The 125015-nt window shown below is 44.5% G+C and overlaps 1 protein-coding gene across 1 annotated transcript; it reads right to left on the bottom strand.

The window, feature by feature from the left end:
* Positions 1–13356: 13356 nt before the first annotated feature.
* NXPH2 (neurexophilin 2) lies at positions 13357–118843 on the bottom strand. The gene is made up of 3 exons (XM_072122238.1): positions 118480–118843; positions 118129–118271; positions 13357–15923 (listed from the first exon to the last, which is right to left on the bottom strand). Exons 2-3 carry the CDS (start codon positions 118177–118179, stop codon positions 15183–15185), a joined length of 792 nt encoding a protein of 263 aa, XP_071978339.1. The 5' UTR covers positions 118180–118271; positions 118480–118843; the 3' UTR covers positions 13357–15182.
* Positions 118844–125015: the final 6172 nt, after the last annotated feature.

Raw genomic sequence — 125015 nt, 5'->3', positions numbered from 1 at the left:
TTCTAAAGGTGCAGCATCGTCCGCTCCCTTGTCCGGTTTGGCGCAGAGCTTTGGTGTGATGACAAAATGCATTGACTATAACCCACTTCTATTTCAGGTTTGCTTTGAAATACTTGAAATACGGTTGAAAAAAAAAAAATTCTATTTTCATCGTCTTTTATTTTCAAGTTTAAAAAAAAAAAAAAAAAAGTGAAAAAATAAAAAAAAAAATAAACCCCTGCATTTTGTACCAAAAAAAAAAAAAAATATCAAACACTGTGCTGTATGTGAATGTGTCATTGTAGAGGTCGGCTGCATTCTGGAGATGCCTGTGACTTGACGTATTATTGACTTGTACCATAACATTTTTGCGTCTTCTGTCGGCTGTTTTGGAAAATGTAAAATCCTTTATTGTCCTTTGACCCGTGTGGAGTGGTTTCCTTCTTTTTACAGAATCAATCTCGAGTGAAAGCCGTAATTAAAGGGGCGGGAGAGGGAGGAGGGGAGATCAGGACTAGACGGCTGGTGTCACGTTTAGACTTTGGGCTTTGAGTTCATCTTTCTTGTTTTTGTAGGAAGTTAAAATCAAGAAATTCAAAAAATTATCAATCAGTTGGACAGAATTTTGAATTTCTGGATTTGGATCTGCAGTTCCAGTGTTGAGACGTTGGCATTGATCTGTCAGCCGGAAGTTCCATGAGTTACCAGTAGAGATGAGATGAGGATGCACCCAAATCCCAGAACTTTTAGGTTCCGTTCTGCTCATACTTGGATACCAGAGCTGTTTTTGGGCGTCCAATGGCCAAATTGACTTCCTGTGATCCGCTGATTGATTGAGGACCCCCCCCCCCCTCAACACGACCAGCACTTCTGGCCGTACCGTTGACTGGAAGACAACTGGAAACGAGAGCCTCATCAGGGAAGACCATCTCCTTTTTTGGTCACGGGGTCCCCAGGATTCCTGGAAAACCCATTTTATTTTCAGCACCAAGAGTCTTGACACACCTTTGGATGGGCGTGGTTCTGTTTTGGAAGGTTCGGAAGGAAGCCGTCCTCATCATGGACACGCAAACTATTGTGCCGGGATATCGAGATTTATCACCAAGTTCAACTTATGACAGACTGGTTTCGGAAGGCATTGAGGGCCCAGTCTCTTCTCGGGGCACCTATAGGGGATGAATGATAGCAGGTCTGACCTAATAGAGTGCTGTCCACTTAAAGGGATTATCCAGACCACTGTTGTTTTTTTTCCATATTGACGACCTGCTCCTGGTGCCATCCACTGTTTAAGGTTTTGACTCCTGGAGCAGCCTGGTGGTGCTTTTGGAGCACAATTGATGACATACTGATAACAAATCCTAATGAGAAATTGGGTTGGACAGAAAACCCCTTTAAAGAGAACCTCTGAGGGCGATTTGTGACACTAAACCACCCACAGGTCCTTATGGTGAGTGCTGTCCAAAATAAAAACCTTAATACCTACCTAGAGATAGATCAGATAACCCCACGCCTGCGCAGTACTATGATGAAGCCGAAGCAGTACACCAGTACCTTGGCTTCATTGTAAGCACCAGTACATCGGCTTCATTGCACAAGCAGTGTAACGACGGCACACCAGCGCACTATCCTTTTGTGAGAGATTTATAACGGGGTCTACAGCATTATCCTGACCATGGATGGACCCCCCCCCCCCCACTGGAGGATCAGGTGTGACCAGACATCACAGGAAGCCTTGTCCAATAGTCCTGCCTTTGCCCGGGTAACTCATCACGTGGTATACGATGACCTCTGACCCCGGTAGTCATCGGCCACTGATGGAATTTTTGATGTCATCGGCTTGGTAACTTTATAGTCTTTTTTGCCTCTGGCTTCTCTGAGGTCAGCAATGTTTCTCCGTTCTTCCTAATTAAAAATCTCAATGGCTCGGCAGTAAATCTTCATTTCCCCTTCTACATTATCTCACTTTTTTAATTTGAAAACAAATTAGATTTGGTTCGCCAGCGATATTACCGCGTGTTTACCACCAGGAACGAGGATCGCCGCCGTTATGAAGCTGTCACCGGATAATTGAAACCTTCTGAGCGTTAATTAACATTGTCACACATTTTACAAAGTACGAATGATCTATTGTTCCGTAGTTCGGTGTCAAGCAAGAGGTGGACGTTGCATCTCGCGAGTGTCTGGAAGAGGTGACAACTCCGTCTTCTGAGGGAGGGCTCCGGGATCGACAAAAATCACTGATATTAGGAGGATGTATAGATGGGGGGGGGTGGATGAAGACGAAACATCAGTTGAGATTTACTGTTGACACACAACGTAGTCTCAAGTGCCATAGCAGAGGTCCAAGTTGGCCAAACCAGACAAGACCGGTCAGATCCAGATGGTCCCTAATGACAAACGTTGGTGGATGGAAAGAGCAGCATATTGGATATCTACCAGTCTGATCCTTTGATCCCAAGTTGGAGATGTGTCCAGCAGAGGAGACGGATGGTGACCTATTTCTTTCCATCCAACCTCCCAAACTATCACCAATATTTTGAGGGACATCTCACACATTCTCAAGTAATGTCCATAATTACTTCCGCCCTCCAGAACGTAACTCCTGCACATTAGGTTCCTCAAGTCAAGGGGATGGAGAGTTAACAAAGGAAGCCTATCATTCGGCACCCCAACCCCTCAGCTGTGATTGGTGTCCTTCAACCCAAGTCTGGTCATTGGGTGTGGTAAGCAGGACTGAAGGTAATTCGTCCAAGCTGAAAAGGCCTAATCACTATGTAGAGGGCTTACTTACGGTAAAGTCATCAGAAATTGGCCAAATAAACCTCTACCACTAGGTTGTCAAGCAGCTTCTAGATAATGTGTCTTTCATGGTCTAATGTGGTGGCATCATCCAGAAAACCTACTTTGAAGTGAGATGTAAATTGCTTTTTTGAAGTCAAGGAGGCGGAGAGTTTAACACCGAAGTCAAGCTTTCCTCACTTCAGAAGGCTCTCTTTACTGTAACTGATGGTCCTACATCCAGACACCTCACTAACCAGATATCCTTCATTCTGAGGCAAGGAGAGCTTGACTTTAATGCTGGGCTCTCCGCCTCCATGACTTTATTCAAACAATTTATAAAGTTGATTTTCTGAATGATGCCATCACATGAAAGAAACATCATCTGAAAGGTGTTAATCTACTTCACAACATGATGGCAATGGTTATTAAGGTCAATTTCTGATGTCAGGTTCCCTTTAAAGAGTACACAACCCTTTAAAACTCAATTTAACCCCCTCCCCCCCCCAAACAACCATTAATATGTCACACCCTCATGTCTAAGCATTGCCACCATTCTCCAAAAGAGTTAATCAAATTTGGTCCTTCAAGTAAACACGATGAGGACTTAAAGGGAACCTAATATCAGAAATTGGTCTTATAAACTATTACCAGAATGATGCTGAACAGCTCTCCGATCAGGTTTCTTTCATGGCTCAGCTCGGTGGCATCATCAAGAAAATCAACTTCGAACTGGTTGTATAAAGTCATGGAGGCGGAGAGTTTAACACTGAAGTCAAGCTCTCCCCACACCTCCCCGTGTGAATGACGTCATGGGCTGGACTTCAGGAGATCAAGTGAATGATGTCGTAGACGCAGGACCATCAATGACAGTGAAGGGGGGGTGAGGCAGGGAAAGCTTGACTTCAGTGTTAAACTCTCCTCCTCCCTGACTTTATACAGCCAAATTACAGCTCACTTCAAAGTTGATTTTCTAGATGATGCCACCATGCTGATCATGATCTAGAAGGTGTTCAGCTGCTTGATGACATACAGTTAGTGGTTTATTAGGTCAGTTTCTGCTGACAGGTTCCCGTCAAATACTATTGATGAACGTGTAACTCTATCCAACTTCCGAATATGATGTCCACCAGGGTAACCCAGTCTTCTCTGACAAGTCCATTGCTCCCATTAAAAGATGGAATTGTGCAAAAACTGGCGTAAAAGCCATGATACATTGTCCGTTTTGGGTTTTTCTTTTGCTAGCCCCGCCCCTTCTCCTACAAGGTTCCCCAGAATTTCTGGGAAACCCCTTTAATCCCAACCGAGGGCATGTCTCCAAAAACATAAGATTCAGTCAAGTGAATCCCTTTTATATGGAGAATGATTTGTTTTATTCTAATAATTTGGGTCGTGCTAGGAATTCGGAGATAACTGTATATTTATTGTGCTAATTAATATATTTTAATTAATTATATTTTATTAGGTGGTAATTTTGATCAAAATTGGAAAAACATTTGGAAAATTACACATTTTTATCATCCCATCTAATGCTAAGCTATAAGGCTGTGGTCAAACCTGATGTCCTATTTTGCCACATATTTACAGAATTGATTCGATTCTCATTCACCGTTTGGGTTTCTTAAAGGGCACCTGTCATCAAGAACAGGCACAATAAACTTTACTCCACCCTTACTGCAGTGCCGGTGTCCCAGCTGAAATCCTCCTCCCACCAGTAAAACTGTTTCCCAAATTCTTTCTGCTTTTGTCTATGCTGACCACACCTACTGGTGTGTGGCTCCACCCACCTCGGCTTGGTCCCACCAATTGCAGGGCGAGTGAAATGCTGGGAAGATCTGCAGTTTCCCACACAGTGCTCATTGATACACAATGGTGTAAAAGGGACAGGAAAGGGATAGGTAGAGGACTTCCTGTCTGCTCAAGCTGACATTCAACACTGAGCTGTCAGTCAAAAAAAAAGGAGGCGGGCTTCACTGGCCGCCTGGAGAAAACTTGATTCTTTTCTTCGGAAGTTGACTCATCTCTACTCATTTGCATATCAGATAAATGGCTAAATTAAGGTACAGTGCCTCAGTGGAAGATAATTTCAGGTGATGGGAAGGACTTTTGACCCTTTACCAGCAGGTATTACTGGTGTAAGTCAAAGCTAATTTATTGAATAATGAATGGTGCCAGGGCCTGAAGGGCGGAACATGACCCATTTTCATTGTATCCCTAGAAACTCATTGGCCCCGCCCTTCAGGCCCTGCAAAAGGAATAATTCAATGAATCAGCTGTGACTGGAGTGTTCCTTTAAGGACCACAATCCACATCTCCTTGGCCTTGCTCCAAGTATTTGGTATCAGGAATAGAATGAAATAATAAATTCTGGGTCAGGGGTCTCGCTCTCATCTCGGATGTATCTTCATAGATGGGACCTCTCCAAACCTTTTGCTACATTGTGTCGGACATTGCTCAGTTGATAAATCTAATCCAAGTTTTTGGAGTGGAGCTCGGAACAGCTGACCCTAGGACAAGTCCCACGGAGTGCTGCAGCGGGTGCAGAGACCTCTCCTCCTGGAGCAGAATATTAATGCGATCCTTCTCTGTGATATTGATGCCGGAGCTGGAGTGTCCTCTCCACCGCCCTGTAGGATACATAATTATAGGATTAAGACTTTGTTAAGTGTGTGTTTGCCGCACCATGGGTGAGGAACAATAGTTGTGTTACTGCTGCGGCGATGGATTTAGATGGAAGCCAGAAACTTGTGCTGATGATGTCTTCAAGGGAAAAGAGTTTAGAGAAAGAGACACAGAGACGGATCGGATCCAGGAAGAGACCCCAAAATCCTCATATTCTGTGCATTGATGTGCTACGCCCCTCCTCTCTGTCCTGAGGTTGTAGGCGGCTTCTGGTTGTGCACAACATTTGTCTCTGAGTGTGGAGAGGGGTTTTGGAGCAGTGTTGAAGGACATTTAGCACCAGATTTAGGTACACTGCCCCCACTTACATGCTCGTTACCCTACGGGGTACTGGGCACCATTTTTTAAGTTTATTTCAAGCTTTTCTAAATGAGATAATGGGACAGATTTACTTACCCGGTCCTGTCACGATTCCGTGGCGTGTTGTCCGACGCTGATTCGTGTTTGGTGCGATTCACTAAAATCGTGTGCCTGAGTTCCTGCATGTGTCCATGCTGCGCCGAGGTCCACTGGAGTTCACCTTCTTCTTCCCGGTGCATGATTGATTTCTGTCGCGTGCAAGCCGATGCCGATGCATCAAAATACGATCGCGTGCGCCAAAAATCCCTCCCGGGGCATTTCAACGCATTGTAATGAGTAAATGAGCTCCAATGACTTGAAAAATATGTAAATCAGCCAGAAATCCTCCGGGCCTACATCACTGGAGCCCCTTCTGGTTACACAGCTGTCGGCAAGCCTGGCGCATGCGCAGTAACATTGTCCTTAGGCGGCTCCTCAAGGAAGGTGTAACTGCGCATGTGTGAGACTCGCAGAGAGATGGGTGACGTCACAGGCCGCCTGCTGCGATGGCTGGAAGGAGGAGCAGGGAAGAGCAGTGAATAGTAAATATGGCGGCATGAGAGCCTAGAGTCAGAAGGTGGGTCTCTGGCTGATTTACATATTTGTATAAATTCATTCTCTCATTTAAAAGAATGAATAAGAAAACCGGTGCCCAGTACCCCCCAGGGTAGCGAGCATGTGAGTGGGGACAGTCTCAATCTGGTGCTAGATGTCCTTCAGGGTCGGCTCCAGGTTTCAGTAGGCCCCTGGGCTTCAGAGCCTCAGTGGGCCCCTTTGCAGTGAACTGCAATCAAAAATTCAGAGACTAAAACAGTCTCCTGTTCCCTAAAATATTCCCTAGTTTGTCATCCCAAAAAGCCATATGGTTATGGTATATACAGCCCGCATCACCTCTATGCATTTATTAGATACAGCCCCCCTCACCTCTATGCATTTATTAGATACAGCCCCCCTCACCTCTATGCATTTATTAGATACAGCCCCCCTCACCTCTATGCATTTATTAGATACAGCCCCCCTCAACCCTATGGATTCTGTAAGTATGTAGATAGATAGTATTTCAGATGCTGGTACAGAATTCTATAGATGTGTCCCCCGTTTGTCCCCTCATACATATTCTGTACAGTCACTCATATATCAGAGGTGCCAGCGGCCGTGTGCACATGTCGTGTTCCGGACTTGTCCAAGTCATGAAGCCCTCAGGACGGAAATCTGTGCAGGACATAAAGCAAGATGTCAGATCAACTCCTGCAAAATAATGAGGGAGTGTTAAATGCTTATTAAACATTGATGAAAGTCAATTATCTCCAGACTTGGGCTCAGGATTTGCATAGAACTTGGTAGTTTGCACAAAAAAAGTTTTATTGTTTTTTTCGGCAAGTCAGATATAATTCATATTTACACCAGTGATACATATTGCCCCCTATGTACAAGGATATAACTACTATAATACTGCCCCCTATGTACAGGAATATAACTACTATAATACTGCCCCCTATGTACAAGAATATAACTACTATAATACTGCCCCCTATGTATAGGAATATAGCTACTATAATACTGCCCCCTATGTACAGGGACATAACTACTATAATTCTGCCCCCTATGTACAGGAATATAACTACTATAACACTGCCCCTATGTACAGAGATATAACTACTATAATACTGCCCCCTATGTACAAGAATATAACTACTATATTACTGCCTCCTATGTACAGGAATATAACTACTATAATACTGCCCCCTATGTACAGGAATATAACTACTATAATACTGCCCCCTATGTACAAGAATATAACTACTATAATACTGCCCCCTATGTACAGGAATATAACTACTATAATACTGCTCCCTATGTACAGGAATATAACTACTATAATACTGCCCCCTATGTACAAGAATATAACTACTATAATACTGCCCTCTATGTACAAGAATATAACTACTATAATACTGCCCCCTATGTACAGGAATATAACTACTATAATACTGCCCCTATGTACAAGAATATAACTACTATAATACTGCCCCTTATGTACAAGAATATAACTACTATAATACTGCCCCCTATGTACAAGAATATAACTACTATAATACTGCCCCCTATGTACAGGAATATAACTACTATAATACTGCCCCCTATGTACAAGAATATAACTACTATAAAACTGCCCCCTATGTACAAGAATATAACTACTATAATACTGCCCCCTATGTACAAGAATATAACTGCTATAATACTGCCCCCTATGTACAAGAATATAACTACTATAATACTGCCCCCTATGTACAAGAATATAACTACTATAATACTGCCCCCTATGTACAGGAATATAACTACTATAATACTGCCCCCTATGTACAGGAATATAACTACTATAATACTGCCCCCTATGTACAAGAAAATAACTACTATAATACTGCCCCCTGTGTACAAGAATATAACTACTATAATACTGCCCCCTGTGTACAAGAATATAACTACTATAATACCGCCCCATATGTACAAGAATATAACTACTATAATACTGCCCCCTATGTACAGGAATATAACTACTATAATACCGCCCCCTATGTACAAGAATATAACTACTATAATACCGCCCCCTATGTACAAGAATATAACTACTATAATACTGCCCCCTATGTACAAGAATATAACTACTATAATACTGCCCCCTATGTACAAGAATATAACTACTATAATACTGCCCCCTATGTACAAGAATATAACTACTATAATACTGCCCCCTATGTACAGGAATATAACTACTATAATACTGCCCCCTATGTACAGGAATATAACTACTATAATACTGCCCCCTATGTACAAGAATATAACTACTATAATACTGCCCCCTATGTACAAGAATATAACTACTATAATACTGCCCCCTATGTACAAGAATATAACTGCTATAATACTGCCCCCTATGTACAAGAATATAACTGCTATAATACTGCCCCCTATGTACAAGAATATAACTGCTATAATACTGCCCCCTATGTACAAGAATATAACTGCTATAATACTGCCCCCTATGTACAAGAATTAAACTGCTATAATACTGCCCCCTATGTACAAGAATATAACTGCTATAATACTGCCCCCTATGTACAAGAATATAACTACTATAATACCGCCCTCTATGTACAGGAATATAACTCCTTTAATACCGCCCCCTATGTACAAGAATATAACTACTATAATACCGCCCCCTATGTACAAGAATATAACTACTATAATACCGCCCCCTATGTACAAGAATATAACTACTATAATACCGCCCCCTATGTACAAGAATATAACTACTATAATACCCCCCCCTATGTACAGGAATATAACTACTATAATACCGCCCCCTATGTACAGGAATATAACTACTATAATACCGCACCCTATGTACAAGAATATAACGACTATAATACCGCCCCCTATGTACAGGAATATAACTATAATACCGCCCCCTATGTACAAGAATATAACTACCATAATACTGCCCCCTATGTACAGGAATATAACTACTATAATACTGCCCCCTATGTACAGGAATATAACTACTATAACACTGCCCCCTATGTACAGAAATATAACTACTATAACACTGCCCCCTATGTACAGGAATATAACGACTATAATACTGCCCCCTATGTACAGGAATATAACGACTATAAAAGTGCCCCCTATGTACAAGAATATAACTACTATAATACTGCCCCCTATGTACAGGAATATAACGACTATAATACTGCCCCTATGTACAGGAATATAACTACTATAATACTGCCACCTATGTACAAGAATATAACTACTATAATACTGCCCCCTATGTACAAGAATATAACTACTATAATACTGCCCCCTATGTACAGGAATATAACTACTATAATACTGCCCCCTATGTACAGGAATATAACTACTATAATACTGCCCCCTATGTACAGGAATATAACTACTATAATACTGCCCCCTATGTACAAGAATATAACTACTATAATACTGCCCCCTATGTACAGGAATATAACTACTATAATACTGCCCCCTGTGTACAAGAATATAACTACTATAATACTGCCCCCTATGTACAGGAATATAACTACTATAATACTGCCCCCTATGTACAGGAATATAGCGTCTATAATACTGCCCCCTATGTACAGGAATATAACGTCTATAATCCTTGAAGTAAGTCACTGAATTGTCAGAGTCTGTAGAGGATGGACAGGGGTGTAAGTTACAGCAGGTAGGTCTACCCCTTCAGCTCTTGTAAAACAAATCATTAGACAATGAGGAATACAAATAATATAATGGTAACTCCTTCGTATACACATACGTTATTAGACACACATGTAACCTTTAATAACCTTTTCAATACAGTGGTCCTGGGGATGTTAGACAGGTGTATGTGAGTATTATGTAGCGGGTGATATATGGCGGTAGGATTACATGCAGCGCTGCTTCCTTATGGCTTCTCCAGGTATACAGTGAGGACGAGGCTACAAAGAGAGACACGTGATATCAGCTGAATCAATGCGTCTTCAGTTGTGCAGTTGCATTGGTCGGTAATAAACACAGGTTGATCCATCAAATGATCCATAATACCAATTCCCGGGATATCCACTGTTTTCAAAGGAAATCTCCCATCAAAATCCATCCTGATAAACCAGGGACATCACTCATAGATCCAGGCACCGGGACTGTGGGATCTTCTTATATGTGTTATCCATGGCCTCCTTCCTTCTGACATCAACTTTTATAATTATGCTAATGACTTCTTTTAAGTGCTGCTATGTTCTCTGCTATTCCTATCCTTGGAATAAGATATTATATAAAATATCAGTATAGATTCCTTCCCATACACATATCTAGATCCCCTTCCTTCCACCTACACTCACCGGCCACTTTATTAGGTACACCTGTCCAACTGCTCGTTAACACTTAATTTCTAATCAGCCAATCACATGGCGGCAACTCCGTGCATTTAGGCATGTAGACATGGTCAAGACAATCTCCTGCAGTTCTCCCGAGCCTCAGTATGGGGAAGAAAGGTGATTTGTGGCCTTTGAACGTGGCATGGTTGTTGGTGCCAGAAGGGCTGGTCTGAGTATTTCAGAAACTGCTAATCTACTGGGATTTTCACGCACAACCATCTCTAGGGTTTACAGAGAATGGTCCGAAAAAGAAAAAACATCCAGTGAGCGGCAGTTCTGTGGGCGGAAATGCCTTGTTGATGCCAGAGGTCAGAGGAGAATGGGCAGACTGGTTCGAGCTGATAGAAAGGTAACAGTGACTCAAATCACCACCCGTTACAACCAAGGTAGGCAGAAGAGCATCTCTGAACGCACAGTACGTCGATCTTTGAGGCAGATGGGCTACAGCAGCAGAAGACCACAGGGGTGCCACTCCTTTCAGCTAAGAACAGGAAACTGAGGCTACAATTTGCACAAGCTCATCGAAATTGGACAGTAGAAGATTGGAAAAACGTTGCCTGGTCTGATGAGTCTCGATTTCTGCTGCGACATTCGGATGGTAGGGTCAGAATTTGGCGTCAACAACATGAAAGCATGGATCCATCCTGCCTTGTATCAGCGGCTCAGGCTGGTGGTGGTGGTGTCATGGTGTCTTTGGGCCCCTTGGTACAACGCCACAGCCTACCTGAGTATTGTTGCTGACCATGTCCATCCCTTTATGAGCACAATGTACCCTGTAACATCTGATGGCTACTTTCAGCAGGATAATGCGCCATGTCATAAAGCTGGAATCATCTCACACTGGTTTCTTGAACATGACAATGAGGTCACTGGACACAAATGGCCTCCACAGTCACCAGATCTCAATCCAATAGAGCATCTTTGGGATGTGGTGGAACGGGAGATTCGCATCATGGATGTGCAGCCGACAAATCTGCGGCAACTGTGTGATGTCATCATGTCACTATGGAGCAAAATCTCTGAGGAGCTTCCAGCACCTTGTTGTATCTATGCCACGAAGAACTGTGGCAGTTCTGAAGGCAAAAGGGGGTCCAACCCGTTACTAGCATGGTGTACCTAATAAAGTGGCCGGTGAGTGTATATTGTTCATTCCTGGAATCAGTAAATCATGTGCTTTGTATAGATATACATATTGACCTTACCAAATAAGATGTACATATTGTGTACATCACCCTTTTCTTTCCGGAGTTATGGTGTTCTGAAGGGTCTTGTAAAAAAAAAAATCTGGGCAGTGCTAACCATTATCTTTTCAATCTATCTATAATCTATCAATCATCTATCTATCTTTGCCCTAGATCTGAGTCTATTTTATTCTGCCCACATTTCCGTGATGGCTTGCGTTCTCTCATAAAGAACTTAAGCAGCACATCCAATGAGATATTAACAAGCAGATCCTCTGAGCTCTGCATATTCTGTACACATTGGATCTACAGCGATGTCAGTTTTCATCACATGGAGGAGCATGGTGCATGTAATAAGTAGTTGAAACCAGCAGTGAAATAGTTACCTTGAGTGTAGTCTGTGTTGTGGGGGATGAATAGCTTTCTAGGGTAAAGAGAGTGGCCAGCGAGTAGAGGCTTGGGGGAGGGTGCTGCAGAGGAGTCTATCTCTGCAACTCAAGTTGTATCAAAGAGATGCGTAGAACGGGGTACAGTATCACAGACTGGGGAGAAGGATCTGATAGGGAACATCCTCTGCGATCTATTCTTTGCAGAATAGTTTTGCATCCAAAGCGCTGCACAGACACAAGGTTCCCCTTCTAGATACAGAGAGAGCCGCATCACTTAACTACTACAATAGCTTCCTCCAAAATGAGCAGCTTCATTTAAGGGCTCCGGCTGTATCAGGCTAAACTGAGGAGGATGGCAAAGAAAGGGCTTGAAATAGGTTTTGAAAGTAGTAGGCAAAGTTTTTCTACATGACAAAAACTATTGATTTGTGAAAATAAAATGATGTAGGGGCCCTTTAAGTCTTGTAAAAAGGGAAACACAAGTATATAGTATATGTAGATGTGTCCTCACACTGCTGTGCTCTTAGAACTGTGCTTTCCCTTCTGCTTCTAGTAAAAGCTGTCACTCGCGGGAAGACTAAAGTTGTGAATAAGTTCTGTGCTTAGCGCCAAGAAAAAAGCGCTGTGTTACTACTACTAACAGCACATACAATGGTGTGGTCTTCTGGGATGCTACCTAACATTGTTTGCAGCTTTGCATTGTCACAACTGCTGACAGATTCCCTTGTGAATAGACTTTAACAGCACACCGTGTGGCAGGACTGGATATTGCAAGTAATATCCCCATGTGGCAGGACTGAGTATTGCAAGTAATATCCCCATGTGGCTGGACTGGGTATTGCAAGTAATATCCCCATGTGGCAGGACTGGGTATTGCAAGTAATATCCCCATGTGGCTGGACTGGGTATTGCAGTTAAAAAATGACCATTTGTAATATAAAATATGCGGCATATCACAATTGTCATTGACAATATAACAAATTCACACCACAACATTCATAGATTCACATCAAGACAGTTCTGTAGACACATCATCGCCCCCCCCCCCCCCAAAAAAAAAATCCATGTCTGATTATATATTAGGTTCAAATTTAATGAATAAAATCATATATAAAGTTTTGTAGGTCGGACGCTCCCAGGGTGCACTGCAAAATTCAATACTGAACTTGAGCTGAGTTAATCATTGATTGGCTGCTATAGATCCATGCATAATGATCATTGGTTAATCTGTTCTAGTTCTACCCCAGAAACACAAAAAATATATCAAATTAACAAAAATAAGTTAAACAAACATAATAATAATTTTCAAACATGAGCTGTTTTATATTGTACACAGGGAAATTGATCAGGACATTGAAGGGTTCATCATCAAGTTATCAACAGTGTCAATCAGCTGCCGTAAAGCCACACAAAACTTAAAGTCTATGTTGTCTTCATTGGTGGAGAAGTTGTATGTAACCTATTGTCCCATGTAACAGGCCACTACAGGGTGGTGGGAGGTCCAGAGAAATCCAATCTCCCATTACTGATACCCCATCAGAGTATTCGAGATATACGAAGGTCCAGCTGAAGCCACCTCCAAATACATGTATATACTATATGCAGGGTCAGACTGGCCAATAGTTTCAGAAGTATATATACTATATATTGGCCCACCAGAGTTCTAGAGGATCCTTTGGAAGACCTAGCTCTAAGACAGTAATAGGCCACAAAGCTCCATCGAAGATGGCTCCAGATACACGCTCACATATACCTTAGGATCCATCCACTGAGACTTCCAGATACATGTATATACTATATGTAGGGTAAGACTGGCCCATGAGAGTTCTAGAGGATCCTTCGATTGACCAGACTCTAAAACAGTAATGGCCCACAAAGCCCCATCCAAGGACACCTCCAAAGTGGGGCCAAAGTGTCCAGCAGTAGACACCTCCGGATACATGTATATTCTATATATAGGGTTGGACTGGCCCACCAGAGTTCTAGAGGATCCTTCGGTTGACCGAGCTCTAAAACAGTAATAGGCCACAAAGCTCCATCCAAAGAGGCCTCCAGATACACATTCATACTGTATGCAAGTTTGGGCTGACCCACTGTAGTTCCAGATAAACCACCTGTGGGCTAAGACTCTAACATAGGGTCCTAAAAGTTCCAGCTACTGACACTTCCAGATACATGTATATACTATATGTAGGGTTTGACTGTTCCACCAGTGTTCTAGAACATCTTTTGTTGGATTTAGGTCTAAAACAGTAATGGGCCACAAGGTACCAGAGGATCCAATGGTGGGCCAAGGCTCTAGTCAAAGGTCTACTTGAAGACACCTCCAGACACATGTACATTCTATTTGCAGGACTGGACTAGTCCACCAGAGAACCTGAGGATCCTTCAGTGGGCCCAGACCCTTACACAGTAATGTGCCAATAGGTCCAACTGCAGACAACTCATACAGAGGTTACTAGGGTCAACTCGGAGGTTACTAGGGTCTGTTTTCTTATAGATCATGGATGGTAGAACCTAATAATCATATTCAATCTTGGGCACAAGACCCCAGTCCAACACTGACTATATGTGACCGATATTGGCATCTCATCTTCTGCAACTGCAGACTTTAAGTTGAGTGTTCCTTTAAGGGTACCACTACACAAGACATCCCTAGGTCACACGTATATCATACAGAATCCTCAGGAGTCACGGGCTCCCGCCCCCGGATTTCCTTCCTATGTTTTTAATAAAGAATTACAGAAACAATTTGACATTATTAAACCGAAATATATTATGCGAGTCTAAACACTGTTACGATAATTTTTTTTTTTTGTCCACCAGAAACATTGTATCTCCATCATACGAGCTTCCCTGACCGTCATTCATGGGGCACCTCACCAGGTGGACGGAGGTCCTCACCCGGAGGACAAATATGGCGTCTCGCTGTGGTAATTATAATCAGGGCAGACTTTTTGCACCAGTTTATAGTCTATGCTGAAAAAAGCGATGTATATGCAAATGACCTTGAAGGGCTTCGAGCACAACCAGGAGACGTGACTCTGGGTCTGTTCTTGGTAACAGATCTTGGAGGGGTCAAAGTTGCACAAAGCAGTTTTCTTTGCCCGATCCGTTTTCTCGTACTCAATCCTACAGTTAAAGGACTTGGAATCCTTGTTCTCCTGAGTCGACTGAGCGGAGGGTTCGAACTCCACCACCTTGGAAGGAGGAACGAGACTCACCGAAACGTTCCCGAGCCCCGTTGAGTTATGGCGGAAGTAAACACTGAACGTTCCGTTTCCATGATCCACAATTTTCCCGGTGATGAGAAGGTTCAGCTTGACAGTTTTAATATTTGAGTGAAAATCCCCCCAGCCGAACATCTTTTTGAATTTGCCCGTTTTTACTATGGGCCGACGTTTAGTTCGTACCAGGGACTCTTGGGTGTGGGTGACATTGGACAGCCAGTTCCAAAAGTGCTCTGTGGTGTCGAAGTAAGAGAGCTGAGCTTGTCTTTGAAGAGCCGACTGCTTCACGAAGAGGCGGAGGGGGCTGTTGAGTCGCGAGTGGTCGACGTTGCTCACCAAGTTTTCCGAAGTCTCTTTGTCGTCCCACTTTAAAGAGGTTGTGGTTCGGGATATTTCTTTATCACACAAGATCTGGGAAAAAAGAAAAAAAAATTAGTTTATAACCGGAATATGACAATATACATCATGCATAACTTATACCAGCTGCATATATTTAATTATATATAGGCCATACCCATGTTATACCGGCTGTACATATATCATTATATACAGGAGATCCCCAGGTTATACCGGCTGTACATATATCATTATATACAGGAGATCCCCAGGTTATACCGGCTGTACATATATCCTTATATACAGGAGATCCCCAGGTTATACCAGCTGTACATATATCCTTATATACAGGAGATCCCCAAGTTATACCAGCTGTACATATATCATTATATACAGGAGATCCCCAGGTTATACCGGCTGTACATATAACATTATATACAGGAGATCCCCAGGTTATACCGGCTGTACATATATTATTATATACAGGAGATCCCCAGGATATACCGGCTGTACATATATCATTATATACAGGAGATCCCCAGGTTATACCGGCTGTACATATATCATTATATACAGGAGATCCCCAGGTTATACCGGCTGTACATATATCATTATATACAGGAGATCCCCAGGTTATACCGGCTGTACATATATCATTATATACAGGAGATCCCCAGGTTATACCAGCTGTACATATATCATTATATACAGGAGATCCCCAGGTTATACCGGCTGTACATATATCATTATATACAGGAGATCCCCAGGTTATACCGGCTGTACATATATCATTATATACAGGAGATCCCCAGGTTATACCAGCTGTACATATATCATTATATACAGGAGATCTCCCGGTTATACCAGCTGTATATATATCATTATATACAGGAGATCCCCAGGTTATACCGGCTGTACATATATCATTATATACAGGAGATCCCCAGGTTATACCGGCTGTACATATATCATTATATACAGGAGATCCCCAGGTTATACCAGCTGTACATATATCATTATATACAGGAGATCCCCAGGTTATACCGGCTGTACATATATCATTATATACAGGAGATCCCCAAGTTATACCGGCTGTACATATATCACTATATACAGGAGATCCCCAGGTTATACCGGCTGTACATATATCATTATATACAGGAGATCCCCAGGTTATACCGGCTGTACATATATCATTATATACAGGAGATCCCCAGGTTATACCGGCTGTACATATATCATTATATACAGGAGATCCCCAGGTTATACCGGCTGTACATATATCACTATATACAGGAGATCCCCAGGTTATACCAGCTGTACATATATCATTATATACAGGAGATCCCCAGGTTATACCGGCTGTACATATATCATTATATACAGGAGATCCCCAGGTTATACCGGCTGTACATATATCATTATATACAGGAGATCTCCCGGTTATACCAGCTGTAAATATATCATTATATACAGGAGATCTCCCGGTTATACCAGCTGTAAATATATCATTATATACAGGAGATCTCCCGGTTATACCAGCTGTAAATATATCATTATATACAGGAGATCTCCCGGTTATACCAGCTGTAAATATATCATTATATACAGGAGATCCCCAGGTTATACCGGCTGTACATATATCATTATATACAGGAGATCCCCAGGTTATACCAGCTGTAAATATATCATTATATACAGGAGATCCCCAGGTTATACCGGCTGTACATATATCATTATATACAGAAGATCCCTAGGTTATACCGGCTGTACATATATCATTATATACAGGAGATCCCCAGGTTATACCGGCTGTACATATATCATTATATACAGGAGATCTCCCGGTTATACCAGCTGTATATATATCATTATATACAGGAGATCCCCAGGTTATACCGGCTGTACATATATCATTATATACAGGAGATCCCCAGGTTATACCGGCTGTACATATATCATTATATACAGGAGATCCCCAGGTTATACCGGCTGTACATATATCATTATATACAGGAGATCCCCAGGTCATACCGGCTGTACATATATCATTATATACAGGAGATCCCCAGGTTATACCAGCTGTACATATATCATTATATACAGGAGATCCCCAGGTTATACCGGCTGTACATATATCATTATATACAGGAGATCCCCAGGTTATACCGGCTGTACATATATCATTATATACAGGAGATCCCCAGGTTATACCGGCTGTACATATATCATTATATACAGGAGATCCCCAGGTCATACCGGCTGTACATATATCATTATATACAGGAGATCCCCAGGTTATACCAGCTGTACATATATCATTATATACAGGAGATCCCCAGGTTATACCGGCTGTACATATATCATTATATACAGGAGATCCCCAGGTTATACCAGCTGTACATATATCATTATATACAGGAGATCCCCAGGTTATACCGGCTGTACATATATCATTATATACAGGAGATCCCCAGGTTATACCAGCTGTACATATATTATTATATACAGGAGATCCCCAGGATATACCGGCTGTACATATATCATTATATACAGGAGATCCCCAGGTTATACCGGCTGTACATATATCATTATATACAGGAGATCCCCAGGTTATACCGGCTGTACATATATCATTATATACAGGAGATCCCCAGGTTATACCGGCTGTACATATATCATTATATACAGGAGATCCCCAGGTTATACCGGCTGTACATATATCATTATATACAGGAGATCCCCAGGTTATACCAGCTGTACATATATCATTATATACAGGAGATCTCCCGGTTATACCAGCTGTATATATATCATTATATACAGGAGATCCCCAGGTTATACCGGCTGTACATATATCATTATATACAGGAGATCCCCAGGTTATACCGGCTGTACATATATCATTATATACAGGAGATCCCCAGGTTATACCAGCTGTACATATATCATTATATACAGGAGATCCCCAAGTTATACCGGCTGTACATATATCACTATATACAGGAGATCCCCAGGTTATACCGGCTGTACATATATCATTATATACAGGAGATCCCCAGGTTATACCGGCTGTACATATATCATTATATACAGGAGATCCCCAGGTTATACCGGCTGTACATATATCATTATATACAGGAGATCCCCAGGTTATACCGGCTGTACATATATCATTATATACAGGAGATCCCCAGGTTATACCAGCTGTACATATATCATTATATACAGGAGATCCCAAGGTTATACCGGCTGTACATATATCATTATATACAGGAGATCCCCAGGTTATACCGGCTGTACATATATCATTATATACAGGAGATCTCCCGGTTATACCAGCTGTAAATATATCATTATATACAGGAGATCTCCCGGTTATACCAGCTGTAAATATATCATTATATACAGGAGATCTCCCAGTTATACCAGCTGTAAATATATCATTATATACAGGAGATCCCCAGGTTATACCGGCTGTACATATATCATTATATACAGGAGATCTCCCGGTTATACCAGCTGTAAATATATCATTATATACAAGAGATCCCCAGGTTATACCGGCTGTACATATATCATTATATACAGAAGATCCCTAGGTTATACCGGCTGTACATATATCATTATATACAGGAGATCCCCAGGTTATACCGGCTATACATATATCATTATATACAGGAGATCTCCCGGTTATACCAGCTGTATATATATCATTATATACAGGAGATCCCCAGGTTATACCGGCTGTACATATATCATTATATACAGGAGATCCCCAGGTTATACCGGCTGTACATATATCATTATATACAGGAGATCCCCAGGTTATACCGGCTGTACATATATCATTATATACAGGAGATCCCCAGGTCATACCGGCTGTACATATATCATTATATACAGGAGATCCCCAGGTTATACCAGCTGTACATATATCATTATATACAGGAGATCCCCAGGTTATACCGGCTGTACATATATCATTATATACAGGAGATCCCCAGGTTATACCAGCTGTACATATATCATTATATACAGGAGATCCCCAGGTTATACCGGCTGTACATATATCATTATATACAGGAGATCCCCAGGTTATAGCGGCTGTACATATATCATTATATACAGGAGATCCCCAGGTTATACCGGCTGTACATATATCATTATATACAGGAGATCCCCAGGTTATAGCGGCTGTACATATATCATTATATACAGGAGATCCCCAGGTTATACCGGCTGTATATATATCATTATATACAGGAGATCCCCAGGTTATAGCGGCTGTACATATATCATTATATACAGGAGATCCCCAGGTTATACCGGCTGTACATATATCATTCTATACAGGAGATCCCCAGGTTATACCGGCTGTATATATATCATTATATACAGGAGATCCCCAGGTTATAGCGGCTGTACATATATCATTATATACAGGAGATCCCCAGGTTATACCGGCTGTACATATATCATTATATAGAGGAGATCCCCAGGTTATAGCGGCTGTACATATATCACTATATACAGGAGATCCCCAGGTTATACCGGCTGTATATATATCATTATATACAGGAGATCCCCAGGTTATAGCGGCTGTACATATATCATTATATACAGGAGATCCCCAGGTTATACCGGCTGTATATATATCATTATATACAGGAGATCCCCAGGTTATAGCGGCTGTACATATATCATTATATACAGGAGATCCCCAGGTTATACCAGCTGTACATATATCATTATATACAGGAGATCCCCAGGTTATACCGGCTGTACATATATCATTATATACAGGAGATCCCCAGGTTATAGCGGCTCTACATATATCATTATATACAGGAGATCCCCAGGTTATACCGGCTGTACATATATCATTATATACAGGAGATCCCCAGGTTATACCAGCTGTACATATATCATTATATACAGGAGATCCCCAGGTTATAGCGGCTGTACATATATCATTATATACAGGAGATCCCCAGGTTATACCGGCTGTATATATATCATTATATACAGGAGATCCCCAGGTTATAGCGGCTGTACATATATCATTATATACAGGAGATCCCCAGGTTATACCGGCTGTACATATATCATTATATACAGGAGATCCCCAGGTTATACCGGCTGTATATATATCATTATATACAGGAGATCCCCAGGTTATAGCGGCTGTACATATATCATTATATACAGGAGATCCCCAGGTTATACCGGCTGTACATATATCATTATATACAGGAGATCCCCAGGTTATAGCGGCTGTACATATATCACTATATACAGGAGATCCCCAGGTTATACCGGCTGTATATATATCATTATATACAGGAGATCCCCAGGTTATAGCGGCTGTACATATATCATTATATACAGGAGATCCCCAGGTTATACCGGCTGTATATATATCATTATATACAGGAGATCCCCAGGTTATAGCGGCTGTACATATATCATTATATACAGGAGATCCCCAGGTTATACCGGCTGTACATATATCATTATATACAGGAGATCCCCAGGTTATACCGGCTGTACATATATCATTATATACAGGAGATCCCCAGGTTATACCGGCTGTACATATATCATTATATGCAGGAGATCCCCAGGTTATACCGGCTGTACATATATCATTATATACAGGAGATCCCCAGGTTATGCCGGCTGTACATATATCATTATATACAGGAGATCCCCAGGTTATACCGGCTGTACATATATCATTATATACAGGAGATCCCCAGGTTATACCAGCTGTACATATATCATTATATACAGGAGATCCCCAGGTTATAGCGGCTGTACATATATCATTATATACAGGAGATCCCCAGGTTATACCGGCTGTACATATATCATTATATACAGGAGATCCCCAGGTTATAGCGGCTGTACATATATCATTATATACAGGAGATCCCCAGGTTATACCAGCTGTACATATATCATTATATACAGGAGATCCCCAGGTTATACCAGCTGTACATATATCATTATATACAGGAGATCCCCAGGTTATACCAGCTGTACATATATCACTATATACAGGAGATCCCCAGGTTATACCGGCTGTACATATATCACTATATACAGGAGATCCCCAGGTTATACCAGCTGTACATATATCATTATATACAGGAGATCCCCAGGTTATACCGGCTGTACATATATCATTATATACAGGAGATCCCCAGGTTATACCGGCTGTACATATATCATTATATACAGGAGATCCCCAGGTTATACCGGCTGTACATATATCATTATATACAGGAGATCCCCAGGTTATACCGGCTGTACATATATCATTATATACAGGAGATCCCCAGGTTATACCAGCTGTACATATATCATTATATACAGGAGATCCCCAGGTTATACCGGCTGTACATATATCATTATATACAGGAGATCCCCAGGTTATACCGGCTGTACATATATCATTATATACAGGAGATCCCCAGGTTATACCGGCTGTACATATATCATTATATACAGGAGATCCCCAGGTTATACCGGCTGTACATATATCATTATATACAGGAGATCTCCAGGTTATACCAGCTGTACATATATCATTATATACAGGAGATCCCCAGGTTATACCGGCTGTACATATATCATTATATACAGGAGATCCCCAGGTTATACCAGCTGTACATATATCACTATATTCAGGAGATCCCCAGGTTATACCGGCTGTACATATATCATTATATACAGGGGATCCCCAGGTTATACCAGCTGTACATATATCATTATATACAGGAGATCCCCAGGTTATACCGGCTGTACATATATCATTATATACAGGAGACCCCCAGGTTATACCGGCTGTACATATATCATTATATACAGGAGATCCCCAGGTTATACCGGCTGTACATATATCATTATATACAGGAGATCCCCAGGTTATAGCGGCTGTACATATATCATTATATACAGGAGATCCCCAGGTTATACCAGCTGTACATATATCATTATATACAGGAGATCCCCAGGTTATACCGGCTGTACATATATCATTATATACAGGAGATCCCCAGGTTATAGCGGCTGTACATATATCATTATATACAGGAGATCCCCAGGTTATACCAGCTGTACATATATCATTATATACAGGAGATCCCCAGGTTATAGCGGCTGTACATATATCATTATATACAGGAGATCCCCAGGTTATACCAGCTGTACATATATCATTATATACAGGAGATCCCCAGGTTATACCGGCTGTACATATATCATTATATACAGGAGATCCCCAGGTTATACCGGCTGTACATATATCATTATATACAGGAGATCCCCAGGTTATACCGGCTGTACATATATCATTATATACAGGAGATCTCCAGGTTATAGCGGCTGTACATATATCATTATATACAGGAGATCCCCAGGTTATAGCGGCTGTATATATATCATTATATACAGGAGATCCCCAGGTTATACCGGCTGTACATATATCATTATATACAGGAGATCCCCAGGTTATAGCGGCTGTACATATATCATTATATACAGGAGATCCCCAGGTTATAGCGGCTGTACATATATCATTATATACAGGAGATCCCCAGGTTATACCGGCTGTACATATATCATTATATACAGGAGATCCCCAGGTTATACCGGCTGTACATATATCATTATATACAGGAGATCCCCAGGTTATACCGGCTGTACATATATCATTATATACAGGAGATCCCCAGGTTATACCGGCTGTACATATATCATTATATACAGGAGATCCCCAGGTTATAGCGGCTGTACATATATCATTATATACAGGAGATCCCCAGGTTATACCGGCTGTACATATATCATTATATACAGGAGATCCCCAGGTTATAGCGGCTGTACATATATCATTATATACAGGAGATCCCCAGGTTATACCAGCTGTACATATATCATTATATACAGGAGATCCCCAGGTTATAGCGGCTGTACATATATCATTATATACAGGAGATCCCAAGGTTATACCGGCTGTACATATATCATTATATACAGGAGATCCCCAGGTTATACCGGCTGTACATATATCACTATATACAGGAGATCCCAAGGTTATACCGGCTGTACATATATCATTATATACAGGAGATCCCCAGGTTATACCGGCTGTACATATATCATTATATACAGGAGATCCCTAGGTTATACCGGCTGTACATATATCATTATATACAGGAGATCCCCAGGTTATACCGGCTGTACATATATCATTATATACAGGAGATCCCCAGGTTATAGCGGCTGTACATATATCATTATATACAGGAGATCCCCAGGTTATAGCGGCTGTACATATATCATTATATACAGGAGATCCCCAGGTTATACCGGCTGTATATATATCATTATATACAGGAGATCCCCAGGTTATACCGGCTGTACATATATCATTATATACAGGAGATCCCCAGGTTATACCGGCTGTACATATATCATTATATACAGGAGATCCCCATGTTATAGCGGCTGTACCTCTTTCCCCTCCCCCATCCTTTCCTATTTGTATAAGTTATTCAGGGCCAAACTACAGAGAATGAAGAAAAACTGCACCTTCAAAAGAAAAATCGTGGCACTTAATCTGTCGGAGCGGCGGATCTCAGAGCATTTATCAGAACTTGAGTAATTTGTGTCTTGGCTCGGCTTATGAATTTCACCGAGCGTCTGCAGCGGCCGATCCCCGATATGATTGTCGCCTGGATGTGCCGTCCGGCAAGATTAATAACATGAATTTGTTTTACATCAATTAGAGGAGGGCAGTGACGTCCCTGTGCGGCGGCGGCAGACGGCTCCAACAATACCCATCAGCCCCGGCCCCGGACGCTGACGGCCACAGAATGGAACTTTTCATTTTTCCCTCTATACTTATGTCTCTATTGATTTTTAATTTTCTGACTGATGGACGGGTAGAAAAAAAAGATCATTATGTGATGTATTGTGCCGGACCGTAAAAACACGTCTCGGCTCCTTTCATCATTGTCCTGGATGCGTTTGGCAAGATTAGGGAAAAAAAAAAACAATTTTACTTTATGTTAAAAGGTAGGAAAAAAAAAATGACAGTTTTTACGGTAGGGGGCGCCACTGGCACCTGGAGATCCAACTCTAATGGTAACAGTGTAACAGCATCACAAATATCCCTGGAGGGGGCGCCACTGGATGTATAAAGCTAAATACTAAAACCCTAAATTTGACGTCTTTGATACTCTTTCCAAAAACATGCAAAACCATTAGGAATTAGAGCCACATAACCAGTTTGTCGGAACCTTCTGAATGGATTCTGGTTGTAGAGTTTTGAGCGTGTTCTCACCCAGGTCTCTGCACACTTTATTCCTTAGGCTGAGCTGGGTGTGTTTTGTGGAAAGCTGGGTGGTTTGATCTTGGTTCTGCACTGGGGGTTTTCAGGCGTGGATGGATTAATGGACGCACAAGCCAACTGACTGCATCCAATATCCAATGCTCACTTCACTCAGGGCTGGTTATACTTTCTCCTGTCACTTGTTGTCTTACCTTCTGTTTGTGTTTTTCTGGTGTTGTATCCTGAAACTTGTACCTGAACCTTGAACCTCTCTTAGCCTAAATATTACCAGACCTGGAACCCTGAACCCGCACCTGATCCAGAACCCCAAATCAGTACCTGAACCTGTGTCCTGGCTGTTCTGGAGCCCTGATCCTCAGCCTGATCTGGAAACCAAACCTGTACATAATCCTGTATCCTGGCTGTTCTGAAGCCCAGAATCCAAGCTTGTTCCGGAATCCGAACCTGTACCTGATCCTACATCCAGTCTTGTCTGGCACCCTACTCTAGGCTGTATCCCGATTTTAAAACTCTAACCTGTAACGGAGCCTGTAACCCGATCCTGATTCTCTTGGGTCTCTCATTGTCTGTCTCTCTGTTCATTCATTTCTGCTCTAAGTACATAATGCGAGTAGGGATAGTCTTCAGGTAGTCCCTTCCAATCAGAGTTTGCAAGGATATTAGGTAGGGAATTGGGGTTGTGGGTGACTCTGCCTTGACACTGTTACTATTGAAGGGGGCACCACCTGGGTACCCAATTCTTTCTTGATTTGGCACCTATGATCGGACTCCTGCACAATTATGTCAGGGTAAATATTACAGGGATGTAGTAACTACAAATGAGGGATTAAGGCGACTACACCCAATGTGCGCCCGCCAACACCTGCGATCTGACTTAGGAACAAAAAAATGAGGGCTTTTTTGTTATCACTGGTATAGTTGACAAGTGCTGGTGTCAGGAGCAAAATTGGGACTGGTGGAGGTCAGTAAGTGAAGATCAGGACTAGCCTGGGTCATCACTGAACACTAGCAAGCCAGGAAACGTAAAGGGAACCTGTCAGCTCCAAATGGGAGACTACACCACCCACAAATCGCCCTGTATGTTCTCTCTATAAAAAACATTTTTGTATAGATGCTTCTTTCTCCCGGCGCATGCGCGTTGTGGCTTTCGCAATGAATCCAGAGTATTATCCCGGCTATACCTGCCACAACACAAGAGGAGGCGCCGATGGATCTTAAAATGTGAGTACAATGTGATCCAACAGACTCACATGTAAGTGAATTTGAAATTTGTTTGTGCAATATTTTAAAAAATGTGCCGATATACACCCCTCATACAAATTGATTTGGGACCCTAAACCACAGGTCCATCAGAACCTGTAGTAGTAGTCTTTAAAGGACATTGACAGATTACTGATAGTAGATGTGTCCAAATAAGAAGAAGAGGAACATTGCTCTTTTATTCTAATTTTATAGGCTATAGAGTTAGAGTTTTAAGAGTTATAAATGTTATGCAAATTACCCTCGGGGGCTCAGGCTACTGCACCCAAGCCTCGTATTCATGCCTCCCCGCTCAGTGCCGCCTGGTCCCTCTCCCCCACAGCACATACATGGGTGGGACCGCTAGCTATATGGGGGGAACATAAATTAAAAGATGAGGCCCCCTGAGGCGCTCGGGTGATGTAGCCTGAGCACCTGAGGGTAGTTTGCATAACTTATGGCATATGGAGTTGTAATAAAAGAACAATGTTCCTCATGAACTTCTTATTCGGACACATCTTCCATTAGTAAACCTTTAACGCTCAGGAACCTTCCCTTTTATTAGCGAGGGTCTGGTGGGATTGGCTGGGGAGGATTAATAGAAGAGCACCCTGGCCCTTTAAGAGTCACAAAATTCTTGAGCTTGCGCCCTAGACACCTAAATACAAGGAGGAAAAGGGAGTAGGAATCCCGCACCTCTGGAGGTGGGTAGCAGTGCGCTAATAAAAGAGAAGGTGACTGAGAACATTAGAATAAAACTTACTGCACTTACAGGAAGTGAGGTATCGGCAGCCAATCAGCAGCCGCTGCCCTGTCACTTCCCCTTCCTGTGTCGATCACTAGAGATCTGCAGTGAAGCGGTGGTCAGGCAGCAGTGATTATATCTCCTATTACAGCGCAGTGTATGATCTATATCTGCTGTTACAATCCTGGCGTAAAAAGCCATAAAAACATAAAAAGCACAAACTGGTTAAAAACCGTTTAGAACAATGGTTTCCTGCCGCCTGCTCCGGAGTCAGCCTCATTTCCTCGCCGCAGAGTGCGGGAAGCTTGGGGAATACTTGATATTCAGAAAGTTAAGCGATTCCAGGCTTCCCGCGGTACATCGCAGGGATATGGATGCATTGTGGTCGTAATTTTCTAAATGTGATCCTTAATGAGCAGATTCGGTGCCAGGAATGGAAGCAATCAGCAAGTTTCGCTGTTATGAAGGGAGAACAGTTGGTTTTTAAGGGATTTCGCCTCCTAAAAAATGATATGCAAGTTCCAGAGGGACCCGTCGTTTCTTGCTTCATGTATTCATGTAGGCGGAAATTTTGTAAAAATCTGCTCTATGTGGATTGAGATATGGAGCTAAATACCAGGAATTCCCAGGTTATATAATTACGGTCCGTACCATCATAACATACTGGAAGATCCACCTATCTTTAAAAATTTTAGAAGACCCTTAATTTTTCATAATTTTATTTTTTGCCTCAGTTCTGTCTCAGTTTCACGACATCTTTTTCAGTTTCAGCTTTTCCAAATTGGCTGCGGAGCGTCTTAACATTGAATTTCACTATTCAGGAACATTGGAGCCAGCAGCTCCCCATGAGTTGTGCAGCATTGTCAGGATGCGGGATCAGTGGACCCTCTGGACCACCGCGGGAGATGGTACTAGCAAACACCTGGGTGTGGAATCTAAGTGGCACCTGGTCTTCACCAGAGCCCACCGCAAAGCAGGATGGTCTTGCTGCAGCAGGGTGCCACCACGTCATTCCCCAGGTCATTCCACTAGGCCGCGGTGGCAGCCAAGGTCGAGGTACGTTTGCAGGAGACATTCTCGTGGGAAAGTTCAGGGACAAGGTCAGGGTAAGCGACAGAGATGCAAGGTGAAGTCCAATCCTGGGTCAGTAACGGGAGGTCCAGGCAGATGGTAACGGGAACACAGGAACGGACTAGAGCACACAGGAGCACGGGAACAGGAATGCAGGAACACAGGAATATCGCAGGGAAGCTTTCACAATGACATAAGCACAAAGATCCGTCAGGGAAAGCTGGGAGACACCTGCCTTTATCTATTTCCTGAAAAGGACCAGCACCAATGAGAGGTGCGCTGTCCCTTTAACTCTTCTGAAGCCGGTGCGTGCACACCCTAGGAGACAGGACCGCGCGCATGCAACCGATGGATGGGAATCAGGAACCGGTAGAGGTAAGACACGGAAGCACCCGTGACAAGCATTATAGAACATGCTGCATAGTGGACACTTTTGCAGGACACTAGAAACTTTAGTCCTTATGGCGCAGGCACATTCCCGTTGGGACAGTTTGATCTCACAGAATCAAATGCAGAAATCATGAAGTAGTCAAGAACGATGAAGCTGGTTAAAAGTTGGGCAACATAAGTAAAGTTCAACTACTGTAGGGAGATAAACTGAAGTATAACCTTATTGCTCAGGCACCTTCCCATGGTGGAATTTGGTGACCAAATACTCTAACCATTCAGTGTTTAGTAAAGATGGAACACATTCATAGTTGGGTAACACAAGCAAAGTTCAAACAGGTTTATGGATATGTTATATTGGACTCATTCGTAGGACACTAGAGAACAAGTACCTTACTGCTCAGGCACCTTCCCATAGTGGAATTTGGTGACCAATACTCTAATCATGTAGCGGTCAGGACACATGGAACAGATCCAAAGTTGGCCAAAACAAGAAAATTCAAACAGGTTAATGTATATAAAATTGGATTTCTTCTTAGGACACTAGAGAACAAGTATCCTATTGCTCAGGCACCTTTCCATGATGTAATTTAATAATCAAATACACCAATAATGCAGCGGTCAAGGCAGATGGAACATATTCAAAGCTTGGTAACACAAGCAAAGTTCATATATTTAAATGGATATATCATAGTGGACTCCTTTGTATGACACTAGAGAACAAGTATCTTTATGCTCAGGCACCTTCCCATGGTGGAATTTGGTCACCAATACTCTAATTATACAGTGTTCATGACAGATGGAACAGATTCAAAGTTGGGTCACACAAGCAAAGTTCAACAGGTTTATGGATATATTATATTGGACTCATTCGTAGCAGACTAGTACCTCATTGCTCAGGCACCTTCCCATGATGTAATTTGATGACCAAATATACTAATCATGTCACAGTCAGGGCAGATGGAACACATTCAGAGCTTGGTAACACAAGCAAAGTTCAAATATATTAATGCTTATATTATTGTAGACTCCTTTGTATGACACTAGAGAACAAGTATCTTTATGCTCAGGCACCTTCCCATGGTGGAATTTGGTCACCAATACTCTAATTATACAGTGTTCATGACAGATGGAACAGATTCAAAGTTGGGTCACACAAGCAAAGTTCAACAGGTTTATGGATATATTATATTGGATTCATTCGTAGCAGACTAGTACCTCATTGCTCAGGCACCTTCCCATGATGTAATTTGATGACCAAATACACTAATCATGCCACAGTCAGGGCAGATGGGACACATTCAAAGCTTGGTAACACAAGCAAAGTTCAAATATATTAATGCTTATATTATTGTAGACTCCTTCGTGGGACACTAGAGAACAAGTATCTTATTGCTCAGGCACTTTACTATGTTGGAACTTGATTCCACGGGGATAAATGTGGTGATCAGGCAGCGGTCATGACAGGTGGAATGGGTTCAAAGTCCGGTAACACAAGCAAAGGGTCAACTGGAGTAATGAACACTGATGCAACTTCCTAAAGATCAGGTACTTTAATGCTCAGGCACTTTCCAATGGTGGAATTTGATCCCACAGAGGAAGAGTGGTAATCAGGCATCGGTCAGGGCAGGTGGCAGAGGGTAAAACAAGCCATGGGGTAAATAGACAAACTTAAGTGCACACCTTGGCAACTCCCTAAAGATTAGTTTCATAGTTTATACGGTTGATAAAAGACAATTGTCCATCAAGTTCAACCAAGGAAGGGAAGGGATCGGATGAGGAAGGGATTTAGGGGAAACAATTCTATATAACATAACCATCAATGTTATTTAGGTTTAAAAAGGCATCTAGACCCTTCTTGAAGCTCTCTGCTGTCCCTGCTGTGTCCAGCGCCTGAGCTCTCTGCTGTCTCTGCTGTGACCAGCGCCTGAGCTCTCTGCTGTCCCTGCTTTGACCAGGGCCTGAGCTCGGCTATTCCACAGATTGACAGTTCTCATAGTAAAAAAGCCCTGTCGCCTCCGGTGATGAAATCTTGTTTTCTCCAGACAGAGACAGTGCCCCCTTGTCTTACATTAATACTCAGGCACCTTCCCACAAGAAAGGTGCCTTAGCTAATCCATGCAGCACATGATAATACATGATAGGAGGGGGTGAAGTGCTGATCCTCATATCACACCCCTGCATATTACCCCCATCAAGGAGGAAGGGTGGAGTGGAAAGGGTAATTTTCAGATTAGCACAAAGTATTTCCTCCACTTCCTTTGCATAGTACAATGTAAAACACAAACGCGCCCGCTGTACAATCCGATCAGATTTACCGTTATTGGCACCTCCACCGCCACAATCAGTTTATCTTTAGCTTTTACGAGCGCCTGATCGCATTACTTCACCGATTCTGTCATTCGCAGTCGATATATTTCGGATGACACGGCGCTGCAGCCTATAAGTGATGGAGCCCGGCAGCCGTTACATTTAGAGCTTGTAAATTAATCTACAATGAGACTTCCATCTCTGGACTTATTTAATAGTATTACTTGTCTTGCTGACAGAAGTGAATCACAGGATCTGCTGACGGTAGAATAGATTGGCGCTAATGATTAGTGATAGCGTCTGCCCAGGAGTCATCTCTTTCCTGACCCTGCAGGGAAACTCAAATCAATACAATTTTACAATGACATGGAAGCGATGAAAGATGAGGGAGTCCGAGCATCTATCATTGTGGGAGCGCGGAGGAATCGCTCTTCTACTCAAACTTTCTGGTTAACACAAAAACCACCAGCAAACCATCAGCAGATCCTTTCCCAGCCGAGGTTTCCACCACTAATCCACTATTTACTATATGGTTACTTTATATAATTAAACTTTGATATCAATTAGTATTTGTTACTTATGTTTAAAGCGAACCTGTCACCAGGAATGTCATTTTTAGCTGGTGACAGGTTCCAATAGCTGTGCTGATTTTAAAAATGCTTCTTTCAGCGTTTTGAATACTACATTATAAAATGTTATTTCACATTACTTGGCTCCCTGCCAGCTGCATGGAGTGAGTCCCAGGGGGAGGGGGCAGCTGCAGCCTCCCCTCTTCTTGTCATGTGCATTGAGCAGGCGGAGAGAGGGGATGGTGTGGAGTAGAGAAGGAATGCATGAGGAGAATGAGACACAACACAGGCTGTTGCAGCCGCTATACCTATTCCCAGGACTCAACACATGCTGCTGGCAGGGAGCCAGGTAATGTGAAATAATGTTTTATATTGTATTGGCAGTATTCCAAATTCTGGAAGTAGTTCATAAAAGCATCATAGCATAGGCTAATGGAACTTGTCTACAGCTAAAAATTACTTCCCTGCTGACAGTTTCCCTTTAAAGCAGGAGCCAGTATGGCCACCAATAAAGATTCAAAAGGGTTATAATGGAATGTGAAATTTGGCTGCTCTGCAACTGCATTAGTATAGCTGCAGATCTGCTTGTTCAGGTTCACTACTGTATTTACACACTAGGCACTTGACTTTACAAAACTCTGTATTAGGTATTGTCCCTGAAAAATGTGTAATCATACCTTTAGTGTATGTTGCTAGTAGCAGCAGAACTGTGAAATATGGATTTACATCCCTGGATTGAAGTTTCTCCAACTGCACTAGGTGCATGTCCTCACACTGCTGTCCTGTGTGCTCTCTGCAGCCAATATTAGCTATTGTCCCTTAAAATATGTGTAATCATATCTTTGTGTATGTTGTTAGTAGCAGCAGGACTGTGAAATATGGATTTATTTCCCAGGATTGTAGTTTCTCCAACTGCATTAATTGCATGTCCTCACACTGTTGTGCTCCTTGCTTTCTGCAGCCAGTGTGAGTATTGTCCCTGGAGAGGTGTGTAATCAGACCTTTGTGTATGTTGTTAGTAGCAGCAGGACTGTGAAATATGGATTTATTTCCCTGTATTGTATCTTCCCCAAATGCACTGGGAGCATGTCCTCACACTGCTGTGTTTGTAGCTCTCTGTAATGAACGTTCCACAGCATTTCCTCCTCTTTGCAGTGAGTGATTTCCGAACTATTCAGGCAGAAGCGTGCTACACGCCTCAATCTTAGGAAAAGGGTGGGGCTGTGGGAAAGCTTTAAGCACAGAGGTAAGAGCACAGCAGTGTGAGGACACACCCAAATGGAAGACACTACAATCCCGAAATATTTTATTATATATCTTTAATGCAAGATTATCATATGGATAGATAAGAACTCCGCAGTGAGACTATAAGCCACCAATGGAGAAGCTACAATCCTGGAATATAAATGAATCTTTTTCACAGTCCTGCTGCTACTAGCAACACACAGATGATTACACCTATCTTAGGGACTTTGCCTAACATGGTCACACCCGCTGTTACATTCCGTATATGTAACTTCTGCGGACAAGTTACTGTTTATCACTTGAAACCTTTGTCATTTAAAGTTGCTTAGGGCGCAACATTGGGAACCAAATTTGCCAATATTTCCTTTGAAATAGGGCATATTCCCTGTATATGTTAATTCAGCAGTAATGGTTAATAGGTGGATTACACCCCATAAAGAAGATTGACACATTTTTACAGTGCTCCCTATAGCACCCCAGTGGCACCCCAGCTCCTAGACATGACACTCGCTGGGCTGTAGTAAATGGTTTCCTATACAATTTCTCCGGAGGGCTCATTATCTAGGTTTTACCCTGTTCCTGGACCATGATGGGAAGGAATTTTTTCCTGTTATAGAGGCTTCGGGCACCCAACATGAGGACTTCAGGCACCCAACATGAGGACTTCAGGCACCCAATATGAGGACTTCAGGCACCCAATATGAGGACTTCAGGCACCCTATATGAACACTTAGGACACCCTATATCAGGGGTGGCGAAAATATGGCACGGGTGCCAGAGGTGGCACTCAGAACCCTATATGTTGGCACTCAGGCTATCACCCCAGAACAGCGTTCACCAAACAGGACCAAATCCATCAAATCTTCCTACTGTCCCAGGCAACTTGGAGAGAAGCTACAACGAGAGTCTGAATTTGCCCTCCTTCTTTCATCTGTATTGGATGCCTCAGGCGGCCGATACAATTGAAAAACGAGAAACAACAGGTAGCATTAAGTTACTGCTTAAAATGCCACGTTGGCACTCAACGGTAAATAAGTGGATTTTGGTTGTAGTTTGGGCACTCTGTCTCTAAAAGGCTCACCATCACTGCCCTATATGAAGACTTAGGACACCTTATATGAATGCTTAGGGCACCCTATGTCTACCCTTGGTTGGTTCTACAGTATATCAGTAGTAGATGATACAATGTACAGATACACAAAGGACAAGTTTCAAGGGCAGAGTATCCAGGAATGGGTCCTTCTCCTCCTTCCAATTAATTAACTTTCCTCTGGAATTGCCCACATAAAGATGCATCCGACTCATCCGAAACTGTAACGCACTTCCAGCGACAAAAAAAAAATTGTCTCTTTTTGCTGCTATTCTCACACTCGGCAAATACGGTTATTGCGGAGAGACTCATTTTTATGCAGGAGAAGATTTTGGGAGCTTTTTGAACATATTGGGCTCGACGCACTTAAGAGCAAATAGCCTGAAATTGTGAAACTTCTGGGAATACATAAAACTTTGGAGCATCAGAGCCGCAAGTCGCGCGTGGATATAAAAGAAACTGAAAGCAAATGTCAGGAGAATTTATATTTGTCATTTGCTATTTTGAGATTTCTAAAGCAGCAGGATCTGCCGGTCCGGAGTGAATGGGTCTCCTTCAGAAAGGAACAATCAGGAAAGAGCAGCCAGACATTTAAAGGGCAGCTGCTACAGGGAAATATCCCTTTAAAGGGACCCTTTTTATCCCCCTAAAACAATAAGTTACCGGTTACACTACCGGGTGCCCTCCATTCTGCTCTGGACACTTGGCTGATTTATTCTCCTCCCCCATTGGGTGTCTACAGAAACTTTCAGGATAGCTCCTGCAGGTCACAGACACGCCCCCTCCCCCACAGGTCTGTCATTTACAAGTACCTCCCCCCGAAAATGTCAGTGGCCAATTGAAATGAGACCCAACAAAAAAAGGTTTTTAAGCAGAGAGAGACACATCAGGCATAGTGCTCATTTACTTACCCGGTCCATTTGCGATCCGGCAGCTCGTTGTCCGGCGTTGATTCGGAGCTTGACAGGGATTTACTAATTTCCACTAGGTGTCTCTGCTGCGCCGAGGTCCGCCGGAGTTAACCTTCTTCATCCCGGGGTATGTAAGTGCTATTCTTACGGAATTCCGCGTTTTTTCCAAATCCGTTGGGTTTTCTGCTGGCCACGCCCCGATTTCTCTCGTGTGCAAGCTGACGCGCATGCACCACAATCCGATCGCTTGCACCAAAAGCCCGGGGCAATTTGGCGCAAAATGGAAATATTCGGGAAACCCAACGAAAGTGCGGCATTCGGACCCTTAGTAAATGAGCCCCATTGTTTTGCTCAGACAGTAATATATATAGACGTGGAGTTCTGTATCCGGATCCGGGTGCTACTCACCACTACAAGAACTTTATGTAAACACACAGAACTGATTGTCGGATTTGCAGTTATTTCCATCTTTTACTGCTCGCTGGATGATAAGTGCAACATAAATAATAAAAGAGGTAACAACCCGTCTAGAGCAGCAGTTTAACCCCCCCCTGAGGCATCAGCAGCTGGAGAATAACAGGTGCGCAACAAAGAAACTCATGTGACCCACGCATTCACAGAGCTGGAAGGTCGGGCAGTGTTCACACATCGCCAGTGCATGGTAATGCGGAACATATCCCAGCGCTGTGCTCAGCAATTTCTGACACTCCTATGCTTTGGAATGGAGCAGACAGCTCCATCCTTAGCATAGTGGCTCATGGCAGGACATGGGGGCGGCTCCTCCGTTGAGGTGGGATAGGATCTCGCTGACCATTAGGACCTATCCCATCTATAGATCTATAGAGCATCACCATCAGATAATCATATACAAAAGTGGAGTTCCCCTTTAAATTTTACATCTTTCAATATTCTGAGGGCCACAATGTCACCTAAACCTCTCCGATCCCCCCTGTCTCCAATCCCACACCCCTCCGGCTCCCATTGTCACAAAATTGAAAGAATTTAGCGGAGAACAGTTGATTTAAGCCGTAATTTCATCCATCTCCCTGTTTATCTGGAGAGACTTGAGATTTGTCTCCTAATTGCAGTAAAGTTGGCTGCGGCTGCGGGCGCCGGAGTTCATGGCGGTTCTTTGTGCGGAGGGTTATTATTTGTAAAGTACAAGTTTTAAGGTCAGCAATAAGGAAACCTCTGGAAATAATGCATAATAATGAGCCGTTACCTGCCAGCCACATAATGATGTCTCTTCTGCCGAGTCTCCGCTCACGTCCATTAGCAGCTCGGCAGAGGGGGAATCTATTAGCGCAAATATTAAATCTGACAAAAATTGCCAAATCCAGTCATGCAGATACAATACAAATTAGCAAAGCGACGTTGATTTCCGCGTTCCGGGATATTCATAGGCTGCGCCGTGATATCTGCATTTGTTACAATGTATTAGGAAACAACAATAATGTTTGTCAAGGTGACTGAAATGCAAATGAGATGCGAGACGCTCCCGCCGCCCCCACACCAGGGCTTCTCTCTACAAAGTGACAGATCATCTCATACAACAGGGTTCAGGAAAACATGGCCAAAAAAAAAGAGAGCGCCACGCCTGCCCACAGTTTGTATGTGGTATTGCAGTTTAACTTAAATCATGACAATAATAATAGTAAGTTTTTGTATCTGGCTGCAGTTAATTCCACTGTACGTTGTTAGTAGCAGCAGGACTGTGTCCTCACACTGCTGCACTCTGTGCTATCTGCATTGAAGGAAATCTATCACTAAAGTAAAGAAAAATCAAACTACAGATTCTCACCTATCGCCCTCTTCTCCTGGATCCCAGCGCTGGTCTTCATCAATCTTGATACGCCGGGATCGTTGGGAAAAAAAGTAGCCGGTAAGACCCTGAAACCCAACCCACTGAGGGTCCAACCGTTCATTGCTGTCAGACGGAAATAATGTGGGAGCGCCCTTTACCCTGGCAATCCCCACTGACCCTGATCCTGAGTCATCCAGGTTTTCCTACAGGATGTGAGGATATTTTGGCACATTTACTTACCTGGTCCAGTCGCAATCTCACGGCGCGTTGTCTGGCGCTGATTCCGTTTCTGCCGCGATTCACTTAGATCGTGCGGCCGATATCCAGCAGGTGTCGGTGCGCTGAGGTCCGCCGGAGTTCACCTTCTTATTCCCGGTGCATGTAAGTGCTGATCTTGTGACACAAATCGTTTTTTAAATGAGCCCCATTGTTTTCAAACAGTGGAGAGGAGCTGGTAAATTTGGAGAGGAGCACTTTATTTTAGACTCCATCTGGTTATCCACCCAATCGCTCATGAATCCTTTAGAGCCGAGTCACTGGGCGGGTGCAGAGCTCACCAGCTTACTCCTGTCTCCTGTCCATCGCAGAAGATCCTGGCCCTCAGTACCCAGCACCGTGAGAACTAAGACCTAAACATGTCACCTGAGCGAAAGACAAGGATATCCGAACTATGTCACAGCAGCGCTCCTATGTACAAGCGCTCCTTGATGGATTTCTTAATTATCACTGCCCGATCCTGGATTCTGATTTTGTGGAAGAACAACCCCCCAACAACAGCCACGTGGGTCACCAAACGCCATCATGCATATGGAGGACTCCTGTTTCTCCGTGGCTCGTGTTTCCTACTGATTACCGGCAATCTCTATGAGATGAGGTTCCCCTCCAGACCCCCCCAGTCTGGATGACCCCCTACCTTCCACCCACCATTCCCTTCCCCGCCTTCCCATTTTTATGAATCTGAATTTTCCCTTCCCCCTCTTCCTCTTTTTATACCACTTTCTTTTTGTCTCTGTGGAGGACCCTTTGTGAGGACCCTGTGAGGTCAATGGGCTCCTCTACTGCTCCTTCTCCTCCATAAAACAGGCTGGATGACGGTTAAGTCTTGGATGTGGGTCCTTTATTCTCCTGCTTGAAATGCTGGGACAAGATGTTTGGTGCTCCTCATGTTATACATTGCTATAACTCTTTACATTTCTCTTTATAATGTTTGATATAATGAGGACTGAGCTCTAACTTCTACTTTTATTCCTCCCGTTAATGAAGCAAATAATTAAAAAAAAGCAGCCCGGAGCATAGGGATGCCATGTCCAGCACTCCGGGCTGCTAATTATTCAGGGTTTTTCCGAATCCGTCGGGTTTTTGTACGGCCACGCCCCCCCCATTTCTGTCACGTACAATCCGATCGCGTGCGCCAAAAACCCGGGGCAATTCAGGGAAAATCGGCGCAAAACTGAAAAATTCGGGTAACCCGCCGGGAAAACGCGATTCGGGCCCTTAGTAAATGACCCCCAGTGTCCATTTTTATTGTTTGTCAAAAACAGTGCCACACTATTTATTGTGGCCGTGCATAATATTGCAGCTCAATGAAACAAAATGGTGATGTCAATTCCTATTATATTTTATGACCTATCCCAAAAGTTGAGCAATGATTTCTCCATCTTGGACAACTCCTTTTATTTAACTGCAGCTATCCGGAAAAAAACACAGCCCATAGATACAGATCTTAAGAAAGATTTTAAATAAAAGTTATTTTAAATTGGATACCTGGAACCTATTCAGAATTTTTTTTACAATTTTTTGTCTTCAAAAATAAGTAGAAAATGGCGGCTGAGGCGGGGAAGGGGGGAAGACATGATTTACAGCGGGAACTGCCGACTTTATGACAAGCCAATTAATGTCATCAATCATCATTATGGTATCAGCTCCCTGGGATTCTGTGGAGATGAAGGATTCAGAGTTCCAGTGAATGTTGAATCCCTGCGACAAGGGAATAATCCAGAAGAGACTTTTGTGAATTATTTCAGAAGTTCCTATAATAATTGCACACAAGATGAAAGAAATAGGGGCTCATTCACTAAGGGTCCGAACACCGCACGTTTGGCGGGTTTCCCGAATATTTCCGTTTTGCGCCGAATTTCCCCGGGATTTTGGCGCATGCGATCGGATTGTGGCGCATCAGCACCGGCTTTCACGTGGCAGAAATCGAGGGCGTGGCTGTCGGACAACCAAACGGATTCGGATAAAACACAGACTTTAAAAACCGATTTGTATCGCAAGATCACGCACTTACATGCACCGAGAAGAAGATGGTGAACTCTGGCGGACCTCGGCGCAGCAGCCACACCTGCTGGATATCGGGCGCACGACCTTAGTGAATCCCGGCAGACCCGAATCCTCGTCGACGCACCGCGGGATCGTGACTGGAACGGGTAAGTAAATGTGCCCCGTAAAGTTCTCCTTTGGGTGTCTCAAGTTCTGACCAGAACATGACGGTGCTCCCAGTCTGGAGGACCCAACATTACATGGGGAGTCCACTACAGTGCAGTGCTTCATTTCACCACCGGGTGTGTTCCAGGCTAAGCGAGCACTTATTACGAAGGGCTGATTGTCTACGATCGATCATTAGTAAAGTTTCCTTTTTTTCGAATTAAGATTCTCCAGCTTGGACAACTTCAATGATAATTTAGGTTCCTGAACATTTATGTAAGATAAATGAAGAAGACATACAGTATGGGGCATATTTAATCCGAAATCCTGGGGCAATTCAGCGCAAAACAGAGAAAAACACGAAACCCGACGAAAGTGTAACGTTTGGACCCTTAGTAAATGTGCCCCTATATATTCTATTCGCATTACACTAAATTCTTGTGTGATGAAATCATTGCCTGCGGGAACAAAAATCGGAATCTGTACTCCTTGGGGGAAACTCTTTAGGGCACAGTTACTTACGTGTCCCTGGTGCGTTCCCCTGGTGCGTTCCGACTATAATGCACTCTGCCGCGATTCACTAAGATTGTGCGCCCGAGATTCTGCATGTGTCACTTCCCCGCTCAGGTCCGGGTTCACCTTCTTCTTCCTGGTGCATGTAAATGCTTGGGCTTGCATCACAATTTGAATCTTAAATCCCCTGCAAAACACCTGTTCCAGCAGCGCAAATCCAGAAAACATCGGGATGTCCGACGGAATATGTGGCCGCGGACCCTTAGTAAATAAGTCCCATTATGCCTTCTCCATTTCTATGTTGGGGCAGGAGCCGGGTGGGTGGTAAGGGGTGTGAATGCCCGGCGGGCAGATTTACTACAGTAAACCAGCGGAGAATATAGCAAGAAACTCTACGGCAATGGGCACGTGGCGCCCTACAGGAGCAGTACGGTGCAGCACACGTGTGGCACCGTACCGCTCCGTACTCCATAGAAAGATAGGACATGCCCTATCTTTTGACGGAATATGGCGCTGTGCACAATGTATCCCTATGGAGAGGGGCGGGGCCGAGCAGCGCTGCCATGTGCCTGCCGTGCTACGGTCATGTGAATCCAGTCTTAGAGCTGGAACCTCTCGGTGAATCTCGGGGACGAGCCGCCGGCTTTGGGAACTTGAAGACTTGTGTTCAAGGTGCCAGTCTTAATACGTTCCCCCATCCTGTCTCCTCAGGACCAACCTATCAAAGTACCAGAGGATCCTTCAGGCTCGTGACAATCATACTGACAAGTTCCCTTCAAGAGCCCCAAACTTACTGACAGGTTCCCTTTAAAGAACTTGAAAAATCTCGGCAGCCTCCAGTCTCGTAGCCGCTGTGCGAGAGGTGATCCTTGTACTGTGCGCAGGTGTTTACTGTGAAGTATCTCACATCAGACACATTTTAATGAGTCATGTCACAGACGTGGGATATTACGACTGTCAGCACAAGATGCTGTAATGTTGATCTCGTTATAACGGAGGGTTGGGGCGAGGCAGAATGTGGGTTGTAGATTTGGGCTGATTTCGGCTTCTGTATGTGGAGAAGGGAAAGGACTCGGAAGTAATGACTCAGGAATTGTGAAAAGTGAAACATCACACGCAAAGTGCTTTTGTTTTGGTTCCTTTTTTAGCATTTTTCCTTAGAACTCTTCGTCGTCTTTATTGTGTCATTTCTCCGAAATTCTTTCTGTAATTTGTTTAAATAATTCAGTGTGTCCCTCTGTGGGTCTCTATAGAGATTGAACTATCCAATCAAAGCCAAGCTGCACTATACCCGATGTCACACAAAGTTCTGCACATGAAGGGGCGTTCCGATGCCCAGTCGGACCGCGCCACATTTATCATAGAGTGTGTTGCACGCCCTGTGTCAAAGGTGCACCAAAAAGTGGTGCACTCTAACGGGGCAGTGCAGGGGGCGCCAGATCCTTGAACAATGTGCGCCAGAAATCCGAAATTTGACGCCCCCTGCACACTACACAAGACTCTATATTTATTATGCCTGATTAGAACGTACAATATGCAGTGTTTTTGATAAACATGGGTCAGAGAGTAGCGATCCGCCAATCTGGAGAACAGGAACGAGTAGTCATTCATTTATTCCTATAATTCTAAGAGGAGCAGCTCAGGACAAAGGTCCGTGAAATGATTCTTTGGAAAACAAGTTGTTACAAAGGTAAACAAGCATCTCAGGATACAGGCAGTACCCAAGTTACACAAATAGGTTCTTAAATGTAACCTACCATCACCTACCAAAGGGGACATTCACATGAGGAGCCATAGACATCAATGTGTGGCACAGTGGCTCAGTGGTTAGCACTACAGCCTTATAGCACTGGAGACCTGGGTTCAAGTCCCAGTGTCAACATCTGCAAAGAGTTTGTATGTTCTCTCCGTGTTTGCGTGGGTTTCCTCCGGACCCTCCAGTTTCTTCCCACGCTCCAAAACATACTGGTCGTTTGATTAGATTGTGAGCCCGATTGGGGACAGGGACCGATTCAGCAAAACCTGTGCAGCGCTGCGTAATCTGTGTGCGCTATATAAATAAAGGAATTATTATTTAATGGGGACTGATATGTGGCCATTAAGTTCGTGTGAATGAGCCCCAATACGGTAGATCCGCTGGTAGGTTGCTGCTCTAATAATCGCCCCCCCCCCCCCCATTAGTTATTTTGCTTAACCATTACATTCTGTATAAGCAATGAAAATTAGCACCAGAGGCTACTTGGGCATGGAAAAGCCCCACCATGGAGCGGGAGTAAAGTCTGCGCGACGCCCCAGTAGCCGGTGATGATCCCACCGACCAGCTCTACTTCAGTTCTGGTCCACAAGTAGTAGAATCAGTACATTGATGATTGGGGGTCACTCCAGTTGCACGTAAAATACCCCAAATGTCTTGTTTCTCTTCCTACTCCTAATCATCATGTCACATATAAGAGTTAGTCGGTCACTGCCTCCAGCAAAGTCAACACCCTCATCTTCATCCATACTCTGTTTATACATCCGTTCCCTGAGGCGCTGAGCCTCCGCGTGTTTCTCGTGCCAAGACATCACCGTTCCACATTGACCTTCAGACTGACCTCACGACCGGCCTCATTCCTCACGGTTACATCATAAATCTGCCCCTGCCCTGTAACCCCTCCATCTTTCCTATAATATATTTTGGAAACTGCCGCGACGTCGGCCACAGACTCGTCCTCTCCATCCGTTCTTTCCATCACTGTATCATTAGATGATGTTAATATGCAGAAACGACAGGATAGCAAACTATTAATGTACAACGCCGACTCCGGCGAACCCTCCGAATAACAAGAAACGCTTTGCAGGTAATTAACAAAAAGAATTATTATCTCCCGCTCCTCGGAGGATTGGACTAATGAATCTGCAACATCTGCTGGATCTATTGTATTATCAATTTCAAGACAACATGAGATGACAGATAGTGGAATTTAGCAAATCAGACAAATGGAAATGTACAAGAATGAAGTTAATAAGCCCCCGATGACTGGAGGGGGTCATTATCTCCGAGGCTTCCTCCACCACTTTGGAAGGGATTGAGTTGTGAGAAGATTGTCCAGGTGGGATATAACTTATGCTCTAATGGGAGGTGGAAGTGAACGTACACGAAAACAGGGAGCATCTGCATGGGTTCAGATAATGGGGCAGATTTACTTACCCGGTCCATTCGCGATCCAGCGGCGCGTTCTCTGCGGTAGATTCGGGTCCGTCCGGGATTTATTAAGGTAGTTCCTCCGCCGTCCACCAGGTGGCGCTGTTGTGCTGAAAAGCATCGAAACGCACTGGAATACACCGAGCTGGGCTGAGTGAAGGTAAGTGCAAGCTGCGCACTTTTTTCCGAATCCGTTGGGTTTTCTTTCGGCCACGCCCCCCGATTTCCGTCGCGTGCATTCCAGCGCCGATGCGCCCCAATCCGATCGCGTGCGCCAATTAAGGGGAAATCGGCGCAAATCGGAAATATTCGGGTAACACGTCGGGAAAACGCGAATCGGGCCCTTAGTAAATTACCCCCAATGAGTCAACCTACCACAAGTTCCGGATTATAATGTAGGTGGTTTGGGTGGCCACCCGGGGGCCCAAGGCTTCCAAGGTGTCCATGACCATCGGAGCCAATCGCCAAGTTTGATACTGTCCTCCAGAGATAATATAGAGAAGGAACTTCTGCCATGAAATCCTCAAGCTTTCAACACTCTCTTATACCAGGGTCCTCCAAAGGTCTTCAAACTTCAGAACTACAAGAGGACAGGCCTTTCCCAAGTAAATGACCTGTGTGGTATGGTAAGGTAGTGAAGATTGTCAATCTTTGCTGGCCTAAAGCAGTGAATGGTTGGTAGTTACATCCCTGGTGGTCTAAGGTAGTGAATGGGATGATGAAATCGGTTGCCCTGACCGCTCGGGGCCTCTCAGAGGCTCCCAGACTTGTCATTCTAAATCCCCAATATAGTGTAATGCAACATCAGCTCATCATGCACAAAGAAAGGACACATTACACTTCTCCGTACACGGCAGTATGCAAAATCTTACAATATGGAAAAGGTTTTCCAATAAAAAGTTCCCCATAAAAAGTACCGGAAAAAGTTGGCCCAAGATTCCTGGGTGAACTAAAACGGTGGCTATTCCATGGCGTCTAAAAATAATATTTTTACTTTTTACACTTTAATTCCTCCCATATGCGGATCGATAACGCCCCGTTAGCATTAAGCTGCGTACATCCGGTGACGGCCAGACGAGACCCATGTGACTGTCCTATGTCTGGGTTGTTTGACCAGATCACCCGCAGGCTTGTTAGTTCAGTCTACAGGAGACCCCAGCCAGAAGCCATATGTGACCAGACTTTTGGATCATGTTCAGGACTGTTACTTCTTCTGAGGCCACAGATGCCCCGGTACCAGAGTGACTTTGGCACCAAGGACATTGCACCGTTTCTATTTTCAAAGGATAATATCATTGCTAAGGATTGGAAGACAAGCCACTTGTTTGTTAAAGGGGGTTTTTCACCTTCCTAAACCATTTGATCTCATAGTAGGGCAGAACAGAGCACCTTCTATAAGACATATCATGATGATATCTGTCCATGCTGTTAGATAGTTGGTTACTCGGGGTTTGCGCTGTTGCTGTTTCAAGGAGAGTTTCATTGGCACATTGTCCCTGCGCCTGAATGGATGTCGTTTTATGTAACATTGCAAGATCCAGACATGTCCAGGGGTGAACCTGAACCCCCTGCTGCCTGAGGCGAGCTATAGAACGGGCTCTCCCCACCCCATCCAATGTGGGTTGGGTTGAATAAGTGGGTTCTTCATGCAGTGTCTCACACCCTTGCGGACTTCAGGTGTGTAGAGACATTATTTGGCAGATAAATTATTTTGCTCCCTGATGCTGTCCCATATCTTTTTTCAGGTGGTGTTGCCTGAGGCATTAGGCTCAACTCGCTTCAACCTGTGTTTCAAGACTTTTGAAGGTATTTTGGGTTATTCTTGACTATCCCTATTTGTTACAAGACATAAAAACATGCAGATTTTACTTCCAAATTTTAACTCTGACCTGTGCAAAAACCTATTAATTTGCCCACAGCACCTCCCCAGGAGAAATGAAGAATTACACAATGGCCAATGGACATAGACACACCTGGTGTAATTTATCATTAGGTGCCTCCTTGCAACAGTTCTATGTCTGTTTTTGGAGCTCCTCTGCCTAGAGATATAAACACATCCCTCCCACTAGCCCCATCCATCACATGAATGCCTCCAGACTCTCCTTGGTCTGTAAAGTCGGCTGCCTTGGAGTATCTTCACCTTTAAGCTCCATATCCAGGATCTCACGATAATCTACCATCACCTAAATGACTAGTCCATGGCCTCATCAACTCCTGCTTGGACTTCTGCACTAGTCTTCTCTGTAGTTTCCCAGTCAACTCTCTAACACCCCTATAATTTATCCTCAGACCTGGTGCCCAGCTAAGATATCTCTCTCCTCGCTTCTCCTTTCTTCTCCTCTGCTTCTCCTCTCTTCCAGTCTCTCCACCTGTTACTCATGGTATAAAAAAATTCTATTTATAAAAAATAACCATGAATTACAAATTGTTCCCCAACTCATCCCCTCCATATATATCTGACCAACCACACAATATTGGGGCGCATTTACTAAGGGTCCGATTCACGCATTTTCGTCGGGTTTCCTGAATATTTGCACCAAATTCCCCCAGGGATTTTGGCGCACGCGATCGGATTGTGGCGGATCAGCGACGACTTTCACGCAACAGAAATCGGGGGCCGTGGCTGTCGGAAAACCCGACGGATTAAGAAAAAACGCGGAATTAAAAAAAAAAGTTTTGTCGCAAGAATAGTACTCACATACACCGGGACGAAGAAGGTGAACTCCTGGTGGATATCGGGCGCACGACCTTAGTGAATCCCAGCGAGCTCCGAATCAACGTCGGAGAACGTGCTGCTGGATTGCGAATGGACCGGGTCAGTAAATGTGCCCCAATATTTCACACTTAATCTACAATGAACCTTCTCCTTCACCCACCTTCTTCTCACAACTGTCTCTCGGACATCCCCATACTCTGGAACACCATGAGACTGTCCACTGACCATGGGCTAGGTCAAGCCGAAATGGTCATCATGTTCCTATCTGAATGCACTTGTGGCTTTTATCTCATGTCCAAAGAAAGAAGAGTTTTCTGCAACCTTGCTGGAGCGCCGGAGATTTTTCCAAGTTCTTCACTCATGAGACTGTCCAAACATTCAAACATGACCTGAAAACCCTACAATATGCAATGGGGCAGATTTACTTACCCGGTCCTGTCGCGATCCTGCGGTGCATTGAAGATTCGAGTCTGCCGCGATTCACTAAGGTCGTGCGCCCGAGTTCCTGCATCCATCGCTTCAGCACTGAGGTCCGCCGGAGTTCACTTGCTTCTTCCTGGTGCAAAGGAGTGCTTGATCTTGAAACAAAAATCCTTTTTTAATTTCAGCGGTCTGTCTGAATCCGTCCGGCAAAACGGAAATCGTCAGGAAACCCAATGAAAATGCGTCCGACGGACCCTTAGTAAACAGGCCCCAATGACTCCACTGCCATGCTCCTCACCTCGTGTCTCCATCTGCTCTCCTTCATAGATTGTGGGCACCCTCCTTCCATTACTACCAGTTCAGTTAAGTCTTGTGTTTTTTTGTACTAATATGTGCTTTTTATGTTAAGTATGTGAAGCACTTTAGGAATACACAACAACATTTTTTAACTTTCAGTGGTGACATCAGGGAGAACCTACGGTAACTTCTTCTCCCTGTGGTCCAATATGCTGGACATCAAAGAAACTATTATCATTGAAAATAACAACATTGAAATAAGTCATTGGATAACTGTCCCCCCCACCCCCCCAAAAAAAACTGAAATCCCATTAACTGTTCATCCTATAACATGGACCAAGACAACGTTTTGCGGATACAATGGAATGTGTTGGATCTTGCCTGGGCAGCCCCCGGTAATGTCCTCCGCTGCCGTCCTCCTGCACAATGAGAGCTGCGTGCTACGGTTTGGCTACAATTAATTCCTTTTCTCAGATGTTGGACCTTGCTGACACTATCCTACAAGCAGGTAGCAACTATCCACCAGGCGTTACCCCAGCATGAAAGCTGTAACAGAACAGTACAACACATGGAGGGATATCTCATCAGCAAAGTGTTGGTTCATAGCTGAGACATTTGCCAAGTGATTTCTATGTACTGGAGCCAAGACTTCTAAACATACAGAATGTCGGCTATTTACCGCCAATCAGTATGAAGCATGAATATTACTGTCATATAGTTGCCAATAAAGTTGCAAATAACATCAGTGCAAAAATAAAATTTAGTGACTCCAAGATAGCTCAATATGAAATACATTGTAGTAGTATGCAATGTCTATACAATATTAGTTTTTATGTTTTCAGAATGTATCCCCTTATGTAAGGAAATTAAGAGGGAAATAAATTGTCAGCTGCCAGAAGGGGGAGAAGACTGAATTTGTATAATACATAGTGATTAAATAATAGCTCCATGGTAATCATACAAATTTTAAACAAGGTCCAAATTAAAATGCTATACAGGCAGTCCCCTACTTAAGAACACCCGCCTTACAGACAACCCCTAGTTCCAAACGGACCTCCTGATGTTGGTAACTTACTGTACTTAGCCTTAGACTACAATAAACAGCTACAACAGGTACTAAAAGTGTCCACATTGCAGCTTTATTGTTATTCCTGGTTCTTTTGACAACTAAACATTTTTAAAACCCAATTGTCACAGAGACCAAAAATATTCTGTCTGGGGTTACAATTATAAAATATACAGTTCTGACTGACATACAAATCCAACTTAAGAACAAACCTACAGAACCTCGTACGTAATCCGGAGACTACATAGAATAGACATATAATATTTCAGGACTATTCCTGTGATTCCGAGTTATCTCCATCTCAATGGGAATTAGGATGGGACTCATCTGCCAGAGGGAGAAGGAGACTGATTCTGTTCAGCTCAGTTCCCAAATTCTGTATAATAATAACCTATAAAAAAGCTCCATGCTTCATGTTGCCACTACACCTCCTTTGAGCCAGATACATCAGGGGGCTCTTTTCCGATGGACAAAACCCACTCCAGCTCTCAGTTCCTGCTCTTGAGCACCTGCCCCTAGGGAGAAATGACAATGGGTCACAGGATCTGCATCGGGCAAGCTATGGTCTCACTTCCTTTGATGTCAAAAGTGTTGGTCCAAGGTGGCCATGAAGTGGCCAAAGTGGTTGGCATGACCCCCAGATCCTAGATGCAAAAAACTGGAATTACTGGCACAGCTTTGGAGCTGAAGCGGATAAGAAGATCTTGTTTTTTGTGCTTCTCCTGCCTTGTCCCACAAATGATTTCCAAGATTTCCTGGAAAACCCCTTTAGTATTACAGGAATATTCCTGTAAGTAAGAGTTGTTCCTATTTGAAAGAAAACTAGGAAGTGCCCGTATTGTCAGCTGCCAGAGGGGGAAGTGGACCTGTTATGAGTGTCTATATTACTTTTTTGTGTGTGTTTAAATGCTTTATATTTGGTGTATAGATAAGAGTAAGTTTGTATTTTTGGTAACTACAGGTGTTGGGTCAGTGATCATGGTTATATAAGAGCAACTGTCCACTCTATTGTGCCAAGAAGAGGAAGGAGACTGATTTTTTGCAAGATGGAGAGATAAGAGCAAGGAAATGGTGTAAAATGTATCATTACCATATAGGGACACTGTCACTTTATATGTATATTGTATCACGGCTTTGATCCGATCAGTATGCTCAATTAGTGATTTCTGGGCTATAAAAAAAACCATAAATAGTATAAAATTGAAGAAAAACTAAGAAAACTAGCAGATCATCCTAAAATACAAGAAGGCTACATTGAATATAAGGATACATGATCTATATCTGCTCTAATTAAACCCTATTCATGGTAAATTATAGGCTGTGAAATTGCCATCGTATATATAGAAAATATATTGATGCCTTTGCCTAAAATATAAGACTGGAGCAAAAACGGAGATGAATAAAGATAAATGAGTCACTTCAATGCGCCAAAAATAACAATGATCCCAATATTGTAATTCACTTGCTTTTTTCCAAAGACTGAAAATGTTGAAAAACAGATAATTTCCCTCTATTTGGGCAAAAATACCCAGCGATAAAGCTTGGATTAGACAGTGTCCTATGTAATTGCCAGCTGTCTATGGGCATTTTCAGGTCAGGTCTATTATTTTATTAATGCACAAGATGCAAAAGTTAAAGAAATTATATCATGAAAAATCCATCCTGATAAACCAGGGACATTACTCATAGATCCAGGCATCAGCACTGTGGCAATTCTCTGATATTTGGCCTCATTCCTTCTAAAATGAACTTTTATAATTAGATGAATTAGCCTGAAGGATTCTAGGGGGCGTTACTAGACCTCCTCCATGCTATAGCTTCACAGGCTGTTACACTGTCTTCCCCCTGCTCCCTCAGATATCCCTCTGCCTGATGTGATCACACACAGTGGAAGGTGAAAGTGCTCCTGCACAGTGTAACAGCCTGTGAAGCTACAGCACTGAGGGGCTCTGCTAATGCCCTTCAGACTCATTGGCATAATACATCAGGCAGAGGGAGGCTGAAGTGCTGAGGAAACAGGAAGAGACAGTGTAACAATGTATGAAGCTATAGCACAGGGGGGGATCTAGTAACGCCCCCCCCCCCACCAAAGCCATTCAGGCTAATTCATATAATTATAAAAGTTGATTTTAGAAGGAAGGAGGCCATGGATATATAAGAAGATCCCACAGTCCTGCTGCCTGGATCTATGAGTAATGTCCCTCGTTAATCAGGATGGATTTTCATGGTAGATTTTCTTTAAACCCTAAATTTTTAAAATAAAAATGTAATAAAAAAATGTACATTTCACGGGTTTATTCAAGAGAATAATAGCTCCATTGGTAAAATCCTATCTGAGGTTTAGATAAAAAGATATTGATGACCTATACATGAAATACCCCATCAATAATATACTATTGGGAGTCTGTCAATACACAGACAATGAAGCAAAAGGCAGACAGCTCCATTCTCTGAATAGTGGCCAAGTCAAGTGATGGCAGCTAAGTTCCCTTACAATTGAATGAATCTGCAGTAACCAAGTCTGGCCACTACACAGGAAGTGGAGCTGTCTGCTTCCTCTGCTTATTTGTCTTTGCACTGGCAGTTTCTCGGAAGGGGATTCCAGGTGTGAGACCCCCAATATAAGAAATGAATGCATCGCCCTAGGTCAGTAAAGCTTCAGAAAGTCAGTAGTGAACAAACTGCACTAAATGACCTAACATATTACTGGAAACAGTAAACTCCAAATTAATGAAAACAAAAATAATAATAATAATTAGGAACATTTATACATAATTCACGTATATAATAACAAGTTTAAAGAATGCGTAAATTATTTTTATTAATATAAATTCAATTTAATGTACAGGCGGTCCCCTACTTAAGGACACCTGACTTACAGACAACCCATAGTTACAGACAGACCCCTGTGACCTCTGGTGACCTCTCTGGATGTTACTATAGTCCCAGACTGTAATGATCAGCTGTAAGGCGTCTGTAATGAAGATTTATTCATAATCCTTGGTCCAATTACAGCAAACTCCAATACAGGCGGTCCCCTACTTAAGAACACCTGACTTACATACGACCCCTAGTTACAAACGGACCTCTGGATGTTGGTAATTTACTGTACTTTATCCTTAGGCTACAATGATCAACAGTTATCACAGGCGTCTGCAATGAAGATTTATTGTTATTCCTGGTTCTAATGACAACCCAACATTTTTTAAATCCAATTGTCACAGAGACCAAAAAAATTTGGCTGGGGGTTACAATGATAAAGTATACAGTTCCGACTTACATACAAATTCAACTTAAGAACAAACCTTAAAACCTATCTTGTATGTAACCCGGGGACTTCCTGTAGTCACTGGGGCCAAATTTTTTTTTTGTCTGGATCTACAATTATAAAATATACAGTTTCGACTTACATACAAATTCAACTTAAGAACAAACCTCCGGACCCTATCTTGTACGTAACCCGGGGACTGCCTGTACATTTGGATATGTGTATGGGTTTTTTTTTTTTTGCTGGTGACTGTTATATTATTTGCTCTTCCTATTGGTAAAAAAAAAAAGTTAAATATTCGGGAGGTCGTCTCCCTCTAATCCTAGATGAGGACCGTTCCAAATATATTTTTTAAATAAACCTTTAGATCAGAGACTAATGAATACTGGAATAATCGCCAAGAGATTAGTAGCCTTTAATTAAATGAGTTTTCTATAAATGCGGTTACTGGAGCCTTAAGGTATAAAAGACTCCTGGGCCGGAACAAATCCGTATTCTAAATGCAGGGAATGTACAATGGGCTGAGATCCTGCCGAATGGGGGAGGCCGATTGTTCCTGATGTTACGGAGCAGTAAATCCTCAGCTCTACTACAATAAGAGCCACAGGAGGTGCACAGGGAGTATTATGTCCACATAGACAAGTGCTGGACACTGACGTCTCTGTGCTCAGCCTTAAAGGTGAGGTCCTGAGACAAACCTTTCAGACTGTAATAAACGGGAACCTATGGGGTCATTTCGGTAAAGTTATCTGGCCACTGCAGCAGATGCTATAATCACTTTTTCTAATATTTCCTAATATTTTCCAGATGGATGTTACAAAGTAAAGTTGAAAATTAAGATATACATTGATTCTACAGATGTAAATGGGGCACAAGTGCTTCTGGGGGGCAGGTGCAGATCCAGTCAGCTGCTGGGGGTGGCGTTCAGGAACTCCTTTATAAACCTTCCCAGCTTAATTACACCTTGCAGATTCTACCATTTTCCGCATACCTTTTCCGCTTCTTGCTTGCTATTACTTTGCTATTCTGGTTATCAGACCTCTGGTAAGTTTACTAGACCTCTTTCCAGGTTATTTAGTTCTTATAATCACTTTTTCTAATATTTCCTAATATTTTACAGATGGATGTTACAAATTAAAGTAGAAAATTAAAATATTAATTGATTCTACAGATGTAAATGGGGCACAAGTGCTTCTGGGGGGGCAGGTGCAGATCCAGTCAGCTGCTGGGGGTGGTGTTCAGGAACTCCTTTATAAACCTTCCCAGCTTAATTACACCTTGCAGATTCTACCATTTTCCGCATACCTTTCCTGCTTCTTGCTTGCTATTACTTTGCTATTCTGGTTATCAGACCTCTGGTAAGTTTACTAGACCTCTTTCCAGGTTATTTAGTTCTTATAATCACTTTTTCTAATATTTCCTAATATTTTACAGATGGATGTTACAAATTAAAGTAGAAAATTAAAATATAAATTGATTCTACAGATGTAAATGGGGCACAAGTGCTTCAGGGGGGCAGGTGCAGATCCAGTCAGCTGCTGGGGGTGGCATTCAGGAACTCCTTTATAAACCTTCCCAGCTTAATTACACCTTGCAGATTCTATCATTTTCCTCATACCTTTTACGATTTCTGCTTGCTATTACTTTGCTATTCTGGGATGGGCCATTGATAGTTGTTCCTTGCCAACCCCTTTAAGTTTTTTTCACCTGCAATCCATTGGAAACCTTTTCTAGTTTATGTATGTATCTAGATGTGGAGGGTGAAATATCACATTAAGGGAGGAATGAAAGTGGGAGAGAGGAAGCTGATTGGTTATTACTAATGTATATGATAAATAAGAAAAGAGATAAAACTGTACAAATGATAAAAACTCAGCTTAACCGGTCAAATGACAAAGCTTATTGCAATTCTTCTCTAGAGACGTATAAAATACAATATACAGGTGGTCCCCCACTTACAGACGACCTCTAGTTACAAACACACCTCTGGATGTTGATAATTTACTGTACTTTAGCCCTAAATTACAATAATCATATGTAACAATTATCACAGGTGTCTGTAATGAAGATTTATTATTAATCCCGGTTCGTATGACAATCCAACATTTTTAACCCCTTAACGCTCTGCGCCGTAGCTCTACGGCACAGAGGTATAAGGGATGTATGAAGAGGGCTCACGGGCTGAGTCCTCTTCATACAAAGGTGGGGGTTTTTGCATAATGCATAAAACCCCCACCGCTAATAACCCCCCCGTTGCCGCCGGCAAAGTCGCCGGCGGCATTTAAAAGACGGCGGCGCGCGGGCGCCGCCATCTTTTTTTCGATCGCTACGCCCCCGAACGTCATCGGGGGGCGGCGATCGGTTGCCATGGTAGCCTCGTGTCTTCTTTTGACACGAGGCTATCTGGCAGCTGCAGATTCGTTACAATGAGACAGTGGCTCATTGTAATGAATGTGCTGCAAAAATTTCATATATTGCAATACAGAAGTATTGCAGTATATGGTAGGAGCAATCTGACCATCTAGGGTTAATGTACCCTAGATGGTCTAAAAGATAGTGAAAAAAAAAAGAAAAAAAAAGTTTAAAAAATAAAAAAAATTAATAAAATATTAAAAGTTCAAATCACCCCCCTTTCCCTAGAACGGATATAAAACATAATAAACAGTAAAAATCACAAACATATTAGGTATCGCCGCGTCCCAAAATGCCCGATCTATCAAAATATAAAAACGGTTACGGGCGGCGGTGACCTCCGAGGCGGGAAATGGCGCCCAAATGTCCGAAATGCGACTTTTACACCTTTTTACATAACATAAAAAATGAAATAAAAAATGATCAAAATGTCGCACAGACCTCAAAATGGTAGCAATGAAAACGTCGCCTCATTTTGCAAAAAATGACCCCTCACACATCTCCGTGCGCCAAAGTATGAAAAAGTTATTAGCATCAGAAGATGGCAAAAAATTTTTTTTCTTTTTTGTACACATTCGTTTAATTTTTGAAAATGTATTAAAACACAATAAAACCTGTATAAATTTGGTATCACCGCGATCGCACCGAACCAAAGAATAAAGTAGGTGTGTTATTTGGAGCGAAGAGTGAAAGTCGTAAGAACTGAGCCCACAAGAACGTGACGCACGTGCGTTTTTTTTTCAATTTTTCCACATTTGGAATTTTTTTTCAGCTTCGCAGTACATGGCATGTTAAAATAAATAACATTACGGGAAAGTAAAATTTGTTACGCACAAAATAAGCCCTCAAACAGGTCTGTACACGGAAAAATGAAAAAGTTATGGATTTTTGAATTTGGAGTGCGAGAAATGAGCCGAAAAACCCTGCGTCCTTAAGCGGTTAAATTCCTATTGTCACAGAGACCCGAAAATTTTGGTCAGGGGTTACAATTATAAAGTAAACAGTTTCGACTTAAATACAAATAACAGAACCTATCTTGTACATAACCCGGGGACTGCCTGTAATTCTACAAAATAAAAACAAAAACTATGAAACTTCAAAAAGATTCACCAAAAGTACACAACACAATACATGTAAAAATAAAATATAAAAATTAAAATAGTATAACTTTATACTACACACTATATAACTTTATACTACACACTATATAACTTTATACTACACACTATATAACTTTATACTACATACTATATAACTTTATACTATAACTTACCTTATATACTCGAGTATAAGCCTAGTTTTTCAGCACAAAAAAAATGTGCTGAAAACCCAAACTCGGCTTATACTCGAGTAAAAAAATATATAGGTTTTACAAGGTTAGGGGCCTCGGCTTATACTTGGGTTGGCTTATACTCGAGTATATACGGTAATAACTTTACATAAGTTGCATTGCAAACAGAAGAAAACTTTTTGTTCTACTTTGAACCGACATATTTTTTTTTGATATCTAATTGACCTTCGGAGGGACACAAATGTTCGCCACGGGGTCAGGTCAATCCTGCCGATGTGGAGAGACTTTGGAATTTTTTACATACTGGCGTCTCGATTAGAGCTGAGCTGTTTATATAAATAGATTCCGGACAAGGTGACCGCCACATTAATTTAACAATGGGCACAAAACGCGTCGGTGCGCTAATATTTTTATTTAATCCCGTTCTTCGCCGTGAAAGCGAAAATTAGATTGAAAGCCGATGAAATGTGTTTAGGCGAGGAAGACACCGCAGACGCTGCAGATGTTACTCCGGGAATATAAAATGATTGTATATCAATGTCTGAGACAGGGAACGTTAAGATGCCCCGTGGATTTCTATCTCTCAGATGTTACTCTGTTCCCTGGGCGCCAATAAATACACAATAAAAGACAATAAGAAACAGGGAGCCGCCAGGACGGGGGAAGTTACAAAGTATCAATTTTTTCTTAAAAAAATGAAGATTTTTGTTTTCCTTTCTTACCTTTAGGGGGATTAAGAAAACCTCCTCCTTCAAAACAGATTTTTTTTCTGCTGTTTTTCTTTATTTTGTAACTTAAAAATACTAATTTCTAGTATTTTTTGTAATACAACATCTATTCGGCATATCCATAGATACAACACGATGAAGATGGGAAACTATCCACGGACTATTATGGAAGAGCGCAGTGAGCATGCTCCGTGTGTTATGTAGAAGCTGCTTCCTGTTACAGGAGGAAGAGGAGGAGCTATCTCCTTCAGCTTTTGTCTATGATGAAATTTTACAGTGTTTGATTCCAGCTGGAAAATAGAAGTTGGGATCCTGTCTATGAGATTATTGTTGACCCTAGAAGCTGAAAAGTGATCTCTACAATGGAAGTGCTAGTCCAAGACTCAATGGCCAGCGTGAAAACTTAAACTATAATATCTCATGAAGATGACTTCTCTAACTCTTCTCGTCAGGTGACCAAACTTCATCAGAGTTAACATTCCTCTTTATTTAAAGGGGAAGTAGCTGCCTTCATCCAAAACTGCTTTATCCCACAGACCACCCCTTTAAAGGTTGTGTTTTGCTGCTGTTTCAAGAGTTTCTTAGGTGTGTTCCTGTCCCTTGTCATTAAGAGACAGGTTCTGCAGATCCGCCGGGGTTTATGTAGCCATTGGGGCAGATTTACTTACCCAGTCCATTCACGATCCAGCGGCGCGTTCTCTGTGCTGGATTCGGGTCCGGCCGGGATTTATTAAGGTAGTTCCTCCGCTGTCCACCAGGTGGCGCTCCTGCGCTGAACACATCGGAACGCACTGGAGTTCACCGGGCCGGGCTGAGTGAAGGTAAGTGCAAGCTCCGCAACAGATTTTTTGTTTTAAATGCAGCGGTTTTTCCGAATCCGTCGGGTTTTCGTTCGGCCACGCCCCCCCCGATGCCAGCGCCGATGCGCCACAATCCAATCGCGTGCGCCAAAATCCCGGGGAAATCGGCGCAAATCGGAAATATTCGGGTAACACGTCGGGAAAACGCGAATCGGGTCCTTAGTAAATGACCCCCACTGTGTTTCTCACCCCAGGGAATATTTTGGCAAGTGAAGATGCGTGACCGCCTTTAAATGCCTTTGCCTACAAAGACGACTCATCCTGACTACTGGAGCCACCACCATTTTTGGTAAGGGCGGTTACTTGTACCCACACGTCAATGAAGGCGGGATTTCATTGCCGTTCTGCTACTCCATTCATGTGCTCGAGCTAGCCAAATGCTGTGTTTGGTACAAAGGAATGGATGAAGAAGAAGAGCGCCAGTCCAACTGCAGCTTCATTCAGGAATGACGAGGAAGGAGCCTTGTTTCCTGAAGAAGGTGGAGGTCCAAGAAGTCTGACCGCACCCATTTACAAGTTCTCTTTAGCCCTTGATAAGTTGTCTTCATGTGTCAAAGCCACTTAATTGATATTTTTGTTTCGCTTTCCAGGATTAGATAAGGAAAACCCCGCCTCTTCTATCTACCTTGTCAGGCAGCTCCCTCCTCATCAAGAAGGACCAGATCCCAACTGCAGACAGCACCTAGTTGGGTCTCTTCAATACAGGGAACTGGTTTGGCTGAGTGAGAGGCTTGTGACCAGGGTGAGGAAGAAAGAGTTATCCTTACGAAGACTGATAATTAAGACTGCTGTGTAGCCTGTGGAGACTTATAGCCACTGACGCTCCACTAGGGAATTCTGGGAAAATATGCAAATAATTTTTCCAGGATGGTATAAGGAAAGCCACGACTCTTTGAGCTACCTTGTAAGGTGAACTCTTACTTCCTGACCCTAGTCACAAGCCTCTCACTCAGCCAAACCAGTTCCCTGCACTGCACTGAAGAGACGCAACCAGGTTGAAACAGTTCTGTCTACAGTTGGGAATCTGTTCCTTCTGGATTAGATATACTGGAGAACTCTTAAATTCCCCAAAAGTTTTTACAAAATTGTACAACCAGCTGGACGTAATGTCTGCGGATAGAATCAGTTTTTTCATAGATATTCAGTGAAATAAACATCAGTTTCTGGACGAGCTTTACTCTTGTGGATTTGGCCCCGTGACATGTTGTCACAGAAGATTCAGGACTCTTAATGCCGGCTTTGGACGCAGTTCAATCATGTACACAATAGATAATCCCCGTCCCCGCTCACTCCCCCTCCCCCCCCCCACGCCGCTGCGGCTGCTGATACAATTACATTTATCACACATGATCGCTGAGGTGCGCGCTGTGCACTTCTGGTATCCGCTCCTCTATACTCACAGCATTGCTTCTACACAGGAGCTCCCACTAACAGAATGACTGGCTCCAAAACCGCGCACCCCTGGGAGTCTCCCTGTGCCGGGATCCCCAATGTACAATTACAATTAGTGATAATGACATCACTTGGAACAATTACCTTGGAGATAACTTCATTTCTGCTCCTCCATATACAACTCCGTATATCTGTCTAGAAGAGCAGTGGAATACCAGTTATATTCTTGTACATAGGGGGCAGTATTATAGTAGTTATATTCTTGTACATAGGGAGCAGTATTATAGTAGTTATATTCTTGTACATAGGGGGCAGTATTATAGTAGTTATATTCTTGTACATAGGGGCAGTATTATAGTAGTTATATTCTTGTGGATAGGGGGCAGTATTATAGTAGTTATATTCTTGTACATAGGGGGCAGTATTATAGTAGTTATATTCTTGTACATAGGGGCAGTATTATAGTAGTTATATTCTTGTACATAGGGGGCAGTATTATAGTAGTTATATTCCTGTACATAGGGGGCAGTATTATAGTAGTTATATTCTTGTACATAGGGGGCAGTATTATAGTAGTTATATTCTTGTACATAGGGGGCAGTATTATAGTAGTTATATTCTTGTACATAGGGGGCAGTATTATAGTAGTTATATTCTTGTACATAGGGGGCAGTATTATAGTAGTTATATTCCTGTACATAGGGGGCAGTATTATAGTAGTTATATTCTTGTACATAGGGGGCAGTATTATAGTAGTTATATTCCTGTACATAGGGGGCAGTATTATAGTAGTTATATTCTTGTACATAGGGGGCAGTATTATAGTAGTTATATTCCTGTACATAGGGGGCAGTATTATAGTAGCTATATTCCTGTACATAGTGGGCAGTATTATAGTAGTTATATTCTTGTACATAGGGGGCAGTATTATAGTAGTTATATTCTTGTACATAGGGGGCAGAATTATAGTAGTTATATTCCTGTACATAGGGGGCAGTATTATAGTAGTTATATTCCTGTACATAGGGGGCAGTATTATAGTAGTTATATTCCTGTACATAGGGGGCAGTATTATAGTAGTTATATTCTTGTACATAGGAGGCAGTATTATAGTTGTTATATTCCTGTACATAGGGGGCAGTATTATAGTAGTTATATTCTTGTACATAGGGGGCAGTATTATAGTAGTTATATTCCTGTACATAGGGGGCAGTATTATAGTAGTTATATTCCTGTACATTGGGGGCAGTATTATAGTAGTTATATTCTTGTACATAGGGGCAGTATTATAGTAGTTATATTCTTGTACATAGGGGGCGGTATTATAATAGTTATATTCTTGTGCATAGGGGGCAGTATTATAGTAGTTATATTCCTGTACATAGGGGGCAGTATTATAGTAGTTATATTCTTGTACGTAGGGGGCAGTATTATAGTAGTTATATTCTTGCACATAGGGGGCAGTATTATAGTAGTTATATTCTTGTACATAGGGGGCAGTATTATAGTAGTTATATTCCTGTACATAGGGGGCAGTATTATAGTAGTTATATTCTTGTACATAGGGGCAGTATTATAGTAGTTATATTCCTGTACATAGGGGGCAGTATTATAGTAGTTTTATTCTTGTACATAGGGGGGCAGTATTATAGTAGTTATATTCTTGTACATAGGAAGCAGTATTATAGTAGTTATATTCTTGTACATAGGGGCAGTATTATAGTAGTTATATTCTTGTACATAGGGGGCAGTATTATAGTAGTTATATTCCTGTACATAGGGGGCAGTATTATAGTAGTTATATTACTGTACATAGGGGGCACTATTATAGTAGTTATATTCTTGTACATAGGGGCAGTATTATAGTAGTTATATTCTTGTACATAGGGGGCAGTATTATAGTAGTTATATTCCTGTACATAGGGGGCAGTATTATAGTAGTTATATTCTTGTACATAGGGGGCAGTATTATAGTAGTTATATTCCTGTACATAGGGGGCAGTATTACAGTAGTTATATTCCTGTACATAGGGGGCACTATTATAGTAGTTATATTCTTGTACATAGGGGCAGTATTATAGTAGTTATATTCTTGTACATAGGGGGCAGTATTATAGTAGTTATATTCCTGTACATAGGGGCAGTATTATAGTAGTTATATTCTTGTACATAGGGGGCAGTATTATAGTAGTTATATTCTTGTACATAGGGGGCAGTATTATAGTAGTTATATTCCTGTACATAGGGGGCAGTATTATAGTAGTTATATTCTTGTACATAGGGGGCAGTATTATAGTAGTTATATTCTTGTACATAGGGGGCAGTATTATAGTAGTTATATTCTTGTACATAGGGAGCAGTATTATAGTAGTTATATTCCTGTACATAGGGGGCAGTATTATAGTAGTTATATTCTTGTACATAGGGGGCAGTATTATAGTAGTTATATTCCTGTACATAGGGGGCAGTATTATAGTAGTTATATTCCTGTACATAGAGGGCAGTATTATAGTAGTTATATTCTTGTACATAGGGGGCAGTATTATAGTAGTTATATTCCTGTACATAGGGGGCAGTATTATAGTAGTTATATTCTTGTACATAGGGGCAGTATTATAGTAGTTATATTCTTGTACATAGGGGGCAGTATTATAGTAGTTATATTCCTGTACATAGGGGGCAGTATTATAGTAGTTATATTCTTGTACATAGGGGGCAGTATTATAGTAGTTATATTCCTGTAATATAATTCTGCCTTTAGTGTCCAAGAATATAATTGCTATAGGACTGACATTGATGACAGATGATGAAGGAATGAATGTTGTTTGCAGACTCCAGACGAGTCTTGCAGAAATATTTTCCCTTCTCCTCACTGAAAGCACTTGCACCCCTGAGCCCTCTGTGTATATCTATGGTGCTGCCATAAACAAATATCTCATGCTAGGAATAATACTGAGTTATAATGCAGATATTTTCCATACTCTGCCCCATTATGATTCCTGTTGTACAATGTCTGACTGCTCTTTCAGTACATAGGATTAGGACCATGCAGCGCGGTGCCTCCTCGCTCTCGTCTCCTCCATCCTTGTAGACTTCTCAGTTTGCTCCAGATGCTTCATTTGCAGACGGCGCTAGTCCTGGTGTAAATGCAGGGATTACGGCAATGTTATATAAATGAATGTATGTGCCACCTGTCCCCCGGCTGCTTCCTGCTCTTTAGCAGATACATCGGGGCCTCTGCTTCTGCACCGCGGGGACCATCTAATGACTATAAGACAGATGTGGGAGCGCTGAGGACCGGGATTATTTTGCAGACGGACGATGCTGAGTATTATACTAAAGATATTATGGAAACTCGTTCATAAGAAAGATGAAACATTGTTTGCAGTGTTTGTTTAACACTTTGTGCATGTTGTTAGTAGCAGCAGGACTGTGGCTTGTCCTCACACTCCTGTGCTCTCTGCTCTCTCTGCAGTTTTGCAGGGTCATAACTGCTGATAGAATCACTTTAAAGTACATGAATGATAACAATACCCCTGTTATACTGCCATCAGGACATTATATGTTAATGATATTGCGTAACATATTCAGAGAAAGCCATAGTAACAGCGCACGCTATAGTCTTTCCTCTCCGTTCTATCCTCAATGTAGCAGCCAGTAGTTGATTTTCTATTGCATCAAATACTGTATATATTTGGGTAGAAGCAGAACCGATATAAGTCGAGGTACCTAATTTTTTCCCAAAAATTTGTGAAAACTTATTGGATCGATTATAATCCTAGGATGAGAAATGCATTGGTCACAGCTTCCTGACACTGATTAAATCCCCAGCAGCCTCCCCTCACTAATGGAATGCCAAGTAGTCTCCCCCACTCATAAAATGCCCAGCCACCTCCCCCATTAATAAAATGCCCAGCAGCTTCACCCCATTAATGTAATGTCCCGCAGACTCCCCCACTATTAAAATGCCCGTCAGTCTCCCCCATTAATAAAATGACCAGCAGCTTCCCCCAATAATGAAATGCACAACAGCCTTCTCTACTTTTGAAATGCCCAGTACCCTCCCACCACAAATGAAATACCCAGCAGACTCCTCTCACTAATGCAATGTCCTGCAGCCTCCCTTAATAATTAAATGCCCAGCCACTTCCCCCCACTAATAAAATGCCCAGTGGCTTCACCCCATTAAAGTAATGTCCCCCAGACTCCCCCACTATTGAAATGCCCAGCAGTATCCCCCATTAATGAAATGCCCAGCAGCCTCTCCCCACAAATGAAATGCCCAGCAGCTTCCCCCCATTAAGGAAATGTCCAGCAGCCTCCCCACATTACGGAAATGTCCAGCAGCCTCCCCCCATTACGGAAATGTCCAGCAGCCTCCCCCCACTAATAAACCTTGATAATTTAGATTTCATTTACTTTCCCACAGACAATGTACACTACAAAAGTATCAACGTTTATTCAACATACCTGCAAAAAACAAGGATAAAAGTGCAAAAAAGAGCACAATATGAAATTATTCCTCCAACCCTGGGGATGGGACTGAGTAGCGCACATGCCCCAGAACCTCCTCAAGCCTGTCCACAAAAATAATCACAAAAGCGATGTGAAAAAAATTTGTATAAGGCAAAATACTCAATTCTAACCCGAAAATACTTGCAATGAGGCACCAAGCAATTGTAATGTGTGATAGGTCCAATTGGAGTCCGGTACATATTGGTGAGGAGTAATGGGTGAATCCCACGCGTTTCGTTACATTGTTGCGACTTCCTCAGGGGTAAGAGTTACTCCCTGACACTAGGTGGCGCACGCACCTATAATAGCGCTGTGATATATCTGGCGGCAGGTGTGTGTGTGCGAGAGGTTTTTTTTTTCCCCTTTGTTACTTCCAAGTCTTTAATCAAATTATCAAAAAGCATTAAAATGTAAACGACTGTGCACTTACAGCGCGTCTAATCTGATGAAATAATTCCTCCCCCCCCCCCGACGCAGAACAGCGGCAAATTAAACCTTCAAGCCGGCGATCACATAAAAAGAATCGGAGCGTGCCGCCGTCTGATGTTCCCCGCAAACATTCCGGCGACGTGAACTTCCATGAAAGGTGCCAGATGTTTCCGGAGCAGGACAGTAATTTAATTTATTGTCTCAGAAAAAGAAAAGTCAATTATGTGAAAAAACGTTTTTTTTTTTTTGTTTTTTTTTTAATTCTCTTTTCTTCCCTCAGAACATAAATTTTCATCTTATTATAACATATTAAGTGCTTTTTTTTTTTTTTTCCCCTTGTATTTAACATTGCAAATGTGTTTTCGCACCTACGGATAGAAGAGCGCGATGGCAGACCGTCCTTTTGTTAGATCAGTTATGTACATAATTAAAGGGATTGGTTTTAGCGCTTTATGGAAAACGCATTAATCACAGGGAAGTAGGCGACAACGCCGAACCTCGCTTCTGTTTAAAGGGAACCTGTCAGCGGCATCTTCACCAGTTAACAGCCCCTTCCTTCCCTTTTTTATGGTAAAGATTGACCTTTTACCTTCGAAAAATTGCAATTGCTAAAACTAAATTTTTTTTAACCGTGATGAGTCACAGTTAAAAGCTGGACGGGGAGCGTCTCCTCCTGGGCTCTATAGCACACAGCTCCGTAGTTCTAGTACTATTTTAAAGGGTTTGATCCAAATTTAGAAGTTGTCTACTATCTAAAAGTTTGTTGTGGTTCCGATCTCTGGGACTACAAGAACAGAACCAGAATCCAGTGTTATTTGATCTAGAAGAAGGATGAGCATGAACCCTGCCAGCTCCATTCTATCCAATGGGAGTGCTGTGCTCTGTGCTCGGCAGCGCACATTCTCCCAGTGCCACTCCCTAGGTTCCGCATTCTCTAGATCACAGGGCTTCCTTTCTCATGATCGGCATGATGTCAGCATTCTGTATAATTTCAGTACTTTATAAAAGTTTATTTTACATTACCTGTCTCAATGCAAGCAGCATGTGCTGAGTCCCCAGGGACAGCCTCAGCCTGTGTGTGCCTGGGCCTCATCATGCAGTTTTCCTCTTCTCCCCACCATCCCCCTCCCTGGACAGGGCAGGAAGCCGGGAGGAGGGGAGGGAGCTGGATGAGTGTGGTGGAGAGGAGACTGACACAGGTACATACAGGCTGCAGTTGCCCCTCTCCCCTACCCTTCTGGGACTCACCACACACTGCTGGCAGGGAGACAGGTAATGTGAAATAAACTTATATAAAGAACTGAAATGATTCAGAACACTGACAATACACAATTTTAAGCATAGCATAGGCTATTGGAACCTGTCACCAGCTAAAAATTACTTTCCTGGTGACAGGTTCACTTTTATGTATAAATCTAAATCCAGCTCAAGATGTGCTAGGGAAAAGGGGTATCAAGAAAGGTGTAAAAGGATCAGTCTCTTGATACATGCACTCGATAGTGAGGATTTAGATCGTTATCTCGAGCTCACATTCCCAGCCATGGGGACGATTTATCAACTGTGTCTAAAAGTAGCAAAGTTAGACTTGACAATGGTAAATGACAATGAATAAAAATATATAAAAAAAGATGATAGGACTCTGTAGTTTATCTATACCCCTCCTATTAGTCATACTAGGGACAAAATTGTAGTTAGTTTACATAATATTTAGTACCTTCCCCCTTTCTCGTGAAGCCACGCCTCTTCACCAAGGCCCTTTAGTTTACCTTTCCAGTTGTAAAAGGTGTCTAAAAACTGTTAAAATTCTTTAAAAATGTGGCGCTAAACTTGTTAGACAGTACCTTCGGTGCAAACTTACAGTATTCTGTCATAAGCAGATTGATAAATATATGTACTTATCTGCGTTTATCCTCAGATTTCTTCTTCTCACCTTTACCTGACCTCAGTCACCTAGAACTTTCTAAATGCGGATCTAAATCCAAAAATACTATTAGTCAATCCTGCAGCCAACCCAGAAAAGATCACGAATATAATGCAATCGAAAGCTGAGATTCTTATCTTTACAATGTCACCAGAAACATGAATCTAGGTGATATATATCCCAATACAGCAGCATATAGACTCATCTCTAGCAAAAAAGTGACTCTTTTCATCTCTAAAGTCAATTTTTATGTAGATTCAAGCGGAATTTGTACTTTAACAGAGAATGTTTCATATATTGTTAGTTTACCGGCAACAATATTAGTGACAGGGGCCCTTTAAGCTAATGGGGGCCAATATAAATCTGTTGCAAGCTGCATTGGCTGTTATGTCCGCGAATCCTTCCCGATTTGGGAAAGTGATTCTTACGCGATACTGTACCTTGAACTAACTGAACCGAATCCGACTTACATTCATTATGTGCCGCGAAACACTGCGCTACGGACACTTTGTTCATCATTGTGACAGCTCTCAAGATATCGCCCTCTCCGCCTTCATTCCATCACTGAATGTTCCCAAAACAAAGAGCATATATCTTACGCTTAAATTACGCCTATCATTTATGCGATCAAAAGCAGAAAATATATTCACGGCGTATGGAAAACAAATGAATACCTATTTCCTCTGTCACATTGAACGACCTTCTAACCATTCCAGTGAATGGCGTTAAAAGAAAATTGTAGCTTGCGGACGGCAAAGTATCATTTATAACAGGGAAGGGAGTCGTCGGCAAAGTTGTTTTTCGCTTTATATCCTCTTGTTTTTACATAATGGGGCACATTTACTTACCCGGTCCATTCGCGTTCCAGCGGCGGCTTCTCGGACGAGCGTTCGGGTCTTCCGTCGATTCATGAAGGTCCTGCGCCCGATGTCCACCAGGTGTCGCTGCTGCGCCGAGGTCCACCGAGTTGCGTCGGAGTTCACTGATCTCTTCCTGGTGCATGTGAGTATGGCCCGTGCGACCAATTTTTTGTTTTAAATGCGTCGGTTTTTCCGAATCCGTCAGGTTTTCGTTCGGCCACGCCCCCCGATTTCCGTCGCGTGCATGCCAGCGCCGATGCGCCACAATCCGATCGCGTGCGCCAAAAACCTGGGGCAATTCATGGAAAATCGGCGCAAATCGGAAATATTCGGGTAACACGTCGGGAAAAAGCGAATCGTGCCCTTAGTAAATGACCCCCATTGAATGAAAAGAACGAGTTTTGATGTTGCTATTACCTAATCAGCCTGTTGGTGGCGCTGTTGTTATTGCTCTCTCCGTGGAATTTGAAATCTCCGGGCAATCCTGCATGTGCTACAGTTTATCAGGTTTTCCTGTAGAGATACATGGTAACAGGTCGATGATGAAGTACACGTAAGCACTTTGTAATTAGGACCGTAAACTTCCAATAATCTGGTACTCTGGGGATTAAATTAGCTAATTTGCATGATTGTCAAGACTGACCTCTCCCCGTTATTGTGTTACACATAATTACATGTTTCTGCTTTAATTTAACTATTTGCAGAGTATTTTTATGCTATTTTTATGGGTAAATTAATTCCCTTAATAATTTCCAAAGTTATCTTTTGTTACCATAGCGAATAAATAATCCCTATTTTTACTAATTAATATTAGAATTGAATCATGCTCACTCATGATTTAAATTTTCTGTTTGCAATTTTTTAAAAAAAAATTCTTTCTATAATACTTCTGTCATTATTATAGACGCGGCCATTTTGCCGGAGCTGCTGTTAACAACATTTAGAAAATTGCTTTACAGCAGACATATGGACTATTGAACACTGTAATTTGGTGATGACTAGAGATGAGCGAACATGCTCGTCCGAGCTTGATGCTCGGTCGAGCATTAGGGTACTCGAAACTGCTCGTTACTCGGACGAATACTTCGCCCGCTCGAGAAAATGGCAGCTCCCGCCGTTTTGCTTTTTGGCGGCCAGAAACAGAGCCAATCACAAGCCAGGAGACTCTGCACTCCACCCAGCATGACGTGGTACCCTTACACGTCGATAGCAGTGGTTGGCTGGCCAGATCAGGTGACCCTGGGATAGACTAGCCGCTGGCCGCGCTGCTCGGATCATTCTCTGTCTGGATGCCGCTAGGGAGAGAGCTGCTGCTGGTCAGGGAAAGCGTTAGGGTGTTCTATTAGCTTACTGTTAGGCAGGAGTGATTCTCAAAGAACCCAACAGCCCTTCTTAGGGCTACAATAACGTTCTACTTTTTTTATTTTAATTTGCATATTTTACCATTTTGTGAGGAATTAGCAGGGGGACTTGCTACCGTTGTGTTTAGCTCTTAGTGGCACACATATCCATAGCAAAGACCGAAGTGGGAAAATTCAGTAGGGGTTGGATTTCTATTAGGCAATAACTCAGTGTCATCTCATCTGGCATAGTAGTGTGCTTCCTTTGATACTTGGCTAGAAAATAGCCATAGGAGAATACAAACAGCTTCTTGAAGCCTACAGTAGCGTTCTATATATTTGATTTCTGGTTGATCTGCTGGTGACTGTAGTTTCTGCAGTGCATGTACTTGCCAATTCTGAGCAATTTGTAGTGAGACTTGCGACCGCTGTGTTCTGCGCTTAGTGGCGCACATATCCATAGCAAAGGCTGAAGTGGCAAAATTCAGTAGGGGTTGGATTTCTATTAGGCAATAACTCAGTGTCATCTCATCCGGCATAGTACTGTGCTTCCTTTGATACTTGGCTAGAAAATAGCCATAGGAGAATACAAACAGCTTCTTGATCTTGAAGCCTACAGTAGCGTTCTATATATTTGATTTCTGGTTGATCTGCTGGTGGCTGTAGTTTCTGCAGTGCATGTACTTGCCAATTCTGAGCAATTTGTAGTGGGACTTGCGACCGCTGTGTTCTGCGCTTAGTGGCGCACATATCCATAGCAAAGGCCGAAGTGGCAAAATTCAGTAGGGGTTGGATTTCTATTAGGCAATAACTCAGTGTCATCTCATCTGGCATAGTAGTGTGCTTCCTTTGATACTTGGCTAGAAAATAGCCATAGCAATAGGATAGCATTGTTTGGTTTTAAAAACTCAAAAAAAAACAAAAAACACAAAAAAAAAAAAAAACACAAAAAAAAACAAAAAAAAGTAAAAAAAAAAATAAAGTTATAACTCTCATTTTAAAAATGTTTAACCCGAGGGCTAGGGGTAGAGGACGAGGGCGGGGACGTGGGCGTCCAACTACTGCAGGGGTCAGAGGCCGTGGTCCTGGGCGGGGTGAGACACCACCTGCTGATGAGGGAGCAGGGGAACGCCGCAGAGCTACACTCCCTAGGTTCATGTCTGAAGTTACTGGGACTCGTGGTAGAGCACTGTTGAGGCCAGAACAGTGCGAACAGGTGATGTCGTGGATTGCTGACAATGCTTCGAGCAATTTGTCCACCACCAGTCAGTCTTCCACGCAGTCCACCCATGTCACCGAAATCGCCACTCCTCCAGCTCCTGCACCTCAGCCTCCTCCCCCCCAGTCTGCCCCCTCCCAGGAAAATTTGGCATTTGAACCGGCATACTCTGAGGAACTGTTTTCTGGACCCTTCCCACAGTCACAAACCACTTGTCCGGTTGCTGCTGAGCAATTTTCCGATGCCCAGGTTTTCCACCAGTCACAGTCTGTGGGTGATGATGACCTTCTTGACGTAGTGGAAGTGTGTAAAGAGGTGTCCGACGATGAGGAGACACGGTTGTCAGACAGTGGGGAAGTTGTTGTCAGGGCAGGAAGTCCGAGGGGGGAGCAGACTGAGGGATCGGAGGATGATGAGGTGACAGACCCAAGCTGGGTTGAGAGGCCGGGTGAACACAGTGCTTCTGAGACGGAGGAGAGTCCTCGACCTGAACAGGTTGGAAGAGGCAGTGGTGGGGCCAGACGGAGAGGCAGGGCCAGAGCTGGTGCATCAGCGCCACTGTCAACTAGTGAAGCTCCCGTGGTGAGGGCTCTTGCGGCGAGGGCTAGATCTTCAGAAGTGTGGAGGTTCTTTAAGGAAACACCGGATGACCGACGGACTGTGGTGTGCAACATTTGCCAAACCAGGCTCAGCAGGGGTTCCACCACTACTAGCTTAACTACCACCAGTATGCGCAGGCATATGAATGCTAAGCACCCCACTCAGTGGCAACAAGCCCGTTCACCTCCGGCCGTGCACACCACTGCTCCTTCCCCTGTGTCAGCTGCTAGTCAGCCCCCTGCCCAGGACCCTGGCACAAAAACCCCATCGTCGCCTCCACGATCCTCCACAGCATCCACCAGCGTTCAGCTCTCCATACCCCAGACGCTGGAGCGGAAACGCAAATATAGTGCAACCCACCCGCACGCCCAAGCCCTTAATGTGCACATCTCCAGATTGCTTAGCCTGGAGATGCTGCCCTATAGGCTAGTAGAGACCGAGGCCTTTCGCAACCTCATGGCGGCGGCCGCCCCTCGGTATTCGGTCCCCAGCCGCCACTACTTTTCCCGATGTGCCGTCCCAGCCCTGCACCAGCACGTGTCAGACAACATCATCCGTGCCCTGACCAACGCCGTTTCTGACAAGGTCCACCTGACCACGGACACGTGGACGAGTGCTGCCGGGCAGGGCCACTATATATCGCTGACGGCACATTGGGTTAACTTGGTGGAGGCTGGGACCGAGTCTGACCCTGGGGCTGCTCATATACTGCCGACGCCGAGGATTGCGGGGCCTACCTCGGTCCAGGTGTTTCAGGCCTACTATGCCTCCTCCTCCTCCCACCCCTCCTCCACCTCCTCCTCCGAACTACCATCCGTGGGCACGGCGCCATCAGTCGGTAGCTCTAGGCACAGCAGCAGTGCCGTCGCTAAGCGACAGCAGGCGGTGCTCAAACTGCTGAGCCTAGGCGACAAAAGGCACACCGCCCAAGAGCTATTACAGGGCATCACGGCGCAGACTGATCTGTGGCTGGCACCGCTGAACCTCAAGCCGGGAATGGTTGTGTGTGACAACGGCCGTAACCTGGTGGCGGCTCTGCAACTCGGCAGACTGACACATGTGCCATGCCTGGCCCATGTGTTAAATCTGATAGTGCAGCGTTTCCTCAAGACATACCCCAATCTGTCTGATTTGCTCACGAAGGTGCGCCGCATCTGTGCGCATTTCAGGAAGTCCAGCCCAGATGCTGCCACTCTCAGGGCAGCGCAGCGCCGCCTCCAACTGCCCGCTCACCGACTGTTGTGCGACGTGCCCACGAGGTGGAATTCAACACTGACCATGTTATCCAGAGTTTACCAGCAGCGCAGAGCGATTGTAGACTGCCAGATGTCAACTTCCACCAGAACTGGTAGTCAGGTCAGTCAGCTTCCTCAAGTCTACAATGAGGAGTGGACGTGGATGTCTGATATCTGTCAGGTGCTGAGTAACTTTGAGGAGTCAACACAGATGGTCAGTGGCGATGCCGCCATCATCAGCCTCACCATCCCGCTGCTTGGCCTGTTGAAAAACTCTCTGGTCAGCATGAAGTCGGAAGCTTTGCGCTCGTCACAAGAGACGGGGGAAGAATATTCCCTTGTTGATAGCCAAAGCACCCTGAGGTCTGTTTCTCAGCGCATATCGGAGGAGGTGGAGGTGGAGGAGGATGAGGAGGAAGAGGAGGAGAATGTTGGCGAGACACAAGAGGGGACCATTGTTGAGTCCTTCACTGTTCAGCGTGTATGGGCAGAAGAAGAGGAGTTGGAGGAGTTGGAGGAGGAGGAAATGGACAGTCAGGCCAGTGAGGGGAGTGAATTCTTACGCGTTGGTACTCTGGCGCATATGGCAGATTTCATGCTAGGCTGCCTATCCCGTGACCCTCGCGTTCAAAGAATTTATTCCAGCACCGATTACTGGGTATTCACTCTCCTGGACCCACGGTACAAGCAAAATCTTCCCACTCTCATCCCTGGAGAGGAAAGGAGTGTGAGAATGCATGAATACCAGCAGGCCCTGGTGCACAAGCTGAAACAGTATTTCCCTTCTGACAGCGCTAGCGGCAGAGTGCGTAGTTCTGCGGGACAAGTAGCGAGGGAGAGTAGGCGAGCAGGCAGCTTGTCCAGCACTGGCAAGGGTACGCTTTACAAGGCTTTTGCCAGCTTTATGTCACCCCAGCAAGACACTGTCACCTGTCCCCAGTCTCGGCAGAGTAGGGCTGATCTTTACAGAAAGATGGTGAGGGAGTACGTAGCTGACCATACCATCGTCCTAAATGATCACACAGCTCCCTACAACTACTGGGTTTCAAAGCTGGACATGTGGCACGAACTGGCGCTGTACGCCTTGGAGGTTCTTGCCTGCCCTGCCGCTAGCGTCTTGTCCGAGCGGGTTTTCAGTGCAGCTGGTGGCATCATCACCGATAAGCGTACACGCCTGTCGACTGACAGCGCTGACAGGCTGACGCTTATTAAAATGAATAAAGGCTGGATTTCTCAGAATTTCCAATCTCCACCAGGTGAAGGAAGCTCAACCTGAATAATTGATCCACTCCTCCTCCTCCTCCTCATTTTCCTCCTTCTCCTCCTCTTTGTACAGTAAAGCAGAGGAAAATGGCTATTTTTTGACAGGGCCCACTGGCTCTTGCTATAGTACTTCATGCATTTAATTTTTCTGGAGGGCCACCTACCCGGTCCTCTGTTTGAAACAATTTTTGTGAGTGCCACATACAGGCACTCAATCTATTCCATTTTTCTGGAGGGCCACCTACCCGGTCCTCTGTTTTAAAAAATTTTTGGGACTGCCACATACAGGCACTCAATCTATTCCATTTTACTGCAGGGCCACCTACCTGCTCCTCTGGTTTGAACAATTTTTGGGACTGCCACATACAGGCACTCAATCTATTCCATTTTACTGGAGGGCCACCTACCTGCTCCTCTGGTTTGAAACATTTTTGGGACTGCCACATACAGGCACTCAATCTATTCCATTTTACTGCAGGGCCACCTACCTGCTCCTCTGGTTTGAACAATTTTTGGGACTGCCACATACAGGCACTCAATCTATTCCATTTTACTGGAGGGCCACCTACCTGCTCCTCTGGTTTGAAACATTTTTGGGACTGCCACATACAGGCACTCAATCTATTCCATTTTACTGCAGGGCCACCTACCTGCTCCTCTGGTTTGAACAATTTTTGGGACTGCCACATACAGGCACTCAATCTATTCCATTTTACTGGAGGGCCACCTACCTGCTCCTCTGGTTTGAAACATTTTTGGGACTGCCACATACAGGCACTCAATCTATTCCATTTTACTGCAGGGCCACCTACCTGCTCCTCTGGTTTGAACAATTTTTGGGACTGCCACATACAGGCACTCAATCTATTCCATTTTACTGCAGGGCCACCTACCTGCTCCTCTGGTTTGAACAATTTTTGGGACTGCCACATACAGGCACTCAATCTATTCCATTTTACTGCAGGGCCACCTACCTGCTCCTCTGGTTTGAACAATTTTTGGGACTGCCACATACAGGCACTCAATCTATTCCATTTTACTGCAGGGCCACCTACCTGCTCCTCTGGTTTGAACAATTTTTGGGACTGCCACATACAGGCACTCAATCTATTCCATTTTACTGCAGGGCCACCTACCTGCTCCTCTGGTTTGAACAATTTTTGGGACTGCCACATACAGGCACTCAATCTATTCCATTTTACTGGAGGGCCACCTACCTGCTCCTCTGGTTTGAAACATTTTTGGGACTGCCACATACAGGCACTCAATCTATCCCATTTTACTGGAGGGCCACCTACCTGCTCCTCTGGTTTGAAAAATGTTTGGGACTGCCACATACAGGCACTATCCAAATTAAATTGTCTCCATAGCAGCCTCCACACGTTGTCTCCATTGCTACCTCCAAAAGTCGTCCATATAGCTGCCTCCATACATCGTCCCTTTATCAAACGAGGTGTGTCAGGCAGAAATTTGGGTTGTTTTCATGGATTCCACATCAAAGTTGTTAACTTTGTCACCACCCTGCTGTGTTATCCACAAAATATACTGGCAAACTTTTACCATTTAGGGATATTATTTCAGCGCTTCTTGCGCATCTGTTTACATTCCCCTCACCCGGCATATCCTAAACTTATAAGAACGCTACTACACTTGATCTTATACAAAAGGTTCTTAGAAGTGCTGTTTGGGGAGTAGCCTAGAGACAGGGGCTTGGATTGGCGAAAGCTCGCCTAGCAGCGGAGCGCCAGCTCCATGCGCATCATGCGCTTCTTGCGCATCTGTTTACATTCCCCTCACCCGCCATATCCCAAACTTATAAGAACGCTACTACACTTAACTTGGTGCAGGCTGGGACCGAGTCTGACCCTGGGGCTGGTCATATACTGCCGACGCAGAGAATTGCGGGGCCTACCTCGGTCCAGGTCTCAAAGGCCTACTATACCTCCTCCCACCCCTCCTCCACCTCCTCCTCCTCCGAATTACCATCCGTGGGCATGGCGCCATCAGTCGGTAGCTCTAGGCACAGCAGCAGTGCCGTCGCTAAGCGACAGCAGGCGGTGCTGAAACTGCTGAGCCTAGGCGATAAAAGGCACACCGCCCAAGAGCTATTACAGGGCATTCCACATCAAAGTTGTTAACTTTGTCGCCACCCTGCTGTGTTATCCACAAAATACACTGGCAAACTTTTACCATTTAGGGATATTATTTCAGCGCTTCTTGCGCATCTGTTTACATTCCCCTCACCCGCCATATCCTAAACTTATAAGAACGCTACTACACTTGATCTTATACAAAAGGTTCTTAGAAGTGCTGTTTGGGGAGTAGCCTAGAGACAGGGGCTTGGATTGGCGAAAGCTCGCCTGGCAGCGGAGCGCCAGCTCCATGCCAAGATCCAACTAACATAGTTGCAGCACCTTTAATCTACTACTAGTTCACTGCCTCCATACATGGTCCCCTTATCAAACGAGCTGTGTCAGGCAGAATTTTGGGTTGTTTTCATGGCTTCCATGTTAACTTTGTCGCCACCCTGCTGTGTAATCCACAAAATATACTGGCAAACTTTTATCATGTACCGATATTATTTGAGCGCTTCTTGCTCACCTCCTTTGGTTCCTCTCTGCCACCCATTGGTTTGAAGCCTGAGTCCATTTAGGGTATGTCGCCATGACACTCTCTAGCCTGCTGCCGCTGCCTCTGCATGCCGTCCCCTATAGTGTCAGGGTCAATTATTGGATGTTTTAGATGCTATCTAGCTTCATTCTGTCACTCTGTCATGGCCATGCTGTTGCCCATAATTTTGGCATAATGGTGCGATTATGCAGCCTCAGAGGCATCCATGCATGCTGCCCCTGCTGTTTCCTGTCCATTTCCGTGGTGTTTCCATCCTTTTCTGAGGTTCCCAGGTGTTTGGCCAAGCTTCCCTGTGCAGAGCCTTGGTCCCCTTGAAAAATGCTCGAGTCTCCCATTGACTTCAATGGGGTTCGTTATTCGAGACGAGCACTCGAGCATCGGGAAAAGTTCGTCTCGAATAACGAGTACCCGAGCATTTTAGTGTTCGCTCATCTCTAGTGATGACTCATCAGGGGCAGAGGATGTGCCTCATTGACTTAAAGGCACATAATCATAATTTATAGGTGTGACTCTGGTAGGCTGTGATAATGCGACTGATGAGAGGTGATCTCCACAGAACAGGAGGTATCAGTCTATTTTCATTTAATTATTTTATATAAATAGTGACAATATCAAGACTGATAAGTAAAAAAAAAATCACAGAAATATATATATAACCCTAATGACCTCATAGATAGTTTATAGTTCACATAGTTTCAAAGACTTTCAACAGTTGCAGATAATACTAAGCTCTGTAAAGTAATCAATACAGAGCAGGATAGAAAACCTTTTGTAAATGTGATATTGATCCAGTGAGTTATTCTGATACCATATTGGGGTCGGGTTTCCCTAATTTGGGCCAATTGGCATTAGCCTTGTAGTGTTTTATGTCTCCTTCTGTTTGATTTGTAGGTTAGACTTGCATCTTTTTTTTGACCTTATCTACTATGAAACTGTGGCACATAATACTACAGGAGGGGTATATGCCCAAATACGGCTAGTCATGGCTGCAGATAGACATTGTGCAGTCATTTTTCCCTATAGATAAATTATCCCCTCAGAGGATAATACAATGGGTGAATATCTAAGGAATCAAACATCACATGGGAACAGCCCCTGTCCATATTTCAGAAGATTTACATAGTAAATACGTATCTGGACTCCTCCTCCTTGGTAAGTCACAGTGGGAAGTCCTTGCTATTTTTAGTTTTTGCACAAATTAACCCCATCAATGTATTACTGTACATAGTGACTCATTGGTTGATAAATGTAATGTAATACCACATTCCTCCTGCAGTGGCCGCTGCTGCACATGGAAACTTTTCTTGGCGATCACAAGTGATTGATGAATGTTTCACATTTTCTAACATACAGGGGGTCATTTACTAAGGGCCCAATTCGCGTTTTCCCGATGTGTTACCCGAATATTTCCGATTTGCGCCGATTTCCGCTGAATTGCCCCGGGATTTTGGCGCACGCGATCGGATTGTGGCGCAAAGGCGCCAGCATGCACGCGAAGGAAATCGGGGGGCGCGGCCAAACGAAAACCCAAAAAAAAAAAAGAGTCGCTGGACTCGCGCTTACCTTCACCCAAGATGGCTCGGTGAACTCCAGTGCGTTCCGATGGTCTTCAGTGCAGCAGCGACACCTGGTGGACGGCGGAGGAACTACCTTAGTGAATCCCGTCCGGACTTGAATCCACCGCAGAGAATGCGCCGCTGGATCGCGAATGGACCGGGTAAGTAAAGCTGCCCCACAATGTAGTTCTGTTAGAAAATGGAAATAGTGCATGGAACACTGATTGGCTCATTGACTTTCACTTCCCACAATTCCCAGCATGCCCATTCTACATCGATGGCATCAATGTCCCTTTTGTAATTTCTCCTTCTTCTGCAGGACTGACTGAACTTCACCTAAGCTGATTCCCGGGGTTCCCTGAAGATGCTTGTGAGTCCGACTACTTTTCTAAAACTTTACCATCACAGAACAAGTCAAATGCCCAAAAAGTGTCAGATATAGAACTCAGCAATATTTCTAGTCCGGTTTCCACAAGCAGAATTTTGATTTTATTCAAATCAACATAAAAGAGAAGCCACATAAAAGCCATGATGGCATCCTCTCGTGTTTGGAGATGGGCGGCTATTACTTACTCCTATTTGACCAAATGCCGGTCAGACGCCGTACAATGATCTCCCCGCTCCGGACTCGCATCTTACTGACTGCTTCTGTCACCGGGGAAGAGCCTTGACTCTTATAAGACAATGAAATGTGGAAATTGCCACAACACATTTTATCTCGGAGAGGAGAGAACGACAGGAAAACAGATTACAGGCTGCCGAGAGCCATTACCAAGCAGACCCCGAGGAGGAGGTGGAAGAGGTGGAAGAGGAGGAGGAGGTGGTGGAGGACAAGGCTCTGTTCAAGATCCTTATTTTATGACTACAGTAGAGGACAGTAGTGTCTCTTACCCGGAGCACCTGTCCTGCGCAGTATTATAAAGATAGTCTATTGACTGTGTAATGCTTAACGTCCACTGTGGGGGCGCTGCAGGGAAATCTAACACTTCATATAAGGTTACTCTAAAATTGGTGGTTCCAGCAGAGGACCAACCTATCAAAAGACCCTGCTGTCATGTAACTGTCCCCATAATAAGTTATATTATGTTATGTCTGATTGTTGACCCTAATCTGAAAGAAATAGAGGTCCTGAAGGGCCACCACCACGCTGCAGGACTGCTGGAGGTAGCTGCTCGTAGTTGCTTTGCTCAGCTTTTCTTTGGCTCATCTGTAGAGGTGAATAAATTGTGATATAGGAAGACTTGGAGATTCCCATAACTTTACTTACCGCGTTACCTATCCTGAGTCATCATGGATGACCCACTGACCGACGGCGTCACCAAAGCAGTATGACTTATGTCTATTCCTATGGAGATTGTATAAGTCATCCCTTGGCTTTGACCCTTTAGCCCCTGTACATGGATTTAGACTGCATTGCAGGGAAACCTCCAGGTAGCTACCTCTTGGATGATTCCAATTGTTGGTGAGAGTTGACTCAGGGGGGGGGGGGGGTCGCAGAAATATTGGAGAAAGGTGCATTCAACTGTATTCAACTGAGTATTGGCTGGGAGCAGATTAAAGGTTATAAGAGTTTCTTAAAGGGTCAATGCACCTTACAGATAAGAACTCCATAAAAGCCCCAAAGACCACTGCATGGAGGACAGCGAGAGGACATCAGCAACATTGGTGTATCCAGCCACCGTCAAAAGTGTTGATGAGCCCATATGATTTCTTTAGGACAAGTCAATATATTCAATATATGTTGTATGTCCGTGGTATTTTTGTAATGTATTTAAAATGTGTCTCTAATCTAAAATCATCCAGTACAAATCATAAACCTCAGTGTTTGTGATCCCTGAGAACATTAGAAAATGATGCCTAAACATAAGATAAGAAGGAGACCAAACCCTGGCCTCAACATAGTCACATTGGGGGTAATTTTTTGGGGGGCCCCAGGTTTTTGGCGCACGCGATCGGATTGTGGGGCATCAGTGCCGGCATGCATGTGACGGAAATCGGGGGGCCGTGGCCGTCGGAAAACCCGACGGATTCGGAAAAAACGCAAATTTAAAAAAAAAATGTGTCGCTTGACATGCGCTAACCTGCACCCAGGATATGACGGTGAACTCCAGTGAACTCCGGCGGACTTCAAGCGACACCTAGTGGACATCGGGCGCACTAACTTAGTGAATCCCGGCTGGACCCGAATCAACATCGGGGAACCCGCCTCTGGATCACAACTGGACTGGGTAAGTAAATGTGCCCCATTATGTCTAGCACCAAAAGTAGGGAATTATAGAGATCAATTGCATAAAAAACAACCTAAAATATTCCCATATTTACAAATTCCCAATAGGAAGAGTAAAATCTTTGTAGCTTCCGTCATCTGATACACGACGCTCGAGTGCCATTCCTCCGGCCCATTGACTAGATGGATCTGATCTTACTTCCCAGCGCAGCGGATTTCTTGTCTCTCTGCTGCATAAACAAATGAATGTGATTAGCCGTGTTTACTGCGAGCGAACACATCCCCGCTGAAGCAACGTCAATAATGACCAGTGTTTATGACCACCTAGTAATTCGTGAAGACCCCATTTACAGAGGTGAAAGCATTAGAGGCATCTACATCACTCGTCAGGAAGGGTAGTCATTAGGGATCGGGGCTCGGGTTCAGACTTCTGTTTTAATTAAAGGGATGGCTAATTATACTTTGTTTATATACTGTAACTACAGCCCACCACAATGCATACGCGGAACACACATAATCAGAACTATAAAGGAGTCATGGCGGTCTACCAAGGAACATTGTAATCACTGCTGATAGATGTCTCTCCCCTTATTCGCTGTTGCTCCTTATTTTTAGATAATTAAGGAGATCCAAAGGATCAAAAAACAGAACCTTCTTAATAATGAAGAGATTCTGCCCCCTCAGTCACAGCAGGGTATTCCTTATGGAGAGGGGATCTCCTAGATTCAGAACATTGAATCCCACCCCAGGGCACATGATGTAATGACTCTAAGGAGGGAGAGACCACATGATTTGGAGTCCTGTTCTGCAAGTCTGTACTGCCCTTCGGGTCCCTGCCTACTTGTCTGGCCTACCTGGGGCAGTAGGTGGACAACAGGTCGACATTCACTACCTGCACTACAGAGCAAACATAGAGACAAAGATAGGATAATACAATAGAGTGATAGTCACCAAATACGGGTCAGAACCAAGAGGAAAATGAGGTACACAATCTCTAGAATTGTCAGAATACAAGCAAAGGGTCATATATATCAAAATCAGAATACAGATGACTGAATCACACTGCTCGCTTACTAGGTACAAGACTATAGTAAGCAAATAGTACTGGTCCCACAAGACCTTATATGAGAATCCGTAGCCCTGGTCCAGAAGGTGATTGGATCAATTCTTTGATAGCAAACACAATAGTAATGGGAGTGAAGAGAGATTCTGTCAATCACAGAAGGTTAACTTGTATGTGAACCAGAGCAGAGTCTTCAGGAGACACATAGGTGTGATTCAAGCAAGGTTGCCAGGAGAATGAATACACCAGTGTTCAGACTGACACTATCATCACTTCTTCAGCTATACACTACGTACAGAGGATAACGCAGACACATAGGGGCAGATTTACTTACCCGGTCTATTCGCGATCCAGCGGCGCGTTCTCTGCGCTGGATTCGGGTCCGGCCGGGATTTATTAAGGCAGTTCCTCCGACGTCCACCATGTGGCGCTGCTGTGCTGAAGTTCCCCGAAACGCACTGGAATACACCGAGCCGGGCTGAGTGAACGTAAGTGCAAGCTCCGCGACACATTTCTTTTTTAAATGCGCCGGTTTTTCTGAATCCGTCGGGTTTTCGTACGGCCACGCCCCCCGATTTCCGTCGCGTGCATGCCAGCGCCGATGCGCCACAATCCGATCGCGTGCGCCAAAATCCCGGTGCAATTCATGGGAAATCGGCGCAAATCGGAAATATTCGGGTAACACGTCGGGAAAACAAGAATCGGGCCCTTAGTAAATGACCCAGGTGTCTGGGGCAGTAAACCCCCTTGACCACTGCGGACGATGACACAAGCCAACACATGGGACCGAATCTAAGTGGCACCCGGCACCAGAACGCGCCTCATAGCGGGTTGGACTCACCCGGACCATGTGCGGAGTGGGGCACGCGGAGCGGGGCTCACGGAGTGGCACGGGTGAGTCCGCGACCCGAGACATGGGTTGCAGGACCACCCATGACACATATAAGTAAGGTAAAGATTTCTGAGCTTAGTACCCGCCATCTCATTATTACCCCACTGATTTATCTTGCTTCATTCCAATTGTGGACACGTTCTAACAACCCCCCCCCCCCCCCTGATCTCATACATCTCTATCTTGTGTATAAAAAAACTTTAAAAAAGGGGACACTTTTTCGTGCAAATTTTCCCGTTTCCTCACTGAAGTTTCTCGTTTCCCCCTCTTTTGTTAAACTCATTAATTCGAGTTTCTTTGACACATTCTTTGCAATTTTTTTTTGCTTTTATCGTGCTGGACCTTTTGCTTGTTTTTCTGTTTTTCATTGTTTTCAATGAACGTGTTGTTTCTGTATGTAACAAATTGCGCAACATTATTTTGGAACTTTATCTTCTGATACGTTTTCTTTTTACTTTTTGAGTTTGTTTCCATCCATGTGAGAGCGCTCCGTTTCCACGTGGGTCTAGTTTGTTATCCATAATATCTATCCCACGGATGGGTGGTAAGTGGTGATGAGAGGACCTGATGCAATGTTTGGGTCCATGGCAAACATTGTGGGGCACATTTACTTACCCAGTCCAGTCGCCATCCAGTGGTGGGTTCTCCGACGCTGATTCGGGTTCTGCCGGGATTCACTAAGGTCCGTGCGCCCGATATCCACTAGGTGTCGCTGCTGCGCTGAAGTCCGCTGGAGTTCACCTTCTATTTCTTGGTGCAAGTAAGTGCATGTCAAGCAACACTTTTGTTTTTTTTAATACGGCAGTTTTTCCGAATCCGTTGGGTTTTCCGACGGCCACGCCTCCGATTTCTGTCGCATGCAACCCGGCGTTATTGCGCCGATATCCGGGATATCGTCGGGATACCCGTCACGCGATTTGGACCCTTAGTAAATGTGTTCGAGTCTCAAACCCAGACTTCAGCTAGCAGTTCAGGTTCGGCGATTGGCCCCACCCCCTGCACTGATCGAGGGTGTTAACTGTTTACATACCACCGGCAAAGTTGCTACTGACATTTAAAGGCTGGGGGGGGGGAGCTGTACACGCCATTATTTAAATCTCAGTGTCATGTGCACGCTGACATTTTCCCAAGGATTGTCACAACCTTAATGTCGGCTTACATGCTGGTGTTTCATCCACATTCACTATTATGCACCAATTATAATACAGAGCCCCCCCCCCTGTCCAAGCACTGAGATCCTCAAAAATCAACTCTGAAGCAAGGGGGCACTTTCAGAACGCACTTCATCCGGCTCAACTCTCAGAATGTGTGAGGTAATTAAATAAGTATGAAATATAGTATCCAATCCCAGAATTCTATACTGACACTGAACAAGCAGGGGGTGCCGCACATTTGATCTATATAAACAGGGATTTGCGTGCATATTTTTTAAACCTACTTCTATGTTATTGTAGGGTTAAAATCTGCTTTTGAATTGATCCAGAAGTGATGGGGGTGTAGTGCCCCCTTAGAACAGCAGCCACAGGGCCCATAGAACCTGTGAGGGGGCCAGGACTTGTTTTAGTCTAAGTGGGGCCCCTGGGCAGTTGCCCACGCTGCCTTGGCGTAACGCCGGGTCTGGAGGGTGTAATGGGAGGTGTGCCTGTCCTTGTGCCGTCCATGATGGATTCCAGGACCTCCTCTGTCCAGGGCTTGTTGTTGATGTTACAATCCTCCAGCGCGGATCTCACAATCACTTCCCAAGGTTTCTGCGTCTCTGATAAGGATCCTCCCGGAATCTGATATTACAGGAACCTGATTAACTCCAATTAAAACTTGGACACAGATGATGAAGAAAACCCGGAGCTCCAGATTATAGCGCCATCCTCTGCCCAGCCGCGTCACAGCCCATTAGAGCTGCGCTAATACATTAATTAGGATTCCATTTAATGTGTCATTTATGTTTAATGTAACCGTTAGCGTATGGACGGCGCCTGGAAAATGATAGCGCCCGTCCGTAATCTATCAGGGAGACGCATGACGTGTCCTCTCCTGGAGGTTAAACGCTTCATGGGACAAATGAATAGATGGCTCTGAGTTATTAGTGTCATCCGATTCTATGCTAAAGTGTTTCTAAAGACTGATAATAAGAATTATCTCTGCCACAGTACACAGTGATGTCACAGTACAGGGATAATACACACAGTGATGTCACAGTACAGGGATAATACACACAGTGATGTCACAGTGCAGAGATAATACACACAGTGATGTCACAGTACAGGGGTAATACACACAGTGATGTCACAGTACAGAGATAATACACACAGTAATGTCACAGTACAGGGATAATACACACAGTGATGTCACAGTACAGGGATAATACACGCAGTGATGTCACAGTACAGGGATAATACACACAGTGATGTCACAGTACAGGGATAATATACACAGTGATGTCACAGTACAGGGATAATACACACAGTGATGTCACAGTACAGGGATAATACACGCAGTGATGTCACAGTACAGGGATAATACACACAATGATGTCACAGTACAGGGAAAATACACGCAGTGATGTCACAGTACAGGGATAATATACACAGTGATGTCACAGTGCAGAGATAATACACACAGTGATGTCACAGTACAGGGGTAATACACACAGTGATGTCACAGTAAAGAGATAATACACACAGTAATGTCACAGTACAGGGATAATACACACAGTGATGTCACAGTACAGGGATAATACACGCAGTGATGTCACAGTACAGGGATAATATACACAGTGATCTCACAGTACAGGGATAATACACACAGTGATGTCACAGTACAGGGATAATACACGCAGTGATGTCACAGTACAGGGATAATACACACAGTGATGTCACAGTACAGGGATAATGCACACAGTGATGTCACAGTACAGGGATAATACACACAGTGATGTCACAGTACAGGGATAATACACACAGTGATGTCACAGTACAGGGATAATACACACAGTGATGTCACAGTACAGAGATAATACACACTGTGATGTCACAGTACAAGGATAATACACACATTGATGTCACAGTACAGAGATAATACACACAGTGATGTCACAGTACAGAGATAATACACACAGTGATGTCACAGTACAGGGATAATACACACAGTGATATCACAGTACAGAGATAATACACACAGTGATGTCACAGTACAGGGATAATACACACAGAGATGTCACAGTACAGAGATAATACACACAGTGATGTCACAGTACAGAGATAATACACACAGTGATGTCACAGTACAGGGATAATACACACAGTGATGTCACAGTACAGGATAATACACACAGTGATGTCACAGTACAGGGATAATACACACAGTGATGTCACAGTACAGGGATAATACACACAGTGATGTCACAGTACAGGGATAATACACGCAGTGATGTCACAGTACAGGGATAATACACACAGTGATGTCACAGTACAGGGATAATGCACACAGTGATGTCACAGTACAGGGATAATACACGCAGTGATGTCACAGTACAGGGATAATACACACAGTGATGTCACAGTACAGAGATAATACACACAGTGATGTCACAGTACAGGGATAATACACACAGTGATGTCACAGTACAGGGATAATACACACAGTGATGTCACAGTACAGGGATAATACACACAGTGATGTCACAGTACAGAGATAATACACACTGTGATGTCACAGTACAAGGATAATACACACAGTGATGTCACAGTACAGAGATAATACACACAGTGATGTCACAGTACAGAGATAATACACACAGTGATGTCACAGTACAGGGATAATACACACAGTGATATCACAGTACAGAGATAATACACACAGTGATGTCACAGTACAGGGATAATACACACAGAGATGTCACAGTACAGAGATAATACACACAGTGATGTCACAGTACAGAGATAATACACACAGTGATGTCACAGTACAGGGATAATACACACAGTGATGTCACAGTACAGGATAATACACACAGTGATGTCATACCATAGCACCAGAATAAAGATTTTAGAGACTATAATAATATGTAGATATTACATCAGTGACATATTGGGGCAGATTTACTTACCCGGTCCATTCGCTATCCAGCGGCGCGTTCTCTGCGCTGGATTCGGGTCCGGCCGGGATTCATTAAGGTAGTTCCTCCGCCGTCCACCAGGTGGTGCTGCTGCGCTGAAAAGCATCGGAAGATGCTGGAGTTCACCGAGCCTGGCTGAGTGAAGGTAAGTGCAAGCTCTGCGACAGATTTTTTTTTTAAATGCGGCGGTTTTTCCGAATCCATCGGGTTTTCGTTCGGCCACGCCCCCCGATTTCCGTTGCGTGCATGCCAGCGCCGATGTGCCACAATCTGATCGCGTGCGCCAAAATCCCGGGGCAATTCAGGGGAAATCGGCGCAAATCGGAAATATTCTGGTAACACGCCGGGAAAACGCGAATCGGGCCCTTAGTAAATGACCCCCATTGTCCTCTTTCTTCTGCTGTGGAGCCCTATGGCACTTGCTATATGTAGGCATTTAGTGAGGCTGCTCAGTCGTCATACAGCGCTATTGTGTATGTTGGTGCTATATACCATCAATCACCAGACTAATGAATACATAGAAGGGCGGCATGGTGGCTGAGTGGGTAGCATTTCTGCCTTGCAGCGCTGGTGTCCTGGGTTCAAATCCTACCCAGGTCATCTACAAAAAGTTTGTATGTTCCTCCTATTTCCTCCCACACTCCAAAACATACTGGTAGATTATTTAGATTGCGAGCCCCATGGGACCAATTTGTCATGCTTTGTGCAGCGCTGCGTAATCTGTGTGCGCTATATAAATAAAGAATTATTATTAGTATATTATTAAGGTAATGATATTGTTATTTTTTTTCATGGAGCCTTGAAGCATCCTCTGACAGATCTGATCCTCAGACACGCTCCTGACATCCCAGGATGATGGGCCCCACATGTGACACGCTCCTGACATCCCAGGATGATGGGCCCCACATGTGACACGCTCCTGACATCCCAGGATGATGGGCCCCACATGTGACACACTCCTGACATCCCAGGATGATGGGCCCCACATGTGACACACTCCTGACATCCCAGGATGATGGGCCCCACATGTGACACGCTCCTGACATCCCGGGATGATGGGCCCCACATGTGACACACTCCTGACATCCCAGGATGATGGGCCCCACATGTGACACGCTCCTGACATCCCGGGATGATGGGCCCCACATGTGACACACTCCTGACATCCCAGGATGATGGGCCCCACATGTGACACGCTCCTGACATCCCGGGATGATGGGCCCCACATGTGACACGCTCCTGACATCCCAGGATGATGGGCCCCACATGTGACACGCTCCTGACATCCCGGGATGATGGGCCCCACATGTGACACGCTCCTGACATCCCGGGATGATGGGCCCCACATGTGACACGCTCCTGACATCCCGGGATGATGGGCCCCACATGTGACACGCGGATGACATCCCGGGATGATGGGCCCCACATGTGACACGCTCCTGACATCCCGGGATGATGGGCCCCACATGTGACACGCTCCTGACATCCCGGGATGATGGGTTCCACATGTGACACGCTCCTGACATCCCGGGATGATGGGCCCCACATGTGACACGCTCCTGACATCCTGGGACGATGGGCCCCACATGTGACACGCGGATGACATCCCGGGATGATGGGCCCCACATGTGACACGCTCCTGACATCCTGGGATGATGGGCCCCACATGTGACACGCTCCTGACATCCCAGGATGATGGGCCCCACATGTGACACGCTCCTGACATCCCAGGATGATGGGCCCCACATGTGACACGCTCCTGACATCCCGGGATGATGGGCCCCACATGTGACACGCTCCTGACATCCCGGGATGATGGGCCCCACATGTGACACGCTCCTGACATCCCGGGATGATGGGCCCCACATGTGACACGCTCCTGACATCCCGGGACGATGGGCCCCACATGTGACACGCTCCTGACATCCCGGGATGATGGGCCCCACATGTGACACGCTCCTGACATCCCGGGATGATGGGCCCCACATGTGACACGCTCCTGACATCCCGGGATGATGGGCCCCACATGTGACACGCTCCTGACATCCCAGGATGATGGGTCCCACATGTGACACGCTCCTGACATCCCGGGATGATGGGCCCCACATGTGACACGCGGATGACATGGCGGCACGATGGGCCCCACATGTGACACGCGGATGACATGGCGGGACGATGGGCCCCACATGTGACACGCTCCTGACATCCTGGGACGATGGGCCCCACATGTGACACGCTCCTGACATCCCGGGATGATGGGCCCCACATGTGACACGCTCCTGACATCCCGGGATGATGGGCCCCACATGTGACACGCTCCTGACATCCTGGGACGATGGGCCCCACATGTGACACGCTCCTGACATCCCGGGATGATGGGTCCCACATGTGACACGCTCCTGACATCCCGGGACGATGGGCCCCACATGTGACACGCTCCTGACATCCCGGGATGATGGGCCCCACATGTGACACGCTCCTGACATCCCGGGATGATGGGCCCCACATGTGACACGCTCCTGACATCCCAGGATGATGGGCCCCACATGTGACACGCTCCTGACATCCCGGGATGATGGGCCCCACATGTGACACGCTCCTGACATCCCGGGATGATGGGCCCCACATGTGACACGCTTTTGACATCCCAGGATGATGGGCCCCACATGTGACACGCTCCTGACATCCCGGGATGATGGGCCCCACATGTGACACGCTCCTGACATCCCGGGATGATGGGCCCCACATGTGACACGCGGATGACATCCTGGGACGATGGGCCCCACATGTGACACGCTCCTGACATCCCGGGATGATGGGCCCCACATGTGACACGCTCCTGACATTCCGGGACGATGGGCCCCACATGTGACACGCTCCTGACATCCTGGGATGATGGGCCCCACATGTGACACGCGGATGACATCCCGGGATGATGGGCCCCACATGTGACACTCTCCTGACATCCTGGGATGATGGGCCCCACATGTCATGTGACACGCGGATGACATCCCGGGATGATGGGCCCCACATGTGACACGCTCCTGACATCCCGGGATGATGGGCCCCACATGTGACACGCTCCTGACATCCCAGGATGATGGGCCCCACATGTGACACGCGGATGACATCCCGGGATGATGGGCCCCACATGTGACACGCGGATGACATCCCGGGATGATGGGCCCCACATGTGACACTCTCCTGACATCCCAGGATGATGGGCCCCACATGTGACACGCGGATGACATCCCGGGATGATGGGCCCCACATGTGACACGCTCCTGACATCCCGGGATGATGGGCCCCACATGTGACACTCTCCTGACATCCCAGGATGATGGGCCCCACATGTGACACGCGGATGACATGGCGGGACGATGGGCCCCACATGTGACACGCGGATGACATGGCGGGACGATGGGCCCCACATGTGACACGCTCCTGACATCCTGGGACGATGGGCCCCACATGTGACACGCTCCTGACATCCCGGGATGATGGGCCCCACATGTGACACGCTCCTGACATCCTGGGATGATGGGCCCCACATGTGACACTCTCCTGACATCCTGGGATGATGGGCCCCACATGTCATGTGACACGCGGATGACATCCCGGGATGATGGGCCCCACATGTGACACGCTCCTGACATCCCGGGATGATGGGCCCCACATGTGACACGCTCCTGACATCCCAGGATGATGGGCCCCACATGTGACACGCGGATGACATCCCGGGATGATGGGCCCCACATGTGACACGCTCCTGACATCCCAGGATGATGGGCCCCACATGTGACACGCTCCTGACATCCCAGGATGATGGGCCCCACATGTGACACGCTCCTGACATCCCGGGGCGATGGGCCCCACATGTGACACTCTCCTGACATCCCAGGATGATGGGCCCCACATGTGACACGCGGATGACATCCCGGGATGATGGGCCCCACATGTGACACGCGGATGACATCCCGGGATGATGGGCCCCACATGTGACACGCTCCTGACATCCCAGGATGATGGGCCCCACATGTGACACGCTCCTGACATCCCGGGGCGATGGGCCCCACATGTGACACTCTCCTGACATCCCAGGATGATGGGCCCCACATGTGACACGCGGATGACATCCCGGGATGATGGGCCCCACATGTGACACTCTCCTGACATCCCAGGATGATGGGCCCCACATGTGACACGCGGATGACATCCCGGGATGATGGGCCCCACATGTGACACGCTCCTGACATCCCAGGACGATGGGCCCCACATGTGACACGCTCCTGACATCCCAGGATGATGGGCCCCACATGTGACACGCTCCTGACATCCCGGGATGATGGGCCCCACATGTGACAAGCTCCTGACATCCCAGGATGATGGGCCCCACATGTGACACGCTCCTGACATCCCGGGATGATGGGCCCCACATGTGACACGCTCCTGACATCCCAGGATGATGGGCCCCACATGTGACACGCTCCTGACATCCCGGGATGATGGGCCCCACATGTGACACGCTCCTGACATCCCGGGATGATGGGCCCCACATGTGACACGCTCCTGACATCCCAGGATGATGGGCCCCACATGTGACACGCTCCTGACATCCCGGGATGATGGGCCCCACATGTGACACGCTCCTGACATCCCGGGATGATGGGCCCCACATGTGACACGCTCCTGACATCCCGGGATGATGGGCCCCACATGTGACACGCGGATGACATCCTGGGACGATGGGCCCCACATGTGACACGCTCCTGACATCCCGGGATGATGGGCCCCACATGTGACACGCTCCTGACATTCCGGGACGATGGGCCCCACATGTGACACGCTCCTGACATCCTGGGATGATGGGCCCCACATGTGACACGCGGATGACATCCCGGGATGATGGGCCCCACATGTGACACGCTCCTGACATCCCGGGATGATGGGCCCCACATGTGACACGCTCCTGACATCCCAGGATGATGGGCCCCACATGTGACACGCGGATGACATCCCGGGATGATGGGCCCCACATGTGACACGCGGATGACATCCCGGGATGATGGGCCCCACATGTGACACGCGGATGACATCCTGGGATGATGGGCCCCACATGTGACACGCTCCTGACATCCCAGGACGATGGGCCCCACATGTGACATGCTCCTGACATCCCGGGATGATGGGCCCCACATGTGACACGCTCCTGACATCCCGGGATGATGGGCCCCACATGTGACACGCTCCTGACATCCCAGGATGATGGGCCCCACATGTGACACGCTCCTGACATCCCAGGATGATGGGCCCCACATGTGACACGCTCCTGACATCCCAGGATGATGGGCCCCACATGTGACACGCTCCTGACATCCCGGGACGATGGGCCCCACATGTGACACGCTCCTGACATCCCGGGATGATGGGCCCCACATGTGACACGCTCCTGACATCCCGGGATGATGGGCCCCACATGTGACACGCTCCTGACATCCCGGGATGATGGGCCCCACATGTGACACGCTCCTGACATCCCAGGATGATGGGTCCCACATGTGACACGCTCCTGACATCCCGGGATGATGGGCCCCACATGTGACACGCGGATGACATGGCGGGACGATGGGCCCCACATGTGACACGCGGATGACATGGCGGGACGATGGGCCCCACATGTGACACGCTCCTGACATCCTGGGACGATGGGCCCCACATGTGACACGCTCCTGACATCCCAGGATGATGGGCCCCACATGTGACACGCTCCTGACATCCTGGGACGATGGGCCCCACATGTGACACGCTCCTGACATCCCGGGATGATGGGTCCCACATGTGACACGCTCCTGACATCCCGGGACGATGGGCCCCACATGTGACACGCTCCTGACATCCCGGGATGATGGGCCCCACATGTGACACGCTCCTGACATCCCAGGACGATGGGCCCCACATGTGACACGCTCCTGACATCCCGGGATGATGGGCCCCACATGTGACACGCTCCTGACATCCCAGGATGATGGGCCCCACATGTGACAAGCTCCTGACATCCCAGGATGATGGGCCCCACATGTGACACGCTCCTGACATGCCGGGATGATGGGCCCCACATGTGACACGCTCCTGACATCCCAGGATGATGGGCCCCACATGTGACACGCTCCTGACATCCCGGGATGATGGGCCCCACATGTGACACGCTCCTGACATCCCGGGATGATGGGCCCCACATGTGACACGCTCCTGACATCCCAGGATGATGGGCCCCACATGTGACACGCTCCTGACATCCCGGGATGATGGGCCCCACATGTGACACTCTCCTGACATCCCAGGATGATGGGCCCCACATGTGACACGCGGATGACATCCCGGGATGATGGGCCCCACATGTGACACGCGGATGACATCCTGGGATGATGGGCCCCACATGTGACACGCTCCTGACATCCCAGGACGATGGGCCCCACATGTGACATGCTCCTGACATCCCGGGATGATGGGCCCCACATGTGACACGCTCCTGACATCCCGGGATGATGGGCCCCACATGTGACACGCTCCTGACATCCTGGGATGATGGGCCCCACATGTGACACGCTCCTGACATCCCAGGACGATGGGCCCCACATGTGACACGCTCCTGACATCCTGGGATGATGGGCCCCACATGTGACACGCTCCTGACATCCCGGGATGATGGGCCCCACATGTGACACGCTCCTGACATCCTGGGATGATGGGCCCCACATGTGACACGCGGATGACAGGCTACAAACTCCAATGTGTCGGGTAATAGTGATAAGATAACACTTAGCAATCACCATTTACAGTAGGAGATGAAATGAGAAATTCTCAGCCACGTAAGACATAACTCGAGGTGGTGACACACTGTTTTAATGATGCGCTCACAAGTCTGCGGATCGTACGGTGAAGTCTCTAATGGAGGGAGGATTACAGCTCTAATGAAACTTGGGGAGCGTCACCTCTCCGCAGCCGCGTCCACCGCACAACGCACTTGTCACTGACACCCATGACCTCGTGCCCAGAGACAGGTACATAGAAAACCATTAGTCCAAAGACCGTCCGGGCACCCGCAGGTTAATAAAATACAAGGGGAGAGATTGATATTCCGTACAAGCGACGCCACCAGTCATTGTCACGTCTAATCTTCCGATCACTCACGACGAGCGCTTAAGAGATACCTTTTCATCAAACTCTCCCGCTAAATGCGGCGTTCGGGGACTGGCAGCGTATAATTGCAATTAGCGCAATGTAATAGAAGGTTGTACAGTCCGACAGCTTGGAGCGCGTTCAGAACACGGACCTTTAGCCTCTGTCTAATCATCGCCGTACTCCAGGCCGATGCATCATCGCCGCTCTACTCGAAAATACATCATAATAGCGGATAAACAGCTCCTGCAGCCAGTCGCCAGACACGTAGACCGCGAATCCACCTACTGTCTGTGACATTATAGAAGACATACCGGGAGGGGGGGGGTCCGGACGCACCATAGCTAAAATATGATTAACTATGACCCATCTAGGTTCAACAAAGGCTCAACCTGCAACCCTACAGTGTGGATCCAAAAATAGGCAAAATGACCAAGAGACTGATACCAGCTGTACCACCGCACAGAACAATCCACCGACTCCAAAATTTCCCAAAATATTCTTCATATAATATGTGCACAATGGCTCAGTGGTTATCATTACAGCCTTGCAGTGATGTGGCTCAGTGGTTAGGACTACAGCCTTGCAGCGCTGGGGACCTGGGTACATGTCCCAGAGTCAACATCTGCAAAGAGTTTGTATGTTCTCTCCGTGTTTGCATGGGTTTCCTCAGGGTCCTCCGGTTTCCTCCCACACTCCAAAACATACTGGTAGGTGATTAAATTGTGAGCCACATTGGGGAGAGACTCAAACTCTGCGCAGCGCTGCGGAATCTATGTGCAATATAAAAATAAAAGAATTATTATTATTAAGACATCCAACCTCCTCCTGAGCTTGGACTTTGTATCCGCCGTTAGAACTTCCAGTGGCAGTGAGGTCCACGGCACCAAAGCTCTTACAGTGAAGAATCCTGTCTATGAAGATGGTCAAATAGACTTTCCTCTAGGCCCCAGATTAAGGTGTTTAAGTTATATAATATTATTAAACATTATCTCTATACTGACCATTAAGCATCAGAACAGTGGAATTAGATCATACCATAGGAATAATAATAATTCCTTTATTTATATAGCGCACACAGATTACACAGCGCTGCACAGAACGTGTCACATCAGTCCCTGTCCCCAATGGGGCTCACAATCTAATCACCTACCAGTATGTTTTGGAGTTTGGGAGGAAACCAGAGGACAGGGAGGAAATCCACACAAACACAGAGAGAACATACAAACCCTTTGCATATGTTGACTTGGATGAGACTACAGCGCTGCAAGGCTGTAGTGCTAACCACTGAGCCACCGTGCTGAATAACCCTGAATTCAAAATTCTGTCCATGTGCTCTAATCCACCCACAACCTCTATTTTTGTTCTTGTTCTCTAAATCACCCATAACCATTATACCTCTCTACTCTCCTCCCACCACATTAAGGTAAGTTATTGATATCAGATCAGTGCCATCACTCTGGTCCGTGCCCCATGTAAACAAACAGGGACACGGAAGTCCCACTGCATTTAACTTCCGGACGCCCGAGGTGGACGGACAAATAACCACCCCCCCCTGCCGGTAGATGACTGCAGCAGGCCGTTTGTTACACGGGACACGGCCCGGAGAGATGGACAGCTTGCGGACAGCACGGGATGCCGGGATGGCCGGCGGAGGTAAGTACATGTTTATTTTTTAAGCAGCCCCCTCCCGGCCACCAATAGTTTCTTATCCAGTCTCGGACAACCCCATTAATAATCTTACGTTCACCTGTTGTTACTTTGCCGCTTGTAACAATGAATGTTTTTTTTACCACAAACTGATGAAACTGATTCCCCTATTTTACATGTGAAGTATCAGGACGGCTCCAGCTCTATCATTACCTAGAAGTGGATGGGGGGGTGACGTGCCGGGACACGAGGGGCTCTGAGGGTCCTCATCTATCTCCATACTCCGCCATGATTGGTAACGGCTTCACAATCCAAGAGGATAATCAGCGCTGAAGGAGGAGATTTCACTGCAATCCATTGATATTGGCTCAGATTCTAACGTTCTGTAATCGTCTGGACATTGGCAACGCTCCTCCTTCCCTGCTCCTAGGTCCAGTATACAAGTTATGATCCATACTGATTCTGATCCATACCTTGATCCATAACTTGTTTCCTAAAACCTGTGAATGCTCCAGAGAATGTGATGTTTTGGGCAATGGATAAGATGCACTCCTAGGCAGCGGTGTCACACATTACTGGAGTATGTAAGGTCAAAGGGGATAGGACGACAGTATGTGTGTGTATGAGCTGGGAGGAGTGTCTGTGGGGGGTAGGTGCTAGGAGTATGTAGATGTATGTAGCGCTATAAGCCACTGGAATAGGTGATAAATCTACACTCTCTGCTCGGGCGAGCCATAGAACGGAGCCCCCTCTGCTCCAATCCAGAAGTGATATATCAGGTTATTTTGTTTGTAAGCTGGTTCGCCATGCAGTGCCTCAAACAAATTCTACCATCAAGGGTCAAGAGAGGCTACTTTTAGTTGTCACGTCCTGCTTTATAGCATCCCCCATGCTGCCTTGATGCAGGTGGTGCCGCCTGAGGCAAGAGGCTCAACTCGCCTTATGTATGTTGCACCCCAGGCCATTCCATAGGTGATAAGAGCCATAACTCATAGCAATATGTGGTGCTATGGGCAACAAGAATAGATGTGCCATAGGTGGTAGGAGTGAACCATAGGCTACGGCCGTAAAATCCCTACTCAGCTGTTTGTAGCCCTAGACTTCAGTTGGGATCACAGATATAGGACCTATCAATCTATAACTTGTTCTTATTATATACAAAGCTCAACAAGAAAAGGCCATCGCTAGGGGAAGCAGACAACCCCTTTAAGTGATATTAGTGAATAATTGTGGTAAGATTGTTGAGTATAAGGGTCTAATCTGGAAATATTCTGCACGGTCGTTCTCTGCCTATTTACCGCAACACTATCAACGAAGATCCGTCACGTCCTTGACTACAGCTTCACATGATTTGTCAAATTTACGGTCTCAGAATCGCACCCCGGAGACTCATACCCTCATTCTGATCATTTACATTGCTCATTGTATTTTTTTATGTCCACCCCATTACAAGTATAAAACCCCCATAACAATGTAACGTCTACCCCCCCCCCCTTCCCATCGCCGGCTGATAGGTCATTACGGTATTAATAGATTCATGCCAGCGATGGGGCCTTTTATGTCTCCAGTCATATTTATTGATTTTATGTTTTCAATTACATCGCCTTTTACTGCGGATAACGAGGAGCCTGATTTATCTTATCATCCTAAAAGGAGCAAACGACGCGGCACCGTGACTAATAAAATCAGCACATTCTGCGCCGTGTGAATCCGGCAACACATCCCACATCAGCAAATTCCCTTATTCCTGCCTCTGGTACTTTATTCCAGCTTTGGGATTGAAGACATAAAAGTGCGGATGGTAAAATAGCGGGAACTCGTGGTTGGGCACTTACTCTAAGGGTAGTACGAGAGTGCAAGGGGCAAGCAAAAAAATGTAAAAAGTTAGTTTCATATAGCTTCCCGTTCCTGGCGTGGGACCTCATGATCCATAGTGGACACCTCTTGGCCGGAAGGTGTTCATGTGACCACTATGGCCAGTCAGTGCGCTCAGTGGTCACAGGAGAGAGAAAGTTGCCGTCAATGCAAAGTGTCATTGTTTTATCTCCTGTGACCACTGAGCACAAGGGGGCTCATTTACTTACCCGGTCCAGTCGCGATCCCACGGCCCATTGTCCGATGTGGATTCGGGTTCTGCCGGGATTCACTAAGGTTGTGCGCCCGATATCCAGCATGTGTCGCTGCTGTGCCAAGGTCCGCCGGAGTTCACCTGCTTCCTCCCTGTGCATGTGAAAGCGACACAAATCGTTTTGAAAATTCTGCTTTGTTTCCGGGTTATCAGGTTATCTGTCGGGTTATCCGATGGCCGCGCCCCCCGATTTCTGTTGCGTGAAAGCAGCAACAATCCAATCGCGTGCGGCAAAAACCTGGGGCGATTCCGTCGGGTTTTCCCAAATATATCGAATTTGTGCCATTTTGCGCTGAATGCGCAAAATGGCACCAATTGGATATATTTGGGAAAATCCAACGGAATCGCGGTGCAGGACCCTTAGTAAATGAGCCCCAAGATGTCTCCAGCCCAGTCATAGATATCTACAACAGACCAAAGGACCACGCACTAGCAACTAGTGTAAAAGGAAAGTACCTATTCTTTCCTCTCCAACACTTCAACCACCCAATGGGTTTCAGACCTCTTGTAAGGGAACCATACACAAGTGCCTTTAAATGTAAAATCTGTCACAAACCCCTAAACATATGTAATGCTAGTAATTTGCCACTATTTTTTTTTGTTTTTGAGGGAAAAAACAAATTTGTTTACTACAAAAGCAGACAGCTTTTTCAAGTTGTGTCTGGAAACTTGTTTACCTCTTTAGAAACTTTCTGCCATAGAATATTAAGATGACACAATGTAATTCTATGGGAGAATGCTTTGTCATTGATGTGCTTATTTTCTCCACCCCTTACGCAGCAGAAGGTACATAAAAAGAACAGTCTACTGCAGTTAGGGAACAGAGCTTGGAAGGGGATAATGCTGGGACCACCCCTGACCCAGACACTGTACATACACTATTTTTGTACTTCTCTTCTTCTATGGACCCTATGTTTGGCAAAGCACCCTCAAGTCTACCCTGCCTATAAATGGGGGAAGTGAGTTTAGAGGTACAGAGCCCTGGTGCTAACACAGATCAAGGAGTTTTCTAGGTCATAGAACTTGATGACCTGTACCCAAAATAGTAATTCCCTTGAAATATCTGAGTTGCAAAGAGGGAAAGTTATACTTTTATCCCAGAAGCCCCATTAAAGGAAATCTACCATTTGTTTTTTATACATTGTGAACCAAACATAGAATGCTGTAGCTACACTGATGCAGAAATATATCTTGTTTAATCCATGAACCGAGTGGTTTTACTGAAAAGAACAATAATAAAACTATGATTATGAGAATGCTCTCCTGTGGCTGCTCCAATGTTTCTCCTCACCCTAATTATACACTGCTCCAGCCTTGTCCTGACCAGCATAAGCTGTGGATACGTCATCACTGTGTTGTCCCTGACAGGCAGAAGTAATCAATCACTGCACCATCCCCCAGCTGCTGTGTATGAGACCCCCAGCTCAGGTTAATTAGTCCTGTCTGGACCGTTCAGGCAGCTCTTTTATGCATGGAAGACAGTCTGCACCCAGCATTCCCACAGTCCTGAATTTTATATCTATGTTTTTTGAGCAAAACCACTCAGTTCAGGGATTAAACAAGATATGTTTCTGCATCGGTGTAGCTACAGCATTCTCAAGGTATGTTTGGTTCATAATGCATACAAACAAATGGTAATTTCCTTTAAAACATTCAAAAAATGTTTCCAACCGAACACTAAAGATGTGTAGCAAATGTTAACTTAACTCAGCAAACCTTATCTTGGATACAATTCATTCATATTCTTTGTAACATATTAAGCATTTACAAAGTCAAGTTAACATTTGATACATGTTCTAGTATATAGTCCCTACTCCCCATGGTGTATTATGGTGGAATTATCCAGAACCCTGAGATGGACTCCTGGTACTAAATGCAGAGCGTCCTCCCTAGCAGCGGTGCCACCCTGAGAGCAGAACCATCCATGCTCTAAATATAATCCTCTTTGTTGAAGTTTTTGCAGCAGATCTGGAAGTGTTGAAGTGTTGACACGTGATGGTGGGAGGTGACATTTTTATCATAAGAATTTTTCTCACAATTTTCCATAGTCATTTGACGATAGATTCTACTTTTGGAAACTTGACTTTCTTACCTACACTTTCTATCAATAATCGGCCCGTTTATTACTCATTCTTTACCATAGGTCACTTTCTCCAACAAGGTCAGTACACTCATATTCTACTGCTGCTGTCTCTCCAATCGCATCATTGGCTACAAGGTTAAGATTACAATGGACTATACTTACTGGCCATAGGCTCCCCTGTATTTACTAAGAATATTAAGTGGGATGACAGGTAACTTTTGCTGAGAAGTTCATCACACTCCTCCTCTGCTGCTGCCACTATTTTCACTCTCCGATATTTTAATACAACTCTGTCACTTGTATCTCAAACATCATAATAACCTAAGTGACTTCTCACTTCTATTCTCCTGCCATCATTGTTCTTATGTTAAACACAAATTGTGGGATATGTTCCTACCTACCTGACTACTTTTATGCATTTTGTATTGGGACCCAACAACTTTAGCCTAGACCTCTGTCCTTCAGCCAATTTCTAAGATCACCCTTGTCAGGTAGACAACATAACCAACAGAGTCCCATTTCTGAGCTGATTGGTCACTTTCTTCATACAGGATCATCACACTCCTATCCCACTGCTATTAGTATTTCTATCATCTGATTGTCTACCGAACCTTCTCCTATCACATGTTACATACAATATATGCATGTGTGTAGTATGTAGTCATACAGTGACTGACCTAATCACATTTCTGAGCTGAGAGGTCACTTTCTCCATGCAGGATCATCATACTCTTCTCCTACAGCTATTAGTATTTCTATCATCTGATTGTCTATGGAACCTTCTCCTATCACATGTTACATATAATATATAAATTCTTGTACTTGTAGAGTAACCAACATAATCCCACTACTGAGTGGATGGGTCATTTTCTCCATACAAGATCAGCACATACCTCTGCTGCTGCTATGGGTATTCATATGATACACCTGGGTATTTTGCACAATACATACGCATGTACACTCACCAGCCACTTTATTAGGTACACCATGCTACCACCACATCCCAAAGATGCTCTATTGGATTGAGATCTGGTGACTGTGGAGGCCATTTGTGTCCAGTGACCTCATTGTCATGTTCAAGAAACCAGTCTGAGATGATTCCAGCTTTATGACATGGCGCATTATCCTGCTGAAAGTAGCCATCAGATGTTACAGGGTACATTGTGCTCATAAAGGGATGGACATGGTCAGCAACAATACTCAGGTAGGCTGTGGCGTTGTACCAAGGGGCCCAAAGACACCATGACACCACCACCACCAGCCTGAGCCGCTGATACAAGGCAGGATGGATCCATGACACCAGCACCACCAGCCTGAGCCGCTGATACAAGGCAGGATGGATCCATGACACCACCACCACCAGCCTGACCCGCTGATACAAGGCAGGATGGATCCATGACACCACCACCACCAGCCTGAGCCGCTGATACAAGGCAGGATGGATCCATGACACCACCACCACCAGCCTGAGCCGCTGATACAAGGCAGGATGGATCCATGACACCAGCACCACCAGCCTGAGCCGCTGATACAAGGCAGGATGGATCCATGACACCAGCACCAGCCTGACCCGCTGATACAAGGCAGGATGGATCCATGGCACCACCACCACCAGCCTGAGCCGCTGATACAAGGCAGGATGGATCCATGACACCAGCACCACCAGCCTGACCCGCTGATACAAGGCAGGATGGATCCGTGCTTTCATGTTGTTGACGCCAAATTCTAACACTACCATCCGAATGTCGCAGCAGAAATCAAGACTCATCAGACCAGGCAACGTTTTTCCAATCTTCTACTGTCCAATTTCGATGAGCTTGTGCAAATTGTAGCCTCAGTTTCCTGTTCTTAGCTGAAATGAGTGGCACCCGGTGTGGTCTTCTGCTGCTGTAGCCCATCTGCCTCAAAGTTGGACGTACTGTGCGTTCAGTGATGCTCTTCTGCCTACCTTGGTTGTAACGGATGGCGATTTGAGTCACTGTTGCCTTTCTATCAGCTCGAACCAGTCTGCCCATTCTCCTCTGACCTCTGGCATCAACAAGGCATTTCCGCCCACAGAACTGCCGCTCACTGGATGTTTTTTCTTTTTCGGACCATTCTCTGTAAACCCTAGAGATGGTTGTGCGTGAAAATCCCAGTAGATCAGCAGTTTCTGAAATACTCAGACCAGCCCTTCTGGCACCAACAACCATGCCACGTTCAAAGGCCACAAATCACCTTTCTTCCCCATACTGATGCTCGGTTTGAACTGCAGGAGATTGTCTTGACCATGTCTACATGCCTAAATGCACGGAGTTGCCGCCATGTGATTGGCTGATTAGAAATTAAGTGTTAACGAGCAGTTGGACAGGTGTACCTAATAATGTGGCCGGTGAGTTTATGTTGCATGTATGTCATACCGTAAACAAAATAATTAAACTTGAGCTGATAGGTCACTTTCCGCATGCAGGATCATCATACTCTTCTCCTACAGCTATTACTATGCATATATCTATCATCTGATTGTCTATGGAACCTTCTCCTATCACATGTTACATAATATATATGCATGTGTGTAGTATGTAGTCATACAGTGACTGACTTAATCACATTTCTGAGCTGATAGGTCACTTTCTCCATACCGGATCATCATACTCTTCTCCTACAGCTGTTACTATGTCTATATCTAGCATCTGATTGTCTATGGAATGTGCTTCTGTTACATAATATATACATATATATGTAAGAAACAAAGGGGCATTTGCATGTATGTATGAATGTAGCCCTGCCGTGCCATGACCCAGGGTGAGGACATTTCTTCCTGACCTACATTTCGGGGAGGTGCGTCACATCCTCGTCTCGCTGTGTTTCGCTCCTGTGAGCCCCTCATTTACATACAATTTAAACCTGACTTGTTTCACAGTTTAATTTGTTGTTTTTCTCTGTAATAATTAAAGCTTCACAGTTTGTAGATTTAATTAAAGTGCAACAAATAAAGGTGAATGTGAGGCGCAGTCATTGTACAGCAGATAGGAAAAATAATGGCGCCCGCCGAGGATGTCACATGACAGCGGGGGAGGAGGAAGTCGTTCACGACAGCAATAGTGATCAATACTTATATATCATATGTAGAGAACCCCACAGCAATGAGGAGCAGTACAATGCACAGCAATGAGGAGCGGTACAATGTACAGCAATGAGGAGCGGTACAATGTACAGCAATGAGGAGCAGTACAATGTACAGCAATGAGGAGCAGTACAATGTGAGAAGCAGTACAATGCACAGCAATGAGGAGCAGTACAATGCACAGCAATGAGGAGCAGTACAATGTGAGGAGCAGTACAATGCACAGCAATGAGGAGCAGTACAATGCACAGCAATGAGGAGCAGTACAATGCACAGCAATGAGGAGCAGTACAATGCACAGCAATGAGGAGCAGTACAATGCACATCAACGAGGAGCAGTACAATGCACAGCAATGAGGAGCGGTACAATGTACAGCAATGAGGAGCGGTACAATGTACAGCAATGAGGAGCGGTACAAAGTTCAGCAATGAGGAGCAGTACAATGTACAGCAATGAGGAGCGGTACAATGTACAGCAATGAGGAGCAGTACAATGCACAGCAATGAGGAGCAGTACAATGCACAGCAATGAGGAGCAGTACAATGCACAGCAATGAGGAGCGGTACAATGTACAGCAATGAGGAGCAGTACAAAGTTCAGCAATGAGGAGCAGTACAAAGCACAGCAATGAGGAGCAGTACAATGTGAGGAGCAGTACAATGCACAGCAATGAGGAGCAGTACAATGCACATCAACGAGAAGCAGTACAATGCACAGCAATGAGGAGCAGTACAATGCACAGCAATGAGGAGCAGTACACGGCACAGCATTGAGGAGCAGTACAATGCACAGCATTGAGGAGCAGTACAATGCATAGCAATGAGGAGCAGTACAATGCACATCAATGAGGAGCAGTACACTGAACAGCAATTAGGAGCAGCACAATGTACAGCATTGAGGAGCAGTACAATGCAAGGCAATGAGGAGCAGTACAATGCACAGCAATGAGGAGCAGTACAATGCACAGCAATGAGGAGCAGTACAATGCACAGCAATGAGGAACAGTACAATGCACAGCTATGAGGAGCAGTACAATGCACAGCAATGAGGAGCAGTACACGGCACAGCATTGAGGAGCAGTACAATGCACAGCAATGAGGAGCAGTACACGGCACAGCATTGAGGAGCACTACAATACACAGCAATGAGGATCAGTAGAATGCACAGCAATGAGGAGCAGTACACTGCACAGCAATGAGGAGCAGTACACGGCACAGCAATGAGGAACAGTACAATACACAGCAATGAGGAGCAGTACACGGCACAGCAATGAGGAACAGTACAATACACAGCAATGAGGAGCAGTACACTGCACAGCAACGAGGAGCAGTACACGGCACAGCAATGAGGAGTACATTGCACAGCAACGAGGAGCAGTTAAATGCATCACTGTGTGTTTGACATCTGTACTGTGACATTCACTGTGTCTGATCTATGTTCTGTGACATCACCACGTGTACTATCCCTACACTGTGACTGAAAACAAGCTCTGAAATATCAAAAATAAAATATTAATAATACAATATGTTGATGATTTGGCTCTTCCTCTCTGCTTTATGTTATGACATTTCTCTGTATTGTTGATATCTTGTACATCGCTAGTAATAATAATAACATAGATAATCTATGAGAATACTGCGCTGATATATGTTCTATGACTGTTACACTGTTTCCATATGAATGGCTGATGTTCTATGACTGTTACACTGTTTCCATATGATTGGATAATGTTACTGCTGGACTCTATGACCTGTGATATCATCAGATGCCGGATTAAAGGACTTTCCATGTTCTATGTGGATTTGTTCTTCCTCTTCACTACCCTGTGACATCCTGTGCCTCTATGTGACATGTTCTGCGCGGCTTTTATTCTCCCCATCCCCCGCAGCTACGGAGAACATGTGCGTCCCAATGTTGTGTGCACGGAGCGGCAGAGAGAAGCCTCCGGTGAAATGCGGGGAAGGTAAACAGGACACTATTGTGCGCCAATCTGCCGGCTATGAAAGAAGTCTCCGTCTTATCGCGGACTGCAGTCCTCTAATTCATTGCTTTGGTAAAGAGTCTGCGCCCCCTCCCCCCAGCGTTACACCGCGAGTACAAACCTGAGGCCGATTAATATTAGACACGGAAACTAATCAATCACCTGCCGGAGTGGTAGGAGAAATCGCCTCTTTAAGAGGGTCTTTAATCTCCTCAAGGTTTCACTCATTTATTTAGTACATTTTTTCTCACACGGATAATGTAAGTGTCGCGGCGGAGGGGGAGGGGCGGGAAGTTCAACAGTCTGAGATATTCCTGATAGTTTCTCCCAGTTCTTCTACAGATCCCATGCAAATGTAAAAAACACCAGCAGATAATCAGACCATTCTTCTCCTCGATTAAGTGTGATGTTGTTATATGTGTTCTGCTAATATGTTTACTGTTAATGTGTTTTGCATGTTCTGCCCAGCAACAGTGATGTACTGAGGAGTAGGAGCGGTCTGAGTTAGGGCAGTTGTTACAGACAGAGCAAGGAGAAGCATGGAATAAAGTTGTCTCTGAGTCTGCAGTCCAGTGATCCAGTGTCGGTTCCTTCTGCATCATACGGGTACCTACTACGACATTACAACTGGCGACGAGGATAAACTATTATCAAGTAAAGGTATTTCAGTAACTCAGAAGAGCCACCCAGACAGTGATATAAGCATCCACCATGGCCTATCTACCTGCATTCCCTTCCTTTGATGTGCACCAGTCCCAGGCAAACTTAGGAGCATGCTGGAATAAGTGGCTGAAACGCTTTGAGATATTTTTGCAAGCTATGAACATTACTGACAATGCAAGAAAGAAAGCCATGCTGCTGCACTATGCTGGGGAGCAGGTCTATGATATTTACACCACTCTGCCTCACACAGGAGATAACACTGACTATGAGCCATGTAAAGCAGCAATAAGCAAGCACTTCTCTCCACATACAAATCCAGCTTTTGAGGTTTTCAAGTTTAGACAGTGCAAACAGTCCCCATCAGAAAGCATTGCTGAATATCATGTCAGGCTCAGACATCTTGCTACATACTGTGAATTTGCAGACATTGACAATGAAATTCAAATGCAAATCATACAGGGCTGCATCTCTTCTAAACTAAGGAAGCAGGCACTGAGAGATCCCACTATGACTCTTACAAAGCTGCTGGAGACTGCACATATAAATGATGCTGCAGAGAATCAGGCTAAACTCATAGAGACCAGGGCAGAGCCAGAGCAGCCATCGTATGTAGCAAAGCTCACCCAGAAACCACACATGCCTCATACACAGGGTACAACCTGCTACAACTGTGGTGGTGCATATCCTCACCAGAAAACCTGCCCAGCAAAGGGAGCAGTCTGCCATAACTGTGGGAAACAGAATCACTTTGCTAAAGTCTGCAGATCCTCATCTAAACCACAAGGTCCTGTCCCTTATAAACATCCAGTGTCACAGAGAGTCCATGCAGTGCAGCCAGTGCTACCTGCTGATGAATCCAGCAGTACTTACCTATTCTCTGTCACAGAAGAGGGCTCTCACACTGTGCATGCAGTTACTAATCCCAAACAGGTCATCTTCATAAATGGCAGTCCTGTGGAAATGCTTGTGGATACAGGGGCATCTGTTAATGTCATTAGTCAAGCTGTCTATGATTGTCTTAAGAACAAACCTGCTTTGCAAAGTGCCAATCTGAAAATATTTCCTTATGGTTCAGCTACTGCCTTACCCCTGTGTGGTAAATTTCAGTCAGAACTGGCAATTGATGGGAAGTCCATAAGAGACACATTCTATGTAGTGGACTGCACCGCAGACACGCTTCTCAGCTGCAGTAGTGCAGTAGCTCTAGGTTTAGTAAAGCTGGTCAACAATGTCAACAATTCAAATGTTTCACAAGTTGTAAAAGCTAAGCAACTACTTAGAGAAAAAGTATGGTCTCCAGGAATTGACAATAAGGTGGAGTCCCTCATCAAAGCATGCATTCCTTGTCAAGCAGCGACAGGGGTCCATACACAAGCTCCACTACAAATGACAACTCTGCCTGAAAGTCCATGGACCACAGTTAGCGTTGATTTCTGTTCATTGCCTGATCATTCTCACCTTCTAGTGGTCATGGATGATTTTTCTAGATTTCCAGTTGTTGAGCCTGTGTCCACAACCTCTGCAAGGGCGGTTATACCTACATTGGACAAGATCTTTTCTGCATATGGCATACCAGAAACAGTAAAAACTTATAAGGAGCTACCCTTCAATAGTGCAGACTTCAAATCTTTTGCCACTTATCTTGGGTTTACACACAGGAAAACAACTCCATACTGGCCTCAGGCCAATGGCGAAATGGAACGTTTCATGCAATCTATTAGCAAAACTCTCAGGATTGCCACCATGGAACACAGGGATCTGCAACAAGAATTGTACAAATTCCTTAGAGAGTACAGAGCCACACCGCACCCCTCTACGGGCACACCGCCAGCAACTGCACTTTTTAACAGGACTTTGCGCATCAAACTCCCAAATGGCCCTTCAACTCCCATTGAGTCCCCAATGGCTCTCAAGGATTCCTTATCAAAAGAAAGGATGAAGAGATATGCTGATAGAGGCAAGGATCGCTACAAAAAGGTAGTAATAAATGTGGGAGACTGGGTCCTAGTTAAGAGGTTGAGATCTAGTGACAAACTGTCTTCCACATATTATCCTGAACCCTTTCAAGTGACTCAAGTCAAAGGTACCATGATCACTGCGCAACACCATGGTCATCAGGTTACACGGAATGTGTCCCATTTCAAAAAGCTTGAAGGATATGATCCAGAAGTAGCTAGTCCAGAGTTGGACGAAGAGGAGTTTATTCCAGATAAAAGTGTGGTCCATAGTCCATCACCGGATTTGAGATTGGTTCCTGCTTTAACAACTCCACTAACATCTAGCTCAGAAAACTCTCCAAGTAGCCCTGACAGTAGCATAGCTCAACGCTATCCTAGACGAGAAAACCGCCGGCAACCAGAACATCTTACAGACTACATTCTTCAGTGAATCTTCTAACCACTTCTTCTAAGTTCTTCTAAGAACTCTAAACATTTTTTGCGGAATTGGACTGTTGTATTTATGGTCAATATAAGTGCCATGTTTATGTTTTTCTAAATTTTTGTAAGGAGGGGAGGGATGTGATGTTGTTATATGTGTTCTGCTAATATGTTTACTGTTAATGTGTTTTGCATGTTCTGCCCAGCAACAGTGATGTACTGAGGAGGAGGAGCAGTCTGAGTTAGGGCAGTTGTTACAGACAGAGCAAGGAGAAGCATGGAATAAAGTTGTCTCTGAGTCTGCAGTCCAGTGATCCAGTGTCGGTTCCTTCTGCATCATACGGGTACCTACTACGACATTACATTAAGGTACATAATCCTCAGAGAAGAAGAGGGAAGTGAAGGGAGGGGAGAACAAAAATGGAGAAGGTGAGTAACCGAGCACATAAGTAGAGAGAGAAGAGTATTGTATTAAGTATATCGACAGAAGTTTGAGCAGAAAATTAGAAGATACATTGATAAATACACTGGAGATCACATACAATGGGCATCCTCTACACCTAGAGAAGGGGAGGTTCTACCATCACCATAGACAGGGGACATCCTCTACACCTAGAGAAGGGGAGGTTCTACCATCACCATAGACAGGGGGCATCCTCTACACCTAGAGAAGAGGTGGTTCTACCATCACCATAGACAGGGGACATCCTCTACACCTAGAGAAGAGGAGGTTCTACCATCACCATAGACAGGGGGCATCCTCTACACCTAGAGAAGAGGAGGTTCTACCATCACCATAGACAGGGGGCATCCTCTACACCTAGAGAAGAGGAGGTTCTACCATCACCATAGACAGGGGACATCCTCTACACCTAGAGGAGAGGCGATTCTACCATCACCATAGACAGGGGGCATCCTCTACACCTAGAGAAGAGGAGGTTCTACCATCACCATAGACAGGGGGCATCCTCTACACCTAGAGAAGAGGAGGTTCTACCATCACCATAGACAGGGGACATCCTCTACACCTAGAGGAGAGGCGATTCTACCATCACCATAGACAGGGGACATCCTCTACACCTAGAAGAGAGGCGATTCTACCATCACCATAGACAGGGGGCATCCTCTACACCTAGAGAAGAGGAGGTTCTACTATCACCATAGACAGGGGGCATCCTCTACACCTAGAGGAGAGGAGGTTCTACCATCACCATAGACAGGGGGCATCCTCTACACCTAGAGGAGAGGAGGATCTACCATCACCATAGACAGGGGCATCCTCTACACCTAGAGGAGAGGCGATTCTACCATCACCATAGACAGGGGGCATCCTCTACACCTAGAGGAGAGGAGGTTCTACCATCACCATAGACAGGGGACATCCTCTACACCTAGAGAAGAGGAGGTTCTACCATCACCATAGACAGGGGGCATCCTCTACACCTAGAGGAGAGGCAGTCCTACCATCACCATAGACAGGGGGCATCCTTTACACCTAGAGGAGATGAGGTTCTACCATCACCATAGACAGGGGCCATCCTCTACTCCTAGAGGAGGGGAGGTTCAACCATCACCATAGACAGGGGGCATCCCCTACACCTAGAGGAGAGGAGGTTCTACCATCACCATAGACAGGGGGCATCCTCTACACCTAGAGAAGAGGCGGTTCTACCATCACCATAGACAGGGGCCATCCTCTACTCCTAGAGGAGAGGAGGTTCTACCATCACCATAGACAGGGGGCATCCTCTACACCTAGAGAAGAGGCGGTTCTACCATCACCATAGACAGGGGGCATCCTCTACACCTAGAGGAGAGGCGATTCTACCATCACCATAGACAGGGGGCATCCTCTACACCTAGAGGAGAGGAGGTTCTACCATCACCATAGACAGGGGGCATCCTCTACACCTAGAGGAGAGGAGGCTCTACCATCACCATAGACAGGGGACATCCTCTACTCCTAGAGGAGGGGAGGTTCAACCATCACCATAGACAGGGGGCATCCTCTACACCTAGAGGAGAGGCAGTCCTACCATCACCATAGACAGGGGGCATCCTTTACACCTAGAGGAGACGAGGTTCTACCATCACCATAGACAGGGGCCATCCTCTACTCCTAGAGGAGGGGAGGTTCAACCATCACCATAGACAGGGGGCATCCTTTACACCTAGAGGAGAGGAGGTTCTACCATCACCATAGACAGGGGGCATCCTTTACACCTAGAGGAGAGGAGGTTCTACCATCACCATAGACAGGGGGCATCCTCTACACCTAGAGGAGAGGCAGTCCTACCATCACCATAGACAGGGGGCATCCTTTACACCTAGAGGAGAGGAGGTTCTACCATCACCATAGACAGGGGGCATCCTCTACACCTAGAGGAGAGGAGGTTCTACCATCACCATAGACAGGGGGCATCCTCTACACCTAGAGGAGAGGAGGTTCTACCATCACCATAGACAGGGGGCATCCTCTACACCTAGAGCAGAGGAGGTTCTACCATCACCATAGAAAGGGGGCATCCTCTACACCTAGAGCAGAGGAGGTTCTACCATCACCAAAGACAGGGGGCATCCTCTACACCTAGAGCAGAGGAGGTTCTACCATCACCAATGACACGGGGCATCCTCTACACCTAGAGGATGGGAGGCTCTACCATCACCATAGACAGGGGGCATCCTCTAGACCTAGAGGAGGGGAGGTTCTACCATCACCATAGACAGGGGGCATCCTCTACACCTACAGGAGACATGGTTCGACCATCACCATAGACAGGGGGCATCCTCTAGACCTAGAGGAGGGGAGGTTCTACCATCACCATAGACAGGGGGCATCCTCTAGACCTAGAGGATGGGAGGTTCTACCGTCACCATAGACAGGGGGCATCCTCTACACCTAGAGGAGAGGAGGCTCTACCATTACCATAGACAGGGGGCATCCTCTACACCTAGAGGAGAGGAGGTTCTACCATTACCATAGACAGGGGGCATCCTCTACACCTAGAGGAGAGGCAGTCCTACCATCACCATAGACAGGGGGCATCCTTTACACCTAGAGGAGAGGAGGTTCTACCATCACCATAGACAGGGGGCATCCTCTACACCTAGAGGAGAGGAGGTTCTACCATCACCATAGACAGGGGGCATCCTCTACACCTAGAGGAGAGGAGGTTCTACCATCACCATAGACAGGGGGCATCCTCTACACCTAGAGGAGAGGAGGTTCTACCATCACCATAGACAGGGGGCATCCTCTACACCTAGAGCAGAGGAGGTTCTACCATCACCATAGAAAGGGGGCATCCTCTACACCTAGAGCAGAGGAGGTTCTACCATCACCAAAGACAGGGGGCATCCTCTACACCTAGAGCAGAGGAGGTTCTACCATCACCAATGACACGGGGCATCCTCTACACCTAGAGGATGGGAGGCTCTACCATCACCATAGACAGGGGGCATCCTCTAGACCTAGAGGAGGGGAGGTTCTACCATCACCATAGACAGGGGGCATCCTCTACACCTACAGGAGACATGGTTCGACCATCACCATAGACAGGGGGCATCCTCTAGACCTAGAGGAGGGGAGGTTCTACCATCACCATAGACAGGGGGCATCCTCTAGACCTAGAGGATGGGAGGTTCTACCGTCACCATAGACAGGGGGCATCCTCTACACCTAGAGGAGAGGAGGCTCTACCATTACCATAGACAGGGGGCATCCTCTACACCTAGAGGAGAGGAGGTTCTACCATTACCATAGACAGGGGGCATCCTCTACACCTAGAGGAGAGGAGGTTCTACCATCACCATAGACAGGGGGCATCCTCTACACCTAGAGGAGAGGAGGTTCTACCATCACCATAGACAGGGGGCATCCTCTACACCTAGAGGAGAGGAGGTTCTGCCATCACCATAGACAGGGGGCATCCTCTACACCTAGAGGAGAGGAGGTTCTACCATCACCATAGATAGGGGGCATCCTCTACACCTAGAGGAGGGGAGGTTCTACCATCACCATAGACAGGGGGCATCCTCTACACCTACAGGAGACATGGTTCTACCATCACCATAGACAGGGGGCATCCTCTAGACTTAGAGGAGGGGAGGTTCTACCATCACCATAGACAGGGGGCATCCTCTAGACCTAGAGGATGGGAGGTTCTACCGTCACCATAGACAGGGGCATCCTCTACACCTAGAGGAGAGGAGGCTCTACCATCACCATAGACATGGGCCATCCTCTACTCCTAGAGGAGAGGAGGTTCTACCATTACCATAGACAGGGGGCATCCTCTACACCTAGAGGAGAGGAGGTTCTACCATCACCATAGACAGGGGGCATCCTCTACACCTAGAGGGGGGGTGGTTCTACCATCACCATAGACAGGGAGCAAACTCTACACCTAGAGGAGAGGAGGTTCTGCCATCACCATAGACAGGGGGCATCCTCTACACCTAGAGGAGAGGAGGTTCTACCATCACCATAGATAGGGGGCATCCTCTACACCTAGAGGAGAGGAGGTTCTACCATCACCATAGACAGGGGTCATCCTCTACACCTAGAGGAGAGGAGGTTCTACCATCACCATAGACAGGGGGCATCCTCTACACCTAGAGGAGAGGAGGTTCTACCATCACCATAGACAGGGGGCATCCTCTACACCTAGAGGAGAGGAGGTTCTACCATCACCATAGACAGGGGGCATCCTCTACACCTAGAGGAGAGGAGGTTCTACCATTACCATAGACAGGGGGCATCCTCTACACCTAGAGGAGAGGAGGTTCTACCATCACCATAGATAAGGGACATCCTCTACACCTATAGAAGGGGAGGTTCTACCATCACCATAGACAGGGGGCATCCTCTACACCTAGAGGAGAGGAGGTTCTACCATCACCATAGACAAGGGACATCCTCTACACCTAGAGAAGGGGAGGTTCTACCATCACCATAGACAGGGGACATCCTCTACACCTAGAGGAGAGGAGGTTCTACCATCACCATAGACAGGGGGCATCCTCTACACCTAGAAGAGAGGAGGTTCTACCGTCACCATAGACAGGGGGCATCCTCTACATCTAGAGGAGAGGTGGTTCTACCATCACCATAGACAGGTGGCATCCTCTACACCTAGAGGAGAGGCAGTCCTACCATCACCATAGACAGGGGGCATCCTTTAAACCTAGAGGAAAGGAGGTTCTACCATCACCATAGACAGGGGGTATCCTCTACACCTAGAGGAGAGGAGGTTCTACCATCACCATAGATATGGACATCCTCTACACCTAGAAGAGAGGAGGTCCTACCATCACCAAAGACAGGGGGCATCCTCTACACCTAGAGGAGAGGTGGTTCTACCATCACCATAGACAGGGGCATCCTCTACACCTAGAGGAGAGAAGGTTCTACCATCACCATAGACAGGGGGCATCCTCTACACCTAGAGGAGAGGAGGTTCTACCATCACCATAGACAGGGGGCATCCTTTACACCTAGAGGAGAGGAGGTTCTACCATCACCATAGACAGGGAGCATCCTCTACACCTAGAGGAGAGGCAGTCCTACCATCACCATAGACAGGGGGCATCCTTTACATCTAGAGGAGAGGAGGTTCTACCATCACCATAGACAGGGGGCATCCTCTACACCTAGAGGAGAGGAGGTTCTACCATCACCATAGACAGGGGGCATCCTCTACACCTAGAGGAGAGGAGGTTCTACCATCACCATAGACAGGGGACATCCTCTACACCTAGAGGAGAGGAGGTTCTACCATCACCATAGACAGGGGGTATCCTCTACACCTAGAGGAGAGGAGGTTCTATCATCACCATAGACAGGGGGCATCCTCTACACCTAGAGGAGAGGAGGTTCTACCATCTCCATAGACAGGGGGCATCCTCTACACCTAGAGGAGAGGAGGTTCTACCATCACCATAGACAGGGGACATCCTCTACACCTAGAGGAGAGGAGGTTCTATCATCACCATTGACAGGGGACATCCTCTACACCTAGAGGAGAGGAGGTTCTACCATCACTACAGACAGGTGGCATCCTCTACACCTAGAGGAGAGGAGGTTCTACCATCACCATAGACAGGGGACATCCTCTACACCTAGCGGAGAGGAGGCTCTACCATCACCATAGACAGGGGGCATCCTCTACACCTAGCGGAGAGGAGGCTCTACCATCACCATAGACAGGGGGCATCCTCTACACCTAGAGGAGAGGAGGTTCTACCATCACCATTGACAGGGGGCATCCTCTACACCTAGAGGAGAGGAGGTTCTATCATCAACATAGACAGGAGGCATCCTCTACACCTAGAGGGGAGGAGGTTCTACCATCACCATAGACAGGGGGCATCCTCTACACCTAGAGGAGAGGAGGTTCTACCATCACCATAGACAGGGGGCATCCTCTACACCTAGAGGAGAGGAGGTTCTACCATCACCATAGACAGGGGGCATCCTCTACACCTAGAGGAGAGGAGGTTCTACCATCACCATAGACAGGGGGCATCCTCTACACCTAGAGGAGAGGAGGTTCTACCATCACCATAGACAGGGAGTATCCTCTACACCTAGAGGAGAGGAGGTTCTACCATCACCATAGACAGAGGGCATCCTCTACACCTAGAGGAGAGGAGGTTCTACCATCACCATAGACAGAGGGCATCCTGTACACCTAGAGGAGAGGAGGTTTTACCATCACCATAGACAGGGGACATCCTCTACACCTAGAGGGGAGGAGGTTCTACCATCACCATAGACAGGGGGCATCCTGTACACACTATGGAGCTCTCTGCCGCAGAAGGTTGTTGGACTTGATGGACTGATGTTTTTTTCTAACCTTATTTACTATTTATTACAATACTATTATCAGCTTATTTTTTCACATGTAAATGTTTATAAAGATCGCATTACTATGTATTTGCTGGATATAAGCATTTCAAGTTAATTGGCTCATCTACATGGAATGATCTTCATAACAATATACAAACTAGAGTAGAAATATATGTATATAGTATGATGCTGCTCTCGTCCACATAAGGATCCAACCCTCCACACGTGGACTTTTATATTCCACGTGAAACTCCTCCAGTACAGAGGTGAAATGAGGCTTGGTTGTGGAGCTGGAGATAACACTTTCAGATACCTGCAAGTTATTGGTGTTAATCCTGGTGCTAATTTCCTTAATTATCTGACAAACCCGGTGTCACTGGCGCTTAACTTTCCAGTTTTCACTTTCCTTGCAAAAATGTTATTCCAAAGTGGCAGATTGTCCAGAGGAGCAGAAGCAAGAGAAGCTGGTAGTTTCAAGTCTGTGATTTCTAGCATACTGCATCATTACAACATCACAAACTCATCCAAGTCCTCCAAGAAGGCCGATCACCCAGAAAGACAAATGTAAGAGAGGACAGGATAATGTGGAGAATCTCCATGGGTAATTGTTTCAGCAATGAACAGGGCAAGGATCTATCTCGTCACACAATGTCACAAAATTTAAGAAGAATTGGACTGAATGCCCACTCTGCAGTGTCCAAACCTCTCATTAGCAGAATCAAAAGGCTACAATCACCTGAGGAGCATGTTGTGTGGATAGAGGAGAAGTGCTCCATAGTCAATTTTAGTTACAACAACAAGTTTAATTTATTTGGATCTGAGGGAAACATTGGGGCAGATTTATCAAGCTGTCTGAAAGTCAGAATATTCCTAGTTGCCCATGACAACCAATCGCAGCTTGTGATTGGTTGCTATGGGCAACTAGGAATATTCTGACTTTTAGACAGCTTAATAAATCTGACCCATTGGGGCAGATTTACTTACCCGGTCCATTCGCGATCCAGCGGCGCCTTCTCTGCGCTGGATTCGGGTCTGGCTGGGATTCATTAAGGTAGTTCCTCCGCCGTCCACCAGGTGGCGCTGCTGCGCTGAAAAGCATCTGAACGCCTGGAGTTTACCGAGCCGGGCTGAGTGAAGGTAAGTACAAGCTCCGCAACAGATTTTTTTTTTTAAAAAGTGGCGTTTTTTCCAAATCTGTCAGGTTTTCGTTCGGCCACGCCCCCCCGATTTCCGTCGCGTGCATGCCAGTGCGATGCGCTGCAATCCGATCGCGTGCGCCAAAATCCTGGGGCAATTCAGGGGAAATCGGCGCAAATCGGAAATATTCAGGTAACACGTCGGGAAAACGCAAATCGGGCCCTTAGTAAATGACCCCCATTATGTTCAGTGAGAAACTGGGGAAAGACTGAACCTAAAGTGTGTAACAACGTCAGTGTAAGGTAGTGGAGGAAGTGTCATGGTTTGGGGAATGTTGGACCTCTCATACAGCTGCATGGCTAATATGAATATGTGTGTATCAGAAACTTCTTCAACAGCACATGGCTCTTCCTTGTGTTCATCACTCAATCAGCCCACAGTTTTGATCTAAATCCAATAGAAAATCTCTAGAAAATCCTTGATGCAAATTTATGGCCATGAAACCCACAACAGTCACAGAACTGAGGAGGAAACTGGAAAAAAGAACGGAGAAGAATCCCAGCAGAGCCGTGTGAGGACCAGTGATGTCCTGCGGCCGGTGCTGAGGTCCTGCACGCTCCCTACTGATTGGTGACTGCTGGGACCTGCAGAAAGTGTCACTATAATAATTCTCTGCGCTACAATCATTGCTGTTCTCTCATTAAGATCAACATGTTTTTTTGCAAAATAAAGGTTTTATGTTGATACTTTGGTAATTGTGTAAAACATTGTTCTAGACGACTGGTGACCCCTTACAAATATCCAAGAAATGTTCATCAATGGAGATTGGATTGTTCTGAAAAAAATCAAGTGATCATACAAAACGTCAGTAAAAAAGGGGAATCGGACTAAGATAAATCTGCCCCATAGTTCTCTAATTTTGATCTCCAGTGTAGATATGAAAAGGACACATGGTGATCTGGGTGCGATCCCAAGGAGTCATCCAGAAATCCTCCATATTATAGCAGAAAGCGGGGAACACTCCAATAGATATGAGGAAACAAAGTGACTTTATTCTCCCATGCAGATACATTTTGGCTGATCCATACAGCCTGGCGCCAGTGCAGATATCAGATAGATAAAGATACCAAACACAATAGATAGTTGATAGATAATGTTGATACTTGTACTATTAAATTAGATGCTGATATATGTCAGATAGATAATAATTAAACAGTTATATTATTATGAGAAATAGATAGATAGATAATTGAGATAGATCCTCTGGTACTCTGGTGGGCCAGTCCGACACTGGATAGATAAATGATAAATAGATAATACATAGATGATTGATAGATAGATAGATAGTTGACAAACCCCCGATACTGTAAATGCTATGGCAATGCCAACTTTCGTACTGCCAATAAAGCATCTTGGAATTTGATAGATTAAAAGAAGATAAATAGATAAATAAATACATAGAATAGATATGAGATAAGTAACAGATACCGTATATAGGTAATATAATTAAAATAATAATTAATAATAATTCATATTAAAATAAAAGATAATAGATAGATAGATATAGATAGATAGATGAAAGATAGATAGATAGATAGATAGATATGAGATAGATAGAAGATAGATAGATAGATAGATAGATAGAAGATAGATAGATAGATAGATAGATAGATATGAGATAGATAGATAGATATGAGATAGATAGATAGATAGATAGGAGATAGATAGATAGATAGATAGATAGATAGATAGATAGATAGATAGATAGATAGATAGATAGATAGATAAGAAAATAGAAAAAATATGCGGCACTCCAATTTTGTGGGAAAAGTTCAAGTGGTTTTTATTCCCAAGTCGCTACGTTTCAGCCTCGTCCGAAGCCTTTCTCGGCTTGAGAAAGGCTTCGGATGAGGCTGAAACGTAGCGACTTGGGAATAAAAACCACTTGAACTTTTCCCACAAAATTGGAGTGCCGCATATTTTTTCTATTTTCTTATGTACTGTGGGATCTGGCCGACCCGTTAGTGCGTGCACCCATCTTTATTTACTAAGCAGTGCCGCTGTTAACTTTTTCTACTTTTCTAGATAGATAGATAGATAGATAGATAGATAGGAGATAGATAGATAGATAGATAGATAGATAGATAGGAGATAGATAGATAGATAGATAGATAGATAGATGATAGATAGATAGATAGATAGATAGATAGATAGATAGATAGGAGATAGATTGATAGATAGATAGATAGATAGATAGATAGGAGATAGATAGATGATAGATAGATAGATATGAGATAGATAGATAGATAGATAGATAGATAGATAGATAGATAGATAGATAGGAGATAGATGGATAGATAGATAGGAGATAGATAGATATGAGATAGATAGATAGATAGATAGATAGATGATAGATAGATAGATAGATAGATAGATAGATAGATAGATAGATAGATAGATATGAGATAGATAGATAGATATGAGATAGATAGATAGATGATAGATAGATAGATAGATAGATAGATAGATAGATAGATAGATAGATAGATATGAGATAGATAGATAGATGATAGATAGATAGATAGATAGATAGATAGATAGATAGATAGATAGGAGATAGATAGATAGATATGAGATAGATAGATAGATAGATAGATGATAGATAGATAGATAGATATGAGATAGATAGATAGATAGATAGATAGATAGATAGATAGATAGATAGATAGATGTACGGATGTGTGACTATAGAAGTATAGTGCATGGTCCCCTCCCTGTATCCTGTAGTGACCCCATAATGTAAAATAGACAAATCGACCACCAATGCTGCCCCTGAAAAGCCAGGGCGATTAGATGAAGCCTTCCCCCAAGGGAAGGACAATTAAGCTACAAAGCTGTAGTATATAAATATATTACATAGGATCTCATAATAATAGTTATATTGGTCAATAGAATTACAACAGAATGTTCAGTCTTTGTAACCTCTGACACCTATAGATGTAGCAGAGCTGAAATGGTTGTGACTCTTTTGGCCTATGTTGTACAGCGGATTCTTCTCTGAGCTGCAATAACTTAGCTGCAGTCCTATGTAAAAACTATCATAAAAACTCAGCTCTACTGTAATATATGTATCTGGTCATGGGGCCACTTGTCAGCACCTGCCACAAAGCCCAGACCCAATATTAGTTCTACTGATCATGAGACTAAGTTTGGGTCAGAACCGCAAGGAGTTGGGTGCCGCAGCCATAATACAATCACTAGAAGGTCTCCCAGTAAGTAGGATGTGTCCTTATATCTACAGCCTGGACCGGGGCAGAGGCCGTATATGAAGGGGCAGCAGAGAGCGAGGGCAGGAGTATTAGAGAACATTCCTATGTATATTACATAATTACTAATAAACTTGGTAAATAAGAAGACAGGAGAAATAACGGGAAAAACTGATGTTACACATTGTATAAGGTGATACATAATATATAATGTAACTATTTATAAGAAATAAAAATAAACAGAAAACAGTAATAATTATTTGTATCTGTCTTTCTATCTATCTATCTATCTCATATCTATCTATCTATCTATCTATCGTATATCTATCTATCTATCTATCTCATATCTATCTATCTATCTATCTATCTATCTATCTAACTATCTCATATCTGTCTATCTTATCTATCCATCTCATATCTATCCATCTCATATCTATCTACCTCATATCTATCTATCTATCTATCTATCTATCTATCTCATATCTATCTATCTATCTATCTCCTATCTATCTATCTATCTATCTATCTATCTATCTATCTATCTATCTATCTATCTATCTATCTATCTATCTCCTATCTATCTCATATCTATCTATCTATCTCATATCTATCTATCTATCTATAATCTAATTATCCATCTATCATTTATCTATCTATCTATCATCTATCCTCATATAATATATCTATCTATTACTGTTCTGTCCCATATTTTTCTAACTATCAACCATTTATTGATTGTACATCACCATGGAATTAGTGGTGCCTTATAAATGAATACATAATACTAATAATTATCTATCTATCTCCTATCTATCTATCTATCTATCTATCTATCTATCTATCTATCTATCTATCTATCTATCTCCTATCTATCTATCTCATATCTATCTATCTATCTATCTCATGTCTATCTATCTATCTATCTATCTATCTCATATCTATCTATCTCCTATCTATCTATCTATCTCCTATCTATCTCATATCTATCTATCTATCTCATATCTATCTATCTATCTATCTATCTATCTATCTATCTATCTCATGTCTATCTATCTATCTATCTATTTCATATCTATCTATCTCATATCTATCTATCTATCTATCTATCTCATATCTATCTATCTCATATCTATCTATCTATCTATCTCATGTCTATCTATCTCATATCTATCTATCTCATATCTATCTATCTATCTATCTCATATCTATCTATCTATCTATCTATCTATCTATCTATCTATCTATCTATCTATCTATCTATCTATCATCTATCTATCTATCATCTATCTATCTATCTCCTATCTATCTATCTATCTATCTATCTATCTATCTATCTATCATCTATCTATCTATCTATCTATCTATCTATCTATCTCATATCTATCTATCTCATATCTATCTATCTCTTTGGCACTAAGATCATCATTTAGAAGTTTGTATTTCTTGTTTTCTTTACAGCTCTCTATATTATTTCCTTCTATCTGTGTCTCTGCAGATCCCTCTCCCTTATTCTTTTTTGTGTCTCTTTCCTTTCCAATTCTTAAGAACAAACTTGCAACAATTCAAAGAGAAATATCAGTAGTTCCAGGAACATCAATCATGTCATGAAAAAACCCAACTCCTCACACAGTAACACAACGCAGAGCGGCGGAACGGCAGCGCACCGGGCGAGACTCCCCACACACACAGAGAGACTGCGAACCCTGCGAGCGAGACATGTGCCCGACCAAACAGGTACGAGACTGCACCCAGACATGAAATATTCATCACAACTGCACAGGTCCCACAGCCTCAAGGCTCAACGCCTAGTACTGCTATGTGTACTGATGTAGCAGAGCTGGAGACGTTCTCCGGTGGATTTGAGCTCTAAAATTAGTCTTAGTAGTAAGTTTTTGTATGGAATATCCCATGATGATGTGAGCCCTGCTACATCTGTATCTATCTATCTATCTATCTATCTATCTATCTATCTATCTATCTCATATCTATATATTATCTATCTATCTATCTATTTATCGTCTATCTATCTATGTATATATCTATCTATCTATCTATCTATCTCCTATCTATCTATCTATCTATCTATCTCCTATCTATCTATCTCAATCTCATATCTATCTTCTATCTATCTATCTATCTATCTATCTCCTATCTATCTATCTATCTATCTATTTATCTATCTATCTATCTATCTATCTATCTATCTATCTATCTCATATGTATCTATCTATTTCTCTATCATCTATCTATCTATCTATCTATCTATCTATCTATCTATCTATCTGTATCATATCTATCTATGTATCTATCTATGTATCTATCTATCTATCTATCTATCTCCTATCTATCTATCTCCTATCTATCTATCTATCTATCTATCTCCTATCTCTCATCTATCTATCTATCTATCTATCTCCTATCTATCTATCTATCTATCTATCTATCTATCTATCTATCTCCTATCTATCTATCTGTCTATCTATCTATCATCTATCTATCTATCTATCTATCTATCTATCTATCTATCTATCTATCTATCTATCTCCTTCCTATCTATCTATCTATCTATCTATCATCTATCTCATATCTATCTACTTATTTATTGTCTATTTCACTCAAATCAACTACAATTTCACATTTTCTACATCTGCTCCTCACAGAGCCGCCTCGGTCAGACTTACCAGATGAAGGAGACACTTGACCAGGAGGAGAGAGAAGATGTGTAGTTCCATCGTGACCTTCCAGGAGTCTTATTTCATGAGCTTGTGTCTTTAATTTTCGCCAGAAGCCACATTGAGTTGGCTGGACCTGAGCTGTGAGCGTCCTAAAGACAAACGTGCACAACAATTTATAGTCACACGACAGTCAGATGCACAGATGTAGCAGAGCTGAGTTTGTCATCTGGTACGAATCATGTAAATGTCAGTCTTGTGTGAACGAACAGCATAGAACTGAAGAGAGTTACAATGTGGTCAGTGACAAATTCAGCTCTGCTTCATCTGTAATACAGAATAGTAGAGATCAGTCATTACCGTTATCTCAGACTGTGACCCCGGGGCGAGTCGTTCCTGTTTCCAGGTCCCATGCAGGAGTTAAAGTCATTCTTTGCTCTTCTGAGAATTGGATACACCCTGCGCCCAAAAGATGTAGCGTCGATTTTGCCAACTTTGCACCCAGGTTTTGCGCCTAAAGTTGGAGACGTCTTGTAGGCTGGGTCCAGGTTGTCTCATCTCACTGTTAGCATCCTGATGTATGGGAGCAATGCACACAGCAGGATCCAGCTCTCAGCCAGGCACGATACATCCAGAGTATGAGGCACCTCCAGCTCTGCTCAGCCTGCACTGCCGCGCTCACACCACACTCCGCACTTTTAATTCTTCTCCCAGTCCATTGTGCAGCAGCTGATGGCTGGCATGTGCGCCTGCGAGGGGATGTCTACAGCACCGGCCCCCCGCAGCCCTCTGATTGGACGCCTCCTCTGACCAACTATTGATTTATAGACTACAGACTCTTGTTAGAAAGAAAGAAAAAAAGTCAATGGAAAAATTATAAGAAGGAAAAAGAGCAAGAAAACGGGAAGAAAGTGAGAAATCAGGAAACGGAGAGAAGTTCTGCAAGATGATAATGTGCACAAATATAGTAACAAATGAAATGTGTATATTTCATCTATCTATATAATATCATCTATCTATCTATCTATCTATCTATCTATCTATCTATCTATCTATCTATTATCTATCTATCTATCTCCTATCTATCTATCTATCTATCTATCTATCTATCTATCTATCTATCTCCTATCTATCTATCTCCTATCTATCTATCTCCTATCTATCTATCTATCTCCCTCCTATCTCCTATCTATCTATCTATCTATCTCATATCTATCTATCTATCTATCTATCTATCTATCTATCTCATATCTATCTATCTATCTATCTATCTCCTATCTATCTATCTATCTATCTATCTATCTCCTATCTATCTATCTCCTATCTATCTATCTATCTATCTATCTATCTCCTATCTATCTATCTATCTATCTATCTATCTATCTCATATCTATCTATCTATCTCCTATCTATCTATCTATCTATCTATCTAGCATTTGCGCTCCCTCTACTGGTCGAAAGAGGATGATAAACTGGAAAACCCCTTAAAGTCTTACTTGGGTAAGATAAAAACACCCACTGATTGTTACATGTAATTTTTTAATAATTACTACTAACAAGTTACCTTTCTGTGAAAAGCAAAACACCATATTTAAAAATATAAATTTAATTGTATAAAATTTTAATATAAAAAACATAAAAACATGAGATTTTAGCACTGCCATCTTCTATACAGTAATATATATATATATACTTATAGTTTTTTGGAATGAATGAGCTTGTTTAGATGGTACTTGTGATTTCTTGATTATTTTTTATTTTATTATGTTATATAATTGTCATTTTAATGGAAAATTACTTTTGGTATTACTCATAATTTTACTTTCATTTTCTCTTATCACACTGTTGGACGAGATACTGAGAAGCTCCATCAGCAGTGAGTGCAGCTCTGGAGTATAATACAGGATGTAGCGATTCGCCGGTGGGGTCTGGGAATGTGGGAGATCAGGACCATGTCGAGGAAACTCCTTGACAAAAGGGTTCTGTTAACCCGTTTCCAGAAGCCTCTGGCCCTCAGGGATTGCCCAAGTCGGGATCTTGGGGTGGGTTTAGGTCTTTTGAATTCCATCCGGATCCCCTTGAAGTTTTGGGACGTAACTTGGCGCTGCTTCCATGGAAAGCTGTGTGTGAGGGACAATCTGAAGTGTAGGAGCTCTGAGGAAAGGGGTTGTCCCCGGGAGGAGTGCGGTGGTCTGCTGGAGAGCATGGACCACTTCCTGCTTCAGTGCCCCTTTAACACAGAGGTGTACAACCGGGTGGGCGCTTCCCTCCATTGGCCCGGGTTGGCCGGTCTCTCCTATGCGGAGTGGGCCTATGGAGCATTCAGAGTCCTGGGTGGCCGGGACCGCTGCACGTTATTCCTAGTCAGCCTAGTGGTCAGGTACCACACGTGGAACGCACGGTGTTTAGTATCGACGCAGCGTAAAATCCTCCCGGTGGATGAGGTGGTTAGGAACATTCTGGGTGACCTGGTGAAGGTGCGCTCTCTGGAGTATGAGAGGCTGGGCACGGGGAGGGCCTCTCTCCTTTGGAGGGGGTTCTCCTTTAGTGTCCCTTAGTCTGTCATCTCCTCTCCTGGTGTTGGGCTGATGCTGCACTGTAGATTTTTGTTTTGTGTTCTGGGCATGTAGTGATGTTGGGCTTGCAGGCGCCGAACCTGGGCTTTATCATTTAATTATGTTAACGATTGATGTTTTATGTTTATTTTATTGTATTATGTTTTCTTGATGTCATGTTGTAAATAATGTATATATTGTATACAGTGTGGTTTGAGGATACAGTGTTAGGTTTGGCAAGGGGTGATGTTGGTGGGGTTCATTTTTTAATTTCCTTATGTACTCATCTTGGATGTTAGACCAGTGTCTAAGGGGAAGGGATCGAGTTTTGTGAAGTCTATTGTCTATAAAAATAAAAAATGATGGTTTATTTGTGTGGGGTGGTCTCTTATTAGAGGATGTGGGGTGTGTTTATGTTCATTTATGTATATTTATGCATATAATTTGTAGGTGTGACTTGTTTTCAGTTATTAACCCCTTAAGGATGCAGCCCTTTTGTCGCTTAAAGCTCAGCCCCAGTTTTTGGATTCTGACTTGCGTCGCTTTATATGGTTATAACTTTTGAACACTGTTACTTATCAAAGCGATTCTGAGACAGTTTTTTCCTCACATGTTGTGCATTCATTTTAGTGGTAAATTTTGGCTGATAAGTTTTGCATTTATTTAAAAAAAAAATGGAAAAATTATGAATTTTTTAAAAAATTTGCCATTTTTGAAATTCGAAATCATCGTGTTTTCAGGCAGATGGATTTACCACCTAAATAAGTTTCTGAATAACATTTCCCATTTGTCTACTTTACATTTTCATAATTTTTGAAATGTCTGGATAATATATTTTGATGTCGCGCGGCTTACAAATCGAATAACGATTTTCCGTATTTTCAGAATTTACTATTTTGGGGATAAATACAGTTTTGAATGAAATTTTACATATTTAGCATTAGAAACCCCCCCCCCCTATATAACCAACCCATTTTTTAATCTGCATTCATAGTAATTGAATAAAAATGGAGGTGAAATTTAGAATGGTCAAATTTTGTCGGTTATACTTTCATTTAGTCCTAAAATTTACACATTTCCAAAAAGTAAAAAGAGAAAAACCATCATACGGTGTGTTCTATAATTTCTCCTGAGTGCAGAGACCCCCCACATGTGGCCGTGACTTGTTTTATGGGCGCACAGCAAGGCTCAGAAGGGAAGGAGCACCCTGCAGCTGCCAGGATTTTAGTTTCCTTATTGGCCCCTTTTGAAGGCTATAACATTTTCGGTTGTTCGTTTTTGGGGCCATGTGACGGCATTGTTTTTGCGGGATGAGATGCTTTTTCCAGTGTTACCATTTTGGGGTTGGTATCCCCTATTGTTGAAAATTTAGGAACTTTTTTTTGAGGGCAGGAGTAGAAAATAATCAATTCTGTACTGGATTTTTTATTTTTTTTGGTGTTCACAGTATAGCCTAATAATCCTGTTATCTTTATTCTATGGGTCAATACGATTACGGGGATACCAGACATGAATATTTTTTCTTATTTTTTAATAAAAAAATCTATCATTTTTGTATTGCCGTCTTCCAAGTGGCATAACATTGTTACTTTTTTGGCTATGGAATTGGTTGATGGCTTGTTTTTTGCGGGACATGCACCAGTATCATTGTGGAGTACATATGTTTTAGTTTTTAGAATTAATAGGTAAAAATCATAATTTTTGGGGGGTTTACATTTTTTTTTTACAGCATTCATCGTGTGGGTTAAATTATTATTTACTTTTATTCTACGGATTGTTACGGACACGGTGATACTATATATGTGGGGTTTGTGTTATGATTTAGACTTTTTTTGTGTTATATGTCTCTTTTCATGCTTTGGGGCTTTTGGGCATTTTTATTGATTTATTAATTTATTTTTTATTGAATTATTATTATTGCCTGTTCATGAAAATGCCCTGCAATACTGATGTATAATACTGATGTATTGCAGGGTATTAGCAGTGTCAGCCTACGCACATGCACATGTCAGAGACACCATCTTTCAGGCAGTGGAAGACGGCGAGGGGGGCCGATCATGGGGGAAAGACCCCCCAAAGGCAAGTTAAATGCCACGGTCACACTGACCGAAGCATTTAATGGATTAAACACCCACGATCTGAGCCAGGGGCGTAACTTCAGGGGGTGCAGAGGTTGCGATCGCACCTGTGCCCAAGAGGTTTAGGGGGCCCTTATGGGGTCACTTTCCCATATGAGAACTATTACTATAGACTATTACTATAAACCATACATTATAGTCGGGGGCCTGGACCAGACGTTGCACTGGGACCCATCAGCTTCTAGATACTCCACTCTGATTGGAGCCCACTCTGACCGTGGGTGTTACTCGGGGATGTCAGTGGTAGATTACCGCTGACACCCCGCGACTCCCGATGCCAGTTTGGCACCGATACAGAGCTGATCCAAAAGTGGGACTCTGACATCATCAGAGATCTGAGCGGACTCCTCCTGCCGCGTCCAATGTTGTTCCTGTGGCAGGTAATAAAATCAGTTGATAATAGTAATTTCTTGCCAAATTGCATCACATCTATTTATAGAAGGAGGCTGCACCGTGCGCCAAATCTGTATCCCCTCCCGGTCATTTATAGTTAAAAGAAAAAGTCCATTTATTGACTTTTGCATTGTGCCGTTTATTCTCACAGACCGGATACAGTCACATTCCCAGCATGCACTGCTACTACTAGGCAAACACTGAGGCAGGAGGAGGTGCTGAGAGATTGTGACTGCAGCTTTATGTGTGAACTGTGTCATTACCAGATCAGTGATAGAAGATGTTTGGAACACATTGGGGCTCATTTACTAAGGGTCCGTGGACCGCATTTCCATCGGGTTGCCCGACTATTTCTGATTTGCGCCGCATTTAACTGGGATTTTTGGCGCACCTCAGCGGGGAAGCGACACATGCAGGATATCGGACACATGATCTTGTTGAATTGCGCCGGACTTCATCCTCGGCGGACAACGCACCTCGGGGGTCGCAACAGGACCGGGTAAGTAATTGTGTACCTTTGGATCATATATGTATGGATCTTACTGGAGCAAACTCTGTACAGAAACTGAACAAGCAGGGAATGATATGATTCTTTTCATTGAGAGCAAGCAGAAATCTTAAAGGAAATCTACCAACAAAATCCGTCCTGATAAACCAGGGACATTACTCATAGATCCGAGCACCGGGACTGTGGGATCTTCTTATACTTTTGATCCATGGTCTCCTTCATGAAAATGCTTTAGCTACCCTGCTGCAGAAATATATCTTGTTAAATCCCTGAACTGAGTGGTTTTGATGAAAACCCTATTATAAAATTATGATAATTAGGCTCTGCCTCTACTGTGGCTGACCCGCGGCTTCTCCTTTTACCCAGCATAAGCTGAGAATACGTCATCACTGTGTTGTCCCTGACAGGCAGAAGTAATCAATCACTGCACCATCCCCGAACTGCTGTGTATGAGTCATCCAGATGATTAGTCCTGCCTGGACAATTCAGGAAGCTCCGTGTAATGAGTTTATGTACTGAAAGCAGCATGTAACCCAGCTTTCCCAAGGTCCTGCTATTCATAATTGTTTTTTGAGCATAACCACTCATTTAAAGGATTAGAGATATGTTTCTGCATCAGTGTTGCTACAACCAAAAGTCATTTATTAAAGGGGTGATCCCACAAAATCAAGAATCTTAAATATACTCAGGTAACACATTGGGGGTCATTTGTCTTATCTCTGTTTGATTTGGCTGTTTTTTGTATTTTTTCCGTCTACTACTTTGGACTTTATCAATCTCACTTTTTCTTTGTGTTAAATGTTTTTTTTTCCAGATCTCTTTTGTTACAAATGTCTTAAAAATGTCAAAGAAATGTCTCAAGTCACTTCCTTCCATTTTCTAAGTTTTCCTTAAGTAAGGCTTTGTCTGGAGTTTTTTACGCGCACAAAAAAATGTTGCAAATTTTGGACAATCTGAAAAGATAAAAGTAATTGGCGACATTTAGAAGATCTGGAAGAGAAGATAAATTGGACAGATTTACTTACCAGGTCCATTCGCGATCCAGCGGTGCATTCTCTGTGGTGGATTCGGGTCCGGCCGGGATTCACTAAAGCAGTTCCTCTGACTTCCACCAGGTGGCGCTGCTGCGCTGTAGTCCGCCGAAATGCACTCAAGTTCACCGGCCTATTCCCGGTGAAGGTAAGTGCAAGTCTTGCGACACTTTTTTTTAAAAAAATGCGGCGGTTTTACCGAATCCGTCGGGTTTTCATTCGGCCACGCCCCCCCCCCATTTCCGCGCGTGCATGCCAGCGCTGATGAGCC

This window comes from Engystomops pustulosus, chromosome 8, assembly GCF_040894005.1.
Source record: "Engystomops pustulosus chromosome 8, aEngPut4.maternal, whole genome shotgun sequence".
Lineage (NCBI taxonomy): Eukaryota > Metazoa > Chordata > Amphibia > Anura > Leptodactylidae > Engystomops > Engystomops pustulosus.
The sequence above is the reverse complement of the archived record's forward strand: the minus strand, read 5'-3'. Positions and strand labels throughout refer to the sequence as shown.

Excerpts from the sequence above, each read along its gene's own strand:
- NXPH2 (XM_072122238.1), bottom strand. The coding sequence starts at position 118,179 with ATGGAACTACACATCTTCTCTCTCCTCCTGGTCAAGTGTCTCCTTCAT. Across the intron at positions 15,924-118,128 it reads TCAAGTGTCTCCTTCATCTG|ATCTTGTGTGATAAAGAAAT; the intron begins GTAAGTCTGACC and ends CTTTTTTCCCAG.